The sequence below is a fragment of the Rhododendron vialii genome, chromosome 13a (genome assembly GCF_030253575.1).
Source record: "Rhododendron vialii isolate Sample 1 chromosome 13a, ASM3025357v1".
Lineage (NCBI taxonomy): Eukaryota > Viridiplantae > Streptophyta > Magnoliopsida > Ericales > Ericaceae > Rhododendron > Rhododendron vialii.
Genome location: NC_080569.1, coordinates 17,944,539 through 18,088,717, shown reverse-complemented (window position 1 = coordinate 18,088,717; position 144,179 = coordinate 17,944,539). Strand labels below are relative to the sequence as shown.

Here is a 144,179-nt window from a genome sequence, read left to right as displayed (position 1 = left end):
ACGTAAAATACCGTAACACATTATCCATACGGTGCCAAACCACTCCAAATGATACAATACCGTACATTGATATCTATACGGTGCCATATCGCATCAAAATGGTACAATACCGTACCACAATTTCCATACGGTACCATACCACACCAAAACGTTACAATACCGTACCACAACCTCCATTCAGTACAATACCACACAATAACGGTATAATACCGTGGGAGAACCCCTTAACGTTAGCATACCACATCTAAACGGTACAATACCGTAACCATAACATCCATTTGGTATCATACCACACCAAAACAGTACAATACCATACAGAAATTTCCATACGGTCCCATACAATACCAAAACGGTAAAATACCGTACCACAACATCCATATGGTACCATACGACACCAACACGGTACAATACTGTACCACTGCATCCATACGGTACCATACCATACCAAAACGGTACAATACTACTTCACCTCATCCATACGGTACCATACGACACCAAAACGGTACAATGCTACTCCACTTCATCCATACGATACCGTACCACACTAAAACGGTGCAATATCGTAACCACAACATCCATATGGAACCGTACCACACCAAAATGGTACAATACCGCACGACAATATCCATTCGGTCCCATAATTACAAAAAAGGTAAAATACCGTACCACAACATCCATACGGTACCATGCGACTGCAAAACGATACAATACCGTACTACAACATCCATACGGTACCACACCACACCAAATCGGAACAATATTGTACCACAACATCCATGCGGTGCCATACCACAGCAAAACGATACAATACCATTGCAAAAACCCCCATACAGTACCATACCACACCAAAACAGTACAATACCGTACCACAATATCTATACGCTGCAATACCACACCAAAACGGTACAATATCGTACCAGTACATCCATACGGTAGCATACCACTCCAAAACGGTACAAATACCGTACGGACAATATCCATACGGTGCTATACAACCCGAAAATGGTGCAATACCGTATGATAATACATACGACGCCAAACCACACCAAATTGGAAAAATACCGTACCACCAAATTGTTACGGTACCATACCACACCAAAACGATATAATACCGTACGACAATATCCATACGGTACCATATCACACCAAAACGATACAATACTGTACCACTACATCCATAAGGTAGCATACTACACCAAATCGGTACAATACCGTGCGACAATATCCATACGGTTCCATACAACACGAAAATGGTACAATAACGTACGATAATATCTATACGGTGCCACAATACCGTACGACAATATCCATATAGAGCCATACCACACCAATACGACACAATACCGTACCATAAAATCCATATGGTATCATACCACACAAAAACGGTAAAATACCGCACCACAACATCCATACGGAACCATACCACACCAAAACGGTACAATACTGTTGCAAAACCCCCATAGGATACCATACCACACCAAAATGGTACCATACCGTACCACTTTGTTCATACAGTACCATACCTCAAAAAAATGGTACAATACCCTACCACAACAATAATACGGTACCATACCATACCAAAACAGTACAATACCATACCACACTATCCATGCGGTGCCAAACCTCACCAAAACCGTACAATACCAAACATCAATATCCATACGGTGCCATACCACACCAAAACGGTATAATACCGTTCCACAATATCCACACGGTGCAACTACATCCATACGGTATCATACAACACCAAAACTGTACGATACCGTACGACAATATGCATACGGTACCATCTAACACGAAAACGGTACAATACCGTATGACAATATCCATACAATGCCATACCACACCAAAATGACACAATACCGTACCACAAAATCGATACGGTACCATACCACACCAAAACGATACTATACCATATGACAATATCCATACGGCACCATGCAACACGAAACCGGTACAATAGCGTACCACAACATCCATATGGTACCATACCACACCAAAACGGTACAATACCCTACCACACTATCTTTAGGGTGCCAAAACACACCAAAACGATTCAATACCATACGACAATATCCTTACGGTGCCATACCACACCGAAACGGTACAATACCATACCACAATATCCATATGGTTCAATACCACACCAATACGGTACAATATTGTACCACTACATCCATACGGAAGCATACCACACAAAAATGTACAGTACCGTACGACAATATCCTTACAATGCCAAACAACACGAAAATGGTACATACCTTACGACAATATCCATACGGTGCCATACCACACCATAACGGCACAATACCGTACCACAAAATTCATACGGTACCATACCACATGAAAACGGTAAAATACCTTAACACAACATCCATACGGCACCATACCACACCAAAATGGTATAATACTGTTGCAAAACCCCCATATGGTACCATACCACACGAAAATGGTACAATTCTGCTCCACTTCACCCATATGGTACCGTAACCCACCAAAATAGTACAATACCATAGAACAACATCCATACGGTATCATACCACACCTAAACGGTACAATACCGTAGCAAAAACCCCCGTACGGTACCATACCACACCAAAACGGTAAAATATCAAACGAAAATTTTTATACGGTGCCATACCAAACCAAAACGGTACAATACCATACCTTAATAACCATACGGTACCATAACATCCATTTGGTATCATACCACACTGAAACGATACAATACCGTACGTGAATTTCTGTACGGTCCCATACCACACCAAAACGATAAAATACCGTACCACAACATCCATACGGTACCATACGACACCAACACGATACAATACTGTACCACTGCATCCATACGGTACCATACCACACCAAAACAGTACAATACTGCTTCACTTCATCCATACGGTACCATACCACAGTACCATACGACACCAAAACGGTACAATACTACTCCACTTCATCCATGCGGTACCATACAACACCAAAACGGTGCAATACCATAACCACAACATCCATATGGTACCGTACCACACCAAAATTGTACAATACCGTACGACAATATCCATTCGGTTCCATACCTTACCAAAACGGTAAAATACAGTACCAGAACATCCATACGGTACCATACCACCCTAAAACGGTACAATACTATACTACAACATCCATACGGTACCACAGCACACAAAATTAGTACAATATTGTATCACAACATCCATGTGGTACCATACCATAATTAAACGGTACAATACCGTTGCAAAAACCCCCATACAGTACCATACCACACCAAAACAGTACAATACCGTACCACAATATCTATACGCTGCAATACCACACCAAAACGGTATAATATCGTACTACTACATCCATATGGTAGCATACCACACCATAACGGTACAATACCGTACGTCAATATCCAAACGGTGCTATACAACACGAAAACGCTACAATACCGTACGATAATATACATACGACACCATACAACAGCAAAATGGAACAATACCGTACCACAAAATCGATACGGTACCATACTTCACCAAAACAATACAATACCATATGACAATATCCATGCGGCACCATGCCACATGAAACCGGTACAATAGCGTACCACAACATCCATACGGTACCATACCACACCAAAATGGTACAATACCCTACCACAATATCCTTAGGGTACCAAAACACACCAAAACGGTACAATACCATTCGACAATATCCATACGGTGCCATGCCACACCGTAACGATACAATACCATACCACAAGATCCATATGGTTTAATACCACACCAATACGGTACAATATTGTACCACTACATCCATACGGTAGCATACCATAGAAAAATGTACAGTACCTTTTGACAATATCCATACGGTGCTAAACAACACGAAAACTGTACAATACCGTACGAGAATATTCATACGGTGCCATACCACACAAAAATGGCACAATACCGTGCCACAAAATTTATACGCTACCATACCACACGAAAACGGTAAAATAAAGTAACGCAACATCCATACGGCACTATACCACACAAAAACGAAACAATACTGTTGCAAAACCCCCATACGGTACCATACCACACGAAAATGGTACAATTCGTCTTCACTTCATCCCTATGGTACCGTACCACACCAAAATAGTATGATACCGTAGCACAACATCCATACGGTATCATACCATTCCTAAACGGTGCAATATCGTTGCAAAAACCCCCGTACGGTGCCATACCACACCAAAACGAAAAAATACCGTACGAAAATTTTTATACGGTGCCATACCAAACCAAAACGGAAGAATACCATACCTTAATAACCATACGATACCATACTACACTAAAACGGTACAATACCGTACCACTACATCCATACGATACCAAACCACTCCAAAACGGTACAATACCGTTGCAAAACCACCGTACGGTACCATACCGCAACAAATCGATAAAATAACGTACGAAAATATCTATACGGTACCAAACCATACCAAAACAGTACAATACCGTACCTTAACATCAACACGGTACCATACCACACCATAATGGCACTACACCCATACGGTACCATACCACACTAAAACGGTACAATACCGTACCACTTTGTCCATACGGTACCATACCAAACCAAAACGGTATAATACCATACCACAACATCCATACTGTACCATATCACACAAAAATGGTACATTACCGTTGCAAAATCCCCCATACGGTACCATACCACACCAAAATGGTAAAAAACCATACGAAAATATCTGTATGGTGCCAATCCATTCTAGAACGGTATAATACCGTACCTTAACATCCATACGATACCATAAAATACAATATAATTACATCCATACGGTACCATACCATACCAAAACGTACAACACCGTAAGACAATATCCATACGGTGCCAAACCACTCCAAAATGGTACAATACCGTAAGGCAATATCTATACGGTGCCATACCGCATCAAAATGATACAATACCGTACCACAATCTCCATACAGTACCATACCACACCAAAACGTTACAATACCGTACCACAACCTCCATTCGGTACAATACCACACAAAAACGGTATAATACCATTGCAAAACCCCTTAACGTTAGCATACCACATCTAAACGGTACAATACCGTAACCATAACATCCATTTGGTATCATACCACAATAAAATGGTACAATACCGTAAGACAATTTCCATACGATCCCATACCACACCAAAAAGGTACCATACGACACCAACACGGTACAATACTATACCACTGCATCCATAGGGTACCATACCACACCAAAACGGTACAATACTACTTCATTTCATCCATAGGGTACCATATCACGGTACCATACGACACCAAAACGGTACAATACTGCTCCACTTCATCCATACGGTACCATACTACACCAAAACGGTGCAATACCGTAACCACAACATCCATATGGAACCGTACCACACCAAAATGGTATAATACCGTACGACAATATCCATTCGGTCCCATACCTTACCAAAACGGTAAAATACCGTACCACAACATCCATATAGTACCATACGACCCCAAAACGGTACAATACCGTACTACAAACTCCATACGGTACCACACCACACCAAATCGGAACAATATTGTACCATAACATCCATGCGGTACCATACCACAAAAAAACGGTACAATACCGTTGCAAAAACTCCCATACAGTACCATAACACACGAAAATGGTATAATAGCGTACCACAATATCTATACGTTGCAATACCACACCAAAATGGTACAATACTGTACCACTAAATCCATACAGTAGCATACCATGCCAAAACGGTACTAATATCTTACAACAATATCCATACGGTGCTATACAACACGAAGACGGTGCAATACTGTACAATAATATACATACGACGCCATACCACACCAAAATGGCAAAATACCGTACCACAAAATTGTTCTGGTACCATACCACACAAAAACGATACAATACCGTATGACAATATCCATACGATACCATACCACACCAAAACGGTACAATACTGTACCACTACATCCATACGGTAGCATATTACACCAAACCGATACAATACCGTACAACAATATCCATACGGTTCCATACAACACGAAAATGGTACAATAACGTACGACAATATCCATACGGTGCCATAATAGACGAAAACGGTACAATACCGTACGACAATATTCATATTGAGCCATACCACACCAAAACGGCACAATACCGTATCACAAAATCCATATGGTACCATACCGCACAAAAATGGTAAAATACCGTACCACAACATCCATACGGAACAATACCACACCAAAACGGTCCAATACTGTTGCAAAACCCCCATACGATACCATACCACACCACACCAAAATGGTACCATACCGTACCACTTTGTTCATACGGTACCGTACCTCACAAAAATGGTACAATACCGTTACACAACATCTATACGGTACCATACCACACCAAAACGATACAATACCATACCACACTATCCATACGGTGACGAACCTCACCAAAACGGTGCAATATCGTACATCAATATCCATACGGTGTCATACCACATCAAAACGGTATAATACCGTAACACAATATCCATATGGTGCAATACCACACCTAAACGGTATAATACCATACCACTACATCCATACGGTATCATACAACACCAAAACGGTACGATACCGTACGACAATATGCATTCGGTTCCTTCCAACACAAAAACGGTACAATACTGTATGACAATATCCATACAGTGCCATACCAAACCAAAATGACACAATACCGTACCACAAAATCGATACGGTACCATACCACACCAAAACGATACAATACCGTATGACAATATCCATACGATACCATGCCACACGAAACCGGTACAATAGCGTACCACAACATCCATACGGTGCCATACCACACCAAAACAGTACAATACCCTACTACACTATCCTTACGGTGCCAAAACACACCAAAACGGTTCAATATCGTACGACAATATCCATATGGTGCCATACCACACCGAAACGGTACAATACCATACCACAATATCCATATGGTTCAATACCACACCAATACGGTACAATATTGTACCACTACATTCATACGATAGCATACGACACAAAAATGTACAGTACCGTACGACAATATCCATACGGTGCCAAACAACACGAAAACGGTACAATACCGTACGACAATATCCATACGGTGCCATACCACACCAAAACGACACAAGACCGTACCACAAAATTCATACGGTACCATACCCAGTGTTCTAAATGGCAGCCGCCGGGCGCTTGGAAGTACCCCGCCGTCACGCCAATACCCCTTGGCGTTTGATTTGGCGCCCAAGGAGGTTTGGCGGTGTTTTGTGGCCGCCTAGGTGGCCTTGGTAGTCTAGGCGGGCTTGGCGGACCTTGGCGTGTTTGGAGGCCTTGGGCGGCCTTAAATGTATAGAATAAAAATAAAAGGGCTTCTTATGTAATTTTGACAAAATCACACATATATATACACAATTACATAATTACGTTTTCATCCCACACCCACTCATAGCTCACTCCAGTCGATCAAAGCCCCAGCCAGTTCGATACTTCGGGCGACTCGTTCCATCATCTGATCGTCGATCTTGGTGGTCGCCGACTCGCCGGTATGTGTGTGTGTGTGTCTCTCTCAATCTCTCTCTCGATCGTCCTGTTTTTCTTTCGATCGTCCTGTTTCTCTCTCGATCGTCCTGTTTTTTTTTTTTTTTTTTTATCGTCCAGGTCCACGACCCTATTTCTCTCTCTCTCTCTCTCTCTCTCGTCTGTTTTTTTTTTTTTTGGTTACCCAAGAAGGCAAGAACAGATGGGATTCAGGGGAATACAAGCCCATCGTAAAGAATAGATGGGTCCAACTAGTAAATATTCCCAAGATTTATCTTGTTACCCACGAATATTTTGGGTTTTTCTACAAATTTCTCAACTTGCCTAGTTGATTCTATTTCTTCCATGACTGTTGTTGAGTGTTGATTGCTGGCTGTTGTTGACTGTTGCCCAGTTTGGGTTTTTCTTTGGTTCTGTTGACTGTTGTTGAACCTCGTTCGGTAAGCTAAACTTAGCAAAATCAGCTGCTGAAGGTCGAAACCCTTTTTTTGTGGGATTATTCATTATTGTTAGAAGGATTTCTTTGACAATTTATGGTGGATTTGGTGTTAATATTGCAAGTAACTGCAAGTGTGGACCATTGATTTGCTTGCTGTTAATATTGCTGTTAATATTGTTTTTAATGTGTAGGCCTATTGTAAATGTCTCAACCAATGTCTCGATCTCAAAATGTATCTTCAGTGGCCTCTAATGCCGCCACCGATAATTCAACAGCCCTTAAAAGAGCATCAAATGATATGGGATGGGAGTATGGAATACTAGTGGATCCTACGAATTTGGATAAAATACAATGCAAATTTTGTGGTAAGATTATGAGTTCAGGGATTAGTAGGCTAAAAAAACTTGTCCGAATGCAAGCAAGGAAGATATAGCCAAGTGTAAAGCGGCAGTTGAAAAAGGAAGTAAGAAGAAAAAAGACAAGCTTCAAGCGGCCAAGGAGATTAGGGAGGAAGTGACTATCATGGAAGAAGAAGAAGATGGTGATGAGGAAATTGAAATTGTAGGGACAAGAAAGAGGCCCCATACTCTAGGTCCCATGGATAAATATGTATCGGATATCAATCCTGGGAAGAAGATGATAGGACAACAAACCATAAGTGGTACACTTTTGAAGGCTAGAACTGAGAAAGTGGATAGTTTTTTGGCTCGATGAGTGTATGAAGCCGGTATCCCATTTCATGCTATTGACAATAATAGCTTCCGTCAATTTTGTGAAGCGATTGGTCAATTTGGTGTGGGCTACCAACCTCCAAGCCAATACAAATTAAGGGAGCCATTGTTGAAGGCGGAAGTAGAGAAAACCAAAAAATGTCTCAAGAAGCAAGAAGAAGAGTGGGCTTCAACGAGTTGTTCTATTATGACTGATGCTTGGAGCGATCGAAAGAGGAGAAGCATCATGAATTTGTGTGTCAATTGCAAGGAAGGGACTACTTTTCTTTCTTCTAAGGAAACTTCAGATGAGTCGCACACGGGGGGAATACATCTTCAACTATGTTGACAAGTGTATTGAAGAGGTTGGGCCAAAAAATGTAGTTCAAGTGGTGACAGACAATGCATCAAAGAACATGGCCGCGGCGGAGTTGTTGAAGGTCAAGAGGCCTAACATCTTTTGGAGCTCATGTGCCACGCACACCATAAACCTTATGCTTGAAGGAATTGGTAAGCTACCAAAATTCAAAGGAGTTATAGAGAAGGCAAAGGCCTTTACTATATTTATTTATGCTCACCATACGATTTTGGCATTGATGAGAAAAGCTACCAAAAAGAGAGATATAGTGAGGCCGGGTGTGACAAGATTTGCAACATCTTTCTTGACTTTGCAAAGTTTGGCGGAGAAGAAAGAAGCCTTGAAGGTAATGGTTACTAGCAACGAATGGGGGAAGAGTAAATGGGGTCCTAGTAGCACAAAAGGGAAAACACCATATGCTACCGTGCTTAGTATATCATTTTGGAATGGTGTAAGTCTATGCTTGAAAGTGTTTGCTCCGCTAGTGAAAGTGCTTCGACTTGTTGATGGGGACCGTCCCTCTATGGGCTTTGTGTATGGAGAACTACAAAAGGCGAAACAAGAGATCATAGAGGCATGCAAATCTAAAGAGGCTCAATCAGGTTTCGTTAAAGGTAGGAGGATTGCTGACAATATTTTCCTTACCCAGGAGCTCATGAGAGGTTACCACAAATCTTCTTCCTCTCCCAGATGTGCCATGAAGGTAGACATCATGAAAGCATATGACAATGTTAGGTGGGACTTCCTGTGGGATGTCCTGACTTCTATGAATTTCCATCCCATCATGATCAATTGGATCCAAGCCTGTGTCACTACTGCCAACTACTCTCTTAGCATCAATGGTGAAGTCACTGGTTATATTTTTGGAAAAAAAGGGCTTAGACAAGGTGATCCTCTGTCTTCATACCTTTTTGTTATTGTGATGGAGATTCTCACTTGCCTTCTTAAGGAGAAATCCTGTCTTCCTGATTTCCATTTTCATTGGAGATGTGGAGCTACTAAGCTTGTCAATCTTTGTTTTGCTGATGATCTTATGATATTCTGTAAGGGCGAGCTAGCTTCAATTAATCATATTCAGGATGCACTCACCGAATTTCAATCCTGGTCTGGTCTTTCACCGAGCCCTGGGAAGAGTAGCATCTACTTTTCTGGGGTCAACACTAGTACCAGATTGGCTATCTTGGATTTATTAAGGTTTAAACAGGGTACTTTGCCAGTTAGATATCTTGGGGTTCCCCTTCTCTCCTCTAAACTCAAAGCTACTGACTGTCAGCATCTAGTGGATAACATTATAGCAAAAACCAAGTCCTGGACCAACAGAGACCTCACCTATGCTGGAAGGGTCCAGTTGATTAGAAATGTCCTCTTCTCTATACAAACCTATTGGTCCTCATTGTTTATCATTCCTAAAAAGGTTATTAGAGAAGTTGAATCCGTCCTTCGGGCATTTCTTTGGACTGGTCCTGATCTTAGGAAAACAGGTGCCAAAGTCTCTTGGGAACATTTATGCTCTCCTAAGCAAGAGGTTGGTCTTGGCTTCAAATCCATGCAAGTATGGAATAAAGCAGCCATTGCCAAGCACATCTGGTTTTTAATTTCCGGGGGTGAACAGTCAATGTGGTGTCAGTGGGTCAAATCTTACTTAATCAAAGGTAGGAATTTTTGGAATTTGAAAATTCCTGGTGATTGCTCTTGGGTTTGGAGGAAACTCTTGACCCTCAGGCCGGTGGTACAACCATATATTCTAAGCATACTAGGTAATGGTCAATCCACCTCCTTGTGGTATGACAATTGGCATCCTCTTGGCCCCTTGATGAACAAATTTGGTACCCGAATAGCTTATGATTCTGGTATCTCGAAGGATGCTGCTGTGTCCCACATCATTCTTAATTCAAATTGGGCATTCCCCATTACTCAAACTTGGGAACTTAATGAGGTAAGAAATTCTTTGCCTCCTCTTATTCAGTCCAGATTGAATGGGGCTGACCATGTTAGATGGACTCTCACAGCCAATGGTCAGTTCTCAATTGCATCTTTATGGGACAAGTTGAGAACTCCCTTTCCTAAGGTCATGTGGCATAAGTTAGTATGGTTTTCTGGCCACATTCCGAAATGTAGCTTTGTCACTTGGATAGCTATTCTAAATAGGCTCTCCACTTCTGATAGACTTTTGTTGTTTGGTCTTAATGTCTCTCCTCAATGTAGTCTTTGTCAAGAGAAGGAAAGCCATGATCACCTCTTCTTTAACTGCCCTTACTCTCAAAAAGTTTGGGGTGCCATCCAATCTAAGCTACATGTATCCTGGTCTCCTAGATCATGATTTGATTGGATCTCTTTTCTGTCAGGTGTCAAAGGTAAAACACTTAAGGCTGTGTTCACAAAACTGGTCTTTACAGTAGCTGTTTATCACATCTGGATTGAGAGAAATGTTAGGAAGTTTCAAAATCTCTCTTGTACATGGGAGGCAGTTGTTCACAAAATCTGCTCTATGGTTAGAGCCAGACTTTTATCACTTCATAGAACGCCTCAATCTCAAGCAGCTTGGATTGAGAATGAGTGGAATTTGGCTTGAGTTGCAATTGTCTTATTGATGTATTGTGGTTGCTGCTGCCATTCGGCTGTTGCTGCTGTTTGTTAGCTTCTCAAAATGGTACAAGGTTGCTGTCCAAGAAGGGATAAGCAAGATCATCTCATGCAAAGGTTGTTCACTGTGTTGACTTCCTTGAAGGTGGCTAGCAAGTTGCAAAGAAGGAGTATCCAAAGGTTTCAAAGGGGGATACTTATCTGCTATTACTCCTATTTACAAGGTTGTTATCTTAAGCTTTTCTCTTAATTTGTTCTCTATATTCTGTGGTTCAACTCAGTTTGGATTCCTCCTCTTTGCCCCTTCCTTCTCTTTGCTTTGTGAGTGCCAGCATATGTATGTACCTGTGAGTTGTGTGATTGAGCCCCAAAGTTCTTGAAGAGTGGAGGTAAAAGTTAGAGGGAGTCTTTTTGTAAGGGAGAGTTGAGGGTGTTAGGATCCTTCCTATTGCTATTGTTTCTTTGGTGAGTTAGATTTCGAGGGGGTATGTTAGGGAGCAGATATTGCATTAGGACTGCTACTGTTACGGTTTAAGTTTCTGTTCTGCTGCCTATTATTCTACCTTTCTGATCTGTTGTTTTGGATTTTGGAAAAGGGTGCAGCATACTGCATTGACACATCATGCAGCCATTCAAGTTCCCAAGATAGCATTTGTTTGTTCATGGGAATGCTGTTGTTTTGGGCATGCTAAAAATGCAGAGATTGTATTGTAGAGCAGGCTGAATGTGCATTGCTTGTAGTTGTTTTAGCTGGTAGACCATCTTTATAATTGTCCTGATTGTTTGTGGGATTCACACATAGTATATGCCTAACTAATAGGGGCTGTCGTTGGGATCTCCCTTCGCGGAGGGGGACGTCCTCTGCATCGTTTTGCTATCTGTGTATGGGTGGACAGTTTATGTCTTGCTGATGTTATATTGCTACGGCTGCTGCTACTGATAGTTTTTTGTTACTGCTGATGCTGCTTTTTTGCTACTATTCAACTGATGCTGTCCCGTTGCTGCCAGCAAGAGGGCATCAGGACTGCTGTATTGCTGTTATGTTATATGCAAACCAACTTTTGATATGTTCTGCTGCTGCTGTCCAGTTAACAAGCTGATGCCACAATCATTGACCAGTTAGCAATCTGCTGCCACCGAGCACTTGAGCAAAGACTTGATTGCCTACTGTTTTGATCCAATGAAGGATGATTACTTGTTGTGGCTGCTGCATTTTGTTGTTGCTGTTGTCTCCTAAGGCTGTTGTTCCGAGCAGTGCAACTTCAGAATTCTATGGGGGGTTGTTTGCCCGAGAGCATTCCACCACTCTCGTGTGGAGTTGAAGACCAAGCAGTTAACTTAGGCTTTTGGAAGTTTGGAGTAATCGAAATGTTTTAGCTTTATATTGTCTCTCAGTAGTATGTAACATATCTCTCATATTGTCTTGTTGGCTATTTTGCTATTAGTCAGGTTACACACTGTGTAATCCTTTTGCCATCTGTTTCGTATCCCTCTATTAGATGGGTAGGAAACAGATGTCCCATTTTCTCCTAGACCTATGTAGCCATTTGGCGTAGGCTTACTCTGTTTTTATGTTTTATCTTCTTTCTTTTTCCTCCTGGGGTATGCCCCTAGCAGGCTGTATATTCGGTTAGCCTGTTTTTAATTTCAAGCTGTTTTACCCCAAAAAAAAGCCGATATTAGATATCATTGATACAAAATCTCAAGGTCGGCTAGATAGTCCATTACATTTGACGGCTTATTTGTTGAATCCTTTTTACTTCTATAAGGATCAAACCATTCAAAATGATTCAAGCATCATGGAGGCGGTTGTTGAATGTGTTGAAAGATAATATCCGGAAGATGTGGATGCCCAAGATTATGTCATCAATAAAGAATTGTTGATGTACAAGAACAAAGTGGGTATGTTTGGAAAAATTGTGGCCGCGAAGGGATGTGAAGCAAACAATGACAATTATGATCCGGGTAAATTATGGCCTTTTTAGTTCTTCATTTACTAATTACTAGTAATGTTAGTAGTAAGTTAGCAACTTAGTGCAAATAGAATTTTAAGTTGTGTTTTTTTTTCCATGACTAGTTGGTTGGTGGTCTAATTATGGCAACTCTACACCCAAATTGCAAAGAATGGCTATGAGAATTCTCGCTTTGACTTCAAGTTCATCCGGGTGTGAGAGAAATTGGAGCACCTTTGAGGGGGTAAGTCCATATACTCTTCTCTTCGTCTCTCGCTCTTATAGTAATTGCTACTACTTGAAATTATTATTAAAGGAGAAATGACATGGATTTTTTTATGTATAGATACATACAAAAAAAAAAAGAATAGACTAGATGCAACAAGGATGAGCAATCTAGTGTACGTCCAATTCAATGCCAAACTCATCAACAAGAAAGCAAGGAAGAAGGAGAAAGATGTCCCACTTGCTAGCGAAGCAACCTATGCACAAGGATGGATTGTTGAAGGTGGTGATGATGATGAAGTTGAGCTGGGTTCGGGACTTACATATGAGTTGCTTGGCACCACTATGGGAGTGGATGAGAAGTCTTTATGCCAAGAAGAAGTGGCAGAAATGTTGGAGTACGTGAGCCGCGAGAGCTACATGAAGAAGATTTTGTATCGGAAGATGACTCCGAAGAGGAGGAAAATGAGGAGATTGACTTTGAGTCCGATGGAGATCAAGTTTTGGAGGGGTATGGAGGAGAAGAGATAGAGGATGGAGATGAACTTTGAACTTTGCATATTCAACTTTTTTGCTAGTTGCTACTACTTAATTTCATTTGGGTTTGTACTTTGAAGTTTCAATAATAAACTTTCCATTATGGTTATGTAGAACTTTGAACTTGCATTATGGATACATGGAATATAGTTTGATTGGAGAGTAGTTTTAAAATAAAAAAAAAAATGGCCGAATTGCTTGGCGCCGCCTAGGCGGCTTGGCACTTAGAGGTGGGTCTCCGCCCTACTAGCGCCAAGCGCCATTAAGAACATTGACCATACCACATTAAAACGGCAAAATACCTTAACACAACATCCATACGGCACCATACCACACCAAAACGGTACAATACTGTTGCAAAACCACTATACGGTACCATACGAAACAAAAATGGTACAATTCTGCTCCACTTCACCCATATGGTACCGTACCACACCAAAATAGTACAATACCGTAGCACAACATCCATACAGTACCATACCACACCTAAACGGTACAATACCGTTGCAAAAACACTCGTACGGTACCATACCACACCAAAACAGTAAAATATCATACGTAAATTTTTATACGGTGCCATACCAAACTAAAACGGTACAATACCATACCTTAAAAACCATACGGTACCATACCACACCAAAATGGTACAATACCGTACAACTACGTTCATACGGCACCAAACCACACCAAAACGGTACAATACCGTAGCAAAACCCCCGTACAATACCATACCACAACAAATCGGTAAAATAACGTACGAAAATATCTATACGAGACCAAACCATACCAAAACAGTAGAATACCGTACCTTAATATCCACACGGTACCATACCACACCATCATGGTACAATACCGTACCACTACACCCATACGGTACCATACCACACTAAAATGGTACAATACCGTACCACTTTGTCCATACGATACCATACCAAACCAATACAGTACAATACCATACCACAATATCCATGCTGTACCATATCACACAAAAATGGTACAATACCGTTGCAAAATGCCCCATACGATACCATACCACACCAAAATGGTAAAAAACCATACGAAAATATCTGTACGGAGCCAATCCAATCCAGAACGGTATAATACCGCATCTTAACATCCACACGATACCATACCACCCCAAAACGGTAAAATACTATACCATTACATCCATACGATACCATACCAGACCCAAACGTAAAACACCGTAAGACAATATCCATACGGTGCCAAACCACTCCAAAATGATACAATACCATACGGTGATATCTATACGGTGCCATACCACGCCAAAATGGTACAATACCGTACAACTACATTCATACGGCACTAAACCACACCAAAATGGTACAATACCGTTGCAAAACCCCCGTACAGTACCATACCAAAACAGTACAATACCGTACCTTAACGTCCACACAGTACCATACCACACCATATTGGTACAATACCATACCACTACACCCATACGGTACCATACCACACTAAAATGATACAATACCATACAACAACATCCATACTGTACCATACCACACAAAAATTGAACAATACCGTTGCGAAATCCCCCATACGGTACCATATCACACCAAAATGGTAAAAAACCGTACGAAATTATCTGTACGGTGCCAAACCATTCCAGAACGGTATAATACCAAACCTTAACATCCATACGATACCATACCAGACCAAAACGATAAAATACAGTACCATTACATCCATACAGTACCATACCACACCTAAACGTACAACACCGTACGACAATATCCATACGGTGCCAAACCACTCCAAAACGGTACAATACCGTACGGTAATATCTACACGGTGCCATACCACATCAAAATGGTACGATACCGTTCCACAATCTCCATACGGTACCACAACACACCAAGACGTTACAATACCGTACCACAACCTCCATTCGGTACAATACAAAACAAAAACGGTATAATACCATTGCAAAACCCCTTAACGTTAGCATACCACATCTAAACGGTACAATAACGCAACAATAACATCCATTTGGTATCATACCACACCAAAACGGTACAATACCGTACGTGAATTTCCATACGGTCCCATACCCCACCAAAACGGTAAAATACCGCACCACAACATTCATACGGTACCATATGACACCAACACGGTACAATATTGTACCAATGCATCCATACGGTACCATACCACACAGAAACGGTACAATACTGCTTCACTTCATCCATACGCTACCATACGACACCAAAACGGTACAATACTGCTCCACTTCATCCATAAGGTACCATACCACACCAAAACGGTGTAATACCATAACCACAACATCCATATGCTACCGTACCGCACCAAAATGGTACAATACCGTACGACAATATCCATTCGATTTCATACCTTACCAAAACGGTAAAATACCATATCAGAACCTCCATACGGTAGCAAACGACTCCAAAAAGGTAAAATACCGTACTACAACATCCATACGGTACCACACCACACCAAATCCGTACAATATTGTACCACAACATCCATGCGGTACCATTCCACAACAAAACGGTACAATACCGTTGCAAAACCCCCATACAGTACCATACCACACCAAAATGGTACAATACCGTACCACAATATCAATACACTGCAATACCACACCAAAACGGTACAATATCGTACCACTACATCCATATGGTAGCTTAACCCACCAAAATGGTACAATACAGTACAACAATATCCATACTGTGCTATACAACACGAAAATGGTACAATACCGTACGATAATATACATTCGACGCCATACCACACCAAAATGGCAAAATACCGTACCTCAAAATCGATACGGTACCATACCACATCAAAACGATACAATATAGTATGACAATATCCATACGGCATCATGCCACACGAAACCGGTACATTAGCGTACCATAACTTCCATAAGGTCCAATACCACCCCAAAATGGTACAATATCCTACCACACTATCTTTATGGTGCCAAAACACAACAAAACGGTACATTACCGTACGACAATATCCATACGGTACCATACCACACCGAAACGGTACAATACCATACCAAAATATCCATATGGTTCAATACCACACCAACAGGGTACAATATTGTACCACTACATCCATACGGTAGCATACCACACAAAAATGTACAGTACCATGCGACAATATCCATACCGTACGACAAAATTCATACCATACCGCAACAAATCGGTAAAATAACGTACGAAAATATCTATACAGTACCAAACCATACCAAAACAGTACAATACCATACCTTAACATCCACATGGTACCATACCACACCATAATGTTAGAATACCGTACCACTACACACATACGGTACCATACCACACTAAAATAGTACAATACCATACCACTTTCTCCATACGGTACCATACCACACCAAAACGGTACAATAGCACACCACAAAATCCATATTGTATCATACCACACAAAAATGGTACAATACCGTTGCAAATCCCGCATACGGTACCATACCACACCAAAATGGTAAAAAACCGTACGAAAATATATGTACGATTCCAAACCATTCCAGAACGGTATAATACCGTACCTTAACATCCATACAATACCATACCACACCAAAACTCTAAAATACAGTACCATTACATCCATACGGTACCATACCACACCCAAACATACAGCACCGTACGACAATATCCATACGGTGCCAAACCACTCCCAAACGGTACAATACCGTACGACAATATCTATACGGTGCCATACCACATCAAAATGGTACAATACCGTACCACAATGTCCATACGGTACCATACAACACCAAAACGTTACAATACCGTACCACAACCTCCATTCGATATAATACCACACAAAAATGGTATAATACCGTTGCATAACCGCTTAACGTTAGCATAACACATCAAAATGGTACATTACCGTAACCTTAAACTCAATTTGGTATCATACCACACCAAAGCGGTACAACACCGTACGACAATTTCCATACGGTCCCACATGACACCAATATGGTAAAATATCGTAACACAACATCCATATGGTACCATACGAAACCAACACGGTACAATACTGTACCACTGCATCCATACGGTACCATACCACACCAAAATGGTACAATAATGCTTCACTTCAACCATACGGTACCATACCACGGTGCCATTCGACACAAAAATGGTACAATACTGTTCCACTTCATCCATACGGTACCATACCACACCAAAACGGTACAATACCGTAGCACAACCTCCATACGGTACCATACAACATCAAAACGGAACAATACCTTTGCATTAACCCCCTTACGGTACCATACCACACCAAAATGGTAAAATATCGTATGAAAATATCTATACGGTGCCATAACAAACCAAATTAGTACAATACCGTACCTTAATAACCATAACAATAAAATACCGCACCCTTATGTCCACACGGTACTAAACCACACCAAAGCGGTACAATATCGTTGCAATATCCCCATACAATACCATACAACACCAAAATGGTAAATACCATACGAAAATATCTATACGGTACCAAATAATACCAAAACAGTACAATACCTTACTTTAACGTCCATACGGTACCATACCATACCAAAATGGTACAATACCGAACCACTAGACCCAACGGTACTATACCATACCAAAATGGTACAATACCGAACCACTAGACCCATATGGTACCATACGATACCAAAACGGTCCAATACCGTACCACTTAGTCTAAAAGGTACCACACCACACCAAAACAGTACAATTTTGTACCACAACATCCATACGTTACCGTAACATACCAAAACGACAAATACCGTACCATTACATCCTTACGGTACCATACCACACCAAAACAGAACAATACCGTAGCACTTCATCCATACGGAACCATACTGCACCAAAACGGTACAATAGCGTACCACAACATCGATACGGTACTATAGCACACCTAAACGGTACAATACAGTTGCAAAAACCCCCGTACGGTACTATACCACACGAAATCAATAAAATACAGTACGAAAATATCTATACGGCGCCATACAAAACCGTACCTTAAAAACCATAAGGTACCATACCACACCAAAACGTTACAATACCGTACCACTACATCCATACAGTTCCAAACCACACCAAAACGGTACAATATCGTTGCAAAACCCCCGTACGGTACCATACCGCAACAAAACGATAAAATATCGTACAAAAATATCTATACGATACCAAACCATACCAAAAGAGTACAATACTGTACCTTAACATCCATACGGTACCATGCCACACCAAAATGGTACAATACAGAACCACTAGACCCATACGGTACCATACCACACCAAAACGGTACAATACCATACCACCTAGTCCATACGGTACCACACCACACCAAAACGGTACAATTACGTACCGCAACATCCATATGGGACCATACCACACCAAAACGGTAGAATACCGTACGACAATATCCATACAGTGGAAAGCCACACAAAAACGGTACAATACTGTACCACTATATCCATACGGTAGCATACCACACCAAAACGTACAATACCGTACGACAATATCCATACGGTACAATACAACACGAAAACGGTACAATACCCTACGACAATATCCATATGGTGCCATACCACACAAAAATAGTACAATACTGTACCACAACATCCATACGGTAGCATACCACACCAAAACGTACAATACCATATGACAATATCCATACGGTGCCATACAACACGAAAATGGTACAATACCTTACGACAATATCCATACAGTGCCATACTACACCAAAACGGCACAACATCCATACGGTACCATACTACATGTTCCATTACAGATTTCCCGTCCAGAACTTCTCAAGCTTCTCCTAGAGTCTTGGGTTACAGCTTATGAGAAAAACCAACAAAAGCCTATCCCAGTTCAATCCTCAAATCCAACTTTCATCTCAATCCTTAATGCTGATGCAAAAACCCCCCGTACAGTACCATACCACACCAAAATGTTAAATAGAAAATTAGAGACGGATCCTCTTTTTTAGGTTCGGTTTGAACCAAACCCTGAAATATTTTTGCCGAACCTGCATAGGCTCAGTTACACGCGTAATGACTTTTTTGCCCGAGAGAGGGACCTGGCACTATTACTCCCCGACGACGATGATCCATCAGAAGAATCTGACAACACCGACAACCTCATTCTCCCGCCATACACCTATCTCTCCTCTGAAATACTCCATCTCAGTCACCGATTTCCCCAAATCCAACCACAGATCTTCAACCAAGCCGAACCGAGCCCATATCGATTCGGTTCTTGAGATGACGACGACGTGGCCGTGGCCGACTAATGTACACGGATGCTGTGGACATCGTCGGAGACTTGGACGAGTTTGAGGCCACCGTTCTCGATCAGCTCCTTCACGGCAGAGATTGGCCGCTGGATCACTTCTCCGATGGCGATTTGGTTCACCACAAACACGTCCAGTTCCATTCTCGAGATGACGACGTGACAGATCGACACAAAAGGGGTGGTGGCGATGGGCAGTGGAGTGCTCAAGTTGATGGGCTCTGGCCGATCGACAGCGGTGGTGATCGATTGACGCAATGGTGTTGATCGAAATCATAGAATCTTCTTCGTCGTAGACGTCAAGTTCTTCATCAGACGGCGGTGATTCCTATGTTTTATCATGAGCACAGCCGAGATATGCCCTTTCTCTTCTCCTTTCCGAAACACTTTTGAAAAAAAAGTATAAAAATTTGGGGGAAGATGTATAATGATTTGTGTAGAAATTGCATTACTGTTTTCCATAGAATTGCAGTAGTTTACGAAACAGTAAGAATTGCTTAGTTAAAAAAGTTAACAGTTTAGGCAAGATAACTATATTTGATTTTGATTATCTTTTTTGTTTTTGTTTAATTTTCGTTTGTGTATGTATTTTCTATGAGAATTTTATATTTTCTATGAGAACTGTCTATGAAAATTGTGTATTTTTCTATGAGAACTATATATTGTCTATGAGAATCGTGTATTTTCTACAGCGGTGGTGATCAATGTCGTCATAGGAAATCCCACACTGCAAATTGCATTTCAAACTAAATAGGAGAGAGAGTCCTAATCGGTGGGTGCCTTTTTATTCGTTCCTATTTGAGTGAATATGTACAGGAGGTGGAAATGGTGGAATCTAGAAAGAAGTAGTTGTGTGCATTTGTAAATTGTTGGAAGATTTTTGGGAAAATTTCTGATATGGTTGAAAATTTTAGAAAATTTTTGTGCATGGTTATTTTTTATGAGAACTACGTATTTTTTTTTGGAGAATTGTGTATTGTTTATGAGAACTGTCTATAACAATTGCGTATTTTCTATAAGAACTGTATATTTTTCTATAAAAACTGTCTATGAGAACTGTGTATTTTTTTATGACAATTGTATATTTTTTTATGAGAACTGTGTATTTTTCATGAGGATTGTGTATTTTTTATGAAAACTGTATATTGTTTATGAGAACTGTCTATGAGAACTATGTATTTTAGTATGTGATAAAACTATGTGAACTGATTTTCTATGAAAACTGTGTATTTTTTTTATGAGAATTGTGTATTATTCATAAAAACTGTCTATGACAATTGTGTATTGTTCTCATAGAACTAATTATGAGAACTGGCAGTTCACATAAGCAGTTCTCGTAATTCAGTTCACATAGCTAGAGAACTAAGCAGTTCTTATAGAACTGCATATGAGACTTGGCAGTTCTCATAGCCAGTTCACATAGCCAAGGATATTTTTGCTACCGTGTATTTTCTATGAGAACTATATATTTTTTTATGAGAACTGTGTATTTAGTGTGTGGTAAAACTATGTGAATTGTGTATTTTTCAGTTCACATAGTCCAATTCTCATAATTAGTTCAGAAAGCTAGTTCTCTACGAGAACAGTCACTTCTCATAGAATTGACTATGAAAATTGACAGTTCTCATAGAACTAACTATGGAAATTGGCAATTCACATAGTCAGTTCTCATAACTCAGTTCACATAGTCAGTTCTCTATGAGAACTAAGCAGTTCTCATCGAACTGACTATGAGACTTGACAGTTCTCATAACTAGTTCACATAACCAAAGGTATTTTTGTTCAAAATAATATGATTCAAGAATTGATTCTAAAATAATAGCTCTCATAGCCTCAGTTCTCATAGCCATAGTTCAGGGGTATTTTTATTCATTTGTGTATTTTCTATGAGAATTGTATTTTTCTTATGAGAATTATGTATTTTCTATGAGATTTGTGTATTTGTTCATGAGAACTGTTTATAAGAACTATGAATTTTTCATGAGAACTGTGTATTTTCTGTGAGAACTGTCTATGAGAATTGTGCATTTTCTATGAGAACAGTGTATTTTTTTTAAAAAAATTGTGTATTTTTCTAAGAGAACTATGTATTTTTTATGAGAATTGTGTATTGTCCATGACAACTATATATGAGAACTGTGTATTTTCTATGAGAATTGAGTATTATCCATGAGAACTGTGTATTTCTATGACAACTACGTATTTTCTATGAGAACTGTGTATTTTAGTGTGTGTTGAGACTATTTGAACTGTGTACTTTTCAGTTCACATAGTCATTTCAAATAATTCTCATAGAACTGATTATGAGAATTGACAGTTTCCATAGTCAGTTCACAAAACTAAGAGTATTTTTGTCCGAAACAGTTCTCATAAAGACAATTCTCATAGGGACAATTCTCATAGAAATAGTTCTTATGGACAATTCTCATAGAAACAGTTCTCATAGAATTTTTTCATAGCAAATAGTATTTTTTTAATCTTTCATAATTTCATATTTAATATGGATCTTGTTTAGTAGATATCGTCGAGTAGATTCCAAAAATATAATTTTTTTTACAAATGAATATCTACAACAAAAGATATGACTTTTTGAAATTTAAACAATGTTTTAATGGTGCACCAGTGCTCATGGAGCATTGGATAATTTTTCTATACTAGATGTTCTCTAGTTCCGTGCGCTGATGCTCGTGGAAGGGCATGGTTGGAATAAAAAATACAAATAATTGTACAGGACTAAAATAAGACCGAACCTAATTTTTTGGGCCGGCCTAAAAATTCCCCAATGTTAAAATAACGTACAACGCCGTTGTAAAACCCCCATACGGTACCATACAGCACCAAAATAGTAAAATACCGTTCGAAAATCTCGATTCGGTACCAAACCATACTAAAACGTTACAATACCGTATCTTAACATCCATATGGTACCATACCACACAAAAACGGTACAATACCTCACCACTTCATCCATACGGTACCATACCACACAAAAATCGTACAATACCATACCACAACATCCATATGGTACCATACCTCCCCAAAACTACAAATACTGTACCATTACATCCATACGGAACCATATCACACCAAAATGGTACAATATCGCACCTCTTCATCCATACGGTACCATGGTTCACTAAAACGGTACAATACCGTACCACAATATCGATACGGTGCCATACCAATGCTAAACGGTACAATACTGTTGCAAAAACCCCCGTACGGCACCATACTACACCAAAACGGTAAAATACCGGACGAAAATATCTATACGGTGCCATACCAAACCAAAACATTACAATACCGTACTTTAATAACCATACGGTACCATAACACACCAAAACGTTACAATACCGTACCACCACCTCCATATGGTACCAAACCACACCAAAACGGTACAATACCGTTGCAAAACCCCTGTACGGTACCAAACCGCAACAAAACGGTAAAATACCGTACGAAAATATCTATACGGTACCAAACCATACCAAAACAGTACAATACCGTACCTTAACATCCGTACGGTACCATACCACACCAAAAAGGTACAATACCGTACCACTACACCCATACGGTACCGTACGACCCCAAAACGGTACAATACCGCCGACGCTAGATCATCCCACCACTCTCACAGTTTGTGGCATTCGAAAGTTCAACCAATTTGTTACTTTTTTCGCTCGTTGCCGTGTGGAATCATTTTGTCATTTGTTTTCTTTTACTCTGTACAGATGAACAGGAAATAATTGAATCACTCTCTCTAGTCTATGTAGCTAATTGGCATAGGCACCCACAATTTTATTTTATTTTTGTTTTCTTTTTCTTTTTTGTACCTCCTAGGTATGCCCCTTGTAGGTTGAATATCCGGTTAGCCTTTTTTTAATTTTTAAGAATATTTACCCAAAAAAAAGAAGAAGGTACAATACCGTACCACTTTTTCCATTCGGTACCATACCACACCAAAACGGTACAATACCATAACACATCATCCATAAGGTACAATACCGTACCACTTTTTCCATTCGGTACCATACCACACCAAAACGGTACAATACCATAACACATCATCCATAAGGTACCATACCACACAAAAATGGTACAATACCGTTGCAAATCCCCACACGGTACCATACCACACCAAAATGGTAAAATACTATATGAAAATATATATACGGTGCCAAACCATTCCAGAACGGTAAAATACCGTACCTTAACATCCATACGATACCATACCTAACCAAAACAGTAAAATACCGTACTATTACATCCATACGATACCATACCATATCAAAATGGTACAATTTCGTACCACAACGTCCATACGGTACCATACCACACCAACACGGTACAATACTGTCGTAAAACCTCCAGACGGTACCATACCAAACCAAAACGGTACAATACTGTCATAAAACCCTCATACGGTACCATACCACACAAAAACGGTACAATACTGTTGTAAAACCCCCATACCGTACCATACACACCAAAACGAAACAATATTGTACGACAATATCCATACGGTGCCAAACCACACCAACATAGTACAATATCGTACAACAATATCCATACCGTGCCAAACCACTTCAAAATTGTACAATACCGTACCACAATCTCCATATGGTACCATACAACACCAAAACGGTACAATATTGTACAACAACATTATTACAGTACCATATCACACCAAAACGGTACAATATTGTACCACAACATCCATACAGTACAATACCACACAAAAGCGGTACAATACCGTTACAAAACGCCTTAACGGTACCATACCACACCAAAATAGTACAATACCGTAACCACAACATCCACATGGCACCATACGACACCAAAACAATATAATACCATAGGACAATATCTATTCGGTCCCATACCATACCAAAACGGTAAGATACGGTACCACAACATCCATACGGTACCATACGACACCTAAACGGTGCAATAGTGTACCACAACATCCATACGATACCATACCACACCAAAACGGTACAATACCGCACCACTTCATCGATACGGTACCATACCACACCAAAATGGTACAATACTGTACCAAAAAATCCATATGGCACCATACCGCAACAAAATGGTACAAAACCATTACAAAACCCCCGTACGGTACTATACCACACCAAAAGAGTACAATACTATTGCAAAACCCATATACGGTACCATACCACACCAACTGGTACAATGCCGTACAAAGATATCCAAACGGTGCCAAACAACACCAAATCGGTACATTACCGAGCGACAATATCTGTACAATGCCATACCACACCAAAATAATACAATACCGTATGACAATCTCCATACAGTACCATACCACACCAAAACGGTACAATACAATACCACAACATCCACAAGTTACCATATCACACCAAAACGGAACAATACAGTACCACAACATCCATACGGAACCATACCCAACCAAAACTGTACAATACCGTACCACTTCGTCCATACGGTACCATACCACACAAAAACTATAAAAAAAACCCTAGAAAAACTGTAAAATACCATACCTCAACAACCATATGGTACCATACCACACGAAAAGGAACAATACCGCACCATTGCATCCGTACGGTACTAAACCACACCAAAATGGTTCAATACAGTTGCAAAACCCCCATACGGCACCAAACCACACCAAAATGGTAAAATACCATCCGAAAATATCTATACGGTGCCAAACCATTTTAGAACGGTACAATAGCGTACCGTAAAAATCCATAGGATACCAAACCTCCCCAAAACGGAAAAATACAATACTATTACATCCATACGGTACCATACCATACAAAAATGATACAATATTGTTGTAAATCTCCCATACAGTACCATACCACACCAAAACGGTACAATACCATATGACAATATCCATACGGTGCCAAAATATACCAAAACGGATCAATCCCGTACAACAATATCGATACAGTGCCATACCACACCAAAATCGTGCAATACTGTACCCCAATCTCCATACGGTACCATACCACACCAAAACGGTACAATACTGTACCCCAACATCATTATGGTACCATACAACACCAAAACGGTACAATACCGTAACCACAACATCAATATGGTACCATACCACACCAAAACGGTACAATATCGTACGACAATATCCATACGGTCCCACACCACACCAAAATGGTAAAATACCGTACCGCAACATCCATACCGTACCATAAGACACCAAAACGGTACAATACCTTACAACAACATTCATACGGTATCATCACAAACCAAAACGGTATAATATCGTACCACTACATCCATACGGTACCATACCACACCAAAACCGTACAATACCGCACCACTTAATCCATACGGTACCATAGCCCACCAAAAGGGTACAATACCGTACCACAACATCCATACGGTACCATACCCCAACAAAACGGAACAATACCGTTGCAAAAAACCCCCATACTGTACCTTACCACCCAAAACGATACAATACTTTTGCAAAACCAACGTACGGTACTATACCAACCGAAAATGATACAATACCGTACCACTACATCCATACGATACCATACCACACAAAACGGTACAATACCGCACATCTCCTTCCATACGATACCGTACCACAACATCCATACGATACCATACCACAACAAATCGGTACAATAACGTTGAAAAAATCGCCATTTGGTACCATACCACACCAAAATGGTACAATACCGTTTCAAAGAGCCCCAAACGATAACATACCACACCAAACGGTATAATATCGTGCAACAATATCCATACGGTGCGAAACAATACCAAAACGGTAATTACAGTGCGACAATATCTATACAGAGCCAAATCACACCAAAATGGTACAATACCGTACGACAATCTCCATACGGTACCAAACGACACCAAAACGGTACAATACTGTTGTAAAACCCCCATACCGTACCATACCACACCAAAACAGTACAATATCGTACGATAATATCCTTATGGTGCCAAACCATACCAAAACGGTACAATACCTACAACAATATCCATACGGTGCCATACCACTGCAAAATCGTACAATACCGTACCACAATCTCCATACGGTACCATACTACAAAATGGTACAATACTGTACCATAATATCCACACGGTACAGTACCACACAAAAAAGGTGATAACGTTGCAAAACGCCTTAACGGTACCCACAACACCAAAACAGTGCAATACCGTAACCACAACATCCATATGGTTCCGTGCCACACTAAAACGGCAATATACCGTACGACAATATCCATTCGGTCCCATACCGTGCCAAAACGGCAAAATACTGTACCACAACATCCATACGGAACCATACGAAACCAAAACGGTTAAAAACCGTACTACAACATCCATACGGTACCACACCACAACAAATAGGTACAATACCGAACAACTTCATCCATACTGGTTCATACCACACCAAAATGGTACAATATTGTACCACAACATCCATTCTATACCATACCACAACAAAACGGCACAATACTGTTGCAAAAACCCCCATACGGTTCATACCACACTAAAATGGCACAATACCGTACCACAATATCTATACAATGCAATATCACACCAAAACGGTACAATATTGTAACACTACATCCATACGGTAGCATACTACACCAAAACGGAACCATATAGTACGACAATATCCATACGGTGCTATACAACACGAAAATGGTAAAATACCGTACGATAATATCTATACGACGCCATACCACACAAAAATGGCACAATATCGTACAACAAAATCGATACGGTACCAAAACACATCAAAACGATACAATACCGTACGACATTATCCATACGGTACCATACCACACCAAAACGGTACAATACTGTACCACTACATCCATACGGTAGCATACCACACAAAACCAGAACAATACTGTACGATATTATCCATACGGTTCCATACAACACCAAAACGGTACAATAACGTACAACAATATCCATACGGTGCCATAGAGCACGAAAACGGTACAATACCGTACGACAAAATCCATACAGAGCCATACGACACCAAAACGGCACAACACCGTACCACAAAATCCATACGGTACCATACAACAAAAAAAGGGTAAAATACCGTACCACAACATCCATACGGAACCATACAACACCAAAACGGTAGAATACTGTTGTTAAACCCCCATACAGAACCATACCACACCAAAATGGTACCATACCGTACCACTTCGTCAACACGGTACCATAGCACACCAAAACGGTGCAATATCGTACCAGACCATCCATACGATACCATACCGCACCAAAACGGTACAATACCGTATCACACTATCCATACGGTGTAAAAGCTCACCAAAAAGGTACAATACCGTACATCAAAATCCATACGATGCCATACAACACCAAAACGGTGCAATAACATACCACAATATCCATACGGTGCAATACCAAACCAAAACGGTATAATAGCGTACCACTACATCTATACGGTAGCTTACAACACCAAAACAGTACGATACTAGGCAAAAATATGCATACAATGTAATACAACACGAAAACTGTACAATACAGTATGAAAAAATCCATATAGTGCCATATCACACCAAAAAGGTACAATACCGTACCACAAAATCGATACGGTGCCTTACCACATGAAAACGATAAAATACCGTTCAACAATATCCATACGGTACCATACCACACGAAAATGGTACAACAGCGTACCACAACATCCATACGGTACCATAACACACCAAAATGGTACAATACCCTACCACACTATCCTTACGGTGCCAAAAACACACCAAAACGGTACAGTATTGTTGCAAAACTCCCATACGGTACGAAACCAAACGAAACGGTACAATTCTGCTCCTCTTTATCCATATGCTACCATACCACACAAAAATGATACAATACCGTAGCATAACATCCATACGGTACCATACCACACCTAAACAACACAATACCGTCGCAAAAACCCCCGTACGGTACCAAACCACACCAAAACGGTAAAATACCGTACGAAATTTTTTATACAATTCCATACCAAACAAAAACTGTAGAATACCGTACCTTAATAACCATACGGTACCCTACCACAACAAAACGGTACAATACCGTACCACTATGTCCATAAGGTACCAAACCACACCAAAACGGTACAATACCGTTGCAAAACCCCCGTACAGTACCATACCACAACAAATCGGTAAAATACCGTACGAAAATATCTATACGGTACTAAACAATACCAAAACAGTACAGTGCCGCACCTTAACATCCAAACGGTACCATACCACAACAAAATGGTACAATACAGTACCATTACAACCATACGGTACTATACAACAATAAAACGGTACAATACTATACCACTTTGTCCATATGATACCATACCACACAAAAACGGTACAATACCACACCACAATATCCATATTGTACCATACCACACAAAAATGGTACAATACCGTTGCAAATCCTCATACGAAACCATACCACCCCAAAATGGTAAAATACCGTACGAAAATATCTGTACGGTGCCAAACCATTCCATAACGGTATAATTCCGAACCTCAACATCCAAAAGATACCAGACCACACCAAAACGGTAAAATACCGTACCATAACTTCCATACGGTACCATACCACACCCAAACTTTACAACACCGTACGACAATATCCATAAGGAGCCAAACCACACCAAAATGGTACAATACCGTACGGTAATATCTATACGGTGCCATACCACATCAAACTGGTACAATACCGTACCACAATCTCCATACAGTACCATACCACACCAAAACGGTACAATACCGTACTATAACCTCCATTCGGTAAAATACCACAGAAAAATGGTATAATACCATTGCAAAACCACTTAACGTTACCATACCACATCTAAACGGTACAATACCGTAAACGTAACATCCATTTGGTATCATACCACACCTACACGGTACAATACCGTACGACAATTTCAATACGGTCCCATACCACACATAAACGGTAAAATACCTTACCAAAACATCCATACGGCACCATACCACAACAAAACGGTACAATACCGTACCACTATGTCCATAAGGTACCAAACCACACCAAAACGGTACAATACCGTTGCAAAACCCCCGTACAGTACCATACCACAACAAATCGGTAAAATACCGTACGAAAATATCTATACGGTACCAAACAATACCAAAACAGTACAGTGCCGCACCTTAACATCCAAACGGTACCATACCACAACAAAATGGTACAATACCGTACCACTACAACCATACGGTACTATACAACAATAAAACGGTACAATACTGTACCACTTTGTCCATATGATACCATACCACACAAAAACGGTACAATACCACACCACAATATCCATATTGTACCATACCACACAAAAATGGTACAATACCATTGCAAATCCTCATACGAAACCATACCACCCCAAAATGGTAAAATACCGTACGAAAATATCTGTACGGTGCCAAACCATTCCATAACGGTATAATTCCGAACCTCAACATCCAAAAGATACCAGACCACACCAAAACGGTAAAATACCGTACCATAACTTACATACGGTACCATACCACACCCAAACTTTACAACACCGTACGACAATATCCATAAGGAGCCAAACCACACCAAAATGGTACAATACCGTACGGCAATATCTATACGGTGCCATACCACATCAAACTGGTACAATATCGTACCACAATCTCCATACAGTACCATACCACACCAAAACGGTACAATACCGTACCATAACCTCCATTCGGTAAAATACCACACAAAAATGGTATAATACCATTGCAAAACCACTTAACGTTACCATACCACATCTAAACGGTACAATACCGTAAACATAACATCCATTTGGTATCATACCACACCTACACGGTACAATACCGTACGACAATTTCAATACGGTCCCATACCACACATAAACGGTAAAATACCGTACCAAAACATCCATACGGCACCATACCACACAAAAACGGTATAATACTGTTGCAAAACACCCATACGGTACTATACCACACAAAAATGGTACAATTCTGCTCCATTTCATCCATACGGCACCGTACCACACCAAAACGGTACAATACAGTACGACAATATCCATACGTACTATACCACACCAAAACGGTACAATACCGTAAGACAATATCCATACGGTACCATTCCACACCAAAATGGTACAATACCCTACCACAACATCCATAAGCTACCATACCACACCAAAACAGTACAATACTGTACAACAACATCCATACGGTATCATATCACGCCAAAACGGTACAATACCGTACCACCTATTTCATACGGTACTATACCGCACCAAAACGGTATAATACTGTTCCACAACATCCATACGGTACCGTACCACATCATAACGGTACAATACCATTGCAAAAACCCTCATACGGTACCAAACCACACCAAAACTATAAAATACAGCACAAAAATATCTATACGGTGCCATACCATTTGAAAACGGTAAAATAATTTACCACTACATCCATACCGAATCATACAACACCAAAATGGTATAATACTGTACCACAACATCCATACGGTGCCATATCACACAAAAACGTTACAATACTATTGCAAAACCCCCATACGGCACCATACCAAACACAGACGGTACAATACCATAAGACAATATTCATACTGTGCCATACGACACCAAAACGGTCCATTACCGTACGACAATATCCATACGGCACCATAAAACACAAAAACGGTACAATACCTTACGACAATATCCATACGGTGCCAAACCACTCCAAAAGCGGACAATACTGTACGACAAAATCTATACGGTGCCATACCACACCAAAATGGTAAAATACTGTACCACAATCTCCGCACGATACCATACCAGTCCAAAACGGTACAATATCATACCACAACATCCATAAGGTACCATACTACACCAAAACGGTACAATACCGTTTGACAATATCCATACGGTACCATACCACACCACACCAAAACGGTACAATACCGTACCACTTCATCCATACAGTACCATAAAACACCAAAATGGTAAAATACGATACGATGACATCCCTAAGGTAACATACCACACCAACACGGTACAATACCGTTCGACAATATCCATACGGTACCATACCACACCAAAACGGTACGATACCGTACCACTTCATCCATACGGTACCATACAACACCAAAAGGGTAAAAAATTTACAACAACATCCCTAAGGTAACATAGCACACCAAAACGGTACAATACCGTACCACTTTGTCCATACGGTACCGTACCATACAAAAACAAAAAGCTACAATACTGTACCACCACATCCATACAGTACCAATCCACACCAAAACGGTAAAATACCATACGAAAAAATCTATAAGGTGCCATACCATATCAAAACTGTACAATACTGTACCTTAATATCCATACGATAACATACCACAACAAAACGGTACAATACCATACGACAATATATCCATGCGGTGCCAAACGACAACAAAACGGTACGTTACCGAACAACAATATACATACAGTGCCATACCACACGAAAATGGTACAATACCGTACCACAATCTCTGCACGTTACATACCAGTCAAAAACGGTAAAATATCATACCACAACATCCATAAGGTATCATATCACACAAAAACAGTGCAATACCAGACCACAACATCCATAAGGTACCATGCCGCTCAAATACAGTACAATACCGTACAACGACATCCATACGGTATCATAGCACACCAAAACAGTGCAATACCATACCACTTCGTCCATACGGTACCATACCATACCAAAACGGTACAAATGTACAACAACATCCATACGGTACCATACCACACAAAAATGATACAATACTGTACCACTTCGTCCATACGGTACTGTACCATTGAAAAACGGAACAATACCGTACCATAACACCTTATGCTGCCATATCACACCGAAACGGTAGAATACTGTTGCAAAACCCCCATACGGTACCATACCACACCAAAACGGTACAATACCGTACAACAATATCCATATGGTGCGAATTGACACCAACACGGTACATTACCGTACAACAATATATATACAGTGCCATACCACACCAAAACGGTACAATACCATACCACAACATCCGTAAGGTACCATAGCTCACCAAAACGATAAAATACCGTACCACTTCATCCATACGGTGCCATACCACACAAAAATGGTACAATACCGTACGACAATATCAAAACTGTACCATGCCACACAAAAATGGTACAATACCGTACCACTTCTTCCATACGGTACCAAACCACACCAAAACAGTACAATACCATACGACAATTTCAATACGGTACATAACCACCCTAAAACGGTACAATACCGTACGACATTATCTATACGATACCATACCAAACCAAAATGGTACAATACCATACCACAACATCCATAAGCTACCATACCACACCAAAACAGTACAATACTGTACCACAACATCCATACGGTATCAAACCACACCAAAACAATACAATATCGTACCACTTAGTCCATACGGCACTGTACCGCACCAAAACGGTACAATACTGTACCATAACATCCATATGGTACCATACCACACCAAAACGGTACAATACCATTACAAAAACCCCCATACATTACCATACCAAACCAATACTTTAAAATACCATAAAAATATCTATACGGTTCCATACCATATCAAAATGGTAAAATACCATACCACTACATCCATACGGAATCAAACAACACCAAAACGGTACAATACCGTACCACGACATCCATACAGTGCCATATCACACTAAAACGGTACAATACTGGTGCAAAACCCCCATATGGCACCATACCACACCAAGACGGTATAATACCGTACGACAATATTCATACAGTGCCAAACGACACCAAAAACGTACATTAACGTACGATAATATCTATACCGTGCCATACCACACAAAAATGGTACAATACCGTACCACAATATCTGTACGGAACCATACGACACCAAAATAGTACAATTCCATACTACAACATCCATAATGTTCCCTACCTCACCAAAGGATACAATAGTGTACCATTTCATCTATACGATACCATACCACCCAAAAATGATACAATACTGCAATACAAAATCCAAACGATACTATACAACACCAAAACGGTACAACACCGTACCACTTCATCCATACGGTACCATACCACACCAAATCGGTACAATACCGTACGACAATGTCCACATCGTACCATACCACCACAAAATGGTACAATACCGTAAGACAATATCCACACCATACCATAACACACCAAAACGGTACAATACCACACGACAATATCCATACGGTACCATAACACACCAAAACCGTACAATATTCTACGACAATATCTATAGGGTGCCATACCACACCAAAATGGTACAATACCGTACGACAATCTCCATACAGTATCATACCACACAAAAACACCACGATACCATACCTCAACATCCATAAGGTACCATACCACACCAAAAAACTACAATACCATACCACAATATCCATATCGGTATTATACAACACCAAAATGGTACAATATCGTACCACTTCGTCGGTACGGTACGGCACCACACCAAAACGGTACAATACAGTACCACAACATCCATACGGTACCATACCACACAAAAACGGTAAAATACCGTACAAAAACATCTATACGGTGCCATACCATATTAAAACGGTAAAATACCATACCACTACATCCGTACGGAATCATACAACACCAAAATGGTACAATACCGTACCACCACATCCATACGGTGCCATATCACACCAAAATGGTACAATTATGTTGCAAAACCCCAAACGGTACCATACCACACGAAAACGGTACAATACTGTACGATAATATCAATACGGTGCCAAATGACACCAAAATGGTACATTACAGTACAACAATATCAATACATTGTCATATCACACAAAATGATACAATACCATACCACAATCTCCGTACAGAACCATACCACACCAAAACGGTACAATACCATACCAAACATCCATAAGGTACCATACCTCACCAAAACGATACAATATCATACCACTTCATCCATACGGTACCATACCACACAAAAATGCTACATTACCGTATGACAATATCCATACGGTACCATACCAAAGCAAAACGGTACAATACCGTACGACAATATCCAAATACTGCCAAACGATTCCAAAACGATACAATACCGTACCACAATGTCCATACGGTACCATTCCACACCAAAACGGTACAATACCGTACCGCAACATCCATACGGTACAATACCAAACAAAAACCGTAAAATACCGTTGCGAAACCCCTTAAAGTTACCTTACCACACCAAAATGGTACAATACCGTAACCACAACATCCATTTGGTACCATACCACATAAAAACGGTACTATATCGTACGACAATTTCCATACGATCCCATACCCCACCAAAACAGTAAATTACCGTACCACAACATCCTTACAGTACCGTACGACACCAAAACGGAACAATACCGTACCACTACATCCATACAGCACCATACCACACCGAAACGGTACAATACCTTACGAAAATACCTTAACAGTGGCATACCACACCAAAATGGAACAATACCGAACCACCTCATCCATATGGTACCATACCACACAAAAACGGTACAATACCGTACCACAACATCCATACGGTACTATACCACACCAAAACGGTTCAAAACCATACCAAACTATCCATATGGTGCAAAACCACACATAAACTGTACAATACTGTACCAGCATATCCATACCGTGCAATACCACTCCAAAACAGTACAACACCATAATACTACATCCATACGGTAGCATACCACACCAAAAGGGTACAATACCGTGCGACAATATCCATACGGTGACATACAACACCAAAATGGCACAATTTCAAACGACAAAATCCAGAAGGTACAAAAAACACCAAAACGATACAATAACGTAAGACAATATCCATACGGTATCATACAACACGAAAATGGTACAATACCATACCACAATATCCATACGGTACCATACCACACCAAAACGGTACAATACCCTACCACACTATCCATAAGGCACCAAACCACACCAAAACAGTACAATACCGTACGACAATTTGCATATGGTGCCATACCACACAAAAACGGTACATTACCATACCACAATATCCATATGGTGCGATAACACACCAAAACGGTACAATGCCGTAGGGCAATCTCCATACGGTGCCATACAACAACAAAACGGTACCATAGCATACAACAATATCCATACAGTGCCATACCACACCAAAACAGCATAATACCGTACCATGAAATCTGTACGCTACCATACCGCACAAAAACGGTAAATACGGTACCATCACATCCATACGGTACCATAGCACACAAAAATTGTATAATACAGTACCACTACAACCATACGGTACCATACCACACCGTAACGATACAATACCTTGCCACTACATCCATACAGAAGCATACCAAACAAAAACGGTACAATACCGTACGATAATCTCCATACGGTGCCGTACAACACGAAAATGGTACAATACCGTATGACAATATCCACACGGTGCCATACCACACCAAAATAGCACAATTCGGTACAACAAAATCCATACGCTGACATACCACACAAAAAAGGTAAATACCGAACCATAACATCTATACGGTACCACACCACACCAAAACAGTACAATACCTAACAACTTCATCCATACAGTAACGTACCACAAAAAAACGATACAATACGGCATCAAAACATCAATACAGTACCATACCACACCAAAACGGTACAATACCGTTGCAAAAACCTCCATACTGTACCATACCATAAAAAAAACAATAAAATACTGTACAAAGATATCTATACGGAGCCATACCATACCAAAAAGTTAAAAAACCACACCTTAACAACCATACGGTAGCAAACCGCACCGAAACGATACAATACTGTACCACTACGTCCATACGGTACTAAACCACACCAAAATGGTACAATACCGTTGCAAAAACCCCATACACTACCATACCACTCTAAAATGGTAAAATACCAAACAAAAAATATCTATACGGTGCCATACCAAATCAAAACGGTACAATACTGTACCTTAACATCCATACGGTACTATACCAAACCAAAACAAGAAAAAAATGTTGCAAACCCCCATACGGTACTATACCGCACCAAAACGGCAAAATACCGTACGACAACATCCATATGGTGACAAAGCACACCAAAATGATACATTAGCGTACAATTATATCCACACATAGCCATACCACACCAAAATGGTAAAATACTGTAACACAATATCCATACAGTACCATACCACACCAAAATGGTACAATACGTTACCAGAACATTCATAAGGTACCATACTACACCAAAACGGTACAATACCTTACGACAATATCCATACGGTACCATACCAAACCAACATGGTAAAATACCGTACCACTTCGTCCATATGGTACCATACCACACCAAAACGGTACAATACCTTACAACTTCATCCATACAGTACCATTCCTCACCAAAACAGTGCAATACTGTACCACTACATCCATACGGAATCATACCACACCAAAATGGGACAATACCATACCATAACATCCATAAGGTACCATACCACACCAAAACGATACAATACCATTCCATTTCATCCATACGGTACCATACCACACAAAAACGGTACAATACCGTATGACAATATCCATACGGTTCCATGCCACACCAAAACGGTACAATACCTTACAACAATATCCATATAGTGCTAAACCACAACAAAACGGTACAATACTGTACGACAATATCTATACGGTGCCATACAAAACAAAAACGGAACAATACTGTACCACAACATCCATACTGTACAATACCACACAAAAACCGTACAATACCGTTGCAAAACGCCTTAACGTTAACATATCACACTTAAACGGTACAATACCGTAACCACTACATCCATACGGTAGCATACCACAACAAAACAATACAATACCGTTCGACAATATCCATACGGTGCCATACAACACGAAAATGGTACAATACCGTACGACAATATCCATACGGTGCCTTACCACACCAAAACAGCACCATACCGTACCACAAAATCCATACGCTACTAAACCACACAAAAACGGTAAATACCATACCATCACATCCATACGGAACCATACCACACCAAAACGGTACAAAACCGTAAGACAATATTCATACGGTGTCAAATGATACAAAAACGGTTTATTACCGTACGATAATATCCATACAGTCCCATACCCCACCAAAATGATTCAATACGGTACCACAATCTCCACGATGTACCATACAGCATCAAAACGGTACAATATCATAGCACAACATCAATGAGGTACAATACCAAACAAAAACGATGCAATACCGTACCGCAATATCCATACGGTACCATACAACCCCAAAACGGTAAAATAAAATTTGAAAATATCCATATGGTGCCATACCAATACCAAAACGGTACAATACCATACCTTATTAACCATACGGTACCTTACCACACCAAAATGGTACAATACCGCACCACTACATCCATGCGATACCAAACCATACCAAAACTGTACAATACCTTTGCAAAACCCCCATATGGAACCATACAACACCAAAATGGTAATTTATCGTACGAAAATATCTATAATGTACCAAACCATACCGAACAGTACAATACAAACCTTAACATCCATACGGTACCGTACCACACCAAAAAGGTACAATACAGTACCACTACACCCATACGGTACCATACGACGCCAAAACCGTACAATACCATACCACTTCGTCCATACGGTACAACACCACACCAAAACGGTACAACATCGTACCACAACATCCTTACAGTTCAATACAACAAAAAAATGACACAATACCGTTACAAAACCCGTTTACGGTACCATACCATACCACACCAAAACAGTACAATACCGTACCCACAACATCCATACGGTACCATATCGTACGACAAAATCCATACGGTCCCATACAACACCAAAACGCTAATATACCGTACCACAACATTTATACGGTATCATATAACATCAAACCGGTACAATACCGTACCACAACATCCATATGGTATCATACCACACCAAAGCGCTACAAAACCATACCAGTACATCCATACGGTACCATACCACACAAAAATGATACAATACCGCGCCACTTCCTCCATATGGTACCAAAATGGTACAATACCGTACCACAACATCCATACGGTACCACACCACAGCAAAACGGTACAATACGTTTGCAAAAACCCCCATACGGTACCACAACACCAAAATGGTATAATACGGTTACAAAACCCACATACGGTTCCATATCACACCAAACAGTACAAAACCGTACGACAATATCCATACGGTGCAAAACGACACCAAACTGTACAAACCGTACGACAATATCCATACGGTGCCAAAAGAAACCAAAACGGTACATTACCGTGAGACAATATCAATACAGTACCATACCACACCACACCAAAACGGTATAATACCATACCACTACATCCATAAGGATACCCTACCACACCAAAACGGTACAATACCGTACCACAACATCCATACGGTATCATACCACACCAAAATGGTACAATACAGTACCACTTCGTCCATACGGTACCGTACCACACCAAAACGGTACAATACTGTACCACAACATCCATACGGCACCATACCACCCCAAAATGGTACAATACTGTACGACAATATCTATACGGTGCCAAACGATACAATTATGGTACATTACCGTACGACAATATCCATACAGTGCTATACCACACCACAATGGTTCAATACCGTACCACAATCTTCACAAGGAACCATACAACAACAAAACGGTACAATATCATAGCACAACATCCATCTGGTACCATACCAAACCAAATCGGTACAATACCGTACGACAATATCCACACGGAACCATACCACACCAAAACGGTAAAACACCATTCGAAAATATCCATAAGGCGCCATACCAAACCTAAACGGTACAATACCGTACCTTAATAACCATATGGTACCTTAACACACCAAAATGGTACAATACCGCACCATTACATCCATGTGGTACCAAACCACACCAAAACGGTACAATACCTTTGCAAAACCCCCATACGGTACCATACAACACCAAAATTGTAAAATACTACACGAAAATATCTATGAGGTACCAAACCGTACAAAAATAGTGCAATACCCTACCTTAACAACCATACGGTATCGTACCACACAAAAAAGGCACAATACCGTACCACACAAAAAAGGTACAATACCGTACCACTACACCCATACAGTACCATACGACGCCAAAACGGTACAATACCGCTGCAAAACCCACATACGTTACCATACCACAGCAAACGGTACAATACCGTATGATAATATCCATATGGTGCGAAACGACAACAAAACGGTACAATACCGTGAGACAATATCAATACAGTGCCATACCATACCAAAATAGTACAATACCGTGCGACAACCTCCATTCGATACCATACCACACCAAAACGGTACAATACCATTCCACTACATCCATAAGGTATCATACCACACCAAAATGATACAATACCATACCACAACATCCATACGGTATCATACCACACCAAAACGGTACAATACCATACTACTTCGTCCATACGGTACCGTGCCACACCAAAACGGTACAATACTGTACCACAAAATTCATACGGTACCATACCACCTAAAAATGATACATTACCGTACGACAATATCTATACGGTGCCAAGCGACACCAAAGCGGCGCATTACCTTACGACAATATCTATACAGTGCCATACCACACCAAAATGGTTCAATACCGTACCTTAATCTCCATATGGTACCATACCACACCAAAAGCAAAAAAAACGTTACCACAACATCCATAAGGTACCATACCACACAAAAACGGTACAATACCGTACCACTTCGTCCATACGGTACCATACCACATCAAAACGGTACAATACAGTACAATTTCGTGCATCCAGTACCGTACCTCACAAAAATGGTACAATACTGCACCACTACATCCATACCGTACCATACCACACCAAAACGGTATAAATCCGTTACAAAAACCCCCTTACGGTACCATACCACACCATAACGGTAAAATACGGTACAAAAATATCTTCACGGTGCCATACCATGCCAAAACGGTACAATACCATACCTTAATAACCATATGGAACCATACCACACCAAAACGGTACAATACTGTACCACTACATCCATACGGTACCAACCCAAAGCAAAACGGTACAATGCCGTTGCAAAACCCCCATACGGAACCATACCGCACCAAAACGGTAAAATACCGTATGAAAACATCTATATGGTGCCTTACCATACCAAAACTGTACAATACCGTACCGTAACATCCTTACGGTAACAAACCACACAAAAACTGTGCAATACCGTACGACAATATCCATACGGTGCCAGACAACCCCAAAACGGTACATTACCGTACAACAATATCCATGCATTGCTATACCACGATAAAAATTGTACTATACCGTACCACAATCTCGACACGGTAGTGTATCAGACCAAAATGGTATAATATCATACCACAACATCCATAAGGAACCATACCACACCAAAACAGTAAAATACCATACGACAATATCCATACGATACCATACCACACTAAAACGGTACAATACTGCACCACAACATCCATACGGTACCATACCAAACCAAAACGGTACAATACCGTCGCAAAAAACCCATACTGTGCCATACCACACCAAAACTGTAAAACACGGTACAAAAATATATATACGGTGCCATCATATACAAAAAAAGTAAAAATACCATACCTTCACAACCATACGGTACCATACTACACGAAAACGGTACTATACCACCCCACAACATCCATACGGTACTAAACCACACAAAATCGGTACAATACCGTTGCAAAACACCCATACGGAGCCAAACCACTCCAAAACGGTAAAATACCGTTCAAAAATAACTATACGTTGCGATACAAAACCAAAACGATACAATACAAAACCTTAACATCCATACGATACTATACCAAACCATAACTGTACAATATTGTTCAAAACCCCCATACGGTACCATACGACACCAAGACGGCAAAATACCGAACGACAATATCCATACGGTAACATACAACACCGACACGGTACAATACCGTACGACAATATCCATATGTACCATACCACACCAAAACGGTACAATACCGTGCCACTACATCCATATGGTAGCATACCACACCAAAACTGTACATCGTCGTACGACAATCTCCATACGGGGCCGTACAACACGAAAACGGTAAAATACCGTACGCTACCATAACACACAAAAACGGTACCATACCACACAAAAACAGTAAACTCCGAACCACAACATCCATATGACACGATAGCACACCAAAATGGTACAATACCGTTGTAAAAACCTCCATAGTGTAACACACCATACCAAAACTGTAAAATACTGTACAAAAATATCTCTACAGTGCCATACCATACCAAAAAGTTAAAATACTACACATTAATTACCATACGGTACCGAACCGCAGCGGTACAATACCGTACCACTACATTCATTCGGTACTAAACCACACCAAAACGGTACAATACTGTTGTAAAACCCCCGTACGGTGCAATCCCACTCCAAAACGGTAAATACCGTACAAAAATATTCATACAGTGCCATATCAAACCAAAACGGTACAATACCGTACCTTAACATCCATACTATACTATACCAAACCCGCACAGTACAATACTGTTCCAAAACCCCCATACGGTACCATACCACACCAAAACGGCAAAATACCATATGACAATATCCATACGATGCCAAACGACACAAAAACGATACGTTACAGTTTAGAAATATCCATACAGAGCCATACCACACAAAAATGGTACAATAATGTAACACTATATCCATACAATACCATACCACACCAAAACGGTACAATACGCTACCAAAACATCCATAAGATGCCATACCACACCAAAACGGAACAATACAGTACGACAATATCCATAGGGTACCATACCACACAAAAACGGTATAATATCGTACCACTTTGTCCATAAAGTACCATACCACACCAAAACGGTACAACCCCGTAACACAATATCCATGCTGTACCATACCACACCAACACGGTAGAATACCGTACCACTTCGTCCATATGGTACAATACCACACCAAAACAGTACAATACTGTACCATTTCGTCCATACAGTACCGTACTTCACCAAAACAGTACAATACTGTACCACTACATCCATACGGAACCATGCCACACCAAAACAGTACAATATCATACCACAACATCCATAAGGTCCTATACCACACCAAAAAAATACAATACCATTCCATTTCATCCATACAGTACCATACCACACCAAAACAGTACAATACCGTACGACAATATCCATACAGTGCCAAACCATTCCAAAACGGTACAATACTAGACGACAATATCTATGCGGTGCCATACCACACAAAAATGGTACAATACCGTACCACAACATCCATACAGTTTAATACCACACAAAAACGGCATTATACTGTCGCAAAACCCCTAAAAGTTACCATACCACACCTAAACGGTTCAATACCGTAACCACAACATCCATTTGCCACCATACCACACCAAAACGGTACAATACCGTACCTTAACATCCATATGGTACTATACCAAGCCAAAACAATACAACACTGTTGCAAAACCCCCATACGGTACCATACCACAGCAAAACGGCAAAATACCGTACGACAATATCCATACGGTTCCAAAAGACAAAAAAATGATACATTACCGTATAGCCATATCCATACGAAGGCATACTACATAAAAATCGTACAATAGTGTAACACAATATCCATACAGTACCATACCACACCAAAACGGTAAAATACGTTACCACAACATCCATACGGTACAATACCATTGCAAAACCCCTTAACGTTACCATACCACACCTAAACGGTACAATACCATAAGCACAACATCCATTTGGTACCATACAGCACCAAAAAGGTACAATACCGTACGACAATTTCAATACAGTCCAATACCACACCAAAACAGTACAATACCGTACAACTACATCCATACGGCACCATACCACACCGAAAGGTACAATACCTTACGAAAATATCTATACCGTACCATACCACACAAAAATGGTAAAATACTGTACGAAAATATATATACGGAGTCATACCAACCCAAAACGGTACAATACCATACCACTACATCCATACAGAATCATACGACACCAAATTGGTACAATACTGTACCACAACATCCATATAGTAGCATATCACACCACAACGGTGCAATAATATTGCAAAACCCCCAAACATTACCATACCACACCAAAACGGTAAAATACCTTACGACAATATCCATACAGTGGCAAACCACTCCAAAACAGTACAATATTGTACGACAATAATTATACCGTGCCATACCACACCAAAACGGTACAATACCACACCACAACATTCATACGGTACAATACCACACAAAAATGGTACAATACCAACGCAAAACTCCTTAACGTTACCATACCACACCTAAACAGAACAATACCGTAAGCACAACATCCATTTGGTACCATACCACACCAAAACGGTACAATACCGTACGACAATTTCAATACGATCCCATACCACACCAAAACAGAACAATATCGTACCACAACATCCATATGGCACCATACCACACAGAAAGGTACAATACCTTATGAAAATATCTATACAGGTCCATACCACTCCAAAATGGAACAATACCGAACCACTTAATCCATACGGTGCCATACCACACAAAAAAGGTATAATACCGTATCCCAACATCCATACGGTACCATACCACACCAAAATGGTTCAATACCAAACCACACTATCCATACGGTTCCAAACCACACCAAAACGGTACAATACCGTACCACAACATCCATACAGTAGCATAACACACCACAATGGTACAATAATATTGCAAAACCCTCCAAACAATACCATTCCACACCAAAACGATACAATACCGTACGACAATATCCATACCACACAAAAACGGTACAATACCGTACAACAATTTCAATATGGTCCCATAGCACACCAAAACAGTACAATATCGTACCACAACATCCATACGGCGCCATACCACACCGAAAGCTACAATACCTTACGAAAATTTCTATATAGTTCCATACCACACCAAAATGGAATAATACCGCACCACTTAATCCATACGGTACCATACCACACAAAAACGGTATAATACCGTACCCCAACATCCATACGGTACCATACCACACCAAAATGGTTCAATACCAAACCACACTATCCATACGATGCCAAACCACACCAAAACGGTACAATACCTTACCACTTCATCCATACGAAAGCATACCACACCAAAATAGTACAATACCGTACGACAATATCCATACGATGCCATACCATACAAAAATGGCACAATACCCAACCACAAAATCCATACGGTACCAAACCACACCAAAATGATACAATACCGAACGAAAATATCGATTCGGTACCATACCGCACGAAAACGGCACAATACCCTACCAAACTATCCATATGGCGCCAAACAACACAAAAACAGTACAATACTGTACAACAATATCCGTACGGTGCCATACCGTAACAAAACGGAACAATGCCGTACGACAATGTCCATATGGTGCCATACCACACCAAAATGGTGCAATACTGTAGGACAATATACATACAGTGCCATGGTACAATACCGTACGATAATATGCATACGGTGCCATACCACACTAAAACAGCACAATACCGTTCCAAAAAATCCATACGCTACCATACCACACAAAAATGGTAAATACCATACCATAACATCCATACAGTACCATACCACACCAAATCAGTACAATACTATTGCAAAACACCCATACGGTACCAAACCATACCAAAACAGTACAATACTGTACAACAATATTCATACAGTGCCAAACAATACCAAAACGGTACATTACCGTACGACAATATCCATACAGTGCCATACCAAACCAAAATGGTTCAATACTATATCACAAACTCCACAAGGTACCATACAACACCAAAACGGTACAATATCATACCACAACATACATAAGGTACCATACCATACCAAAACGGTACAATACCGTACGGCAAGGTACCATAACACACCAAAAAAGTACAATACCGTACCATAACATCCTAACGGTATCTTACCACACCAAAACGGAACTATACCGTACCAATTCGTCCATAAGGTACTGTACCACACAAAGGCGATACAATACTGTACCACAACCACCATACGATACAATACCACATAAAAATGGTACAATACCGTTGCAAAACTACTTAACGTTATCATACCACACCAAAACGGTACAATACCATAACCACAACATCCATTTGGTACCATACCACACAAAAACGGTACAATACCGTACGATAATTTCCATACGGTCCCATACCACACTAAAACGGTAAAATACCGTACCACAACATCCATACTATACCATAAGACACCAAAATGATAGAATACCATACCAATACATCCACACGGTACAATTCCACACCGAAATCATACAATACCGTACCAATACATCCATACGGTACCATACCACACCAACACGGTACAATACTAATCCACTTCATCCAAACGGTACCATACCACACCAAAATGGTACAATACCGTTGCAAGACATCCATATGGTACCATACCACACAAAAAAGTACAATACAATACCGTGGCACAAACCCCCGTACGGTACCATACCACACCAAAAATGTAAAATTTCGTACGAAAATATCCCTACGGTGCAATACCAAACCAAAATAGTACAATACCGTACCTTAATAACGATACGGTACCTTACCACACAGAAATGGAACAATACCATACCATTACATCAATCTGGTACCAAACCACTCCATAATGGTACAATACCATTGTAAAACCTCCATACGGTACCGTACGAAAATATCTATAAGGTACCAAACCATACCAAAACAGTACAATACCGTACTTTAACATCCATACGGTATCGTACCACACCGAAACGGTACAATACCGTACCATTACACCGATACCATACCATTCCACAAAAAAACGGTACAATACCGTACCTCTTCTCCATACGGTACCACACCACCCCAAAACGGTATAACACCATACCACAACATCCATACGGTACCATACCACACCAAAACGGTACAATACCATTGCAAATCCCCCATACGGTACCATACAAAAAAAAGGTAGAATACCGTACGAAAATGCTACAATACCGTACCACCACATCCATACGGTACCATACCAAACAAAAACTGTAAAACACTGTTGTAAAACCCCCATACGGTACCATACCACCCAAAAACGGTAAAATACTTTTGTAAATTTTCCATACCATACCATACCACACCAAAACGGTACAATACCATATGATAATATACATATGGTGCCAAACCACAACTAAACAGTACAATACCGTACAACAATATCCATACGGTGCTATACCACACCAACATCGCACAATACCGTACCACAATCTCGATACGGTACCATATCAAACAAAAACGGTACAATATTGTACCACAACATCATTAAAGTACCATACCACACCAAAAAGGTACATTACCGTAACCATAACATCCATATAGTACCATACAACACAAAAACGGTAAAATACCGTACAACAACATCCATATAGTACCATATGACAACAGAATGGTAAAATACCGTACCACAACAACCGTATAGTACCATACAATGCAACAACGGTACAATATCGTACGATAATATCCAAACAGTACCATACCACACAAAAACGGTAAAATATCGTAACACAACATCTATATAGTACCATACGACACCAAAACGGTACAATACCGTACCACAACATCCATACGGTACCATATCACATCAAAACAGTACAATACCATACCACAACATCAATACAGTATGATACCACACCAACACGGTACAATACCGCACCACTTCATCCATACGGTACCATATCACACCAAAATGATACATTACCGTACCACAACATCCATACGGTACCATATCACAACAAAACAAAACAATACCGTTTCCAAAAACCCTATACGGTACCATACCACACCAAAACGGTACAATAATGTGATGAAACCCACATACGCTACAATACCACACCAAATGCTACAATACCGTACGACAATATCTATACGGTGCCATATGACAACAAAAAGGTACATTACCGTACGACAATATCCATATAATGCCATACCACACGAAAATGGTTCAATACCGCACCTCAATCTCGATACGCTACCAAACCGCACCAAAAGCTTAAAATACCTTACCACAACATCCGTAAGGTACCATTTCACACCAAAAAGGTACAATACCGTACCACAACATCCATACGGTACCATACCACACGAAAACGGCACAATGCCGTACCAAAGCGGTACAATATCGCACCACTTAATCCATACGGTACCTTACCTCACCAAAACGGTACAATACTGCATCACAACATCCATACGGTACCATACCACACCAAAACAGTACAATACCGTCGCAAAAAACCCCATTTTGTACCATACCACACCAAAACTGTAAAACACCGTACAAAAATATCTATATCGTGCGATACCATACCAAAACGGTAAAATACCATACCTTAACAACCATACGGTACAATACAATACCAAAATGGTACAATACCGTACCACTACATCCATATGGTACTAAACCGCACCAAAATGGTACAATACCGTTGCAAAAATGCTATACAGTACCATATCATTCCAAAATGGTAAAATACCGTACGAAAATATCTAAGGTGCCATACCAAACCAAAACGGCACAATACCGTTCCTTAAGATCCATACGGTACAATACCAAACCAAAATGGTATAATACTGTTGCAAAACCCCCATAACGTACCATACCACACAAAAACGGAAAAATACCGTACGACAATATCCATACGGTGCCAAATGACCCAAAAACGATACATTACCGTACAACAATATCCATACATAGCCATACCACACCAACATGGTAAAATACCGTAACCCAATATCCATAAAGTACCATACCACAATAAAACGGAAAAATACGTTACAACAACATACATACAGTAACATACCATGCCAAAACGGTACAATACCGTACGAAAATATCCATACGGTACCATACCACATCAAAACGGTACAATACCGTACCACTTCGTCCATACAGTACCATACCACATCAAAACGGTACAATACCGTACCACTTGGTGCAAAACGTACTATATCACACCAAAACGATACAATTTCGTACGACAATATCCATACGGTCCCATACCGAACCAAAACAGAAGAATACCGTACCACTTCATCATACGATACCATACCCACCAAAACGGTATAATACGGTTCCACTTCATCCATACGGTACCGTACCAAGCATAACGATACAATACTGTACCACTACATCCATACAGTACCATACTACACCAAAACGATACAATATTATGGCAAAAACCCTCATACGGTACTATACTAGACCAAAACAGTAAAATACCGTACAAAAATATTTATAGGGTGTCATACCATACGAAAACGGTACCAGACTGTACCACTAAATCTATACAGTACCGATCTACGCCAAAACGGTACAATATCATACCACAACATCCATAGGGAATCATACAATGCTAAAACGGTATAATATCGTACGATAATATACATACGGTGCCATACTGCACGAAAACAGTAAAATACCGTACGACAGTATCCATATGGTGCCATACCACACCAAAACAGCACAATACCGTACCACAAAATCATACGCTACCATACCACACAAAAATGGTAATACCGTACCATAACATCCATACGGTACCATACCACATGAAAACGGTGCAATACTGTTGCAAACCCTCATACGGTACCATACCACACCAAAACAGTACAATAACTTACGACAATATTCATACGGTGCCAAACGACACCAGAACGATACATTACCGTATTACAATATCCACACAGTGCCATACCACACCAAAATGGTTCAATACCGTACCACAATCTCCACAAGGTACCATACAACACCAAAACGATACAGTATCATACCACAACATCCATAAGGTGCCATACCACACCAAAACGGTACAATATCGTACGACAATATGCATACGGTACAACACCACACCAAAACGATACAATACCGTACCACTTCATCCATACGGTACCAAACCACACCAAAACAGTACAATACCGTACGGCAATATTTATACGGTACCATACCACACCAAAGCGGTACAATACCGTACGACAACATCCATACTGTGCCAAACCACTCTAAAACGGTACAATACTATACGGCAATATCTATACGGTGCCATTCCACACCAAATTGGTACAATACCGTTCCACAATGTACATACGGTACCATACCACACCAAAACTGCACAATACCGTCCCACAACATTCATACGGTACAATACCACACAAAAACGGTACAATACCGTTGCAAAACCACTTAACGTTACCATAGCACACCTAAACGGTACAATAACGTAACCACAACATCCATTTGGTACCATACCAACCCGAAACGATACAATACCGTACGAAAATTTCCATACGGTTCCATACTACACCAAAACGGTAAAATACTGTACCACAAAATCCATATGGTACCATACGACACCAAAACGGTACAATACCGTACCACTTAATCCATATGGTACCATACCATACCGAAACGGTATAATACCTTACGAAAATATTTATACACTACCATGCCACACCAAAACAGTACAATACCGTACCACAACATCCATATGGTACTAAACAAAACGGTATCTATATAGTGCCATACCACTCCAAAACGGTATAATACCGTACGAAATTATCTATACGGTGCCATACAAAATCAAAACGGAACAATACCGTAGCTTAACATCCATAAGGTACTATACCAAACCAAAACGGTACAATACTGTTGCAAAACCCTGATAAGGTACCATACCACACCAAAATGGCAAAAAACCGTACAACAATATCCAATGGTGCCAAACAACACCAAAACTCTACATTACCGTACAACAAAATCCATACAGAGCCATACCACACTAAAATGGTACAATACCGTAACCCAATATCGATACAGTACCACACCACACCGAAACGGTACTACACCTTACAATGACATGAATAAGGTACCATACCACACCAAACTAAAACGGTAAAATACCGTACAACAATATCAATACGGTATCGTACCATAGCAAAACGGTACAATACCGTACAACAATATCAATACGGTATCGTACCATAGCAAAACGGTTCAATACCATACCACTTCGTACAAAAGGTACTTTATCACACTAAAATGGTACAATCTCATACGACAATATCCATATGGTACCATACCATAACAAAACGGTAAATTACAGTACAATAACATCCATACGGTACCATATGACACCAAAATGGTACAATACCGTACAACTACATCAATACAATACGATACCACACCGAAACGGTACAATACCTAACGACAATATCTATACAGTGCCGTACCGTACTAAAATTATACAATACCGTACCACAACATCCATACGGTACCATACCACACCAAAACGGTACAATACCGTACCACAACAACTATACATACCATACCACACAAAAACGGTACAATACTGCTCCACTACATCCATATGGAAAGATACCACACCAAAACGGTACAATACCGTTGCAAAACCCCCATACGGTACCATACAACACCAAAATTGTAAAATACCGTAAAAAAATATCTATAAGGTACCAAACCATACCAAAATAGTACAATACCGTACCTTAACATCCATACAATATCCCACACTAAAATGGTACAATACTGCACCACTATACCCATACGGTACCATACCACACCAAAACGGTACAATACCATTGCCAAAACCCCTGTATGGTACCACACCGCATTAAAACGGTAAAATACCGTATGAAAATATCCATACGGCTCCAGACCAAGCCAAAACGGTACAATACCGTACCTTAATAACCATACGGTACCTTACCACACCAAAACTATACAATACCGCACCACTACATCCATACGGTACCAAACCACACCAAAACGGTACAATACCATTGCAAAATCACCACACTGTACCATACCATACCAAAATTGTAAAATACCATACAAAAATATCAATAAGGTACCAAACCATACCAAAATTGTACAATAGCGTACCTTAACATCCATACGGTACCATACCACAACAAAATGGTACAATACCGTACCATTACACCCATACGGTACCATACTACATGAAAACGGTAGAATACTGTTCCACAACATCATTACGGTACCATACGACGCCAAAACGGTACAATACCGTACCACAACATCAAGACGGTACAATACCGTAACCACAATATCCATATGGTACCATACCACACTAAAATGGTACAATATTATACGACAATATCCATACGGTCCCATACCGCACCAAAATGGTAAAATGTCGTACCACAACATAAATACGGTACCATACAACAATAAAACGGTACAATACCGTACCACAACTTCCATACGATGCTATACCACACCAAAACAGTACAATACCATTCCATTACATCCATACGGTACCATACCACCCCAAAATGGTCTAATACCGCACCACTCCATAGATACGGTACCATACGACACAAAATTGTTACAATTTCGTACCCCAACATCCATACGGTACCATACCACAACAATATGGTACAATTCCATTGCAAAAACCCCCCATACAGTACCATACCACACCAAAACCGTACAATACAATTGTAAAACGGACATACGGTACCATACCACAACAAAACGGTACAATTCCATTGCAAAAAAACCCATACGGTACCATACCACAACAAAACGGTACAATACCATAGCAAAAACCCCCATACGGTACAATACCACACCAAAACGGTACCATACTATTGCAAAACGCACGTACGGTACCATACCACACCAAAGGATACAATACCGTACGACAATATCCATACGGTACCAACAGACCCCAAAATGGTACATTACCGTACGACAATATCCATACAGTGCCATAGCACACAAAATGGTTCAATAACGTACCTCAATATCCATACGGTACCATACCACACCAAAAGGGTAAATTACCTTACCTCCACGTCCATAATGTTCCATACTACACAAAAATGGTACAATACCGTACTACAACATCCATACCGCACCATACCACACCAAAACGGTACAATACTGTAACCCTTCGTCCATACGGTACCGTAGCACATCAAAATGGTACAATACTGCTCCAAAACATCCATACAGTACCATACCAAACCAAAACTGTACAATACCGTTGCAAAAACTCCCATACTGTACCATACCATACCAAAACTATAAAATACCGTACAAAAATATCTATACGGTGCCATACCATGCGAAAACGGTATAATACCATACCTTAAAAACCATACGGTACAATATCGTACCACTACATCCATACAGTACTAAACCACACCAAAATGGTGCAATGCCGTTGCAAAACCCCCATACGGTACCATATCACTCCAAAATGGTAAAATACCGTACGAAAATATCAATACGGTGCCATACCAAACCATAACGGTACAGTACCGTACCTTAACATCCATACGATACTATACCAAACCAAAATAGTACAATACTATTGCAAAACCCCCATAAGGTACTATACCACACCAAAACGGTTAAATACCGTACGACAATATCCATACGGTGCCAAACGACACCAAAACGGTACATTATCGTACGAAAATATCCATACAGACCCATAACACAATATCCATACAGTACCATACCATACCAAAATGGTACAATATGTTACCACAACATCCATGAGGTACCATACCACACCAAAACGGTAAAATACCGTACGACAATATCCATACGGTACCATACCACACCAAAACGGTACAATACGGTACCACTTCATCCATACGGCACCATACCTCACCAAAACGGAACAATACCGTACCACTTCGTCCAAAAGATACCAAATCACACCAAAATGGTACAATGCCGTAAAACAATATCCATACGGTACCATACCATACCAAACGGTACAATGCCGTACCACTTCATCCACACAGTACCGTACCACACCAAAACGGTACAATACTGTACCACTACATCCATACGGTACCATACCACACCAAAACGGTACAATTCCATTACAAAAATCCCCATACGGTACTATATCACACGAAAATGGTAAAATATCGTAGAAAAATATCTATACGGTGTCGTACCATGCCAAAACGGTACAATACCATACCTTAACAACCATACGGTACCATACCACACAAAAATTATACAATACTGTACCACTACATCCATACGGTACCAATCCACACCAAAACGGTACAATACCATTGCCAAACCCCCATACGATACCATACCGCACCAAAACAGTAAACTACCATACGAAAACATCTATACGCTGCCATACCATACCAAAATGGTACAATACCGTACGAAAATATCATTGAGTGCCAAACGACACAAAAACGGTATATTACCGTACAACAATATCCAAATAGTGCCATACCACACCAAAATTGTACAATACCGTACGACAATGTCTATACGGTACCATACCACACCAAAACGGTCTAATACCGTACCACTTCATCCATACGGTACCATACTACACCCAAACGGTACAATACTGTTGCAAAACACACATACGGTGCTATACCACATATAACGGTACAATACGGTACGACTATATCCATATGGTGCCAAACGACACCAAAATGGTACATTATCGTGCGACAATATCTATACAGTGCCATACCACACCAACACGGTACAATACTGTACGACAATCTCCATACAGTACCATGCCAGACCAAAATAGTACAATACCATACCACAACATCCATAAGATACCATACCACACCAAAACAGTACAATACCTTACCACAACATCCATACGGTACCATACCACATCAAATCGGTACAATACCGTACCACTTCATCCATACAGCACCATACCACACCAAATTGATACAATACTGTACCACAAGATCCATATTGTAACATACCACATCAAAACGGTAGAATACAGTTGTAAAACCCCCCATATGGTACAATACCACATCAAAACGGTACAATACAGTACGACAATATCCATAGGGTACCAAACAACTTCAAAATGGTACAATACCGTACGACAATATCTATACGGTGTCATAGCACACAAAAATGGTACAATACCGTACCACAATCTCCAAACGGTACCATATCACACCAAAACAGTACAATACCGCACCACAACATCCATACGGTACATTAACACACAAAAACGGTACAATACCATTGTAAAACCCCTTAACGTTACCATACCACACCTAAACAGTACAATACCGTAAGCACAACATCCATTTGGTACCATACCACACCAAAACGGTACAATACCGTACGACAATTTCAATACGGTCCCATACCACACCAAAACAGTACAATATAGTCCCCTACCACAACATCCATACGGTATATTACCACACAAAAAAGGTACAATACCTTTGTAAAACCCCTTTACGGTACCACTGCACAAACAAACGGTACAATACTGTAACCACAACATCGATATGTTGCCATATCAAACCAAAACGGTACAATATTGTACCAATACAATCATACGATACTAAACCACACAAAAACGATACAATACTGTTACAAAACCCCCATACGTGATACTGCACCAAAACGGTACAATACCGTGCGACAATATCCATACGGTGCCAAAAGACATCAAAACGGTACTTTACCGTGCGAAAAAATCTTCATAGTGCCATACCATACCAAAATGGTACAATACCGTACGACAATCTCCATATGGTACCATACCACACCAAAACGGTACAATACTATACCACAACATCCATGTACCGTTGCAAAACCCCTTTACGGTTCCAATGCACAAACAAAACGTTACAATATCGTAACCACAACATCCATATGATACCATACCACACAAAAACAGTACCATATTGTAAGACAATATCCATATGGTTTCATACCACACCAAAACGGTAAAATACCGTTCCACAACATCTATACGGTACCATATGACACCAAAACAGTAGAAGACCGTTCCACAACATCCATACGGTGCCATACCACCGCAAAACGGTACAATACCGTACCACTACATCCATACGGTACCATACAACACAAAAACAGTACAACACCGCACCGCTTCATCCATACGGTACCATAGCACACCAAAATGGTACAATACCGTACCATAAAATTCACACGGTACCGTACCACACCAAAACGGCAAAAGACCATACCACAACATCCATAAAGTACCATACGACACCAAAACGGTACAATACCGTACTGCTACATCCGTACGGTACCATACCACAACCAAACGGAACAATACCTTACGAAAATATCTACATAGTGCCGAACCACACAAAAACGGAACAATACCGTACCACTTCAATCATACGAAACCATACCACACAAAAACGGTATAATACGGTACCACAACATTCATACGGTACCATACCACACCAAAACGGTTCAAAACCATATCAAACTATCTATACGGTGCCAAACCACACAAAAACTGTACAATACCGAACCACAATATCCATATCGTGCAACTCCAAAACGCTACAATACCGTACTACTACATACAAACGGTAGCATACTACGCCAAAACGGTAGAATACCGTACGACAATACCCATACGGTGCCATTCAACACCAAAATGGAATAATACCGTACCACAAAATCCATCCGGTACCAAACCACACCAAAAAGATACAATATCTTACGACAATATCCATAAGGTACCATACCAGACGAAAATGGTACAATACCATACCACAACATCCATACGGTACCATACCACAACAAAACGGTACAATACCCTACCACACTATCAACAAGGCACCAAACCACACCAAAACGGTTCTATACCGTACGACAATATCCATACGGTGCCATTCACACCAAAACGGTACAATACAATACCACAATATCCAAATGGTGCGATACCACACCAAAACGGTACAATACCGTGCCACTACGTCCATGCGGTACGATACCACTCTAAAATGGTACAATACCATACGACAATCTCCATACGGTGCCATATAACACGAAAACGATACAATAGCATACGACAATATGCCATACCACACCAAAATAGCACAATACCGTACCAGCAAATCCATACGCTACCATACCACACAAAAAAAGTAAATACCGTACCATCACATCCATACGGTACCCTTTCACACCAAAACGGTAAAATACTGTTGCAAAACCCCCTTAAGATACCATACCACACCAAAATGGTACAATACCATACGACAATATTCATATGGTGCCAAACGGCACAAAAACGGTACATTACCATCCGACAATAGCCATACAGTGCCATATCACACCAAAATGGTTCAATACCGAACCAACATCTCCAAAAGGAATCATACAACACCAAAACGGTACAATATCATAACACAACATCCATAAGGTGCCATATCACACCAAAACGGTGCAATACCGTATCACTTCATCCAAATGGTAGCATACCACACCAAAAACAGTACAATACCGTATGACAATCTCCATACGGTGTCGTACAAAACCAAAACGGTACAATACCATACGACAATATCCACACGGTGACATACTACACCAAAACAGTACAATACCGTACCACAAAATCCATACGCTACCATACCACACAAAAACGGTGAATACCAAACCATAACATCTATACGGTACCATATCACATCAAAATGGTACAATACTATTGCAAAACCCCCATACGGTACCATACCACACCAAAATGGTACAATACGATACGACAATATTCATACGGTGCCAAATGACACCAAAACCGTACATTACCGTATGACAATATCCATACAGGGCAATACTACACCAAAATGGTACAATACTGTACCACATTGTCCATATGGTACCATACCACACCAAAAGGGTCAAATACCTTACCACAACATCCATAAGGTACCATACCACACCAAAACAGTATAATACCATACAAGAATTTTAATACGGTCCCATACCACACCAAAACGGTAAAATAATGTACCACTACATTCATAGGGTACCATAGAATACCAAAACAGTACAATACTATACCACTATATCCTTACGGTACCATACCACACCGAAAGGTAGAATATCTTACGAACATATCTATACAGTGCCATACCACACCAAAACGGTACAATATCGTACGACAATATCCATACGGTGCTATACCATACCAAAACGGTACAATACCCTACCACAATATCCATATGGTTCGATACCACACCAAAACGGTACAATACCATAAGGCAATATCCATACAGTGATACCACACAAAAACGGTAAATACCGTATCATCATATCCATACACTATCATACCACACCAAAACGGTACAATACTGTTGCAAAACCCCCATACGGTACCATATCACACCAAAACGGTATAATACCGTACGACAATATTCATACGGTGCCAAACGACACCAAAACAGTACATTACCGTACAACAATATCCATATAGTGCCATACCACACCAAAATGGTTCAATACCGTACTACAATCTCCACAAGGTTCCATACAACACCAAAATGGTCCAATATCGCACAATATCCATAAGGTACCATACCACACCAAAACGGTACAATACCGTACGGCAATATCCATACGGTACCATACCACATCAAAATGGCAAAACACCGTTCGAAAATATCGACACGCTGCCTTAACAAACAAAAATGGTACAATACTGTACTTTAATAACCATACAGTACCTTACCACACCAAAATGGTACAATACCGCACCACTACATAAAAATGGCACAATACCGTTGGAAAACCCCCATACGTTACCATACTACACCAAAATTGTAAAATACCGTACGAAAATAACTATAAGGAACCAAACCATACCAAAACCGTACAATACCATACCTTAACATGCATACGATACCATAACACACCAAAATGGTACAATACTGTACCATTACAGCCATACGGTACCATACCACACCAAAACGGTACAACTCCGTACCACTTCGTTCATACAAACCACACCACACCAAAATAGTACAACACCGTACCACAACATCCTTACAACTCAATACCACAAAAAACGGAACAATATCGTTGCAAAACCCGTTTACGGTACCTAACCACACCAAAATGGTACAATACCGTAACCAAAATATCCATACGGTGCCATACCACACCAATACAGTACCATATCGTACGACAGAATTCATACGGTCCCATACCACAACAAAACGGTAAAATACCGTACCACAACATCCATACGGTACCATACGACACCAAAACGATACAATACCGTATCACAACATCCATATGGTACCATACCAAACAAAAATGATACAATACCGTACCAGAACATCCATACGGTACCATACCACAACTTCCATACGGTACCATACCACAGCAAAACGGTACAATACCGTTGCAAAAACCCCCATGCGGTACCATAACACCAAAACGGTACAATACTGTTGCAAAACCCACATACAGTACCACACGGTACCATACCACACCAAAATGGTACAATACCGTACCACAAAATCCATACGGTACCATACCACACAAAAATGGTACAATACCGTACCACAACATCCATATGGTACCATATCACACCAAAACAGTACAATACCGTACCACTTCATCCATACGGTACCATACCACACCAAAACGATACAATACCGTACCACACAATATAGATGGTACCGTACGACATCAAAACGGTAGAATACTGTTATAAAACCCCCATACGGTACCGTACCACACCAAAATGGTACAATACCGTACGACAATATCCATATTATGCCAAAAAACTCTAAAACGGTACAATACCGTCCGACAATGTGTATACGGTGTGATACCACACAAAAATGGTACAATACCGTACCACAATCTCCAAACGGTACCATACCGCACCAGAACGGCAAAATACCGTGCCACAACATCCATACGGTATAATACCACACAAAAATAGTACAATACCGTTGCAAAACCCCTATACGGTACCAATGCACAAACAAGATGGTACAATACCGTAACCACAACATCCATATAATACCATACCAACCAAAACGGACCAATACCGTACCACTACATCCATACGATACTAAACCGCACCAAGACGGTACAATACCGTTGCAAAACCTCCAAACAATACCATACCACTCTTAAATGGGAAAATACCGTGCGAAAATATCTATACGGTGCCATACCAAACCAAAACAGTACAATACAGTACCTTAACAACCATACAGTACTACACCAAAGAAAAACGGTACAATACTATTGCAAAACCCCCATAAGGTACCATACCATACCAAAACGGCAAAATACTATACAGCAATATCCATACGGTGTCAAACGACAGCAAAACGGTATATTACCATACTGCAATATCCATACAGAACCATACCCCACCAAAATCGAACAATACGGTAACACAATATCCATATAGTACCATACCACACCAAAATGATACAATAGGTTACCACAACATCCATAAGATACTATACCACACCAAAACGGTACAATACCGTACGACAATATCCATACGGTACCATACCACACCCAAACAGTACAATACCGTACCACGACGTCGATATGGTACTCTACCACACCAAACGGTACAATACCGTACCACTTCGCCCATACGGTAACATACTACACCGAAACGGTACAATACTGTACCAATACATCCATACGATACCATACCACACCAAAACGGTATAATACTATTGCAAAACCCCCATACGGTACCATACCACACAAAAATGGTACAATATCGTACGACAATATCCATACGGTGCCCAACGACATCAAAATGGTACATTACCGTGCGAAAATATCTATATAGTGCAGTACCATACCACAACTTCCATACGGTACCATACCACAGCAAAACGGTACAATACCGTTGCAAAAACCCCCATGCGGTACCATTACACCAAAACGGTACAATACTGTTGCAAAACCCACATACAGTACCATACGGTACCATACCACACCAAAACGGTACAATACCGTACCACAAAAATCATACGGTACCATACCACACAAAAACGGTACTATACTGTACCACAACATCCATATGGTACCATATCACACCAAAACAGTACAATACCGTACCACTTCATCCATACGGTACCATACCACACCAAAACGATACAATACCGTACCACACAATATAGATGGTACTGTACGAAATCAAAACGGTAGAATACAGTTCTAAAACCCCCATACTGTACCGTACCACACCAAAATGGTACAATGCCGTACGACAATATCCATACTGTGCCAAACAACTCCAAAACGGTACAATACCGTCCGACAATGTGTATACGATGTCATACCACATAAAAATGGTATAATACCGTACCACAATCTCCAAACGGTACCATACCGCACAAAAACGGTAAAATACCGTACCAAAACATCCATACGGTACAATGCCACACAAAAACGGTGCAATACCATTGCAAAACCCCTATACGGTACCAATGCACAAACAAGATGGTACAATACCATAACTACAACATCCATATAATACCATACCGCTCTTAAACGGGAAAATACCGTGCGAAAATATCTTAATGGTGCCATACCAAACAAAAATAGTACAATACAGTACATTAACCTCCATACGGTACTATACCAAACAAAAACGGTACAATACTATTGAAAAACCCCCATAAGGTAAAATAACACACCAAAACGGCAAAATACTATACGACAATATCCATACGGTGTCAAACGACAGCAAAACGGTATATTACCATACTGCAATATCCATACAGAACCATAGCCCACCAAAATGGTACAATACTGTAACACAATATCCATATAGTACCATACCATACCAAAATGATACAATATGTTACCACAACATCCATAACATACTATACCACACCAAAACGGTACAATACCGTACGACAATATCCATACGGCACCATACCACACCAAAACGGTACAATACCGTACCACGTCGTCCATACGGTACTCTATAACACCAAATGGTACAATACCGTACCACTTCATCCATACGGTACCGTACTACACCGAAACGGTACAATACTGTACCACAACATCCATACGATACCATACCACACCAAATCGGTATAATACTGTTGCGAAACCCCCATACGGTACCATACCACACAAAAATGGTACAATATCGTACGACAATATCCATACGGTGCCCAACAACACCAAAATGGTACATTACCATGCGAAAATATCTATATAATGCCGTACCAAACCAAAATGGTACAATACCGTACGACAATCTCCATACGGTTACATAATACACCAAAACGATAAAAAATACCGTACCACAAACATCCATACGGTACAATACCACACAAAAACGGTACAATACCGTTGCAAAACCCCTTTACGGTACCAATGTGCAAACTAAATGGTACAATACCATAACAAAAACAGTCATACGGTACCATATCGTACGACATATCCAAATGGTCCCATACCACACCAAAACGGTAAAATACCGTACCACGACATACAAACGGTACCGTACGACACCAAAACGGTACAATACCGAACGACAACATTCATACGGTACCATACCACGCCAAAATGGTACAATTCTGTACCACTACATCCATACGGTACCAATCCAAAGCAAAACGGTACAATACCATTGAAAAACCCCCATACAGTACCATATTGAAAAAAAATGGTAAAATACCATACGAAAGCTTCTATACGGTGCCATACCATACGAAAACTGTATAATATCGTATTGTAACATCCCTACGGTAACATACCACAACCAAAACGGTGCAACACCGTACGACAATATCCCTACGGTGGCAAACGACCCCAAAACGGTACATTACCGTAGAACAATATCCATGCATTGCCATACTAAGCTAAAATGGTACAATACCATACCACAATCTCCACACGCTAGCATACCATACCATACCAAAACGGTACAATATCATACCACAACATCCATAAGGTACCATACCACACCAAAACGGTACAATACCGTACGACAATATCCATACGGTACCATACCACACCAAAATGATACAGTATCGTACCACTTCAACCATACGGTGCCATACCACACCAAAACGGTACAATATCGTACCACAACATCCATATGGTACCATACCACATACAAACGGTAGAATAATATAGTAAAACCCCCATACGGTACCATAGCACACTAAAACTATACAATACCGTACGACATAATCAAAACGGTGCCAAACAACTACAAAACGGTTCAATACCGTACGACAATACCAATACGGTGTCATACCACTCAAAAATGGTACAATACTGTACCACAATCTTCATACCGTACCATACCGCACCAAAACGGTACAATACCGTACTACAACATCCAAACGGTACAATAGCACACAAAAATGGTACAATACCAGTTCAAAATCCCTTTGCGGTACCATACCACACCAAAACGGTAAAATACCGTAACCACAACATCCATATGGTACCATACCACACCAACACGGTACAATATTGTACGACTATATCCATACGGTCCCGTACCACACAAAAACGGTAAAATACAATACCACAACATCCATTCGGTACCATACAACACCAAAATGGTACAATACGTACCACAACCTCTATAAGGTGCCATACCACACCAAAACGGTAAAATACTGTATCACTACTTCCATACGGTACCATACCAAACAAAAACAGTACAATACCGCCCCACTTCATCCATACGGCACCATAACACACCAAAATGGTACAACATCGTACCACAACATCCAAACGGTACCATACCACAGCAAAACAGTACAATACCGTTGCAGAAACCCCAACACGGTACCATACCACACTAAACCGGTACAATACTGTTGAAAAACCCACATACGTTAACATACCACACCAAAAAGGTACAAATACCGTACGATAATATCCGTACGGTACCATACCACACAAAAACGATACAATACGGCACCACTTCATCCATAAGGTACTCTACCACACCAAAATGGTACAATATCACACCAAAACGGTATAATACCGTACCACTTCGTCCATAAGGTACCATTTAACACCAAAACAGTACAATCCCGTACGGCAATATCCATACGGTACCGTACCACGCCATAACGGTAGAATACCGTACCACTTCCATACGGTACTATACCACACCAAATGGTACAATACCGTACCACTTCATCCATATGGTACCTTACCACACCAAAACGGTAGGATACCGTACCACAACATCCGTATGGTACCATACAAAACCAAAACGGTATAATACCGTACGACAATATCCATACGGTGCCAAACGACACCAAAACGGTACATTACCGTGCGAAAAAATCTATATAGTGCCATACCATATCAAAATGGTACAATACCATACGACAATCTCCATACGGTACCATACCACACCAAAACGGTACAATACAATACCACAACATCCAAAAGCTACCATACCACACCAAAACGGTACAATACTATACCACAACATCCATAAGCTACCATACCACACCAAAACGGTACAATACCATACCACAACATTCATACGGTACCATATCAGACTAAAACGGTACAATACCAATCCACTTCGTCCATACAGTACCGTACCACACCAAAACGGTACAATATTGTACCACGACATTCTTACAATACCATACCACACCAAAACTGTACAATACCATTGCAAAACTCCCCATACGGTACCATACCACACTAAAAATGTAAAATACCGTACAAAAATATCTATACGGTGCCATTCCATATCAAAACGTTAATATACCATAACTTAACAACCATACGGTACCATACCACACCAAAACGATACATTACCGCACCACTACATCCATACGGTACTAAACCACACAAAAATGGTACAATACCATTATAAAACCCTCATACGGTACCATACCACACCAGAATGGTAAAATACCGTTCGAAAATATCTATACGGAACCATACCAAACCAAAACGGTAAAATACTGTACCTTAACATCCATACGGAACTATACCAAACAAAGACGGTACAATACCGTACCACTTCATCCGAACGGTACCATACCACACCAATACGGTACAATACTGTTGCAAAAAACACATACGTTACCATACCACACCAAACGGTACAATACGGTTTGACAATAAATATACGGTGCCAAACGACACAAAAATGGTACATTACCGTGCGACAATATTTATACAGTGCCATGCCACACCAAAATGGTACAATACCGTACGACAATCTCCAAACGGTACCATACCACACCAAAACGGTACAATACCGTACCACAAAATCCATACGGTACCATACCACACAAAAACGGTACAATACCGTACCACAACATCCATATGGTACCCTATCACACCAAAACAGTACAATACCGTACCACTTCATCCATACGGTACCATACCACACCAAAACGATACAATACCGTACAACACAATATAGATGGTACCGTACGACATCAAAACGGTAGAATACTGTTCTAAAACCCCCATACAGTACCGTACCACACCAAAATGGTACAATACCTACGACAATATCCATACTGTGCCAAACAACTCCAAAACGGTACAATACCGTCTGACAATGTGTATACAGTGTCATACCACACAAAAATGATACAATACCGTACCACAATCTCAAACGGTACCATACCGCACCAAAACGGTAAAACACCGTACCAAAACATCCATACGGTACAATACCACACAAAAACGGTGCAATACCATTGCAAAACCCCTATACAGTACCAATGCACAAACAAGATGGTACAATACCATAACCACAACATCCATATAATACCATACCACACCAAAACGGAACAATACCATACCACTACATCCATACGATACTAAACCGCACCAAGACGATACAATACCATTGCAAAACCCCCCAAACAGTACCATACCACTCTTAAACGGGAAAATACCGTGCCAAAATATTTATACGGTGCCATACCAAACCAAAACAGTACAATACAGTACCTTAACATCCATACGGTACTATACCAAACAAAAAAGGTACAATACTATTGCAAAACCCACACAAAGTACCATACCACACCAAAACGGCAAAATACTATACGGCAATATCCATACGGTGTCAAACGATAGCAAAACGGTATATTACCAAACTGCAATATCCATACAGAGCCATACCCCACCAAAATGGTACAATACGGTAACACAATATCCATATAGTACCATACCACACCAAAATGATACAATACGTTACAACAACATCCATAAGATACTATACCACACCAAAACGGTACAATACCCTACGACAATATCCATACGGTACCATACCACACAAAATCGGTACAATACCGTACCACGTCGTCCGTACGGTACTCTACCACACCAAACGGTACAATACCGTACCACTTCGTCCATACGGTAACGTACTACATCGAAACGGTACAATACTGTACCACAACATCCATACGATACCATAGCACACCAAAACGGCATAATACTGTTGCAAAACCCCCATACGGTACCATACCACACAAAAATAGTACAATATCGTTCAACAATATCCATATAGTGCCCAACGACACAAAAATGGTACATTACCGCGCGAAAATATCTATATAGTGCCGTACCATACCAAAATGGTACAATACCGTACGACAATCTCCATACGGTTCCATACCACATCAAAACGATAAAATACCGTACCACAAACATCCATACGGTACAATACCACACAAAAACGGTGCAATACCGTTGCAAAACCCCTTTACGGTACCAATGCGCAAACTAAACGGTACAATACCATAACCACAACATCCATATGGTACCATACTACACCAAAACGGTACCATATCGTACGACATATCCAAATCGTCCCATACCACATAAAAACGGTAAAATACCGTACCACAACATCCAAACAGTACCATACGACACCAAAACGATACAATACCGAACCAAAACATCCATACGGTACCATACCACACCAAAACGGTACAAATACCGTACGATAATATCCGTACGGTACCATACCACACCAAAACGATACAATACGGCATCACTTCATCCATAAGGTACTCTACCACACCAAAACGGTACCATACCACACCAAAAAGGTATAATATAGTACCAATTCGTCCATAAGGTACCATTTCACACCAAAACGGTACAATCCCGTACAGCAATATTCATACGGTACCATACCAAGCCATAACGGTAGAACACCGTACCACTTTGTCCATACGGTACTATATCACACCAAACGGTACAATACCGTACCACTTCGTCCATATGGTACCGTACCACACCAAAACGGTAGGATACCGTACCACAACATCCGTACGGTACCATACCACACCAAAACGGTATAATACCGTACGACAATATCCATATGGTGCCAAACGACACAAAAACGGTACATTAACGTGCGAAAAAATCTATATAGTGCCATACCATATCAAAATGGTACAATACCATACGACAATCTCCATACGGTACCATACCACACCAAGACAGTACAATACAATACCACAACATCCATAAGCTACCATACCACACCAAAATGGTATAATACTATATCACAACATCCATAAGCTACCATACCACATCAAAACGGTACAACATCGTACCACAACATTCATACGGTAACATATCAGACAAAAACGGTACAATACCATTCCATTTCGTCCATACAGTACCGTACCACACCAAAACGGTACAATAATGTACCACGACATTCTTACAGTACCATACCACACCAAAACGGTACAATACCGTTGCAAAACTCCCCATATTGTACCATACCACACTAAAAATGTAAAATACCGTACAAAAATATCTATACGGTGCCATACCATATCAAAACGTTAATATACCATAACTTAACAACCATACGGTACCATACCACACCAAAAGGATACATTACTGTACCACTACATCCATACGGTACTAAATCACACAAAAATGGTACAATACCATTACAAAACCCTCATACGGTACCATACCACACCAAAATGGTAAAATACCGATCGAAAATATCTATACGGAACCATATTAAACCAAAACAGTAAAATACTGTACCTTAACATCCATACAGAACTATACCAAACAAAGACGGTACAATACCGTACCACTTCATCCAAACGGTACCATACCACACCAATACGGTACAATACTGTTGGAAAACAAACATACGTTACCATACCACACCAAACGGTACAATACGGTTCGACAAAATCCATACGGTGCCAAACGACACAAAAATGGTACATTACCGTGCGACAATATCTATACAGTGTCATGCCACACCAAAATGGTACAATACCATACGACAATCTCCAAACGGTACCATACCACACCAAAATGGTACAATACCGTATAACAAAATCCATACGTTACCATACCACACAAAAACGGTACAATACCGTAGCACAACTTCCATATGGTACCATATCACACCAAAACAGTACAATACCGTACCACTTCATCCATACGGTACCATACCACACCAAAACGATACAATACCATACCACACAATATAGATGGTACTGTACGACATCAAAATGGTAGAATACTGTTCAAAAACCCCCATACGGTACCGTACCACACCAAAATGGTATAATACCGTACGACAATATCTATACTGTGCCAAACAACTCCAAAACGGTACAATACCGTCCGACAATGTGTATACGGTGTCATACCACACAAAAATGGTACAATACCGTACCACAATCTCAAACGGTACCATACCGCACCAAAACAGTAAAATACTATACCACAACATCCACACAATACAATACCACACAAAACGGTACAATACCATTGCAAAACCCCTATACGGTACCAATGCACAAACAAGATGGTACAATACCATAACCACAACATCCATATAATACCATACCACACCAAAACAGAACAATACCGTACCACTACATCCATACGATACTAAACCGCACTTAGACGGTACAATACCGTTGCAAAACCCCCAAACAGTACCATACCACTCTTAAACGACAAAATACCGTGCGAAAATATCTTAATGGTGCCATACCAAACCAAAATAGTACAATACAGTACATTAACCTCCATACGGTACTATACCAAACAAAAACGGTACAATACTATTGCAAAACCCCCATAAGGTACCATACCACACCAAAACGGCAAAATACTATACGACAATATCCATACGGTGTCAAACGACAGCAAAACGGTATATTACCATACGCAATATCCATACAGAACCATACCCCACCAAAATGGTACAATACCGTAACACAATATCCATATAGTATCATACCACACCAAAATGATACAATATGTTACCACAACATCCATAAGATACTATACAACACCAAAACGGTACAATACCGTACGACAATATCCATACGGTACCATACCACACCAAAACGGTAAAATACCGTACCACTTCATCCATTCGGTATCGTACTACACCGAAACGATACAATACTGTACCACAACATCCATACGATACCATACAACACCAAAACGGTATAATACTGTTGCAAAACCCCCTTACGATACCATACCACACAAAAATGGTACAATATCGTACGACAATACCATACAGTGCCCAACGACACCAAAATGGTACATTTCCGTGCGAAAATATCTATATAGTGCCGTACCATACCAAAATGGTACAATACCGTACGACAATCTCCATACGGTTCCATACCACACCAAAACGAAAAAATACCGTACCACAAACATCCATACGGTACAATACCACACAAAAACGGTGCAATACCGTTGCAAAACCCCTTTACGGTACAAATACGTAAACTAAACAGTACAATACCATAACAACAACATCCATATGGTACCATACTATTCCAAAACGGTACCATATCGTACGACATATCCAAATGGTCCCATACCACACGAAAACGGTAAAATACCTTACCATAACATCCAAATGGTACAGTACGACACCAAAACGGTACAATACCGAACCACAACATCCATACGGTACCATACAACACCAAAACAATACAATACTGTACCACTACATCCATACGGTACCATACCATAAAAAATGGTACAAAACCGCACCCCTTCGTCTATACAGTACCATACCACACCAAAATGGTACAATACTGTAACACAACATCCATACGGTACCATACCACAGCAAAAAGGTACAATACCGTTGCAAAAACCCTCATACGGGTACCATACCACACCAAAACGGTACAATACAGTTGCAATAAAAACATATGGTACCATACCACACCAAATGGTACAATACCGTACGACATTATCCATACCGTGCCAAACGACACCAAAACATTACATTACCGTGCGACAATATCTAAATAGTGCCATACCATACCAAAATGGTACAATACCGCATGACAATCTCCATACGGTACCATACAACACCAAAATGGTACAATACTATACCACAACATCCATAAGGTACCATATCACACAAAAACGGTACAATACCGTACCACAACATTCATACGATACCATATCACACCAAAACGGTACAATACCCTACCACTTCGTCCATACGGTAACGTACCGCACCAAAATGGTACAATACTGTACCACAACATTCATAGGGTACCATACCACACCAAAACGGTATAATACTATTCCAAAACACCCATACGGTACCCTACAACACCAAAACGGAACAATACCGTACGACAATATCTATACGGTGCCAAACGACACCAAAATGGTACATTGCCGTACAACAATATGCATACAATGCTATACCACATAAAAATGGTACAATACTGTACCACAATCTCCGTACGGAACCATAGCACACAAAAATGATACAATACCATACCACAACATCCATAAAGAACCATACCACACCAAAACGAAACAATACAGTACGACAATATCCATACGGTACCATACCACACCAAAACGGTATAATACCATACCACTACATCCATACGGTACCTTACCACACCAAAACGGTACAATACCACACCACACTCTCCATACGGTGCCAAACGACACCAAAACGGTACAATACCGTACCACAATATTCATACGATGCAATACCTCTCCAAAACGGTACAATATCGTACCACTATATTCATACGGTAGCATACTACACCAAAACGGTACAATACCGTACGACAATATCCATACGTGCCATACAACATGAAAACGGTACAATACTGTACGACAATATCTACACGGTGCCATACCACACCAAAATGCCACAATACCGTACCACAAAATGCATACGGTACCAAACCACACCAAAACGATACAATACTATAGGACAATATCCATACGGCACGAAAACGAAACAATACCGTACCACAACATCAAATACGTTACCATACCACACCAAAATGGTAGAATATCCTATCACACTATCCATATGGCGCCAAACCAGACTAAAACGGTACAAATACCACACGACAATATCCATATGGTGCTATACCACACCAAAACGGTATAATACCATACCACAATATGCATATGGTGCGATCCCACACCAAAACAGTACAATACCGTACAACTACATCAATATGATACCATACTACACCAAAACGGTAAAATACCTAAGCACAACATCCAAGAGGTTCCATACCAGACCAAAACGGTACAATACTGTACGACAAAATTCATACGGTACCATATCCTACCAAAACAGTACAATACCATACCACTTCATCCATACGGTAACATACCACACCAAAACGGTACAATACAGTACGACAATATCCATATGGTGCCAAACGACACTAAAACGGGACATTACCGTACAACAATATCCGTACAGTGTCATACCACACGAAAATGGTACAATACCGTACCACAATCTCCGTACGGAACCATACCACACCAAAACGGTACAATACCATAGGACAACATCCATAAGGTACCTTACCTCACCAAAACGATACAATACCGTACGACAATATCCATACGGTACCGTACGACAATATCCATACGGTACCGTACCACACCAAAACGGTACTATATCGTACCACAACATCCATACGATACCAAACCACAACAAAACAGTACAATATCGTACCACTACATCCATACGGTACCATTCCACACCAAAATGGTACAGTACCGTACGAAAATATCTATATGGTGCGATACCACACCAAAACGGTACAATACCGTACCACTACATCCATACGATATCATAGGACACCAAAACGGTACAATAACATACCACAACATCCATACGGTAGCATACCACACCAAAACGTTACAAAACCGTACCTCTACATCCATATGGTATCATACCACACCAAAACGGTACAATACCGTACCACAACATCCATACGGTACCATACCACATCAAAACGGTACAATACCGTACGATTACATCCATACGGTACCATGCCACACCAAAACGGTACAATATCATACCACAACATCGAGTTTGCTAGGAAAAGAAACTGCAAAAGCACAGCCTAGGCAAAAGTTAAGGCATTCGAAGAAAGGCTTGCTAGGGACTCAAGCTCCATCTGGTAACCTAGGAAAAATTCAGAGCACATGAGAAGAAAAATCATGAGTGGAAACCCAACCTGAAAGGTTGTGATTTTTGGAACTACGTAAAAGGCCTGATTCCTTGAGATACATTGGCAATCTCACATTGTGATGCAGCCCTAACATGTGGAGAAAGAGAAAAACATCAAGAGATTTGTACTCAAAATATGGCATAACTAACCCTACGTATTGAGCTCGCAAAAGATGAGTATGCTTTTCTCGAGGAGTTGACAACAGCAAAAGACACAAGAATTATCGTTCATCCCCTCTAACTTAAGAGTCGTTGACACAATAAATAAGATATCTCAAAGATTCTCAAATTTGGCAATGAGGCTATAGGTCATGACAAAAGCAAGGTGTAAATCAAAACCAAGCATAAAAAGCAAGAGAAAATTGGATGCTACTTGTCTAAAATGAAATCTAGCTTCCTTTGGAAAATGGGAGGAATGGCTGAAGGATGGATACGTCGACTGCAACATCGATTCTTCAGCCGTGTAATCAACCCCTTGGCTAGTATTTCATTTTACATAGATTACTTTATGTTTTCAAATTCTGGCTATTTATCCAGGAAACAACAAATACTTGTTCAAAAAGCCATGCTCTGACTCTCGCATGCAATCTCAAAACATTTAGGGGCAATTCTCATTTTATGAACAAAAAACTTGATTACAAAATCATCACTGTGGTTGCATTCACTACATACAGTTTCTTCCTGTCTTTTTACTAACTTTGGACAGGGAAAGAAAAATCCTAAGGCTAGTCATGATGGCGTCTCCGAGACGATCTCTGAGATGAAGAAGGGGATTGCTCACTGGTCCCCACATCCTCCCCACTGGCAGCTGGTACTCGCTCAGCCTCAAGCTGTAAGAAAAACGATACAAGCATTCAGGTTCAAGAAAGAACACAAAGCAAAAAAGCATACAAGAGAACCATACCTCAAGGATTTGACGGCACTGCATCTGAACCAGAGCCTCCACACTCTGATAAGCACGCAGCCATTCCTACACTACCTCAGCAAGCACCTGTAGGATAATCAACATTACAAGTATTTGAGCATGGGATACAATATGAAGTAGTGGAAATTGGAATGAAGCAGTGGAAACCTGAAAATACTTGTGAAACTCCAGCCGGTAACGTGCAAAGCTGGGTCGAACAAGGAGCAAGCGCTAAGCGCTCTTCCTCTCCTCAGCAAAGTGAAAGGAAACAAAAGAAGGGGCCCGTGGCCAAATAGGAGCAACTGGAGAAACAGCAGGTGGAGTCAAGAAAAGACGGCAATACTCCATGTAGTCACCTGCCTGAAGAAGCAAGCCTGTCTAGTATCTAATCTAAGCATTACATTGAAGAGGTGGATCTCATCGACGTCGAAGGTGGAGAAGGAACAAACTGAAGAGCCTCAGCTCGTGGGCGCCACTGACTAGCCACCCAGTCGCCCAAATACCAAGCCCGGCAAAAAGGGCCCTCGAGTAAGCTACGAGTACGGTCCAAGACTCTAGAATGCGCAAGGGGGGCAATCCTCTGGTACACCGCTCCAAGGGTCAAAGCACACCTGCAAACAAGGTCGAATCAACCAAAGCGCAGGGAAATGAAAATCTAAACGAATATAAGGACAAAGACAAGGAAAGTACTTGCTCAACCGTCCGTCGGTCTAAAACTCGTTGCCACTCAAGAAGGCTCAGAACTGGTGACCTCGGCTTTCGTTGCCCCACCAACCATCATTCATAGCGAGGAACACAGTTCGCATCCTCATGTCTAGTGTCAGTAGGAAACCGAAGAAGATGCTCGAAAGCTCAGAGCTGAAAAATGGAATAACAAACATGACTCAAATCCCAAGAAAAATCAAAGTAAAAAGGAAAGGGAAGAAGGATATACCTCAAGCACTCGGTAGTGGCCGTCAAGGATGAGACTCTTGTCCCATGAACAAACTCCAAGGTTGCCATACAAGGTGGCCAAAGTAGATGCTCCCTAGTCGAACTCCCAAGTCGCCTCCAAATACTGCAAAGGGGCCAAAAACAGTACGTGCATCGAGCTATCCTTGTTGGCAAACTATGTCTGCCCAAGGAGGTAGAGAAGGAAAGCCCGTGTCAACTGTTCAACGCTCACTTGAGTCAAAATATTAGCCTTCATAAAAGTCTTGCTCAACCAAGAGAAGTCAATATGACCGCGTGAATGGAGATGAGGCAATTTGCCCAAAAAACCACTCTAAAGCTCCTATTCGCTGCCAGAGCTTGGGATCAACCCAAAAAGGAGCCCCGCCTACTTGTAGGCCAATAAGCAAAGAGAAGTCGCCTGGTGTGATCGTCATCTCACCAGCAAAAGGAAAGTGGAACGTGTTGGTGGTATCCCACCACCTCTCAACTAGCGAGGTCATTAGGAACCAATCTGTCTTCGGGATATTAAGACCCATAATGAATGTCTCAAAACCTGCAGCACGCACCAACTCTCGAGTTGGCTCTGGCAATGTCAAGAACCATTTATGCACCTCTTTGCCTCCACCACGAGCCTCCAATCTCCTATTTTTCTGCAAAATTCCACCAAAAAAGGGAGTTAATCTCATGATTGCATAAAAAAATGAAAAGCTAGGGGCATCAAATTGACGTTTAAAAGCATGCATTGCCTAAATAGGGGGCACGATTATTTTAGCCTTTTTAAACGGAACAATTTCGACCCAACCTCGGGTCCTTCTCATTCATGCGCCTGGCTAAAAGGGATTTCATCCCACAAATAAAAATTCATTTTTATGCAAATTAAACTCTGCACAAAGTAAACCTTTTACTTTTTAGGAAGCTTACCAGAACATTGAGAACGCTTAAGTGCTATTTGGGCTTTCTACAAACTACCTCGGCCTCTGGGCCACCAACAGGAGGACGGTACTGCAGGAATCTGCCAGAACGCAACCTACGAAAAGGAAGAACGTATGAAGCAGCATCTAACGGATCGAGCTCCTCAACCGCCTCTTCGTCGGATGAAGGATACTCACACCTGCATGGAGGGTGTGAAGAAGAGCCCGCAGCAGACGGTGGAATATTCGTAGAAGAGGGTGGCAGCAAGTTGACGGTCTCGGAAGGTTGTGCGGCCATGGTGATCAAAGGAATGAGGACAATGAGAACAATGGGGAAAGATGGCGACAAAAATGGTTGCGGCGACAGCGACTCCATGCCCACTATCTCAGCGGCTCTACGCCCGTTAACTCAGCGGCTCTATGCCCATTTACTTAGCTGCTCTACGCCCACCATTCAACACGCCCATGCTCACTATCCCAATAGCTCTACGCTTGCTATCAACAGCTCCACACTCATACCCATACATCCAGCAGCCCTACGCCCGTACTCACTCCGCAGCTCTACGCTCGCTATCTTAGCAGCTCTGCGCTCATACTTCAAGTTACTCATCAGCTCCGTGCTTGTCATCCCCATAGCTCTATCAGCTGCTCTACGCCCACAAATTCGTCGGCTCTACGCCCACTATCTTAGTGGCTCTATGCCTGTAACCTTTTCAGCGGCTCTACACCCACTATCTCAATAGGCACCATGCCATGATCACCAAGATATCATCTGTTCCCAAACTCTACGCTTGAATGCTCAAAGTCCAACACTTTGAATTCTTGAAGCTTTTCGAATGACCCAACCACTATGTACTGGATGCTCAAGTTCTACACTTGAATGCTCAAGCTCTACGCTTAAATGCCCAACCACTGCGTACTGGATGCTCAAAGCCTATACTTTGAATGCTCGGATTCTACCCTCCGAATGCTCGAGCTCTAAGCTCTGAATGCTCTAGTCCAGAACTTGAAAGAAGCTCTACACTTAAAGCAAACACACACGCACGGGCCCGTGCACATAAGCATTCACATCGAGCCTGCATCAATTACATCACCATATCCATTAACATATTTAACCACCATCATATACATACTTTGTTTTGCATCTCTCCTTTCACTCATGAAACAGGTCAAACCTGCAATCAACTGGCTCCGCATGTCGATTTTATTGATCGGTCCAGTGCCTCGATCCTTTGGCTCTACGCCAATTATGGAAGATGGAAAAGCTCCGTGCTCAGACCTTCAACTTCATACCAGCTCCGCGCTTCGGTTCTATCAAGCTCCGTGCTCCAACTCCTCAATCCCTCACTTTACGACTGCAACTGGCTCTACGCCTCAGTTCCATCACTTCAAGCTCTATGCTTTGACTTTCAACCGGCTCTGCGCCTCGGTTCTTCCACTTTAAGCTCCAAGCTCTCAGCAGGCTCTGCGCCTCAGTTCTATCACCTCAAGCTCAAAGCTCTAGCCCTTAGGCTCTTGCCTTATGATTGTAACTGGCTCTGTGCCTCGGTTCTTTCACCTCAGGCTCCGTGCACCAATTACTAGGCCTTGTGCCCCCCATATCTCAAAAATCGGTGTTCGATTGTCTCCAGAAGATGGTATGGATTCCACCCCAGTTACATCTATTCCATCAAGCTCATTCGTAAGGACAGACTACTCTACTGAGCTCCCCTTAGTCAAAGTAAGGATGATCATGAAAAGTAAACGCCTCACCCGCTATGTATTGATCTACCCCAAAATACTGAAGATTCTCTCCACAAAATTTTTCTGGCTGCCCCTTGCTCCTTTAACTCCTCTCTGCCAAAATCCTGTAATAACCCAGGTACGTTGCACTATGGCCTTTAAAGCCCAAAGGTACATTTTCTGTCGAACTTTTTTCTTTTTATTGCCCCTCGAACTACAATTGGTCTGAATTTCCCTTGTAGAATACGTAGGCAGCCTCCCAGCCAGACCATAACTAAATTTTTTTTTCAAAAACCCTTTGAATAGTGGTTCAACCAAATTGAAGTTGTTTTACGACTTTGACTCTTACTTAAACATGTCTTGTGATCCATCTAAGTTCAGTCAAAGAGGGGCATTTGTAGACACCCCAATTTGGCCTAACGATTATTTCAAGTCCCACCTTGGGGACCATCCCGATGATGAATAGATACAGTGATTGCTGATTGACTTCTCGTAAACCCATGGACTTTTGGTGAGTACTTTTAGCCACTTAGAGGACCCAATTCAGAGCCAAATAGCCTTTCAGACAGAAATACAGCATCCTAGGAGAATCAATTTGTCGGCCGTTAGATCTATCTCACGGCCTCAACTTCATTCTTTTACCCATGAAACATGTTGTTTGAAAATCTCCTTGAGAGATTGATCCTTCGGTAGCCAGATCAATTCTTTGGCCGCCACATCTATTACTCGGTCGCCAGATCGTTCATTCGGCCGCTAGATCGTCTATTTTCCAAATTCTAGAATGTTCTATCAAACATTTGATTCGTTCTCAAAACACTAGCAACCAAATTATGATGCGTTCGAGCTACTAAAGCAGATTCGATTAGAGATCTTACTACCCTGTAATTCCTTATTAATTTAAGCCATTTGATTGGCCGGAGTGAGTCACAAATTGCCTATATAAAGGGGCACTTAGGGTTCTGAAAACAACAACATTTCATATCATCAATCACCCTCTCTAGCCATGAAATTCTGCACACATACTCTCTCATATCTCCCCTACAAAAACCCTAACCTCCCGAAGGCACCTGCAATCCGACGATCAAACCCTCGAAGTACAAACTCTATCCCTAGGGTTTTTGAGAAGCAAATCAGTCAATCACCCTCAATCCGAAGCAATCAAGCAACTACGGGATCAAGGTGGTGAGGCTCAGGGGCCTACGGTTTGGTTCTTTTATGCTTTTTGTACATTAATTTTAGCGTTTTGATTTTCTGTTAATCACTTAGTCTGGTGTGAGGAAGAACATCGGCTGGGGAATCAATCTTTCAGCTGATATATCAATCAAGAAGGATTCCTCAGCCGTGACATCTATTCACCGGCCGAGGGATTGATTCTCTAGGACAGCCTATTTGTTTTCTGCTTATTTTGATGCATACTTTCAATTATCATTCTGGCTCACCTTATCAATTGTTAAAGGCTAAAATCAATTACGTGTTTAGAATTAAATAAAACAAGTACTAATCATATGTTGAACAATTATGGGCCAGTCTCACGACTGGGTGAAGAGGGGTGCCTAACACCATCTCCATATCATACTCTTGGCTCCCGTACCCGGAATCTCTATTTGTTTTTTCTAGTTTTATAAACTAGGTCGCAACTCTAATTTGATGATAACCGCTATCGTGTGGCGATGTTCTTAGCCATGGGAATATCCACGATCTTGGTTTATGGAGCAAACAAACAAACAATGATCAATCTGTATGGTGATGCCCCGTTTGGGAGGTGTCTACAACTCCAAAAATTCATCCAAGACTCTCCAAATAATCCTTAAATACTCTGATTCAACCGCCACTAATCCGGCTCCACACCTGAAAAATAAATTATCCGGGAAGTATACGATACAACAGAATAACAATACTCATATTCGTTTTCCTCCTGGGGTATGCCCCTTGTAGGCTGTGTATTCGGTTAGCATCTTTTTATTTTCAAGCTGATTTACCCAAAAAAAACAATACTCATATTCAAGTGGAATCAATAAACGATAATCGACTACCCAGTCGAAACAAACAATCACAAGGGACCGATCAGACCACGCCCTCCTCAGTACATGATCAGTGACCCTCCTCTATACGTTTCTCGCTGAGCCCCGACGGACGCATTCAGGACTAATGGGCATGCTATTGGTAAGGTCACTCAATCCCAGTACTGAACAGTTCTATAGCACTTAGCCATCAATATCATAATCAATATCAATTATTCCCCTTTTCAAAAAAATTCCATAGGATTGAACAAATATCACGAGATAATCAAGAGGAGTACAAAAGAATAATTTAGAAAGGATTCCAAAAGTGGGAATCATATCTTATACTCCCCGGATTACCTCAAAATATGATCGCCACCAATGAATATATGCATCTCAACTCCATGAACAACCTCCTAAAATTCCATTATGTTCTGAGACAATTCCACCTTAAACTCCATGATCACATCTTGTTATCAGCCTACTATTACTTGGCCATGCTGTTTTCTTTGGCCGAAGTGATTTGTCCAGTAGACCTCTCATGCATATATAGACAACAAATAAATCTACCTCAGTTAATTTTTCAACTACTACCAACTACTATTCTACCAACCTCACTTTTCATGCACTGACCACATTAACACTTCAACCTGCACAACCTATGCCTCTCCTCTCTCATCTGAATCTCTCTATTTTTTTGGGTAAATTAGCTTGAAATTAAAACAGGATAACCGAATGTACAGCCTACAAGGGGCATAACCCAGGAGGAAAAGAAAAGGAAAAAAAAAGATTCAAAAATAAAGCGATAACCCATGCACAACCCGCATGGAGAGTAGGGTATAGTATGTAAAATAACAAAAGTGGCATGTGTGTAAAGATCATAACCCCGTTGCACTATCCATTTAAGCGGAAGGATAGTATCACGGGGTATGATATTTATGATATTTAGTGATACGAGCAGTAAAAACATGAAAGCGAACCACTGCCTGGCACATCCCGCCAGGCCAGGAAATAAAATCAATAGTCGTGGTCCGAAATGACCAAATGATAACCATCATTGAGGACTAGCAGCAACAAAGCAATTCGGCAACAAGAGAGGCTGAACAGCTACTACAGAGGAACAAGGCACCAAGAAGAGTCTCGAACCAGAGATGATGGCATCCGACAAGGGGCCCCACCTTGCACACCATGCCCATTCCATCCGGCTTAATACTCCCTCATCCAAGCCTAAGGCTCGCCAAAACAAACCATTCTCAGCCAACTACCACCGACCACAGACTCCAGAGATGGGATGAGCAATCCAAGACACTAATACTCCAACCAAACCCAGAAAACCAGCATAATACCCACTTCTAAAGAACAGCTACTACAGAGGGAAAGGCACCGAGAAGAGGCTCGAACTGGAGATGACGGCATCCGACAAGGCTACCCTCCCAAGCACCTTGCACACCATGCCCATTCCATCCAGACTACTACACCCTCAACCTAATCCCATAGGCTCGCTAAAACAAGAAACAGAACAGCTCAAGGACCAAAATCAGCGCATAACCACCGAAAAGGCCACTCGAACCGCAAATGAGACCAAGTTGCCCTTTTCAATCAGAGCAGAACCCCAATCTAATCAATGATAACTCTCCAAGCAGGCCCTTTCAACCAGAGCAATACCCCAATCTAATCAATGACAACTCACGAAATAACCTCTTTCAATCAGCGCTTAACCACCAATCTAGTTGAAGATTACCTCAGACCCACCATACTACACTAAAGAACTAGGCCAACGAAGCAAGGAAACTTGGAATATGAACAAGCCAGCAAAGATGCTAAAGCCTTAGTCCCAAAAATGGACAATACCACCCTATTGTCATTCGAATTGTGCCCCAAAAATGGGCAACTGATATGCTGAGTCAATTGCCCAAAACCGGCGTTAGGATTTGTAAAGCCACCACTTCAAAATTAAAATATTGTACACATGTATATAGTATCCAGGTCCAGCTTTCTATTAGAATGCATCTTGGGATGATTTTTAAGGGTGGTCTAAAACAGTTTCATGTAAGGGGAAGTGTGACATGCTTTGATTTTTGTTGGAGGAAGGAGTGAAGATGAAAGATAGGGTCTCAAGTCTGCGTATAAATAAGAAGAATTGGGGAATTTTCCCTCCAACTACAATATCCTCTGGGTAAGAGAAGAGGAAGGGACACTCACTTGTTAATTTTCCCTCCAAACGCAAGGCCATGGGGACACGTAAGCATCCTACATCAAATAATTGAAGGAAACAGACGGCGTGGGTTTAATTGATGAAATGTTGAATAGTTTAGAGATGTAATTGACATTTAGTGAAGTTTAAAGGTTTATGAAACATTTAAGCGATAATTTAGAGGTTTTTTGAAAATTTCCAAAAACATGATGAAAAGAAATGTCAAAAAAGAAAAAAGAAGAGAAAAATTGAAGACGAACCAATGCCATATATTTGCGATTTATATTCGTTGTGGCACATAAACATGGAGATACAGCATTTTTTGTTGATTAACCAAAACAGATTGTAAGCATGTTCAGATTTCCTCTGATTCCCCATTATGGTACCAATTCTATTATCTTAACCCAACAACAATAGATATGGTTTCTCCCAAATCTGATTATCAAATTGCCCATTCTCAGATCCTACTTACTCAATCCAAAAATAAACAGTGCAGAAATTTAATCGAATACTGCAAGAACAGTACCCCTCTTTGAAATACCTGACCCATGCCAAACCAAAGTGATGAGCAAAAATCCGCCCATGAGCGAACCCCATCGCCGTGCCACAGTCGCATCGTACCAATATCGGGTGTTGAACTTAGCGGAGCTTTAATACCCATGGTTGAGAACCATTTGGGCTTGGACTCTGATGTTATGGAGTAGGATTGAGCGGTGACCAACCTCCTAATCGACAACCCAGATTGAGTATTCTGATGATGGGTAACGAAACCCAATTGAAAGATGCAGAAACTAGAGCTTTGTAATGCCACATCTGAAAAGTACATCTCCACTGCCCTCGGCCCTGCAGATGAGCGGTGAGCTAAACGGCGGTAGGAACGCCATAGGAGATCGCCCGACGCCAGAGGTGAACCAATCACCGGAGACCTCCATTAGTGAATTTCTCAGACCGATGATGTCAGTCCTGTTAGGAAACTGAATCCCCACGACCCAGTAATGAGGCGTAGAGATTAGACAACAAAAATTGTAAAAAACCCTACAAGGCGGAATTAGGGTTTTACCACAACTCCCGCGTCACGAACGCTGGTTGAACTTGTTACAGCACATCTTGCTGTATGCCACGAATACTACTCGACCGTACCTTACGATCTTCTGCCATATTCCCTTATACCTCGAATCACGTACCCGTTTGTGGAAACCCTACGTGATTGTTTGTTCTCTCTCTCAGCCCACTTTTCTGATTTCTCAAAAACGTCTTTCTACCTAGAGAACGAAGCGGTATATTTATAGGGTTAGGGCAGGGACCTAAGGAGAAATAAATCTAGGCTCCTTGTGTAAATAAGAAATCTTAATCCCACCAGGATTTTATTTTTTATCACACGAATTACAATTCACCCCACTACAGAATTGTAATTGCACTCTCGTCCTTATCTCAATTATATTTCGAGCTCCATGTTATTAAATACTTATTAATTTCCCCACGTTAAGATTATAGATACCCGTTGATTAAAATAAACAATCTCCCACTTAATCAGCATCTTAACTTGAGACTATCCGCTTAACTTATTCGATATGTCGGATACAAATATCCACCTGCAGGATTTGACATAATCGATACTTATAAGCTTACTCAAGGGGTATCATCAATCCCTTATCGAGACGTGGATTCCATTAATAATTAATAGTTGTCATATACATAATGTTGCGACCCAACTCACCGAGACTATTGACCGTATAAAGATCTCACTCTTTAATGAATCAAAGTCAACAACATTAAATATATACCTCTAATAATTATCTTTAGATTAAGAGCATAAGTATTCATAATAACCATGAGATTCCAATTGTCATATAAAGTTAGTAAAAAGACAATTACCTCAATGCGGTCCCATTCAATATACACAAAGTGTACTAGCACAATGAGTTAGAACTAGACTGTTCCCTGTAGTCAAGACAGACCTACTAAAATATTGTGCTACAATCCTACCGATGGTGTGTCAAATTCCATCTAAGACTGTGAACCATAACTTATATTCCACAAGAACCGATGATCCAATCTTCTGTGTGTAAGCCATACTCTACGTACTGGATTATCTACTATGTAGAATAAAAGACACACACGCACAACATACAAAAATATCATGCAAATATTGCCCATAAAAGATTCTTATCAAAAAGGGATAAAACTGATTAATACATAACAATATTAATCCATCATATAAAATCATAATAACTTTTACATAACATCCTAACAAACTCCCATTGAGACTCAAAATCATACTACCATGCATCTCACTCCCATTCCCTCTACGTGGCTATCAAAAGTCTAAGCTTCTAAGCTGTACGTAAAAGGATCTGCTAGGTTGTTCACCGATGCAATCTTGGACATGGATACCTGGTGCTGATAACTGGGATGTAATCCCTTCAGCTAACAAGTACTCCCTAAACTCTCCCAAGAGGTATTTGCCACCACGATCAAATCACAGTGTCTTAAGACATTTACTCAGACGCTTCTCCGTTTCCGCCCTATACTCCCTGAATTTCTCAAAGCATTCGGACTTAAGGTGCATCAAATAAATATATCAAAACATTGAGTAATTATCAATCAAAATGATGAAATACTCAAAACCACCTCTTGCTTGGACATTCGTGGGTCCACAAAAATCAGAATGAACCAATCTCAACGGCTCTTTGGCTTTGTAAACCTTTTACTGATAAAAAAGTCTCTTGGTCATCTTACATTCCAAATAGGATTCACAGACTAGAAGTTCCTCAACTTCCAATGAACCTGAAGGTCCATCCCTGACCAGTCTAAAAATCCTATTCAGATTAATATGACCAAGACATAAGTGCCAAAGATACGTTTGGTTCAATTTAGAAGGTTTTTTTTTCTTACATGGTAAATTATTAGTGTTATTCAATTCATGCAGTTGCACTGTAGGAAATATAGGATTAATAAAGTAGAGATTATCCATCAATGAACCAGAATAGATAAAATGTTTATTTAACTTAATAACCACAAAGTTACTAAAATAAACCAAATATCCATCTTTAATCAACTTAGAAACTGAAACCAAGTTTCTTCTAAGTGTGAGAACATAAAGACAGTCTCTCAAAATTAAACTCCTATTATTATTAAAATTTAAAAAAACATTTCCTACTACAACTGCTGCCACTCTCGTAGCATTACCCATGTGCAGATAAATCTCTCAATCACCTAGTCTTCTGGTTTCCTGGAACCCATACAATAAATTGTAAACATGATTAGTGGCTCCTGTATCCACACACCAGGTACTGGTAGATAACACCACTAAACATGATTTAACGCCTAGCGAAAAGATCTATCTTGATTATTCACTTTATTGAGATAAAATAGACATTTCTTCTTCTAGTGTTCTTGCTTCTTGCAGTGAAAACACTTGCCCTTAGGCTTTTTCACTCCACCTTGAGGCGCATGGACTGCCTCCACAACCTTTTTTCTGAGACTTGTTTTGCTTCTTCTTGCCTTTCAGCTTAGAAGTAGAAACCTTCTCTGCCACTAACACTGATGATGGTTTCTTCACAACCAAAAGACCCTCAGCTGCTTGGAGTTCCTTAAGTAGTTTCGCCAAAGATAAATGCATTTTATTCATATAATAGTTCTGGCAAAATTACTTAAAACTCTCAGACTGCAGTGAGTTAAGAACGAAATAGATTTGGGTTTCTCCATTAATTTCAGCTCCAAGGATCTCTAGTTCATTAAGAATAGCTATCATCTTCAGAACATGATCCCTAATCGAAGTCCCTTCAACATGGGTGATACTCATCAATTTAAATAAAAATTTGGTTCTTGTTCTGTGACATTTTCATCAAGTCTAGGAGGGCACACCTCAGACAACACAAATTTATGCCTTTCAGCAGTTAACACAATATCCAAGTTCCTTTTTCAGTCAATATAATTTGATCCAATAAGTTTATTTTCTTTGAGAATAATGACAAGTGAATTGAAAGAGCCCATTTTTTAATCTGAGAATCAAATAATATAACAATCAATTATTAAGGGTAATAAAAACTTTGAATTTCATTTTAATATTGGTTCCCTCAACCACATGTTAAAAGAAAAACATTGGCAACCCTACACACCGTGAAGAGCATGCCTTGATGGGAAGTCTTCTACTCTTTATAATTCGTGTAGATAGACACAACCTTTTAATTTTACTATCTAGACACTATACCATGCCAAGCAAAATTAAATAGCCAATATAGCTTCAGTTCTATAAATAATAATAGTGACTCAGATGGTGAGGATACTATTATTTACAGCTAAGTGTATACCATTATCTAGCCCCATGACCCATTGTTCCGTTATGAATTACCTCTGATGGAGAAGTAATTCACACAACAATTATCTTAGAGCTATCCCTTTAGGAAGTTTGTACCGAGATGCCACAATTAATTTTGTCCGATAGGGAGGGAGGTTCTGAAACCAACACATAAAATTAATTATATCACCTACGAACTAGCAATGGAAACCATGAGATTTATCCAAAATAAATTCCCTCTCCCACTTAGTTATTTAAAAAAATTGTGAGGGTTATCAAATTTTTGAGTTTGCAAAAAAAACGTGATCTAGGTCAAAGGCCATATATTACCATGTTGTCTCAATATGGTAAACTATCACATATGCAAACAATATGGAAACACAAATAATAAGGAAACACAAGATAAAGAATCCAGCTATTATGGTCAAAGATGCAATCCTTGAGCAACAAGGAATCCTTCCAAATTTGAAATCCTTAAACAATAAGGAATCCTTCCAAACTTGAAATCCTTAAGCAATCTTTCCTTACTTGAAATCCTTCAACTATACTTGTGTGGAAAGCTTAAATACTTTGAATCAATCAAGGAAACCAAAATTCAACCGTGCTTAGGCAAGAAAATTCGGATTTGATGTATTCCCGCGTAAATTGCACAGCCTTCAGTATTTTGGCCATATCTTCCTCATCCGACCTCCAATTGAAGTGATTCAAATAGCCCTGCAATCAAACCCTACGAATCTGGAAAAAATCTGTTGCGAGCCAAACAACTTGTATCTTTTGTATCTACCATCTTCGATATCCGAATAACCGTCGAATGATATTACAATCGAAGAAACATACAAACATCGATCTTATGCCTCCGTTGGAGTTCACATGCTACGTTAATTATTACAACCACGAAAAATAATCGTGGTACCCAATAAATAACAATAACCACGAAAAAATTATCGTGGGATCCAATCACACAAAACCAATAAAAATCATGTGACCATAATAACTAGGTAAGAACGCTGCAAAACAAGGGTTAGCACAGTTCTACGTTCTACCATCTATAACCTATGGACAACATAATAGCCTGTTTAATCCATACGTGTGATTATAGCCGGCTCTGATACTACTTTTAGGAAACTGAATCCCCAAGACCCAGTAATGACGCGTACAGATTAGACAACAAAAATTGTAAAAAGCCATACAAGGCGGAATTAGGGTTTTACCACAACTCCCGCGTCACGAACGCTAGTTGAACTTGTTACAACACATCTTGCTGTATGCTACGAATACTGCTTGACCGTACCTTACGATCTTCTGCCATATTCCCTTATACCTTGAATCACGTACCCGTTTGTGGAAACCCTACGTGATTGTTTGTTCTCTCTCTCAGCCCACTTTTCTGATTTCTCAAAAACGTCTTTCTACCTAGAGAACAAAGCGGTATATTTATAGGGCTAGGGCAAGGACCTAAAGAGAAATAAATCTGGGCTCCTTGTGTAAATAAGAAATCTTAATCGCACCAGGATTTTATTTTTTATCACACAAATTACAATTCACCCCACTACAGAATTGTAATTGCACTTCCGTCCTTATCTCAATTATATTTCGAGTTCCATGTTATTAAATACTTATTAATTTCCGAATGTTAAGATTACAGATACTCGTTGATTAAAATAATTACTAACAAGTCCCTCCAAGATCAAACTCATCCGACTGAACGTTAAAGAGCCTGCCGCTTGAAAGCTTAACGACGACAGATCGAAGAATCACTAGCCCATCATGCATACCGATCGGGTGAAATAGGAATAGGATAGGAATTGGTAGATGACTATAGAGCAGGAATTACCTCCGTATTTGGTAAAATTACCTCTAAACCATGTTTCTCAGATTGATCCTGTTTTTGGAGCGCTATAAATTCTACGGGTCGATGGGCAATTGGGTTTGGCGAGACTGATGGTGGCCAGCCAGAGTGCAGCCGTCAATGGGGCCCGTTGGAAGGCGAAGAGAATCTATATATGCAGATGTATTGTGTCTTTGATTTTACAAATGTTGATTGTAATTTTTAGAAATTTTTTTATTTCAAAAGGGGGATGAGAGCTTCTCTCTAGGAATAGAGAGAGAATGCACTCCCCTTTACCAATTTCATATTTTTTGAACCAAAAAACCAATGTCTGGTGGTTCACAAATTCACAAGGAAATTCGACATTTTCCTAATTTCTAATCAGTCTATTCCTTTCGGAATAGATCTCCACTGTACTTGGTTACTTCCACTCATTCTCTTGCCGTTCGGCTGCTTGTGGACAGATGGCCAAAGACGAAGATGGCAGTGGGTTGTAGAGTGGTTCTCGTCGGGTGCGGTAGGTGGCTATCAATCTGGGCTGCTCGACTGGTGGTGGGCAGTCATGGCTGGGTTTGCTTCTGGGCGACTAAGGCAGATGGCGAATCACTTGTCGGACCATCCTCTCTCACCTGAGAATGGGGCTTTCCGTCTCAATTCAGCATCAGCGATTCGTCTTCCAGGTTTTGCATTCTTCACCATCTGTGTTCGTTACCCATCATCAAACAACCCAATCCACCGATTTGGGTTGCTCGTCGGAAACAATAAGTATTTGTTAGGAATTTTTGGCCGTACAGGGTCAGATTTCTCTCAGGCAACGGCAACCTCGGGTTGCTTGCTAGATATGGTGGTGTTTTATTCGGGCTGGCCCTAGTGATATACAGGGTCAGTTCATCATTCACAGGTCAGTACACCAATTGGAAGAAATCTGTGTTTTGACAGTCTAAATCGTCTGCAATATTATTCTAACCTGATTCATATTGTGACACTCGATGGGCAGTCATCTATTGGACTGAGATCGGGTTAATCTGTTTGGCAGTCATCTATCTAGATCTTAGCTACTGAGTTCCATAGTTAGTTCCATTGTTGGACAGAATTAGTTGCATCGCTAATGCTCTTTGTTGAGTTTTTTTACATTCCTAGTTGTAGGGAGGTATTCCAGAGCACATACAATTAGTTGCCGAACACGTGATATTTTGGGAGCACGTGGTAAGTAAGACAGGACTTATCGCTGGGCAGTATGGTGAACGGCGATATGGACCAATGATGTGGGAAGTCTTTAATCTATGCAGTCTGTTCGGCTAATTAAAAGGCCAATGACAAGAGAAGTCAGTGGTGTAAACTAAACTGTTCGGCAGATAGAGACATTATGATTACGTTTGGTTCAAGTTACATGTGAAGTAGCTGATCCAGGAAATCTGTTCGGCAACGAGTTGGCCGAACAAGGAAAGAACTCCAGTCGAGTATTAGAGCATAGGCAACATTCTGGAAGAATCCAGAATGTGTGGTATTCCGTTAAGGAATAAGATCCCGAGAATATAGGATCTGAGAAAGATATCCAATAAGAGTGGGATGTTCGGCCAGTAATGGAAAAGAATCCCAAAGGGACTCTTTTCTAATGAGCTGATAAAGGAAACGAGAATCCTTGATATCCTGGGTTTCCTATATGAGTTGGGAATCCTATGGCAATAGGGATGCTTAGGCGCCAAGCATACGAATGTCTATATAAACAGAGTAAACCTAGAGGTAAAAGGTACGCAATACATTGCTTTCTGATTGCTTTCCTACTGATAATTAGGGTTTGATTGCTAGTACGTGATACTAACTTTGGCATCGGAGGGCCTTTGCCACGAGAGGCAAAGGTGCGCTCACCCCCTGTCTATTTTGCAGATTAGGGTTCCGACGACGAATTAGGGTTCCGGTGAAGAGGTACGAATAAGTCGTTGCAGTCCAGTTGATCCGAAGCATCAATTGTTTTCATCCCCCTACAATTGGCGCCGTCTGTGGGAAACGAACCAACTTTTCTGAAAAGTAAACATGATGGAACAAGATCCAGTTACACCGTTTAGTCCGAAGGACCAGTTGGGTGGGGGAGGAGATAAATCTCCACCGGGTGCTCCGAGAAAGCCCACTGGTAGACATAACGGGGATAACTCCAGAGAAAAAGGAGATAAAATCGCTACTGGCTCCACGAGAAGGAGTAGGTCTCATCGAAGGGATGAGTCAGTTACCTATTCAAAAAGTATACACAATGATAATGAAGTCCTTGATAAAAAGAGAAGGGAAATCGAGGAGTATGCTCGTTTAATTAAGAAACGAGAGTATGAGATACAGGAGTTGCAGCGGATACGAGATCACCCAGAAGATTCTGGACTTTCTTGAAGGAATTCCCAGAGGGATGGACGGACTATGGTAGTCCATAAGCAGACCCATTCACGAAGAAGAAGGAGCAGAAGTCCTGTCATAGGGCGTTATGAGGCTTCTCCACGAAAAAGGGGAAGAAGAAGTAAAAGCCGAACACCCGAGAGAAGGGCTTCTTCACGAAAAGGGAGGAGCAGAGACAGAAGTTCCACCCCCGAAAAGGAGGGAACAAGGAAACACCATCGAGACAGGTACGAGAAACCTGATGCTGATTGGGCCAAAGCCACGGCTCACAAGTCGAAGGAGTTCGAGGATGGGACAGTGACTGCACGAGAAGCAGCACGCAAGGCATTAAGTAATATTGCGGCCTCCCCATTTGCAAAGAGGCTACAAGAAGCTAGGTTGCTGAGCAGAGTAAAGCACGGTACGTTCGTACTTTACGAGACAAATACGGATCCCGTAGCTCACATCCAGCATTACCAGCAGGCTATGTTTATGCACGAGGGAGATGATGCCATCTTATGCAAGATGTTCCCCTCTAGCCTTGGTAAGGTGGCTTTAGCCTGGTTTCATAAACTGGGCCCGCGATCCATAAGAGGATGGAGGCAGTTGGCCGAGGAATTCACTACTCGGTTCCTGACGAGCAGAAAGGTCCCAAAGACCTTTGAGAGTCTATCCACCATGAAACAGGAGGAGAACGAGCAGATCAGGGATTATGCAAAGAAGTACTGGGAAACTTTCAACGAGATTGAAAGTTGCAGTGAGGAGTACGCAATTGCTACCTTCAAGACTGGTTTGCCTGTTCGGGGAGAGTTGCGTCGTTCATTGAATAAACATCCTGTAGCCACACTGGCTAAATTGATGGAACGAATAGAGCAACATGCTAGAATGGAGGAAGACATACTCCGTGAGGATGGCAGGATGGTTGCCGAATAGCCAAAAGCACCTGCCAAAAAGGTGGATAAGCCAGAGCCCAAGACTTATAGAGAGAGAAGGAAGTATGGGCAGGCTAAGAAAGAGCCGTACAAGGATAAGCAAGCTCCTGACCCTAAATCTTTCTTTTCCATCACTACGGTTTGGAAGGAGCCAATTTATAGGATTCTTTATCGAATAAAGAATCAGCCATATTTTAAATGGCCACCAAGTCTAGGCGGAGACAACGATGCAAAGCGTGCTACGAATCAGCACTGCAGTTACCATAAAGATTGGGGCCATATGACCGAGGACTGTGAGATGTACAAGAGGCACCTTGATGATTTGGTCTCTCGGGGCTATCTCAAGGAATTTATCCTGGAGGATCCTAAAGAGAAAGGGAAAGCTATGGAGCTGGGTTACGAGCAAAACCCTAAAGGAGTAATCCATATGATACATGGGTTGGCCACACCTTATACGAGAAATGAGGTTAGGTTGTTGCAAAGGCAAGTTAAGCACGATCAACATGTGATGCGACTGGGAAACAAAAGAGGGCTAGAGAATGATGTGTGCGAGGAGAGCATATCATTCATTGATGAAGACCTATGAGAGGTCCAAATACCCCACAACGATGCATTGGTCGTAACCCTACGAGTTGGGGAATATGACATTGAGAGGATTCTTGTGGACTCAGGAAGTTGTACAGAGGTGATGTACTACGATGCATTTAAGAAGCTGGGATTGGCCCAAACAGACTTAGAGCCATCTACAACACCTTTGATCGGGTTTGGTGCAGAGCAGTCTGGCCCCTGGGAAAGGTAACTCTACCTGTTCGGGCTGGAACCGTGGTGTTAAGAACAGATTTTTTAGTTGTCGATGTTCCCTCTTCCTATAACGTGATTATAGGAAGGACATGGTTGCACAAGATGAGGGCAGTCTCCTCGACATATCACCAGATGGTGAAATTCTCAGGATCAAATGGGATTGAAGTACTTAGAGGCAACCAGAAAGTGGCACAACAGTGTTTGATATCCATCATCAAAACAGCCCCAAAGGTCCACCATGTTCATACGTTAGAAGTACCAGATCAACCAACTATCGAGGATGTTGGAAGAAGCCCGGCTGAAAAAGTGGTTGAAGGTTTGGAAAAGATTCAGATCAAAGAGACTGATCCTGAAAGATATTTCTTAATTGGAGAATCATTATCAGCAGACGAAAAGGCTGAATCAATGAGATTTCTGAAGGAATATATTGATGTATTTGCATGGGTGCCAGGGGAAATGCCCGGGTAAATGCAGGTGTGATCTGTCACCATTAAAACATTGATACTCAGCACAAGCCGATCATTCAGAAAAAACGAAGGGCAGCCGTGCAGCATGTGGATGCAGTAATTGAGGAGGTCGATCGTTTACTAGAGGCTAAAGCAATACGTGAAGTCTACTACCCAAAGTGGTTATCCAACACCGTTGTGGTGAAGAAAAAGAATGGGAAGTGGCGTGTCTGTGTAGACTTCACAGACCTGAATAAAGCCTGTCCAAAGGATAGTTTTCCTCTTCCAAGGATTGACCAGTTGGTTGACGCAACCGCTGGTTACGAGCGAATGAGTTTTCTCGATGCGTATCGAGGATATCATCAAATTGCTATGTTTGGGCCTGATCAAGAGAAAACTTCGTTTATCACACTACGAGGGTTGTATTGCTATAGTGTTATGCCTTTTGGGCTAAAGAATGCTGGGGCAACATACCAAAGACTTGCAACTATCATGTTCAAGAAGCTCCTTGGAAAGACTATGGAAGTCTACATAGATGATATGGTGGTAAAGAGTCAAGAGAAACGGGGGCATATAGCTGATTTGAAAGAAGTTTTCAAAATCTTGAGGAAGTACAAACTGAAACTCAATGCTTCGAAATGTGCGTTTGGAGTTGGTTCAGGAAAGTTCCTGGGTCATTTGGTAACCATGAGAGGGATAGAGGCTAATCCCGATCAGATTGCTGCCCTACAGAGGCTACAAAGTCCCAAAACCACAAAAGAAGTCCAAAGGTTGACTGGAATGGCTGCAGCACTTAATAGGTTCATCAGCAGGTCAAGTGACAAGTGCAGACCCTTTTTTCAATTGCTGAAAAAGAGGGAGGGATTTGAATGGGGAGCAGAGTGTGAACAAGCCTTCCAGGACCTGAAGAAGTATCTGGCCGAGCCCCCACTTTTGTCAACACCGCAACAAGGTGAGTCTTTAATTCTGTAGTTAGCTGTTTCCGAGCATGCAGTAAGTGCAGTCCTGTTGAGGGACTTAGGGATGGAACAAATCCCTATCTATTATGTTAGCAAAACATTGCTAGATGCAAAGACGAGATATCTGCCCTTAGAAAAACTCGTCTTGGCACTTATGACAGCCACAAGGAAACTACCACATTATTTCCAAAGCCATAAAGTTGTGGTTTACACTGAGTTTCCATTGAAATCACTACTACGAAAAGCAGACTTCTCGGGAAGGATCTCGACGTGGTCCGTGGAGTTAAGTCAATACGATCTCGATTATCAGCCACGCACAGCAATCAAAGGCCAAGTGTTGGCTGATTTTGTGGCAGAGTTTTCTCCCACGGTGGCTCCCCTACCTCCTACGAGGAAGGAACAGGTGACTAAGACATCAACCACAAAGGATCAACCCTCAGCCGAACAGGATCCTATGGAATGGAAGCTATTCGTTGACGGATCAGCTTGTAATACTGGTGCAGGAATTGGGATTGTCCTTTTTCCTCCTGAAGGAATGCTGATTGAACTATCTGTTCGGCTTGGATTCAGTGCATCGAATAATGTAGCTGAGTATGAGGCACTCTTGACTGGATTGAGGAGTGCAAAGACCCTAAAAGCAGAATGGGTTAGGGTGTATTGTGATTCACAGCTTGTGGTGAACCAGCTGTCCGGCGAATATGAAACTCGAAATGAAAAGATGATGGCCTACGTACAAGCAGCCAAGGATTTGCTTGATACCTTCGAGAGGGTGTATATTGAACAGATAAGTTCTGGACAGAATGCTCATGCAGATTCATTAGCTTGGTTGGCTGCAGCTGTACCAATTGAGTTTAAAAGGAAGGTGGCAGTAGAATATCTGAATGAGCCGAGCATTGGGAGGAACGTAGACTTGGTCTTGGACGTGAACCAAGGACCAAGTTGGATGGACCCAATCATGGAGTTCTTACGAGACGAGATACTCCCTTCTGACAAAAAGGAGGCTCACAAGATAAGAATCAAATCTGCTCGGTTTTGGCTGTCCCCAAAGGATAAGTTATACAGGAAATCCTTTACAGGCCCATATTTGCTATGTGTGCATCCTGAGATGGTGCAGAAATTTCTTCATGAAATCCACGAGGGAACATGTGGGAGCCATGCTGGAGGCAGATCCATTGCCCACCGAGCAATTACCCAAGGCTACTGGTGGCCACACATGCAGGAAGATGCAAAGGTGTATGTGAAGATTTGTGAGAAGTGTCAGAAATTCTCACCAATGATTCGAACACCCGCCGAGGATCTGGTACCTCTGACAAGTCCCTGGCTGTTTGCTCAATGGGGGATGGACATTGTGGGTCCACTACACAAAGCAACTGGGAATCGAAAATTCCTGTTGGTAGCGACTGATTATTTTACTAAGTGGATTGAGGTAGAACCACTGGCTAAAATCACTGAACCCATGATAGAAAGGTTCGTGTGGAAAAGCATCATCACTTGCTTTGGGGTCCCTTACTCATTGATCACAGACAATGGATCCCAATTTCAGAAAAAATTCAAGGCTTTTTGTGTCCAGTATGGAATACGAAATTATTATTCCACCCCAGCCTACCCTCAGAGTAATGGGCAAGCAGAGGCGTCTAATAAAACTATCCTTGATGGGATCAAGAAGAGGTTGGACAAAGCCAAAGGGAAATGGCCAAACGAGTTACCCTTAGTTTTATGGGCTCACCGAACAACGCCCAGGAGGTCTACGGGAGAGACCCCTATTCATTGACCTATGGAACAGAGGCTGTTATACCTCTTGAAGTTGGTCTACCGACCAATATGACTGCACTAGTCGAAAGTGGGGGCAATGACAGGGCCCTTGAAATTGAGCTTGATCTCGCCGAGGAGAGGAGAGAAAGGGCATTGGTCCATCTGGCTTCCTACCAGGAGCAGCTAATGAAGAGCTATAACAAACATGTTCACCCTCGAGAGTTTGGTGTTGGGGACCTCGTACTACGAAAAGTGCTCGGCAACACAAAGGTGGCCAATGAAGGCAAGTTGGGGGCCAACTGGGAAGGCCCGTATCGAGTAACCGAGATTGTAGGCGTAGGGGCCTATAAATTGGTAGATTTGGATGGTAATCCAATTCCGAGGCCTTGGAATGTCCATAATCTACGTAAATTCTTTGTTTAGAAGCATTGCGTTCTGTTTTAGATTTGCACTACGTGATTGTGTGGGAATTACGGATAAAATTCCCCTGTTCTAGTTTTATTATTCTAGTTGCAAGGGGTACGAATAACGCCCTCTTGAGTTTTACAGATTATGAATAAAGTCACTTTTTAGTATAACTGTTGTGTTCTTGGTATTTGTTTGAAAAATACGAACTACGAGATTAGTTTCCCTTATTCGTATTGGGGAGCAGGGTATATGTTTAAGTACGTGAACCTTAAACACTTGTATGCCTTGTTTAAGTACGTGAAACTTAAACACTTGTATGCCTTGTTTAAGTGCGTGAAACTTAAACGCAACGCAAGTATGATTCTTTAAGTACGTGAAATTTAAACGAATACACGTATGAAAACACTTGTATGGATTTTTAAGTACGTGACACTTAAACGTTATCAAACACAAGTATTTTTGAGTACGTGATACTTAGAAATAGTTGAGTACGTGACACTTAAAAGTTATAACAAGTATGAATACACTTGTACGTCTTTTTTAAGTAACGTGACACTTAAACGTTATAAGGTATGAGAACACTTGTATGTCTGTTCTTAAGTACGTGAAACTTAAGAAACACTTGTATGATTGTTTGTACACAGTTTGTTGCAACTATTTTTAAGTACGTGAAACTTAACATATTTTTAAGTACGAAACACTTAAAACATATGGATTACTTGTATAGAACAATTGGCTTGGCTTAAAGCATAACAAGTATATGTTAGCCATAACTATTTAAGTACGAGACACTTAAATAGGGATTAAGTACGAGAAACTTAGACAAGTCTTTAAGTACGAGAAACTTAGACAAGTCTTTAAGTACGTGAAACTTAAAGAACAGTACAAGAAATCAGGTTTGCTAAAAGTACGAAACACTTATGCAAATAAGCATAACATATAATGATCAAAAGTACGAAATACTTAGATCAAACTAGTTTGCATCCGAACAGATGCAGCAAACAGGGAAGTCGAGCAAAAAGTAGAGTTATGCCACAAAGGGCCGAATACCTGTGTTACCAAATGAAGAAAGTACTAGTGCCACGCAGGGCCAAAACTTACGGTCACACAGGACCAGTCAAACTATTTATGCCAAATACTAACTTGTTAGTCTAGATTCTGAACCTCAGGAGCGGTTTCATCCGGAATCTCTGCATGAACATCAGCAGTGGCAACACTGCCAGTTGGATTCTCTTCGAGGTTGATAGGTTCATCAACTGAATCACGAACAGGAGACTGGGCTGGTTGGGATCCAGATGGAATATCTTCTACTGTACCAGCGAAATCTTCAATTTGCTGCTCAACATCATCTTCCAAGGGCACCTCAAGCTCTTGGGGAGCTGCAGCCTGGCTGCTCGGCAATTCATTCTCAATCTAGAAAGGGGAGTCATCTGCAACGCCAACTTTCGTTAAACATGTCTCCCAACAAGCAGCCCAGATCTGGTCTTGAATAGCAGGCATCTGTTTGACATAGCTAGCAGTTGCAGCATCAAACCCTTTCTGGTAGCCTTCCTCGTGAGCAGATGCTTTTGTTTTCTCAAACTCTACCAAAGCCTGGTGAAGGTTGTCTTAGGCAGTCCCAAGTTTGTCTTTAGCTTCTTGAAAGTTGGCCTTGGCTTTGTCTCTCTCCCTCTCTAGTCTGGTTATAGTGCGGAGCAACCTGGTGTTGTTTAAAAGTGAGACCCGTTCAGTGTCAGCATTTTGGAACTTCTGCCCCAATGTAATCATCTTTTGAATAAACTGCAAGGAAATCAACAAGGTGATATTGAGAGAAAACGAAAGGAACTTGAAGTATTCCTATTAGTGACGAGAACACTATACCTTGATCCCACTGACGAGACCAGTGGAGACAAGCCGGTCAGGTGTGGCTTCATTCTCTTTTTGCATATCAACGGGGAGAAGAAGTCCTTGGGCGAGTGCAAGTGCTGTATCTGAAGAGCTGGCACTATCGCCAATGTGGATTGGCCGATCACCCCTAATGAGCTGGGGGGCCCAGTTTTGTGGAAGCACTTGAGTGCTCGGAGAAAGGGGTTGTTGAAGTGAGGCTGCGGCTTGGGCAGAAGCATCCCCAACTTCTTCACTCCTAGGACGTTTGTCCCGGTGAGCATCGACGGCCTCAAGGGAACTGTCTTGTTCCCGAGGAGAGGAAGATGATCGGATTGATCCCCCCCTAGTGCGACGAGATCGTGGGGGGGGGGGGGGGGGGGGGACCAGTTGAGGCCGCCCTTTGGGCACCACCACGTCCCCTAGTGGAGACAGTGAGAAGGGTACTGAGATTAAGGGGTTGACGAGTCATAGTACCTGGTTCTCGAGGAGATTGAGAATAGCCAGAAGAAGAGGATTGGCTGGTATCACGATTTGAAACCAACTGTTCGGGCAGTTGTTCAGAAACAGTTCCACGCGTAGATCTTCTGAGTCTCAAGCGTGGTAGTGGAATGCCTTCTGAAATGGGGACTTCACCCAGCTGCCCGGCTACCGTCACTCCAGCGTTAGCTCTTTGACTTCTTGGCTGGGGAGCAGTTGAAGTAGAGGTGGCACTGGTGCTGGGGTGGGCAAGCCTCCTGTCAATGACACCTTTGTACGCAGGGTCGTATCCCAGCAATATGTCGGCGTCACGACCCCGACCTGCTGTTCGGGTACCAGGTTCACCTTTATACTTCAAAAGCTTGTTGATGTCCTCTGATCGGACGTAGCTAGGCTCCCGTCTAGGACGCTTGTTTGCGTTTTCAGCTGCAAGATAAACATCAAAACAAACCAAATTGAGAAAACTTATTCCAAAAGCTACGAGGAGACAGCAAGAAAAATTGCAAAGATAAAAAAATGAGGAGCATACGTGGGTATCCCCATATGTGGGGGCAGTGGAGGCCCACCACTTGACCATCCTCTCCTAGTGGCTCAAAGGCTCCAGTGACGTAAAGGAAATCAATCTCATGATCCCGAGCAGAATCTGGCAGGTTTAGCACGAGACGCTTTTCTGCCCTTCTTACTTTGAAATAGTAGGTATTGTATTCAGGGTTTAGTACAATGTTGTACCACTACTGAATATCCCAAATTCCTAACTGAGTCCCTAGAATCCTATTCAAAGCAACTACTCCCATTATCAGCCTAAACACATTTGTTGATACTTGCATAGGGGTGAGACGGTACCAGTTTAGGATCTGGCGAAGTAGTGGGTGAAGGGGAAATCGAACCCCGCCCTCAACGATAGCAACAATTGGGATACACATTCTATCCCATGAGCCACCGTCCCTATCTGCTCCTAGAGGGGCGAGTTCGAGTCCTACGTTATCAAGAATGCCATATTCTGTTCTAAATGCCGCAATGGCAGCAGGGGTGTCGCAAAGCTTCCTAAATTTACTTGGTTTTGGATCATGTTCATCCGCCATGGGTATACTCGAAGGAAAAGTAAAACTGGAAATGGGTGCGACTGAAACCCTAGAAACGACCCACAAATCTGAGAATAAAGATCTCAGATGGAAACCTAAGCAGAAGAAATGGAGTAAGAACGAAGACCTTACAAAGATACTGTGACGATTTCCTGGAACGCAATCGAATTTGCAGATGGCGGCGATGGCGGATGACGGGATATTCTCGCCTGGTTTCTAGAGAGAGAAGGAGCGAGTTTAAGTTTTGGGTGAAAAACCCAAAAGGAGCCCTTTCAGGGGTTTAAGGGCAAGAGATGGAGACGAAACGTCTCCTCTTACGCCGTTACAGGTTAAAGTAACGGAAAGCAAAGACCGTTCTGACTCCGTTTCAAAGAACGTCAGTTCGAAATTAATGATAGGCATACGAAACGTGCCACGTGGAGTCATTTACCCCGAAATGGTATAATGACAGAGGCGCCAAAAGGCATCAATGAAATATTGAAATTATGACTGCACGGGATCAGAAGTGTAACGACCCTGAATTTTGGTCTATAAAAATTTCGTTAAAAATTTGAATTTTATTTAATTTACTTATTTTCTTTTGAGTGGCTATATGTTTTCTTGTAAAATTCGTTGTAGTTAGATTTTGGTCTCAACTAGAAACCCTACTTGGCCAATTTGGTTAATTTCCAACCGACTACTTGGAGGAACCGAGCAACCAACTTACCTAGTTACTAGTTGGACCTTTTGAAACCCTTGGACCTTTTGAACCTTTGCCTTTACCCTTTGGTCCATAATGGTTAAGGTAATTTTTATCCATTGGACAATAGGCTTTCCTTTAAAATATTTTGATAAGTACAAAGATATAATATTTTAATGGTTTATAAAAACATGTGCTAGTACTTATATGCATTGTTTATTGGGGATTCTCCCACCCCTCCATTATCCATTGGATAATAACCACAAGGGTAATTTTTGTCCATTGGATAATAAACTTTTTATTATAAAAGTACATGTAGTCTTTTCAAAGTTTTATTTTAATAAAAGGTACTTCTACTCTTTTAACCAATGGTTATTAACCGCAAGGGAAACTATTATCCATTGGGTAATAACCGTTAGGAAAGTTAGTGACCATTGGATAATAGAGTCTTTTGACCAAAAAAAAGTACCGATGTGACTAGGGAACCTTCCAATAAAGTTGATTTGACTTGTACTTTATTATTATTTTATTGGGGAGAATCCTAGCCAACCTTTTCAACCCTAGAAAATTACTTATTTATTTCCTTTTGTTAAATTGGTTTTACTCTTTGTCCTTTGGACAATAAAAGTTAGGGGAGCTATTATCCATTGGATAATAGAAACCCAATTCTTTATATTAAAAGGGTTTAATAAAAGATTTGAGCAAAAGTACTTGAATAGACTTCTATAATTTCTTTAAAAGTACTTTTTGAATATTTTACTATAAAAAGCACCCTAGTAACTATTGTCCCTTGGACAATGATTGTTAGGGTAATCTTTACCCATTGGACAAAAGCTTTTCCTTTATTATATTTGGCTAAGTACATATATATAAACACATGGGTAAATTTCAAAAGGACATGTAGTCTTTTAAAAGACTTAAATTATGATTTAAAGTACTCGTACCTTATTATCCATTGGACGATAACCGTTAGGGTATTTATTATCCATTGGGTAATAGAGTTATTCTTTCACCAAGTACATGGGTTTATTAAATTAGTCTTTTCTTCTTAAAACCCCATGTGATGAAGTACCAAAATTTTATTTTGAAAGTACTTCGTAGCCTTGTAGCCTTTAAAGGCCTAATATTCTCTTTAGTACTCTTTTATTATTTTGTATTGGGGTTTTATACCCAATTGGATTTATTTATTGGGGAGTTGATCTTCCTAGAGTACAATACCCATTAGTTTATTGGAGACATGTGTTTAATTAAGATTCTTATTTGGTTATTAGATTTGAAAAAATCTTGTACTTTGTACCTTTCTTATTCTTTCTTGCATTTATATATATATATATATATATATATGTGTGTGTGTGTGTGTGTGTGTGTGTGCTAGGGAGAGAGAGGGAGGGAGAGGGAGAGAGAGATTGCCGAGAGAGAGAGGAGAGAGAGACCCGAGAGAGAGAGAGAGAGAGAGAGAGAGAGAGAGAGAGAGAGGGGGAAAGAGAAAGGAAGATGGGATTGTACTTTCTTGATCTTTCATATCTTCCTACATCTTTCAAGCCCATGGGAGAATCTTTCCCCTAACCAAACTTAACTCCCATTTGTACTTCTAGGATTTGTTCAAAGACAAATCTTGTACCTTTGTCCCCAAATCTTCCAACCAAATCTCCCATAATCCCATCCAAGGACAAATCCTAGCCATGCAAGCCTAGGGTTAGACTTTGATCTTTCAAAGATTGCTTGCCAAGTGTCAAAGTGTGAGGTATGAGAGAGAGAGGGGGGCCGGCCATGAAGAGAGGAGAGAGAGCCAAAGTTTTTCTATAAATAGGACCCCATTCCAAGCATTGAACTCACACCTTCACCTAGCAACTTCTCTCTCTAGAAAATTAGTGTTCTTTCTTTGTTCTTGCTTTTGTTCTTCTTGTTCTTGAGTTGTTCTTGAGTTCTTCAAGAAACTCAACCTAGGCCGCCACTAGACCGCCACTCGACCACCCTTCGATCCAAAAGTAGTGGTAGTATTAGTCAAGTAGAAGTTTCGAGAGAAACCTTTCTCTTTCGAAGCTACCGGAGGCCTACTGTAGGAAGTTACTCCGCCCGACCACCGACGTACCTTCCGTAGCCGACTACCGCCAAGAAGTAAGGTAGAACCCCTTGACCCTAACTCAACGTATATGTAAGGAAATCCTTACTTACTTCCTAATTACTTACTTACGTTGTCGTTTTGAATTACTAAGATAGAACTTATCGTTTGTTTATAAGTATTTGTATTTTGATCTTTAAGATGATTAATGCATATATGAATTGCTTGTATTACTTGTGGTGTGATTAAGCATAAGTGATTTCACTCCAAAGACGTCCGTACATGTGGCGTTGTGCTTTGAATAAAGCATAAGTGATACACTCCAAAGGCGTCCGTACATGTGGCGTTATGCTATAAGTAGTAATTGAGCGTGATGAGTAATATAGAATTGGATGATCTTGTTAGGATGATTCTTGCTTACGTTTGTCCTACCGCGGAGTCTTTGCATGTAACGAGACACGAGAATCGGGAAAGTAGAAAACATGACACCTAGGGTGTGGTTAATTAAAAGAAATGTTTTCCGAGGAAGGAAATATTTTGAAACAACATAATGACCGGTTTTGGGTGGCATTATGTGAGATGTGTGCGTGTATAAAAGGCGTGTTTTGAAAAGAATGAGATGTTTTGGAAACCGCAATGTGGCCGGACATGGTAGCCCATTGTGTGGTGTGTTTTGAAAAACCCAATGAGAACCCGGAGCGGCGGAATCATTGTGGGAATACTCGGGAACCCGGAGCGGCGGAACCGAGGGTTTTTAAATGTGTGCGTTCCCATGGGAATCCGGAGCGGCGGAACCATGGTGAGGTAAAGCTTGGTTATCCGCGGTACGGAGCCAATGCAAATATTTTTTGTGTGCCAATGGGAACCCGGCGCGGCGGAACCATTGTGAGGATACTCGGGAACCCGGCGCGGCGGAACCGAGGTTGGGTGTGTATGCTTGGTTATCCGCGGTACGGAGCCAATGCAAATATTTTTGTGTGCCAATGGAAACCCGGCGCGGCGGAACCATTGTGAGGATACTCGGGAACCCGGCGCGGCGGAACCGAGGTTGGGTGTGTATGCTTGGTCATCCGCGGTACGGAGCCAATGCAAATATTTTTGTGTGCCAATGGGAACCCGGCGCGGCGGAACCATTGTGAGGATACTTGGGAACCCGGCGCGGCGGAACCAAGGTTGGGTGTGTATGCTTGGTTATCCGCGGTACGGAGCCAATGCAAATATTTTTGTGTGCCAATGGGAACCCGGCGCGGCGGAACCAAGGTTGGGTGTGTAGCTTGGTTATCCGCGGTACGGAGCCAATGCAAATGATTTTGAAAGTGTGTGGCTTGGTTATCCGCGGTACGGAGCCAATGCTAATGATTTTAAAAAGGTTGGGTGTGTAGCTTGGTTATCCGCGGTACGGAGCCAATATCTTTGTGTTAAACAAATGCTTTTTGAAAGGTTGTTTTGTAAATGAAAATGTTGACACGGTCTACGATGAGTCGCGTAGGAGAAACTCTGAAATCTTGGACACCAACGATAGTTGATTAACGAATGTGGATGTGTCATTGATTAAACTGTGTTTATACTTATCATGTGGAAATTGATGTGTTATTTCCTATTGTTTGTAAGTATGGGTTAGCGGGTATGGGATTACTCTGCTGAGCTTTGTAGCTCACGGTGTTGCCTTTTTGGTGACCCTGACATATTATATCGGTGGCGACGCTGGTATAATGTGTCAGATTTTGTAGATAATCAGGGTTAGCAGATCACCGTGGAGGCTTTGGAGCTGAGGAGCTGGCAAGAATAGAGGAGCTGATGAGCTGTAGTTAGGAACCCTAGAATCCCCCTCCATTTGTGTAAAATATTGAACTCTTGTGAGAGTAGTTGTTGTAATAAGAGCCAGACTCCATTTGATTGTATCAATAAAATGTTCTTTTAACATACCCAAAATTCAGGGCGTTATAGATTTTTATCAATAAATTGTCTTCTTAACGTACCCAAAATTGGGGGCGTTACAAGAAGAGTCTGGTCTAAATAAAATTTTGTTTCTAAGCTTCATATATTGCCCCCGAACAATGGTAACAAGATGAAGCTGGGGAGCAATTGTAGGGAGGTATTCCCGAGCACATACAATTAGTTGCCGAACACGTGATATTTTGGGAGCACGTGGTAAGTAAGACAGGACTTATCGCCGGGCAGTATGGTGAACGGCGATATGGACCAATGATGTGGGAAGTCTTTAATCTATGCAGTCTGTTCGGCTAATTAAAAGGCCAATGACAAGAGAAGTCAGTGGTGTAAACTAAACTGTTCGACAGATAGAGACATTCTGATTATGTTTGGTTCAAGTTACATGTGAAGTAGCTGATCCAGGAAATCTGTTCGGCAACGAGTTGGCCGAACAAGGAAAGAACTCCAGTCGAGTATTAGAGCATAGGCAACATTCTGGAAGAATCCAGAATGTGTGGTATTCCGTTAAGGAATAAGATCCCGAGAATATAGGATCTGAGAAAGATATCCAATGAGAGTGGGATGTTCGGCCAGTAATGGAAAAGAATCCCAAAGGGACTCTTTTCTAATGAGCTGATAAAGGAAACGAGAATCCTTGATATCCTGGGTTTCCTATACGAGTTGGGAATCCTATGGCAATAGGGATGCTTGGGCGCCAAGCATACGAATGTCTATATAAACAGAGTAAACCTAAAGGTAAAAGGTACGCAATACATTGCTTTCTGATTGCTTTCCTACTGATAATTAGGGTTTGATTGCTAGTACGTGATACTAACTTTGGCATCGGAGGGCCTTTGCCACGAGAGGCAAAGGTGCGCTCACCCCCTGTCTATTTTGCAGATTAGGGTTCCGACGACAAATTAGGGTTCCGGTGAAGAGGTACGAATAAGCCGTTGCAGTCCAGTTGATCCGAAGCATCAATTGTTTTCATCCCCCTACACTAGTATCTTTGCTTCATTAGCCTGGTTCTTTTGTGTAATATGGTTGTGACCGTGGCTATCGTTGATTAGATTGGGGTCTTGCTCTGATTGAAAAAGGTAGCTTCCGTGGCTGTCTTTGATTAGATCGGTGGTTAGGCTCTAATGGAAAGAGGTAGCTCTCGGGGCTGTCATTGATTAAATTGATGGATGTTTGCTGATTGAAAAGGGTAGCCTCTGTGGCTGTATTTGATTAGATTGGTGATTGTGCGCTGATTGAAAGGGGCGGCTTTGGTTCTCCTACAGTATCTTGGGTCCTCTTTTTGTGCCAGATGATTCGGTGGTTAAGCACTGTTAGTGGTTGAGCCTATGATTCGGTGATCTTGCACTGTTAATGGCGGAAAGATTTGAGGCCCTTGTCTGTCCCGCTTTTAGATTTTAGTGAGCCTAGGGTATTAGGTTGAGGGTGTAGTAGTCTGGATGGAATGGGCGTGGTGTGCATGGTACTTGGGAGGGTAACCTTGTCGGATACCGACATCTCTGGTTCGAGCCTCTTCTCGGTGCCTAGTTCCTCTGTAGTAGCTGTTCTTTTAGAAGTGGGTATTATGCTTGTTGTTCTAGGCTTGGTTGGAGTATTTGTATCTTGGTTGCTTATCCCATCTCTGGAGTCTGTAGTGATAGGTTGTTGGTTGAGAGTGGGTTATTTTCTAGCAAGCCTTAGGCCTTGGATGAGGAAGTATTAGGCCGGATGGAATGGGCGTGGTGTGCGGGGTGGGGCTCCCTGTCGGATGCCGTCATCTCTGGTTCGAGACTCTTCTTGGTGCCTTGCTCCTTTGTAGTAGTTGATCAGCTTCTCTTGATGCCGAATTGATTTGTTACTGCTAGTCCTTTGTGATGGTTATCATTTGGTCAATTCTGACCATGACTATTTATTTTATTTCCTAGCCTGGCGGGATGTGCTAGGTAATAGTTCACTTTCATGTTATTACTTCTCGTTTCACCTCATATCATACCCCGTTGTACTATCCTTCCGCTTAGATGGATAGTGCAACGGAGGTATGATCTGAACACTCATGGCACTTTTGTTATTTTATTTACTGTACCCTACTCTCCATGCGAGTTGTGCATGGGTTATCGCTCTTTTTTCAATCTTTTTTTTTATACCTTTATTTTCCTCCTGGGGTATGCCCCTTGTAGGTTGTACATTCAGTTAAACTTTTTTAATTTCAAGCTAATTTACCCCAAAAAAATTTTTTTTGTTTCATTTTGTATATGATATGTTTTGTCTATGTTTATTTCTCTCTTTTTTTGTCTGCATTTGGATGTGAATTCTGTAATTTATGGGTGTAAATTACACATTTTTTTTCAGAATTCACTCTCAAGAATTTTGGGTGTAAATTTTAGAAAAAATGTGTGAATTCTGCAAAGGGGTGTGAATTTTGAAAAAATGTATGAATTCTGCAAAGGACTGTGAATTCTTAAAAGTGGTGAATTCTGGGGGTGTATTTTTTTTTTGGTAAATCAGCTTGAAATAGAAAAAGACTAACTGAATATATAGCCTACAAGGAGTATCCCCAGGAGGAACAAAACAAAAGAAAAAAGAATAAAAAAGAATAAAAGTAAATAGAGTGTGCCTATGCCAAATGGCTACATAGACTAGCGGGGAATGATCCAATTGTTTCCTGTTCATCTAACAAAGGAAGAGAGAACAATTCACAAAAGTGTATAAAACAACAAAATGGCCCCAAAATTGAACTAGAGGGGAATGATCCAATGAGCAAGTAAGGAGGACTTGATAGCTCCCAAAATGAACTTGAGCTCTACTTCAGGAAGCATGGGATCTGAGTGACCCAAGCACCTGAAGCACCATACAGCACCAATAGTTCATACTCCAACGTTTGAGCCTTAATGCTAGGGACATCCCCCTAGCAAGGGAATAAACATTCCAAGGGACACCCCCCCCCCCCCCCCCCCCCACCCCAAGTATAGGTATTAAATAATGCAATAGAACAAAGGAGATAAGATTAGGCCAAATACAAACAAGTGTGAATTCACACCCCAAAAAGTTCACACTTTCAGAATTCACACCAAAAATACACACCCCAAGAATTCACCTCTTTTCAAAATTCATACCCCCAAAATTCATTCCATTTGCAGAATTCACACCCTAAAATAGCCGGGTCTACAAATTCACACCCCTGAATCCAGAATTCACACCTTATCTGCACAACAGAACAGCAAGGATTTCGGCTCTAGTACCACGAATTCACATCTTCAAAAACACAAAATTCACATTCCAAATTAAGAATTCACTCCTTCAAAAAAGACAGAATTCACATCACCAAATTAAGAATTCACATTTTCCAAAAAAAATGAATTCACACCATAAAAAACAAAAAAAAACAAAAACAAAAAGGTGTGATGTGAGATCCCACATCGGCTAATAGTTGAAAGTGGATGTGGTTTATAATGAAACGCGACAAACTACTGTATAATTTGAGGTTAACCTTTTGGGTCAAGTGGTTAGGCGAATGGTTGGCAGGTCAGGTAGCGTGGTCATTACTGGTGGTATCAGAGCTTGCACAAACCAGAAGTGTGAGGCGGGTCCCATGAGGAGACATGCTTGGGTGGGCTTGACAAGTAAGGAGCTTGAGGTTGCTTAGTCTCCGAAATAGGAACACCCCAAGTGTAGGGCTATGTCTTCGTTAGCATAATAATTCGATAAGACCGGGATCGTACCCAAGGAAATATCCAATATAGCTCACGTGGATTTGTAGATTGTAAGGTTTTCGGCGTTTAGACGGCCAACTTTGTCTTGCTTTAAAAGGCGGAAAATAAACGGCTAATGAATGACAATTTAACTAATTAAACGAGCGACAAGGTCTAGAAGATCCTAACACCCATAACTCTCAAGTCAAATCAGCTTTTCTCATTGTTTACTCGGTTGAGATACACGACATAAGTTCTCAACCGGAAGATTTAGCAATATAACCATTTTACTCGGTTGAGCACTCATAGCTGCTTTAAGGTTTCTCTTGCATTTCTTCCTTCTGCTTCCTGCTACTGTCCAGTATGTAGCTGCCTGTTTTGCCTGACTATTATGAATTGTTTATTTATTGCACTGACTGCTGCTGTTGCTCTTATATTTCTGATTTCCTGTTTGAGCTGCTATCTTCAAGCCTAGTTGGTGTATACCAATGCTGTTGCTATGCTTGTCCTTGTTGACCAGTGGTTTGATGATACTATGTAGCTGATCTGTGTAGCTGTTGTTGACCTTCCCTGTCATAGCTGCTTTTCCCTTTGTTGCTATTGTTGTTGACCAATTCTGCTATAGCTGTTGTTTATTACAGCTGCTGGTGTTGTGATACTGAATTGAGCTTCCTAAGTCAAGTAAGAAACATGGTTTGTTGCTGTTTGCTGATGCTATTGCTCAGCTGCTGCTGTTTCTGTTATGGCTCTGTCTTAAAAAAAATGTTAGTTTAAACTGTTGTGTCGGCTGCAAACTACTGTTTGCAGTCCAGGTATCTGCCTGGTTCCATGGTACTTCTTTCTGTTAGTGTCTTTTGTGAGGTGCAACTACTTCAAGTGTTGACTGTTCTGTTAGGTCCTGTTTTTTCATAATGTGCATCACTAGTTGAGTTTTATTTTGTAGTATATGCCTAACCATCAGGGGTTCTCGTTGGGATCTCCCTTCGCAGAGGGGGACGTCCTTTGCATGGTGATTATTGTTTTCCAACAGCCTTATGTACGTTATTACGGTTCAGAGTCTATCACACCTTATTGGTGTTGGCTGCTATTTTGCTACTTTTATGAGGTCCACATAATATCATAAACTTTGTTCTTATTCCATTCTGCTGCTGCTGTTCTGTGGATGTACTGTGAGGTGATTCTGCTTTCCAGTAATGGGTGCTGCGTAGTTCTCTGCTACGGCTTCTGCTGTTATGTATAATGCAGCTGTGTTACCGTTGTTTTATTACCTGTTATGCAGATGTTTTACTGCTGTGTTCTGCTCAGATGTTTTGCTACTGTGTTCAGCCTTGTGTTCTCTTCATTCTGTCCAGTTTGTGTGCTTTTGATGCTGGCCAAGTGATGCTATCAAGTTCCATTCGTATTTATAGCACTCCCAGTTTGATTTTGGTTTTGATGATGGCCAAGTGATGGTGTCCGGTTTGGTTTTGTAAAGGCTTGTGGTATATTCATGTGTTAATTGGTTTTGTATAGGCTTGTGGCATGTTAGTTTCGATGTATATCAGGGCTGCAATTAGCCTTTTTGTCATATGTTTCCTTTTTCTCTTTCTAGAGGGGATTGAAACATTCGTTTTCCTATGTAGATTTTGTTTTGTTTTCCTCCTGGGGTATGCCCCTTATAGGCTGTATATTCGCTTTTCTTTTTTCTATTTCAAGCTGGTTTACCCCAAAAAAAAACACAAGGCGTGACATAACTCTAAGTATCATGTGTGGCAAGTAGCATGCTCTTGCATGTACATGATCAAAGAGGTTAACAACACTAAGCTTCGATACATAAAAAGCGATCTAAACTCTTTTTCAGACTAAACATGAAGATTTATGATGAGAAAAGCATGATCAACCCAAGCCAAGGAGTGTTATTCACCCCATGACCAAGCCTAATAAACTACTGACTCATGCTTAAAAGATAAAGGACAAGGCTAATTGTGGCAAACATATTTAACCAACCAAAATGAAATTAAACTTGATACTAAGCAAGATCTAGAGAGTACTTACAACTTTAATAAATGAGAAATTAACAAACTACAATTATCTTAGATGATTCTATAGAAATTATCTAAGAAAAGCTTGAAGAGCAACAATGGAGCTTAAGCAATAAGAAACAAATCTAAGAGCAATAAAAATCTAGATATGGTCTAAGGAGAGAAAAAACGCTCTTTATACAATGGCCCTCTCTCTCCAAAATATCTCAAAAACAAACTCAAAACTACTCATAAATACCTCGGTATCGATACACCCTTTTTGGTGTATAGATACCGAGCAGTTTTAGTAATAGTCTCTTGGCCGCCGTAGCGACTTGGTATTGATTCATTGATGTTATCCTTGGTCCGTTGACCTTCCGTTAGTGAGGAACAAATAGGGAATTACTTGGTTAAAGTTGTGTTAATATGTGTCTTGTTGATTGGTTGGTTATTTGAGAATATACGTGGCATATTGGTAACATTGTTGGCATAATGTATGTTGCTTCATGTATGAATATGATTACGGAAAGTCTTAACTTGCATATTGAATAAAAAATCCATTGTTTGGGTCAGAAGTTAGGATAAAGAGTCTCGTAACACAACGGGTGATAATACGGTGATCCGAGTTGTTAGGGTTCACTTTAACGTAAGGGATGGCAATACGGTAACTCTCGAGGTTTTATACTGTAACGCAAGGAGTGGGAATACAGATAGTGGAGATTCGTGAAAGTGAGTTGTGTGGAAACCATTAGAGTTGCAAGAGTCTTGTGAACTATGTGTCTAATTGCGATAATGGCATGTCTTAGAACGATCGTAGTGAATGTTGGCTTACCTATGAATTGGATGCTATCCATCCAATGAGCTATGATTCCTTGTCTTCTATCCTTTGCACTTATCATCATAATTGCACATAAAATTGGTAAAAGATTTTCCTATTAGACTAGTGTAGCTCAACCAATCTTTCTTTTCAGGTTCAAATGCCGGACAATAGCTTCCATGTATCGTGTGCTTGGAAGTGAACGACTTTTTGGAAGCTAACTTCATTAGTTACTTAATCATCTTTGTAATCGACTTTCTTTTGATATAGATGGGTTTGTAACTATTCATTCAAGAATTTCCTTTTGACTAAACCGTTTGTAACTTAACAACTTATTCATATTTGTACTTCAGCTTATTTGGGGCCCGGAGTGCAAAAGTTGTATATCTTTTTGACTTGGGGACTTATTTGTAAAGTTGAACAGTTGGGATTTCTTTTGGGTATTATTTATGATATGCGAGGATCTTTTATTGAAATGGAATACTTATCTATGTAAAAAATTGAGGGCATGAAAAAAACCAAGCGCAAAAAGGTTGTGAACTACAGAAACCTATAGGCCGCAGGCCTTTACAAAATTAACTACCAAGTACTTCTCACCCATCTACGAAGGGGAGAGAGGACTAACACACAAATTACACAAGAATACATAAATGAAGCTTGGACCAGATCGTGGCCTCTCTAATCCATCTAACTGATGAGGCATTGGTACCATCTCCTGGACAAAACTAGCAACCCCACGGTGCAGCAGCAAAACAACAACCTGATATAAATGGCAGCAACAAGCTGCCAGCTTCCAATAGCAACAGTAAAACAATTCAAATGCTGGACTACACACAGTTGATAGGCAACGTCAAGAACAGCAACAAAACAGATGATATGCAATGCAAGAATACCAGCAAAACAGCAGAATGCCAGCAATACCACCCCATTCCTGGAGCTACTCCTCATGGAACAGTAGCAGAACATAACAGCAGAACAACAGCGAAACAAAGAGATGTTAGAGTGTACACAACAGGACAGCAGCAGTAGCCATAGGAAACAGCAAATTGCAGCCTTAGAATACACCATCCTAGCTCGAAAACAATAGCCACTATGCAAAGGACGTCCCCCTTTGTGAAGGGAGATCCCAACGACAGCCCCTGTTGTTAGGCATATACTTCATATTGAAACACTCAAAATTCTATACAAACTTCCTGAGATGATGACTAGAGCATCATAAACAGAATATAGAGCAAAACTTGTAAACACGATGTTGATCTGCAGCCTCTAGATCTCCAAAATCACACATTCAACTCAGGATGCTCTATGATGCCTTCATATCAAAGCTGGATGCTTAGACACAATAGCAGAAACACAGCAGTAGAAGTAACAAAAAAAAGCAATATGACAGGTTACAAAACACAAGATGTTCTATGTATGACAGGGTACAAAACACAACAGTAATAGAAAAGGAGACTGCTCATGGACTGACAAGGAGACCAATATCATAATTCGAACTTTGAATCAGGAAGAGAGCAAACATATCTGTTCACCTGCTACTCCCTCAAAGCCTAACTCTCCACCAACTAGAAGCAATAGGGGAACTTCAACTCCCTCCTCTCTCCCTCACAAAATGTCTCCCACTAGATATTACCTCCACTCTCAAGAACGATGGGGCTCAAGCACACAGCTTACAACACACCTATGCTGGCACACTCAACCATCCGAAGAGCAGAGGATAACAAGGTTTCCAATTTGGGAAACAAAAATAGAAGTACTAGCAGTATGGCACCAATGGAGCTGCCAATCACAACCTACCAAGCAAAACACATATGCAAGATAGGATTTGGAAATATTAATGGTAATGAGGAAGGGGTGAGAGCTTCTCTCTCTAGGATTAGAGAGAGAATGCACTCCCCATCCAGATTTCTCAAATCTCGGACTGATCCAAGGAAATTCAAGCTTGGTTCACACCATGGACTGATCATCCAGATTTCATTCCAGTCGGCTAACCTGGTCCACACCATGGACTGATATAGTGTGTTCCATCTGGGATCCACTTTCAGCTCCTGTCTCAAATGGTGCTCAAAAGACCAGGACCGGAGCTGACCAGAGCCGCTTGTTTTGTGGTCCTCGCCGGAAGGGCTGTCATTATACACCCAATTCAGATTTCGAGATCCAGCCTTGAGGTTACAGTGGTTTTCATGGGTCACTGAGCTGGGAGTTCTATGCGAGGTCTTTCATTCCATACCCAGATCTGGTTTCTCATAAATCAGAAATCTTCCTCGGTCCACCCCGTGAATCGATTTCCCCAAGAGGTACGAACGAAGCTTGTTGGTCTGGGTTCCAATCGGACCTGAACTACGAAACTCTACCTGCACTTTCACGCACCAAAGCTGATCGATCGGTGATGGTGCACAATCGTGGATCTGGTTCAAAGCAGATGCTAGTTATGGCGACTGCAATATCTGATCGTTTTCAAGCCGGAGCTAGACAAGGTCATCCATGGCCATTGAGGTCAGAGGTAAGAATCTTCGGTCCGGATCTGTGTATTGGGCAGTTTCAGTTGGCTGCTAATACTATTACAAACTTGTGTTTGGCAGTTTCAGAAGACCTCGTGTTTTCTAATTTAATTAGGAAAGTACAATTCAAACTATATTCATGTACAGGAATGATTTCTTTGTTCAATATGGATCTTTGTAGTTGCTCATAATGTCAAGTGTTGGGTTTGTTGCTGGATTTTTGGGCCAGTGGACTGTTAGTATTTGGGATTTCAATTCAGGTGCTGCAAACATCATCATTAGATGTAGTTTACAGGGCATATACTGCCCAATTTCATGCGTAGATTAGTTACTGGGCACATATTGCCCAATTTGGGGCTCAAATGCTGTGCAACTTGTGGTTGAGCTGGATCGAGTGGCCACTTTTTGGTTCTTGATCTGTCTCGCTTTTAGATTATAGCAAGCCTTGGGGATTAGGTTGAGGGTATAGTAGTCTGGATGGAATGGGCGTGGTGTGCATGATACTTGGGAGGGTAACCTTGTCGGATGCTACTAAGCTGACTGTCCTCCAGTGATCTTTTGGCATGTGTTTCTCTCTCATCTCTTAGATGGAATGGAAACATGTGGATTCCACATTTGTTCAAGTTGTCTAGCAAGTAGTAGCCCTAGACTTAGTTCAATGTAGCCTCTTGGCTTAGATCACTTTCCTCAATCTTCGTTTTTTTTTTCTCTTTTTCTTTCTTTCCTCCTGGGGTATGCCCCTTGTAGGTTGTATATTCGCTTAGCCTCTTTTCTATTTCAAGCTATTTTACCAACAAAAAAAAAACCTTGTTAGATGCCATCATCTCCAGTTCGAGCCTCTTCTCAGTGCCTCGTCCCTCTATAGTAGCTATTCTTTTGAAGTGGGTTCTATGCTTGTTACTCTGGGTTTGATTGGAGTTTTAGTATCTTGGATTGCTTATCCCATCTCTGGAGTCTGTGGTCATTGGTAGTTGGCTGAGAGCGGGTTGGTTCTAGCGAGCCTTAGGATTGGATGAGGGAGATTAGGTCGGATGGAATGGGCATGATGTGCAGGGTGGGGGCCCCTATCACATGCCGTCATCTCTGGTTCGAGCCTCTTCTTGGTGCCAGGTTCCTTTGTAGTAGCTTTTCAGCCTCCTGGACGTCGATTTGTTTTGTTGTTGCAAGTCCTTAGTGATGGTTCTCTTTAGGTCATTTCTGACCGTAACTATTTATTTTATTTCCTAACTTGGTGGGATGTGCCAGGTAGTAGTTTGCTTTTATGATTATTACTTATCGTATCATTACATATCATACCCCATTGTACTATCCTTCCGCTTAGATGGATAGTGCAAAGGGGGTATGATGCCAACACACATGGCACTTTAATACAGTGAACATCCTGGTAATAGAAGTACTAGAAGCTAAAAACCAAAATAGCCATAGCTAAGATGACCCTGATGCCACTTCCCAGTTGAATTACACAAGGAAGGATTGCATTACTTGTAACCTGTCCAAAATACATAACCTGAAGATAGCACGTTAGTCAGATAAGAAAACAATGTGCAAAGATGACAAATATGAGCAGCTAACTTCAACCAAAGTTCCACTCATTAATCGCCTGATCTGCTTGAACCTATGGTAGATTGGATAATGATAGAATCCTTTGCCTGACCATTGAAAATTTTTTGTGAACAACTACTTCCCAAGTAGAGGAAATCCCCTGGAATTTCCTCACATTCCTTTCGATCCACAATTGGTAGATTGTGATTGTAAAACCCAATTTAGTGATAAGAGTTCGGAGAGATTTGCCTTTTGTATTAGAAAGTAGGGAGACCCAATCAGCCCAAGATCTAGTGGCCCAAGAAACATGAAGCTTGGTCTGGATAGAGTCCCACACTTGCTTGAAAAATGTGCAATTAAAGAAAAGGTGGTCATGGCATTCACTTTCTTGACAAAAACTACATTGAGGTGAAAGAGGGAGACCAAAGGACACTAGTCTATCAGTTGTGGAAAGCCTATACTGAATAGCTAGCCAGGTGATAAAACTACATTTGGGAATGTGACCAGAGAACCACACTAATTTGTGCCACACCACCTTGGGAAAGGGAGTTCTTAGCTTGTCCCAAAGAGAGGCGATTGTGAATTGACCATAAGAAGTGAGTGACCATTTGAATTGATCACTCTCATTTATCTTGGAAGGTAAAAGGGTAGGCAATGTACTGCTTACCTCATTAAGCTCAAAAGATTGAGTAATGGGAAATGCCCACCTTGAGTTATGAATGATGTGACACACATAAGCTTCTTTGGGTATTCCAGAGTCATAGGCAACTCTAGAGCCAAATTTGGTAATCAAAGGGCCTAGTGGATGCCAATTGTCATACCACAAGGAGGTAGATTGACCATCACCTATCACACTAATAATATAGGGCTGAACTTTGGGTCTAAGATTTAAAAGTTTCCTCCAAACCCAAGAGCAATCCCCTGGGATCTTTAGTTTCCAGAAATTGTTTCCTTTTATTAAATATGATTTGACCCACTGACCCCACATTGACTGTTCTCCTCCTGATATGATGAACCAAATGTGCTTGGCAATGGCTGCTTGGTTCCAGATTTGCATAGACTTGAAACCTAAACCACCCTCCTGTTTGGGAGAGCAAAGATGCTCCAAAGAGACCTTGGCACCAGATTTTTTAAGATCAGGGCCAGTCCACAGAAAGGCCCTAAGAATTGACTCAACCTCCTTTATCACCTTTTTAGGGATGATAAACAAGGATGACCAATAGGTTTGAATGGAAAAGAGGATATTTTGAATCAATTGAACTCTTCCAGCATAAGTAAGATCCCTATTGGTCCAGGACCTAGTTTTGGCAGTTATACTATCCACCAAACACTGACAATCAGAAGCTTTGAGCTTTGTGGAAAGGAGAGGAACTCCAAGATACCTGACAGGCAGAGTGCCTTCTTTAAATTTCAGAACATCCAATATGGCCAGCCTAGTGATTGTGTTAACCCTAGAAAAGTAAATGCTACGCTTCCTAGGACTAGGAGAAAGTCTAGATAGATTTTGAAACTCAGAAAGTGCATCCTGTATATGATTGACTGAGGACAATTCCCCTTTGCAAAAGATCATCAGATCATCAGCAAAGCATAGGTTGATAAGCTGGTTTCTGCTACATCTCCAATGGAAGTGGAAATCAGGAAGAAGGGATTTCTCCCTTAGAAGGCAAGTGAGGACTTCCATCACAATCACAAAAAGATAGGAGGACAGAGAGGATCTCCTTGCCTAAGCCCTTTTTGACCTATTATGTACCCAGTGACTTCTCCATTGATGCTAAGGGAGTAATTAGCAGTAGTAATACAAGCTTGAAGCCAACTGATCATTGTAGGGTGAAAATTCATGGAAGATAGAACATCCCAGAGGAAATCCCATCTAACATTATCATATGCCTTCATGATATCTACTTTCATAGCACACCTTGGAGATGGAGATGATTTATGATATCCTCTCATAAGCTCCTGGGTGAGGAAAATATTGTCAGCAATCCTCCTCCCCTTTACAAAACCTGATTGAACAGGGTCAATTAACATGGGAAGGACTACTTGCAATCTTCTAGCAAGAATTCTAGAGATGCACTTGTAAACAGTATTACGACATGAAATGGGTCTAAAGTCTCCAACCTTTGAAGGGTTAGGCACTTTAGGAACAAGGTCAATCATGGTGGAATTGACCTTTTTGAGCAATTTCCCATACCTAAAGAAGGTCTTAATAGCTGAAGTGACTTCATGACCAATGATTGGCCAAGCCGTTTTGAAAAACCCAGCATTGTAGCCATCAGGACCAGGGGCTTTGGAAGGATTAAGAGCCCAAAAGGTGTCCTTGATTTCTAGACCCGAGACCTCTGAAATCATAGCAGACCTTTGGCTATCGATTAATCTCTTTTTGACTACTTGGTGGACTCTAGATTGCCCTATGTAAGGAGAAGAATGAGCAGTCCCCAGCAGGGCAGTGTAGAATTCAACAAAGCTGGATTTAATAACTTTAATGTCATGAGTGAGAGAGCCATCATCTAGAACCAAACTGGTAAGCTTACTTCTATTTCTATTGTTACTCACAGTTTTAAAGAAATAGGAAGTGCACTGATCACCAAGTTTCATCCACTGAATTCTGGACTTTTGCTTAGCTAGGCTTTCCTCAGCTCTAAGCAATGTTAGGAGTTGCCTGTAGACCACTCTCTCTTGACTTATGATGGAAGGATTAGCCAGTTGAGAGGTAATATGCTTCTGCAGGGATTCTAGGGTCTGCTTGGTTTCAGCAACCCTCTTGTAAACATCACTAAACTCTCTACTGTTTATCTGTTTAAACTCTGATTGCAACAACCTAAGTTTTTCACAGACACAAAACATAGGATTCCCAATAATCACTATCCTCCAGACGCTTTGAACTACAGTTAAAAACTGGGGATGATCAGCAAGGAAATCAAAGAACTTGAAGGGTTTGATAGCCTTCTTAGGACCAGGGGTGATGGTCACAATGGCTGGAGAGTGATATGAAATCCCAGCAGTGGGAAAATGAGCAGAAGAGCAGCTAAAAGCTTTCATCTAATGTTCATTAATCAGTACTCGATCTAACTTTGAGCTGACAAAATGAGGGGGGTCTTGTTTATTGGCCCAAGTGAGAAAACAGACTGAATAAGATCATCAAGCTTGATGCTATAGAGACATTGATTAAACTCATTCATATGAGGAGGCCAAAGTGAGGTGCCCCCAACTTTCTCTCTTGGATACCTAATGGCGTTAAAATCTCCCATAACTATCCAAGGTAAGGTAGAGGTCAAATGATGCAGACTAGACCACAAGGCCTGTCTATGCAAATAGCTGCTAGCCCCATACACAAAAGTGGCCTTTGCAGTGGTTACACATGCTTGTAGCCACTTGATCATGGTCGGATGAAAGTTCATTGCAAAAAGAACATCCCATAGAAACTCCCACCTAACATGATCTAAGCTTTCATTATGTCAACTTTCATGGCACACCTAGGAGAAGGTGATGACTTATGATAACCTCTCATGAGTTCTTGGGTGAGGAATATGTTATCTGCTATTCTCCTACCTTTCACAAAACTTGATTGGACAGGATCTATGAGCAAAGAAAAAACGAATTGCAATCTCTGGCTAAAATCCTAGAGATGCATTTGTAAATGGTATTGCAGCATGGTATGGGCCTAAAATCACCACCTTGGAAGGGTTTGGTACCTTAGGGACAAGTGCTACAATAGTGGAGTTAGCTTTGGTGAGCAATTGTCCAGACCTGAAGAAGTTCTAGACAGTTGCAGTGACCTCATTCCCAATGACAGACCAAGTTTTTCTATAAAAAAAACCTCCATTGTACCCATCAGGGCCAGGTGCCTTGGAGGGATTTAGGGACCAAAAGGTCTATTTGATCTCCAAGTCAGAGACAGAAGAGACCATATTTTGACTTTATTCAAGATTGAGTTTATTTTTAATTAATTGCCCAACTCTAGTTGGTCCCAGGTGAGGTGTGGGATGGGGAGTACCAAATAAAGTTGTGTAAAAGTTAACAAACTCTTCTTTGATAACCTTGAGATCATGGGTGATAGAGCTGTCACTCAACACTAAACTTGTTATTTTGCTCCTATTTCTCCTATTGCTCACAGCTTTAAAGAAATAGGAAGGGCACTGATCTCCAAGTTTCAACCATTGTATTCATGACTTTTGTTTAGCTAAGCTTTCCTCAGCCCTAAGCAGCGTGATATATTGTTTGTGTACCACCTTCTCTTGTTCTATGGCAGAGCTATTATTAGGATGAGAGCCTATAGTTGCTTGAATGTTTTCTAAGTCTTGCTTAATGGCACTCACCCTCTCAGAGATGCCACTGAACTCTGCTTTATTAAGTTGCTTCAGTTCTTGTTGAAGGTGTTTAAGTTTCACACACACACACACAGAACATGGGATTGCCAATTACAATTGTCCTCCAAACTCTCTGAACAATTGCAAGGAATTGTGGATGGTCTGCAAGGAAATCAAAAAACCTGAAAGGCTTACTTGATTTCCTTAGATTAGGCTGAACATATACCTCAGCTAGAGAATGGTCTGAAATACCAGGAACCAAAAAATGAGTCATGGATTGAGTAAAAGTTTTCATCCAGGGCTCATTCACTAACACTCTATCAAGTTTGGAGGCCACAAAATGAGGAGGGACTTGTTTACTGGACCAAGTGAATAAGCACCCTGTGAACCTAAGGTCATCAAGTTGAGAGGCAAACAAACAGTGATTAATGTCATCCATGTGTGGAGACCACTGAGTATTACCCCTAACTTTCTCCCTAGGATGTCTAATAGCATTAAAGTCACCAAGGACCACCCAAGGTGAAGAGGTCCTGAACTGAGTTAGACTTTGCCATAGAGACCTTCGATCTAAATTAGAATTTGCCCCATAGATCATAGTGACCAAAAAGAGTGCACTCCCATCTTTGAGTTAGACCTCACAGTGAATGAATGATCAGACTGACCTAACATTGTAAGAGACATTACTCCAGGGTCCCAACCCACAAAAATTCTCCCTAAAGCAGCCTGGGAGTAACTATTCACAAAACTCCAGACAGGACAAATGAATTGAGTGATTCTGTCTGCCCAAACTGCCCAAATTTTATGTTCAAGAAAGCCAACTGGACTAAGTTTATTAGAGCTCACAAATGATTTAGCTTCTTTCTGCTTAATGGGGTCATTCAGACCACGAATGCTCTAAAAACCTAAATTGAAGCTTGTAAAAATAGAGGAAACAAAATCACAAAGTAACAAGGTGATGCAGAGATTGAAAGAAGTAGTACTGCATATACTCAAAAGGATATCAAAAAAGGATATCATTTATTCTTTCTCTTGGAGGTGTGATTTAATTCCCTCCACTGCTGAAGGAACATATTGACTCCTCCTTAGCTTGCTTCTTCAAACGTTTCTTAGAGACTTGGAGAGATACTTGTTGAAAATAGTACTTCCATTGGAAACCAGTTCAGCAGCTTCCCCTTTGACTCCTGGACCTAAAAGATCAAGTGGCTCAGGGATTGGGGAAGTCTTGAGCTCAGATTGGACTTTAACTAGAGAGGCTGCTGTCTTTAAATGTTGATTCAATGCCCCTACCTCCTGATTTCTACTTACCACTCCTTCTAAGACTTCTAGCAGCTCATCTTCAGTCATTTAGCTCTTCCCCAAGTGAGTGAGTATCTGAAGGTGAAATGCTGGATTGTTTGAGGTGTTCACAGTCAACCTTTTGTTTCTCATTCCCAACTTGAGTCACAACTTGAGCTGAGGGTTGTGGAGGGAGTGAAAATGTAGAGGATTTGTTAGCACATTTAATTGTGTGATGGCCAAAGACATGGCATATGTCACACATGGGAGGTAGGACTTGGTATTCTACTGGAACAACTACAGATTCTAAAAAAAAGGGTTGAGAGGTTCTCTCTCTACCCTAGAGAGGGTAGAGAGAGAATGCACTCCCCATACCCTGTATATCCACCCTAGATCCGATCTTGAGGTAACAAAGCTCAAAATCGGTACAAAATCATAACACATCCCACCAATTCATCCGTAGTTCTCATAGATTCGTCCGTTAATCAAGTTATTTCTTTAGCTACCAAGAGGATATCCACACCAGGTGAGCGAAAATCAACGGAGCTACATCCGATCTCTTCAACCTGGAGTAATCACTCAAATCAAGCTGGAGCATGGTCGATCCTATCAAAATTCATCACAAAGCTGATTTGAGTCTCCAAGCGGCAGGTTCTTCTCACCTCCAGTTGAACGAATTTGATCTTGGTAGGACTGAACTCGTCAACGTGAGATGATTCACTAATGGAGGTCTTCGATGATTAGTGTATCTTCGGCATCGAGGGACCTTCTATGGTGTTCTGACCGCCGCTCTACTCACCCATTCGGAGTATCTCTCGGATTCTACCAGACCTACCGGTAATCAAAGCTCTATTTGATAAAGCTATTTTTTTCTAGGTAAATTAGCTGGAAATTAAAAAAGGTTAATCGAATTTACAGTCTACAAATGGCATATCCCAGGAGGGAAAGAAAAGAAAAAAAAAAGATTGAAAAAAATGCAAAAATCCATGCACAACCCGCATGAAGAAAAGGGTAGAGTAAATAGAGTAGCAAATGTGCCATGTGTGTAGAGATCATACCCCTGTTGCACTATCCATCGAAGCAGAAGGATAGTATAATGTAGTATAATGGGGTATGATATGAAGTAATACGAGCAGAAATAACATGAAATTGAACTATTACTTGGCACATCCCGCTAGGCTAGAAAATAAAATAAATAGTCACGGCCAAAGATGACCAAAAGATAACCAACACTGAGGACTTGCAACAACATAGCAATACGGCATCGAGGGAAGCTAAACAGCTACTACAGAAGAACAAGGCATCAAGAAGAGGCTCGAACCAGAGATGACGGCATCCAACAGGGGGCCCCACCCTACACACCACACCCATTCTATTTGATAAAGTTATATTTACTCTGATTTGAGAAATTGGTTTTACTAATCGAACTCAAGCTCTGCCAAAATGGCCAAAGATCGGGTTTTAGTCGGCTAAGCCTTCAATCAGATCCTTGTCTTCTTCCACTATTGTCTTCCATGGATAATTGTGAAGTTGGGTCTAATTGATTTGGGTTCTTCTTGTTTTGAGTTTTAGTCCCAAGTTTTGTGCTTGGTAAACTTGGGATGGAATCAGAAACCCAAATTAGTATGGGTACTACAATTTCTGGTCGAAGTCTAATTGGTTGGTTAGAGCTGCACAAGGTCAGCCATGGTTGTTGATCTGAACTGCAGACGGTGGTGCACAGGGTCAGCCATAGTTGTCTAACTGAACATTGTGTTCACAAACAAGGTTAATTTCTTTGTTCAATATAGAGCTTGCAGTTGCTTATTTGATGTCAAATGTTGGATTTGTCGCTGGACTTTGGGCCAGTGTACTGTTAGTTTTAATTCAGGTGCTGCAAACTTCATCATTAGATGTAGTGTAGTTCGACACTGTGACTCATGCCCAGTTTAGTTATTGGGTACATATTGCCCAATTTGGGGCTCAAATGTTGTGCAACTTGTTGTGGAGCTTTGTTAATTCCATGATTCTTTGTTTCGCTGGCCTGGTTCTTTAGCAAAGTGTCGTGAATTTGAGGTTATCTTCGATTAGATTGGTGGTCGTGCCCTGATTGAAAGAGATAACTTCGCTGGTTGTCATTGAGTAGATTGGTGGTCGTGCACTGATTGAAAGGGGCAGCTTGGTTTCACTTGCGGATCGAGTGACCACAATTCGGTGGTTATGAGCTGTTTTGGTTCTTGATCTGTCCTGTTTTTATATTTTAGCGAGCCTAGGGGATTAGGTTGAGGGTGTAGTAATCTGGATGGAATGGGCGTGGTGTGCAGGGTACTTGGGAGGGTAACCTTATTGGATGCCAACATCTCCAATTCGAGCCTCTTCTCAGTGTCTAGTCCCTCTGTAGTAGCTGGTCTTTAGAAGTGGGTATTATGTTTATTGCTTTGGGTTTGGTTGGAGTTTTAGTATCTTGGATTGGTTATCCCATCTCTGGAGTCTGTGGTCTTTGATAGTTGGCTAAGAGCGGGTTGTTTTCTGGCAAGCCTTAGGCCTGAGGGAGTATTAGGCCGGATGGAATAGACGTGGTGTGCAGGGTGGGGCCCCCTGTCGGATGCCGTCATCTCTGGTTCGAGCCCCTTCTTTGTGCCTTGTTCCTCTGTAGTAGTTGTTTAGCCTCCCTTGATGCCGATTTGCTTGGTGCTACAAGTCCTCAGTGATGGTTAATTTATGACCGTGACTATTATTTTATTTCTTAGCCTAGCGGGATGTGCCACGTAGTAGTTCGCTTTCATGTTATTACTTCTAGTATCACTACATGTCACACCCCGTTGTATTATCCTTCCGCTTGGATGGATAGTGCAATGGGGTTACGATCTCAACAATCATGACACTTTTGTTATTTTACTTACTCTATCCTACTCTCCATGAAGGTTGTGCATGGGTTATCGCATTTTTTTCATTCTTTCTTTTTTCCTTTTCTTTTCCTCCTAGGGTATGCCCCTTGTAGGCTGTATATTGGGTTAACCTCTTTTAATTTCAAGCTAATTTACCACAAAAAAAAACTATAGATTCTCCTAAAACAATGACTGTAACCTCATTAGGGAGAACTTGCTCAGCACTCACCTCAATACAGATTCTAGCCTTTGTGGATTTAGTATGTAGGAGGCCAGGTTGCTTAGCAGTCTTGGTTGTGGCTTGATCAACATGTAGAGGCTTCCCAATTGTACTTGTCACCCTACTCAAGCACCCCTGATTCCAAAGCTCAAAAGGATCGTGTAGCTTGACCCAAGGTAGTATTTTGGAAGGTTGGTCCTGAGCAAGCTTCATCATCATGTGCCAATCTTTGAGGACAATATACTTTTGAGAGAAGAAATAGGGTCCTCCTTCTAGAACTTGCATTTTTGCTTGTTCATCCTTGAATTCAAACAAGTAGAACCCAGCTACGTTAGGCTTGACAGCCACAAAGAGGTCTTTCCATTGGTTCCCAGCAGTGGATACCAAAAGGGGGTAAGGCATTTGTCCATCAAGGAAATGACCAACCAAATATTTGTTCCAGTTCCCCACCTCAGTCAATTCTGTGTCTAATTCAACCAAAGCTTCTTTCCCTCTCTGTAAGTCGGTGAAATAATCCAATTTCATATCCATAGGACTCTGTGACTGAAGAAGAGAGGCCCAATTTTTAGGTTTAGGTTTAGATTGATTCTGGCCCGGATTGGCTTGTGATTGGACTAGTGTGGTAGAGGGTTGTATATAGGTTGAGAGTGAGGTTGGTTAGCAACTGGTTTATGAGGAGGAGAACTAGGTGAAGGATCCAATTGTAGTTGGGGAGGGGAGAGACTGGAAGCACGACTAGCAGGCCGAGGTTTAGTATCCTCTATACAACCTAGATTGGGATCACCCTCCACATTGGGATTTCCTCTGGCGTTGAACAAAATCTGAGGATTAGGGTTCGAAATTTGTACCTTTCCTTGTTGACGCTCGAATTGGGGGTTATTGTCAAGGAGATTGGCCGCTCGCTCCTCCGCTTCCCTAACTAATGCTTCTTCAAAAACTTGCTATAATTTCTGAGAAGGACTAGTGTTTTTGAACGTTTTAGGGCTGAACACCCCAAACCCAACTAGAGATGGTGCATGAACTGCATTTTTGAGAGTTGATCCCAAATTGAAGTCACTTGAAGGAGATGGATTAGTAGTTGAATCCAATGGGGGTAGAGCACCCGGGCAAAGATCAAAAGGTTTGTGGGTGGGATTGGAAGGAGAAGACTGAATGGGAATCGAATTAGTTTGAGGACCGAGAATAGGAGCAGGTTCAGAGGAGTTCTTCTGCTTTCTTCTCATTTCATTGGAATCAATAGCTTTGCAACCGAGCCCTTCCATCATGGAGATTGTACCGTTTGCCATGGAGAATCACCAGTTCTTGACCTTGTCAGAAGTCGCCTTAATTGCCTACATGTTAGAGCTCTTGCAACACAATATGAAAACTTATACAGATGTATCAGGGTAAACTGTATTGTTTTGGCACAAATGTATCAATATATGTTCGCTTTGTAGATTATTTACTTTTGGTTTGTTTGGTTAGGCTGATTCTACCTTTTGTGTGCAAACTGCTACTTAAATGCTACCAATTCTGTTTAGTGCAGTCATTGATGTACCACTTTTGTTTTTTAAGACAGAAGAGAATCAGAAACTTCATTTTTCCTTACCATATATATGGTACAGGACTTATGTGTCCTGAACTAATTTAGCAATTTTTTTTGGGGGTAATTTAGCTTGAAATTAAAAAAAAAAAGGTTAATCGAATGTACAGCCTACAAAGGGCATACCATAGGAGGAAAGAAAAAGAAAAAGAAAGAATAATGAAAAAAAGTGCGATAACCCATGCACAACCCGCATGGAGAGTAGGATAAAGTAAGGAATGCAACAACCGTGCAATGTGTTTTGATATCATACCGCATTGCACTATCCATCTGTAAGGAAAGATAGCACAACGGGGTATAATATGAATGAAGCAAAATAAAGCGAGAACAAATAACAAGAAAACTAACAATATCCTGGCACATCCCACCAGTCTAGGAAATAAGATAAATAGCCAATGTCGAAGAAGTAGGCGTTGGTTGAGGGCGGGTTGGTACATCCCGTTGCTCTGGGTTCGGTTGGAGTATTCGTATCGTGGTTTGCTTATCCCATCTCTGGAATTTGTGGTGATTGGTAGTTGGTTGAGGGCGGGTTGTTTTCTGGCGAGCCTTTGGGCTTGGATGATGGAGTATTAGGCCGGATGGAATGGGCGTGTTGTGCAGGGTGGGGCCCCCTGTCTAATGCCGACATCTCTAGTTCGAATCTCTTCTTGGTGCCTTGTTCCTCTGTAGTAGCTCTTCAGCCTTCCCTTGGTGCCGATTTACTCAGTGGCTGCTAGTCCTCAGTGATGGTTTTCTTTTGGTCATTTCTAATCGTGACTATTTACTTTATTTCCTAGCCTGGCGAGATGTGCCAGGTATCACTTCATTTCATACCCCGTTGTACTATCCTTCCGCTTAGATGGATAGTGCAATGGGAGTATGATCTCCACACACATAGTACTTTTGTTATCTTAATCTACTTTACTCACCATGCGGGTTGTGCATGTGTTATCGCACTTTTTTCAATCTTTTTTTTCCTTTTCTTTTCCTCCGGGGGTATGCCCCTTGAAGGTTGTACATTCGGTTAATCTTTTTTTAATTTCAAGCTAATTTACCCAAAAAAAAGAAGTAGACGTTGTTGAACCATCACTAATAAATTGCCGCTACAAAGCATTTCGGCATCGAGGGGAGGTTGAATAGCTACTACAGAGTAACTAGGCACTGAAAAGAGGCTTGATCTAGAGATGACGGCATCTTGCAGGAGGCCCAATCCTGCACACTCCATCCAGGCTAATACACTCTCATCCATAGTTCCAATGATCGCCAGAAAACAATCTGCCCTCAACCAAAACTCATAGCCACAGAGCTCTAGAGATGGGATAAGTTGACCAAGATTCCAATGCTCTAACCTAGCACAGAAGTATCAAGTATAGCACCCATTTTCAAGGAACAGTTAAAACAGAGGACCGGGCTCCGAGAGAGGGTCGATCCGAAGATGACGACATCCGACAAGGCTACCTCCCCAAGTACCTTGCACACCACGCCCATTCCAACCGAACTAAAACTCCCTCAACCTAGTACACAAGGCTCACGATAATCTAAAAGAGGGACAACAAGGGCCTCTAATCCGTCAGCCATTAACAGTGCATTACCACCGAATCATCTGGCAACCCATCAACAGTTCACAACCACTGAATCATCTGGTCACAAACCGAGGCACACAAAGCTGCAAAAGGAATCAAACCATCCCTTTCAATCAGAGAATCACCACTAATCCAGTGGTTTCTAGTTTCAAACTGATTCAGCAATTGCCATAAGTTGCTCCGCTAATTCTAATGGTTCCTCAAAAATTCAGCCAAATCTGCATCAAAATGCTTGCAGTCTTAAATTAGAATGCTATGATTAAACCTATGCACTTTTTTATTTAATCTTGAAATCAGTGTAAGATGGTTCACTAATTTCACACTCTACTACTTCTTTCTTAAGTTATCCATGTTTCATGGAAAAACTTGGCTTATTTTAGAAATATATAGTTCAATGCTAAACATCATTGTTAATCTTTCATAATAACATTCATCCATTTTAAAGTAGATAATGCATATCTAGCCTAAACTATTAGAGAACACCATATAAAAACAACTTAAATCTACCCTAGATCATACCAAAACATCACCACAAAAAAGATACATAATTAAAGACAAAATATGTCTTGGTTTCTCATGTTACAAAAGCCTGCTATTTACTACTTTTTGGTTGTGGTACTTAGACCTTAAGCCTCCACTTTGTACCTCTAGCCCTTGAGGAATACCACTTTCTTACTCCACCACTTACACCTCAAGCCTCCACTTTGTAGCTCTAGCCCTTGATGAATACCAACTTCTTACTCTACCTTAAGCATCTACTTTCTACTTATACTCTTTAAGCTTTGCCATGTTCATATTCTACCAGTTAATCCTCCACTTTCTAACTGCACATCTTCGCCTTTGCAGTTCTACGGTGGCTACGCTATTTGCACAAAAGTATCTCTCTCAAATATTGAGTTTCAAATGTAATTGATGCAACAGAGCTTTGAAAATCTAGCCCTTCAGTAATTGAACTTGTCTTCACTAATTCTTAGTACTTTCAGTTCTTATTCTTTCTTTCCTTTGTTTCTCTTATGTCAACTATTTTTTGATATTACTGCATTAATTTTGACATAAATTGCATTTATCTGCTATGTTTTATGAGGTTCTAAATTTATGCATTTCTTATTACAGAATCACTGTTCATCGAATCATCTACATGGTATCTCTTGAGAGTATGCATGTTTATTTGATCAATTTTTTGAATTTTATTACTTCCTTCGTCTCTAAATAAGTGTCCGGTGCACAAACCTAAGCCTTTAAAAATATGCATTTGTTTCATTAAAAAATTAATCTTTTTCCCCAACTGAATAAAACCTACACCTACACCCACACACATCAACCTAATCAACCTAACTACAAACCTAGGTTAGGTCAAAATCAACCTAAACCTAAACCCAAAAATTGGGCTTCACTCCTTCAGTCGCAGAGCCCTTCTATGGACATGAAATTGGAGTATTTTCCAGACCTACAAAGAGGGAAAGAAGCTCTGGTGGAAATAGACATCGAATTGACTGATGTGGGCAAATGGAACAAGTACTTGGTAGGGCACTTTCTTGATGGGCAAATGGCCTACCCCCTCATAGTTTCCACTGCGAGGAATCAATGGAAAGATCTTTTTGTTGCAGGTTTCTATCTGTTTGAATTCAAGGATGAACAAGCTAAAATGCAAGTCCTTGAAGGGGGCCCCTACTTTTTTTTCTCCCAAAAATACCTTGTCCTCAAGGATTGGCACAGGATGATGAAGCCTGCTTGAGATCAGCCTACCAAAATCCCAGCTTGGGTGAAATTACATGATCTTCCATTGGAGCTTTGGAATCAGGAGTGCTTGATTAGGGTGGCTAGCACAATTGGGAGACCTCTGCATGTAGATCAAGCCACCGCCAAGACAGCTAGACAGCCAAGGCTACTACAAACCAAATCAACAAAAGCTAGAATTTGCATTGAGGTAAGTGCTGAGCAAATTCTACCTGATGAGGTTATAGTCATTGTTGAAGGAGAGTCTGTTGTTATTCCTGTTGAGTACCAAGTCCTCCCCCCCATGTGTAATATATATCATGTATTTGGTCATCATACAAGTAAATGCGCTGAGGAAGCCTCCACATCTTCTCTTCCACATCAACCTGAATCACAAGTTTGGACTACAGTGGGTAATGGAAAAAAAAAGGTCGGCTGTGAATACACCAATCAAGGGCAGCTGATTGACCTTGTACTCAATCCTACAACATCAGAACCTCAGCAATCAAGCACTCCAGTTAATACCTCTGTTACTCGATTACATGGGGAAGACTAGTGATTCTGAGGAGGAGTTACTGGAAGTTTTAGAAGGAGTGGTGAGTAGCAATCAAGGGGCAGAGGCAGCAACCTCACTGGAAGTGGAGTCAATAGCACACATAAATTCACTTGTTTACATGGCCAGAATACTGTTGTACCAAAGAATTCTGAGATAAAAGTTCCTCCAGCCCCTGATCCTCCTGAAGGAATTAAGAAGGCAATTGCTGCATTGGATGCAAATAAGGCACTTTCCAGGTCTGCCTTGAAAAGACTAAGGAAGCAAGCTAGGAGCAATCCTCTTGTTCCTTGATCAGATAAAGGAATTCACTCAATGGTATCCTTTTTGTCAGGGCAGTACTCTAATACTTCTATTTTCTGCCATTTAATTACCTAGTTCTGCTTGTAAACTGTTTTATGTCTATGCAACCTTTGAACATTGGTTTTTGGAACATTAGGGGTCTTAACGATCCAATCAAACAAAAGGAAGTTAAATGTTTTTTGAGTAACAAGAAGTTATTACTGTTGGGTTTGCTAGAGCATAAAATAAAGGAAGCCTCAGCTTCAAGAATAATAAGTTACATCTGTCCCCATTGGAATTTTGTGAATAATTACCTACAAGCTCCCTTGGGCAGAATTCTAGTATGTTGGGATCCTAATGTAATACAAGTTCAAGTGTTAGATCGATCAGACCAGTTTCTGCATTGTGAGGTGCATCCTAAGTGTGTGGGGGGGCACTTTTTTAGCAACTTTTGTGTATGGAGCTAACAGTTATCTTACTTTCTATAGGATGACTTGGAAATTCATAGCACTTGAGTGTTCTTAATATATTGTGTGCCCATGTGAGCTGAGTGCTAGATCCCCATCTTTCCTTGTGAGAGGAGGTAATAATTAGCGGGGGAATCATGTGAGGTTCAGTGGAGGGCGAAGAGGGACCCCCAGGTCTTGGTATTAAAAAAGAGAGTGGGAGTGTGAGAATTCAAGGGAGAAGAAGTGTAAGCACTATACTTACCAAGTACCTTGATTGTTTATTTGTCTAATTGTGAGCATTTTGCAATATGAGGCTATCTGTTTAGCCTTTGTTTGCTGGATTTTATCCAGCTTCATTTCGTCTCATTTCGTCTCAATTTTAGGTGTCCTTGAACTTAAGTCAAGTTTTGTTGAGCAAGTGCATACCTGGAAGTACATATGTGTGGTGCTTAGGTTGCTATTACTACGGCAGATTCATTTCCTCTGCTGAACATTTGATTGACTGGTGATTCTGATGCTGTTGTTTATGTGATCCTATACTTCTGCTACTATCTGCTGAGATTTTGTAACTTCGAGCAGATATTCACATGGTTTTGACCTATCCATGGGGCGTTGTCCCTTGGAAAGTTTATGCTTTTCTAGGGGGCATGTCCCTAGCTTTTCATTGTGGCTACCGGATAATGAATTGTTACAGTGCTATTGTTTGCACCTTCACCTTCGGCTGCTGCTGATGTTATGCAGTCCACGTTTTCTGCTGTCCCTAGTGGTGTAGCTGCCAATTCCAACTTCTTGGCTACCTTTTCTGAAGTGCTCTATCATGGCTGTTTTGATGGCAATCCATTGCCACAAGTTACTGCTTTTGCTGTTGCATCTAGTTGTTATGTTCTGCAACTATTTTGCTGCTGTTACCTCACTGTTTTCAGGCAAACCTTGCTGCCTGCTGCTATTGTTATGCTGATCTATTTGGTGTCGACCAGAAACTGAACTGTTTTGTTGCTATTTTCTGATGTGGCTACTATCTTTGGTTGTCTTCTATGGCCGGAGCTGTTTTGCTACTGTTTTATGTTGGTTGCTGTCTTCTCGCTGCTGTATTGTTGGATACAAACTGCTGCTGCTGCTGTTGTTATGCTGGATTTTGTTGTCATTGAAGTGTTTGGATCTTGTTGCAGCCATCGCTATCATCTGCTGTTTTATTGCTGCATCGTGAGGTTGTTAGATCAGTCCAAAATATGGTCCCAATACCTCATCAGTTACAAGGATCTGGAGAAGCCAAGTTCTGGGTGGTATCCAGTGCCTTATTTTGCAGCTTTTGTTGCTATCTGCTGCCGAATAAAGATGTTGTAAAGTCCAGGTAAAGCTGCCCAGTTGAATGGGAATTATCTAGGCTCAGCCGTTCTTATATCTATGTGCCAAGTTTGGTACATGAAACAGCTATATTGTGATTGCTAGTGCTTACTGATGCATAGATGTATTGTGGTTGCTGCTGCCATTTGGTTGTTGCTGCTGTTTGTTAGCTTCTCAAAATGGTACAAGGTTGCTGTCCAAGAAGGGATAAGCAAGATCATCCCACGCAAAGGTCATCTCACCACTCTCACAGTTTGTGTCATTTGCAAGTTCAAGCGAAAGTTTAACCAGTTTGTTCTTTTTTGGCTCATTGCTATGTGGAATCATTTTGTCATTTGTTTTCTTTTCCTCTATTTAGATGAACAGGAAACAATTGAATCACTCTCTCTAGTCTATGTAGCCGATTGGCATAGGCATCCTCAATTTTATTTTCTTTTTGTTTTATTTTCTTTTTTGTTCCCCCTGGGGTATGCTCCTTGTAGGCTGTATATTCAGTTAGCCTTTTTTTTATTTTCAAGCTGATTTACCCAAAAAAAAAGTTATTTGTCCAGGCAGGCACTTCAGTCTAGCCTCCAACAACTTAATTCCTCATCCCCATGGATTGTGCTTGGGGACTTTAATGCCATTAGGTTCCCTAATGAAAAAGTAGGAGGCATTACTAATTGGCCCCCCCATATGAATGAGTTCAATCAGTGCCTTTATGCCTTAGAACTTGATGATCTTAGATTTTCTGGTTGCTTTCTCACTTGGACCAATCAGTAGGACTCAGCACATTTTGTTAGTACTAAGCTGGATAGAGTATTAGTCAATGAACATTGGATGAAGGCTTATAGCTCTTCTTCTACACACTTTCTCACCCCTGGAATTTCTGATCATTCTCCAGCTATTGCCTACATGATTCCTAATCCTAAGAAATCTAACAAACCTTTCAAGTTTTTTGATTTCTTAGCTGATACCCCCCATTTTTACCTGTGATACAAAGAGTTTGAAGGAGGGTGATCATTGGGAATCTTATGTTCTGTGTCAGTGAGAAACTTAAGTTGTTACAAATTGAGCTTAAGCAGATTAATACTAGAGACTTTAGTGATATTTCTAAGAGGGTTGCTGACTCTAGGCAACTTCTTGAATCCCTGCAGCAAGACTTAGTTGCTCATCCTACCAATCTATCAATTATAAGTCAGGAGGAGGTTGTTCATAAGCAATTTCTCACATTGCTTAGGGCTGAGGAGAGCCTAGCTAAGCAGAAATCCAAAATCCAATGGCTGAAACTAGGGGATCAGTGTACCTCTTATTTCCTTAAGTCTGTCAGCAATTCCAGAAAATAGAAGTAAGCTTACTAGTCTAGTTTTGGATGATGGGTCTCTCACTCATGACTTAAAGACTATTAAGTCTAGTTTTGTCAACTTCTACACCAATCTGTTGGGAACAACTCATTCATCTCCTTATCAAGGTCTTCCTAGGATTCAATAGTTAGTCAACAAGAGACTTACTGAAAGTCAAATGTTGGCTATGATAAGGGAAGTTACTGACCTTGAAATCAAGAATACATTCTGGTATCTCAATCCTTCTAAAGCCCCTAGTCCTGATGGCTACAATGCTGGGTTCTTTAGGAAAGCTTGGCCTATCATAGGTTATGAAGTCACTGCTGCTGTTAAAGCTTTCTTTAGGTCTGGTCAAATGCTTAGAAGAGCAAATTCTACTATTGTAGCTCTTGTCCCGAAAGTTCCTAACCCTTCTAAGGTTGGGGACTTCAGACCCATCTCATGTTGTAATACTGTCTACAAGTGCATCTCTAGAATTCTTGCTAGAAGACTGCAGGCTGCTCTCCCTACCTTAATTGATCCTGTTCAATCAGGTTTTGTTAAAGGTAGGAGGATTGCCGACAATATTTTTCTTACCCAGGAACTTATGAGAGGGTATCACAAATCCTCATCCTCTCCTAGGTGTGCTATGAAAGTGGATATCATGAAGGCTTATGACAATGTGAGATGGGATTTTCTGTGGGATACTCTATCTTCCATGAATTTTCATCCCACAATGATCAAATGGCTCCAAGCCTGTGTTATCACTGCCAACTACTCTCTTAGCATCAATGGGGAAGTTACAAGTTACATCCATGGGAAAAGAGGGCTCCGACAAGGAGACCCTTTGTCCTCCTACCTATTTGTCATTGTTATGGAGGTTCTCACTTGTCTCCTTAAGGAGAAATCCCTTATTCCTGATTTCTACTATCACTGGAGATGTGGAGCTACTAAGATTTTGAACCTCTGTTTTGCTGATGATCTTATGATCTTTTGCAAGGGAGATTTGAGCTCAGTCAATCACATTAAAGATGCTCTCACTGAGTTTCAGGGTTTGTCAGGTCTCTCTCCTAGTCCGGGAAGGAGTAGCATTTATTTCTCTGGGCTCAACATTAGCACTAGGTTAACTATTCTGGGTGTCTTAGGGTTTACGAAAGGTACTCTGCCTGTCCGATATCTTGGAGTGCCTCTTCTCTCTACTAAACTCATGGCCTCTGACTGTCAGCGCTTAGTGGATAGCATTATCGCTAAAACTAAGTCTTGGACAAATAGGGACCTCACTTATGCTAGTAGGATGCAGTTGATTAAGAATGTTCTATTCTCCATGCAAACCTATTGGTCCTCTCTTTTCATCATCCCTAAAAAGGTCATAAAGGAAGTTGAGTTGACTTAGGGCTATTTTTTGGTCTGGCCTTGACCTTAAAAAATCTGGTGCTAAGGTCTCCTGGAGCATCTGTGCTCCCCTAAACAGGAAGGGGGGCTTGGTTTCAAGTCAATGCAAATTTGGAATAAGGCTGCCATTGCCAAACACATTTGGTTCCTCATCTCGGGGGGAGAACAGTCCATGTGGTGCCAATGGGTTAAATCATATTTAATAAAAAGGAGGAATTTTTGGAATCTAAAAATTCCAGGTGATTGCTCTTGGGTTTGGAGGAAACTCTTGAGTATAAGACCTTTAGTGCAACCCTTTATGCTTAGTGTGCTAGGGAATGGCCATTCCACTTCTCTGTGGTATGATAACTGGCATCCACTTGGCCCTTTGATAGACAAGGTCGGCCCTAGACTTACAATTGACTCTGGCATTCCTACAGATGCTTCAGTGTCCCACATCATTTTCAATACAAATTGGGCTTTTCCTATTACCCGAAATGTGGAGCTCAATGAGATCAGAAGAACCTTGCCACCGTTAATTCCATCCAGATTGAGTGAGCCTGATCACATTATATGGACCCTCAATCCTAATGGCCAGTTCACAATTGCCTCCCTTTGGAACAAATTGAGAACTCCGTTTCCAAAAGTTGTGTGGCATAAATTGGTGTGGTTTTTAGCCCACTTTCCAAAATCTAGCTTTATCACTTGGCTAGCCATTAAAATAGGTTATCCACTGCAGATAGGCTAGCACTTTTTAGCCTTAATCACTCTTCACAGTGCAGCTTCTGCTATGGGAGTGAAAGCCATGACCACCTTTTCTTCAATTGTTCCTTCTCTCAACAAGTGTGGGACACTATCCTTTCCAAACTGCATGTTTCCTGGCCCTCTAGAACTTGGACTGAGTGGGTCAATTTTCTCTCTAACATACGAGGCAAGTCTATTAAAGCTATCATTACCAAATTGGTATTTACTGTCTTAGTTTATCATGTATGGATTGAGAGGAATATGAGGAAATTTCAAGGGAAATTTTGTTCTTGTGAGGTAGTTGTTCACAAAATCTATTCCATGGTTAGAGCAAGAATTTTATCATTATCCAATATACAATCATTACAAGCAGACTGGGTTATACATGAGTGGAACACTGGTCAATAATGTAATTGCTGGTGATTGGTGTCTGGTCTTGCAATTACCTCTTACATCTCACTTGTTTACCTACTGTGCTAGCTAGGCAAGGTGCAACAGGTCAACAATAGGGATGTTGGCTGCTAATACTTCTATTTATAAGGTATTTACCTTAATCTTATCTCATGTTTATTTACTGCAGCTACTGAAGGTGTTTCCAGCCCTAGAAACCTTAATTCTATGCCTCTTTCCTTTGGTTTGAGTGTGCTAGCATATGTGTGAACCTGTGGGCTGTGTGCTTGAGCCTCAACTTCCTTGAGAGTGGAGGTAAAAGTTAGTGGGAGTCATTTTGTGAGGGAGAGTCGAGGGAGTTGTGGACCCCCCTTTTGCTTTTAGAGTACCGGTGAGTTAGGTTTCGAGGGAGTTCGAAGGGGAGCAGATAAAGCTTTTTCCTTTCTTTTCTGCTGCTGCTACTATGATCTTAAATTCTTCTCTTTGTTAGATTTCTTTGCTGCTTATGTTATGGAGTTGGCTGGATGGAGCCAATCCTCCATTGCATACCTTGCTTTTGTTATTTGTTAGTTGTTCTGGTAGCTGATTGTTAGTTGTTCTGGCCTATCTTCATTCCCTGCATTTGTTGATCCATGGTTATGAAAGTTCTAATCTAATCTGTCTTTGACATCTGGCAGCTGAATGTTAGTTGTTTTGACATATCGTCCTACCTTGCCTCTGAATATTAGATGCTCTTGCAGCTCTTTTGTATCTGGTCTCATTTGTTGGACCATGGTTATGACGATTCTGATTTTGCTGGTTTTGACCTATCTTTAGGGGGTTGTCCCATGGAAAGTTTATGCTTTTCTAGGGGGCTTGTCCCTAGCTCTATTTTACTTCTTTTGTTCTGCTGTCAATTGCTGAGTCAGGTTTGCCTGTAATGGCTATTATTGTTGTCTGTTGTTTGCTACTGTAATGGCAGCAGTTAAATGCTATTGCTGGTTCCTATGGATCTATTTTCTAGTCATCATAAGTATTCTACCGTTCTGTTTTCTGTCGTGGCTCCTTCGACATTCCAACATCATGGTGTTCATTCGGAGGATAAATTATGGTGACTCATGGTTGTGGTTGTCCATTTTGGTGGATTTCAAAACTGCATGAAATACTTCCATTCCTGCTCCAGTTAACAATCCAGTAATTGAAGTGTTGCTGATCTGCTAAGTTTACGTTTCTGATGCAGTTTTGCTGCTGTATTCTGCTGCTATCCTCTGCTGTTATGTGATAATAGATGGCTGTTCAATCCAGCAGTTGTATTCAGTAGGATACTATCATCAATGCTTGCTTGCTGCTGTCCAGTGGATTAACTACCTGTGATGGTTGCTGCCTGTCATTACTAAATATAGCTGCTATTCTGTCTTAGCTGTTGTCTTCAAACCAAGATGGTATCCTTCGATTGCAAACTGCTGTCTATTGCGGCTGCTACTGCTGTGTGTCCAGTCCAGCAAGCTACTGTTCTGTTCTGCTATTTTGTTGTCTATCCTACGGTTGCCAACTGTAGTTTCTCTAGCATTATCAGGGCTTGATCCCTGCTCTGTACGGTGCAGCTCCAGGATTCATTAGGGGTTGTATACCCAAGATCATTCCACCTCTCTCATGTGGAGTTGAAGTTCAAGCTGCGTGCACAAAGGAATTCAGAAGTTCAGTTTAGATTTACATTTTGTTGTATGTCAGTAGTATGTTAATTGCCTACTTTGTCATGTTGGCTCTTTTCCTATTAGTCAGGTTACATTATGTGTAATCCTTTAGCCATCTGTTTTGTATCCCTCTATTAGATGGATAGGAAACAGATGTTCCTCATCTAGTCCTATGTAGCCGTTTGGCGTAGGCTTTCACTATTTTTATGTTTTATTTTCTTTCTTTTTCCTCCTAGGGTATGCCCCTTGTAGGCTGTATATTTGGTTAGCCTCTTTTTATTTTCAAGCTGATTTACCCAAAAAAAAAAAAACAATGAGTTCTTTTAGATTGTGAAAAAAGTAGATTTTTTTAAGAAAAACATGCGTTTTTGTAAGGCCTAGCTTTGCGCGCCAAACACTTATTTAGGGACAGAGGGAGTATGTCATAAACCCAATTCATGCATATAACATTTGTTTGTAGCATGCATGTTACTTTATAACTGTTATTAGAATGTGGTGTCTATCTGTGTGTGTGTGTGTGTAGAACAAAATAGACAGCACTGAACAAGGATAATATAGTAATCTAACTGAACTTTGAGAACTCATCCTTTCTTATCAGAAAAAGAAGACAATATTAGACTGGATGAAATGGCGTTGTGTGTAGGGTTGGACCTCCTGTCGGATGCCGTCATCTCCGGATCGAGCCTCTTCTGGGTGCCTAGTTACTCTGTAGTTGTTGTTCAACATTCCCTCGATGCCAAGAGGCTTTGTAGCAGCTATTAGTCAGTGATGGTTCAACATCGCCTCTTTATTCAACAATGGTTATTTATGTTATTTCCTGGTCTGGCGGGATGTGCCAGGATATTCTTAATTCTCTTGTCATTTCTTTTGGCTTCTTTGAGCTTCATTGTATATCATACCCCGTTGTGCTATCTTTCCTTACATATGGATAGTACAATGGGGTATGATATCAAATCACGTTGCATGACTGTTGCATTTCTTACTTTATCCTACTCTCCATACGGGTTGTGCATGGGTTATCGCACTTTTTTCACTCTTCTTCTTTTCTTTATCTTTTCCTCCTGGGGTATGCTCCTTGTAGATTGTACATTCGGTTAACCTTTTTTAATTTCAAGTTAAATTACCCCCAAAAAAAAAAAGAAGACGACAAATTAAATGCATAGGTGAATCTACTTTGGTGATCCCTCATGGGTTTGGCGAAAGTTACTTAATCTAAGAACTTTAGTCCAACCCTTCATACTTCATATTATAGGCAATGGGGATAACATATCCCTGTGGCATGATCATTGGCATCCTTTAGGCCCTTTGTTGAATAAGTTTGGTTCCAGAGTTGTTTATGATTCTGGCCTTCCCTTGAATGCCAAAGTGTCCCAAAAAATTCTTAGTTCTGTATGGGCTTTCCCAATCACACAAACATGGGAGTTGAATGAAATCAGACAACAGCTTCCCCCATTGAGAGCTACAAGGGATCAAATTAGATGGGCTCTTAACTCAAATGGGCAATTTAGCATTGCCTCTCTATGGGAGGAATGGAGAGAACCATTTCCAAAAGTAACTTGGCATAAAGCTGTTTGGTTTTCTAGCCATATCCCAAAGTGCAACTTCATTACTTGGCTTGCCATCCAGAGTAGGCTTTCCACTGAGGATAGACTAGTTCTTTTTGGGATTAAATCTAGTTCTCAGTGTAGCATTTGCCATGGTAGTGAAAGCCATGACCATTTGTTCTTTAACTGTATATTTTCCACACAAGTTTGGAATGCTATTTTAGAAAAAATTGATGAGAGGTGGTCCCCCTAGTCTTGGGCAGCCTAGATTACACACTTCTCCACTTTTAGAGGGAAATCCCTTAAGAATGTTGTTACTAGATTGATATTTACTGTTACAGTATATTACCTTTGGATTGAGAGAAACACAAGGAAGTTTCAAACTACAACTAGCACCTGGGAGGTAGTAGTTCACAAAATTTATCCTATGGTTAAGGGTAGACTTCTGTGTCTGCCCAAACTGCCCAGAGGCTCACATGATTCTAGATTTATTAGAGAATGGGGCATAACTATGGAATAAGCATATTTGCTGCATGGATTATAATTTGCATGTGTGACTGGAGTTGAGTTATATTTGTTTTCTTGGCTTGAGCTATAATTGTTTTCCAAATCGTATCTTGCATTTGTGTTTTGCTTGGCAGGTTGTGGTTAGTCTCATACTGCTAGTTGGAATTTGTTACCTTCAGCTTCGGATGGTTGAGTGTGCTAGCATATGCGTGTTCCTGTAAGATGTGTGCTTGAGCCCCATCCTTCTTGAAAGTGGAGGTAATATCTAGTGGGAGACATTTTGTGAGGGAGAGTGGGGGGAGTTGATGTTCCCCCTTGCTTCTAGTTGATGGAGAGTTAGGCTTCGAGGGAGTGGCAGGTGAGCAGATATGACATTGGAACTATAATTCAAGGTAGAATTATGATGTTGGTCTCCTTGTCAGTCTGTGAGCTGTGCGTTGGCTTGTTGGACCGAGTATTATTTAACCTGTTATTTCAGTTACTACTGTTTTTTGTAACTTGTCATTCATAGGGCATTCAGTGTTTTATATCCTCTTATTGCTGTTTCCTTTTACCTCTCATTTTGTGTTCTACCTCTGTGTCCGATCATCCAGTTTGGGTGAGGAGACAACATAGAGCTTCATCGAGCATTGAATATGTGATTTTTGAGTTCTAGAGATTGTCGTTCAACATCATGTTTACGAATATTGCTCTGTATTATGTTTATGATGCCATGCTCTGGACATCAACTCAGGAGGATTGTATAGTTTTTGGGTGTATCTTTTTTTAGTATCTGCCTAACCAACAGGGGATGTCGTTGGGATCTCCCTTCGCAGAGGGGGACGTCCTTTGCTTAGTGACTAATTTGTTGTTCCAACGGCTTCTGCTGCTGTCCTGTTGTGTACAATCTAACAGCTCTCATCTGCTGCTGTTCTACTATTTGATCTGCTGCTGTTCCATGAGGAGCAGCTTCAGGAATGGAGTTCTATTGCTGGCATTCTGTGCACTGCTGCTAGTGACCAATATGGTTACTTGTCTTGGTTATTACTTCTGTTCGCTGTTACTTCTGACCGCTACTACTGCTATTGGCTGTTCTCTGCTACTTCTTGTTGCTAAATTGGTAGCACTACTGCTGCTCTAGTCATCTCCTGCTATCTTTTGCACCATTTTCTGCTATCAGTTGCCGCTGTTACCAGTTGGGTGGCTGCCTGTGATGGCTGTTGTTGTTGTGCTGTAGCTGCCTCTATTTCTTACGACTGTTTTTGCTGTTGTGATACTACTACTGTTTCTGTTTTCTGCTGCTGTCCAGCAACTAAACAGAATTGTTGCTACTGCCGTTTGCCATTCAAGATGGTTTAACCTTGTCCGTGAAGTGCAGATCCAGTCTATGGTGGGATGTATGCTCAAGTCATTCCACCACTCTCATGTATAGTTCAATTTGAGGCATTTGGTAGTTCAAGCAACATGCACTTAGGCATTCGAAATGTCTGCTAATGTTGTCTACTATGTTAGGTTATTTTCTATTTCTCAGCTTACACTTTGTGTAATACTTTTGTCTTTTGTTTTGTATCCCTCTATTAGATGGATAGGAAACAATTGCTCCATTTTCATCTTGTCCTATGTAGCCACTTGGTGTAGGCTTTCTCTGTTTTATGTTTTATTTCTTTCTTTTCCTCCTGGGGTATGCCCCTTGTAAGCTGTATATTCGGTTATCCTCTTTTATTTTCAAGTTGATTTACCCAAAAAAAAAAAAATCTACTTTGGTTTTTCTGTAGGAAAATGCCTCATTTTGCCATTTCCTAGCTCTGGTACTTAAATCTTTACTCGCTAACTCGATGCCTTCAGCTTTAGAATAGTAAAGTAGTAACATTATTTTGATCAATAGCTTTCCCTTTAGTGCTGTGTTTTGCATATTCTAAAAAACTCAGAATTTGCTCTGTTGTTAATCAAGCATTTTGCTTACTTACACTAATTTTGTTGGTTCCTTTTGTTAGCACATAATTCCAGTCCATGCATGTAGCATCTCCTGAGACTACGCATATTTAACTAAGCTAATGATATATGCCTGTTCTGATCTAATTTTTAATTTTGTTTTCAAAATTTCCCTCAGTGCACAAGTTCAGTTCATCCCTATTGCATCTGTACAGATCATGCGTGCATGTTCATAGCTACTCTTATAGCATATGTATATACATATTGAAACAATCAGTTACAACTAAAACACAATAAAATACTAATCTAACTGAACTGTTAATACTTTCATAGCGATTAAACAAAAATGCCTCAGAACAAGTGTGTGAGAATCCCATATTGTCAGTTACCACAAGAAGAAAAAGACAGATTAAACTGATCTAATTTTTAATTTTGTTTTCAAAATTTCCCTTAATGCACAAGTTCAGTTCATCCCTATTGCATCTGTACAGATCATGCGTGCATGTTCATAGCTACTCTTATAGCATATGTATATACATATAGAAACAATCAATTACAACTAAAACACAATAAAATACAAATCTAACTGAGCTGTTAATACTTTCATAGCGATTAAACAAAAATGTCTCAGAACAAGCGTGTGAGAATCCCATATTGTCAGTGTCTGCTTCGCCAAAACCTAACCGTTGAAATAGGTTGATTTACCCCGAGCGTAGGGCTAGGTTGTTGTCAGCATAAATACCGGAAAGTCCAGAATCGTTCCCACAGAGATAATCTCTATAGCTAATTCGGATTTGTAGATGTAAGGGTTTGTGACGTTTAGACGGCCAACTTTTGGTTTTACTTTGCAAGGTGATAAAAACTATTAAGAAAAAGACTAGAAAATGAGTTTGGACTAAGAATTAAAGGCGGCAAGGCATAGAAGTTCATAACACTCGTAATTTAAGTCATCTATCCATTCTCAATGAAAACTCGGTTGAATCGCACGGCATAGGCTATCAACCGGAAGATTTAGCTATGAAACCAATAAAGACTAGAAGTGTAGTATGGAAAACAAGTGAGCTCTTTTGTTCTTTTGGCAAACACGAACTGAGACATCGCTCCAGAACCATGTGAGCAAGTACATGGTCACCGGAGATTAACATCGGTAAGTTTTGTTACATAAAAGGCAAACCCTTCTCATTTTCCATACCAAACCTCAAGCCATGAGTTGAGAAAGGCAAGATAAACATAAGTCACGAGGTGTTAATCACCCCATGGCCGAGCCTAATAGAATACTCACTCATATTGAAAAGACTAGATAGCATGCTAGAATTGACAAACATTTTTAACCGACAAAATAAAAAATGAACTTGATATTATAAAGGATCCAAAGCATACAAACAACTTTAATACTCGAGAAATTAACGTTAACGTAAATACCTTAATGTGTTCTTGAGGAATTACAACTTGAAAAGCTTAAAAACTATGGAGGAGTTTTTAGATCTAAAAGACTTAAAGTAATTTGTATCTAGGTAATGAGAGAGAGAGAGAGAGAGAGAGAGAGAGAGAGAGAGAGAGAGAGAGAGAGAGAGAGAGAGAGAGAGAGAGAGAGAGAGAGAGAGAGAGAGAGAGAGAGAGAAGAGAGAGAGAGGTATTTATACAAACCAACCCTTCTCTCACAATAAATATCCCAGAGCTAGCCAAAAGTGGAAAGTATTCCATAAATGAAAAGTTGAAAAAGCAAGAAAAATATCTACTGGAACTAAAAGTTATCGATACCCTAATAAAAGGTATCGATAACATCAGTCAAAAATTCCCCCGTAGAAGCAAGTTATCGATAACTCAAGCCAGAGGTTATCAATACCCTCAGGTTTAGAGAGCTTCTGGACCAAAATGATACAAAGGCATCGATAACTTGCACATTGTTATCGATAACAATGTGCAAAAACTGCAGATTCCAAGCTACAGTTCTGCCAACCTTGCCATGGCACTTCCGGGGCATCGCCACTTGACTCGAGGGACTTGGTAGTGCAGCACCTGGTGGCCTTGGGTACTTGGTTACCCTCGAGGGCTGCCCTTGGCGTCAAACTACGCCTTTTTCTCACGTTTAACCTGAAATGCTTACAAAAATACCTTATGCGTAATATTTAACTTAGACAATCATTTAAATACAAGAAACGTCACAATTCGGAGGATAGAGCACCAAGATTATACAATCTTGGGTGCTTATCAGTTACCACAAGAAGAAAAAGACAAATTAAACGCATGGAGGAGAGCTTTATATGTAGAAAGAAGATCACGAAGAGAAAATACACTCATTCCAATTGAGATACAAGGTCAAGTTATTGAAGAATGTAGACACCTCCCAAACGGGGCATCACTATACAGATTGATCAGGTTTGTTTGGTCCCACTTCATAAACCAAGATCATGGATATTTCCATGGCTAGGAACATCGCCACACGATAACAGTTATCATCAAAATAGAGTCGCCACCTAGTTTTAAAAACTAGGAAAAAGATAAAGATTCCGAGTTCGGGAGCCAGGAATACAATAAGGGGAAGGTGTTAAGCACCCCTATTTGCCCAATCGCGAGACTGGCCCATAATCGTTTGACATATGATCGATATTTGCTTTATTTAATCCTAACACATAGTCTGTTTATTAGCCTTTAAATAGTTAATAGTGAGCCATAATAGTATTTGAAAGCATGCATCGAAAATAAGCAAGAAACAAACAGGCTTTTCTAGCAAATGGATTCCTCGGCCGGTGAATGGATGTCACGTCCGAGGAATCCCACTGGGTCAATGTACCGGCTAAAGGATTGAAGTCCCAGCCGATGTTCTTCCTCGCACTAGACTAAATAATTAACAAAAAATAAAAAAGCTACGATTAATGTGCAAAGGCATGAAATAAACCAAACCATAGGCCCCTTGGGCCTCATCACCTTAATCCCTCAGTTGCTTGATTGCTTCGGATTAGAGGGGATTGACTGATTTTGCTTCTCGAAAACCCTAGGGTTAGGGTCTGTACTTTGGGATTTAATCGTCGGATTGCGGCTGCCTTCAGAAGGTTAGGGCTTTTGTAAAGAGAGTATGTGTGCAGAATTTCGTGGCTAGAGAGGGTAATTGATGATATGAATTGTTGTATTGTGGTGTATTTTCGGAACCCTAAGTGCCTTTTTATATAGGCAATTGGTGACTCACTCTGGCTAATCAAATGGCGTGAATCAATAAAGGAGTATATAGGGTTAGAAGATCTCTAGACAAATTTGCTTTCGTAGCCCGAACGCATCGGAATTTGGCTGCTAGGGTTTTGGTGATCGGATCAAACGATTGACAGAACATTCCAGAATCTGGAAAATAGACGATCTGGCGGCCGAGCAAAGGATCTGGCGGCTGAGTGATAGATGTGGCGGCCGAAGAATCGATCTGGCTACTGAGGAATCAATCTCTCAGGGAGATTTTCAAACATGTTTCACGAGTGAAAGAATGATGTTGAGGCCGTGAGATCAATGTTACGGCCGGAAGATGGATTTTCCTAAGATGCTGTATTTCTGTCTAAAAGGCTATATGGCTCTGAATTGGGTCCTCTAAGTGGCTAAAAGTACTCACCAAAAGTCCACGGGTTTACGAGAAGTCAATCAGCAATCATTGTATCCATTCATCATTGGGATGGTCCCCAAGGTGGGACTTGAAATAATCGTTAGGCAAAATTGGAGTGTCTACAAAGAAGAAAATATTGAGTCAAGCCTAGGCTACAACTACATAACAGATAATACTTCTATTGAGCAGGAGATGGTTGATGAGCATAATGCTACTCCTATAGATTTTTTAACACTGCCATCAAGTTCAAGAGATCATGACAAATGGATAGGTATGCTATATAACATCTCCATAGGAATGACCATAAACCTTGCCTTTATTCATTTCTAAAATGCAATTGGTAATGCCTTAAATTTTAATATAGGTATAACAGTAGGCACTTTGATGCCTAGACAAACTTCACCACAATGACCTATACCAACTAAAGCATATAAATTACCGCATGTACAAGATTGTCGGCATTGTGGTGCCAAAAGATTC

General features: G+C 40.9%; 1 protein-coding gene and 2 long non-coding RNA genes across 4 annotated transcripts; 1 reads left to right on the top strand and 2 right to left on the bottom strand.

The window, feature by feature from the left end:
• Positions 1-73,924: 73,924 nt before the first annotated feature.
• On the bottom strand, positions 73,925-75,895 carry LOC131314397 (uncharacterized). Its single transcript, XR_009196395.1, has 4 exons — positions 75,259-75,895; positions 75,015-75,182; positions 74,503-74,935; positions 73,925-74,411 (listed from the first exon to the last, which is right to left on the bottom strand). It is a non-coding gene; the product is annotated as an uncharacterized LOC131314397 (long non-coding RNA).
• Positions 75,896-87,128: 11,233 nt separating this feature from the next.
• LOC131314395 (uncharacterized) lies at positions 87,129-109,297 on the top strand. 2 transcript variants are annotated; one of them, XM_058342989.1, is made up of 3 exons: positions 87,129-88,395; positions 88,677-88,892; positions 108,935-109,297. In XM_058342989.1, exons 1-3 carry the CDS (start codon positions 88,326-88,328, stop codon positions 109,102-109,104), a joined length of 456 nt encoding a protein of 151 aa, XP_058198972.1. In that variant the 5' UTR covers positions 87,129-88,325; the 3' UTR covers positions 109,105-109,297. The 2 variants fall into 2 exon arrangements, with proteins under 2 accessions (XP_058198972.1, XP_058198971.1); XM_058342988.1 differs by lacking the exon at positions 108,935-109,297 and having other exon boundaries at positions 88,677-92,032.
• Positions 105,272-114,075, bottom strand: LOC131314396 (uncharacterized). Its single transcript, XR_009196394.1, has 2 exons — positions 113,780-114,075; positions 105,272-105,466 (listed from the first exon to the last, which is right to left on the bottom strand). It is a non-coding gene; the product is annotated as an uncharacterized LOC131314396 (long non-coding RNA).
• Positions 114,076-144,179: the final 30,104 nt, after the last annotated feature.

Excerpts from the sequence above, each read along its gene's own strand:
- LOC131314395 (XM_058342988.1), top strand. The coding sequence starts at position 90,619 with ATGGTAGTCCATAAGCAGACCCATTCACGAAGAAGAAGGAGCAGAAGT.